At 37.3% G+C, this 144,179-nt stretch overlaps 2 protein-coding genes and 2 long non-coding RNA genes across 9 annotated transcripts; 1 reads left to right on the plus strand and 3 right to left on the minus strand.

Annotated features, from left to right (window-relative positions):
• Positions 1-23,843: 23,843 nt before the first annotated feature.
• Positions 23,844-30,575, minus strand: LOC137236867 (uncharacterized). Its single transcript, XR_010948679.1, has 4 exons — positions 30,390-30,575; positions 29,299-29,503; positions 28,996-29,226; positions 23,844-24,326 (listed from the first exon to the last, which is right to left on the minus strand). It is a non-coding gene; the product is annotated as an uncharacterized lncRNA (long non-coding RNA).
• A 1,303-nt stretch (positions 30,576-31,878) lies between these two features.
• Positions 31,879-40,064, minus strand: LOC137236865 (protein transport protein Sec24C-like). Of its 6 annotated transcripts, none has more exons than XM_067759912.1 (9): positions 39,114-40,064; positions 38,575-39,052; positions 38,284-38,510; positions 38,003-38,223; positions 37,606-37,945; positions 37,056-37,552; positions 36,848-36,998; positions 33,110-33,434; positions 31,879-33,050 (listed from the first exon to the last, which is right to left on the minus strand). In XM_067759912.1, exons 3-5 carry the CDS (start codon positions 38,427-38,429, stop codon positions 37,860-37,862), a joined length of 453 nt encoding a protein of 150 aa, XP_067616013.1. In that variant the 5' UTR covers positions 38,430-38,510; positions 38,575-39,052; positions 39,114-40,064; the 3' UTR covers positions 31,879-33,050; positions 33,110-33,434; positions 36,848-36,998; positions 37,056-37,552; positions 37,606-37,859. The 6 variants fall into 6 exon arrangements, with proteins under 6 accessions (XP_067616013.1, XP_067616016.1, XP_067616014.1 ...); XM_067759915.1 differs by lacking the exon at positions 39,114-40,064 and having other exon boundaries at positions 37,056-37,198; positions 37,264-37,552; positions 38,575-39,055; XM_067759913.1 differs by lacking the exon at positions 39,114-40,064 and having other exon boundaries at positions 37,056-37,208; positions 37,264-37,552; positions 38,575-39,055.
• A 275-nt stretch (positions 40,065-40,339) lies between these two features.
• LOC137236866 (transcription factor Adf-1-like) lies at positions 40,340-85,803 on the plus strand. Its single transcript, XM_067759918.1, has 6 exons — positions 40,340-40,354; positions 43,640-43,767; positions 84,625-84,763; positions 84,824-84,977; positions 85,037-85,149; positions 85,212-85,803. The coding sequence occupies exons 3-6, from the start codon at positions 84,631-84,633 to the stop codon at positions 85,307-85,309; spliced, it is 498 nt and encodes a 165-aa protein (XP_067616019.1). The 5' UTR covers positions 40,340-40,354; positions 43,640-43,767; positions 84,625-84,630; the 3' UTR covers positions 85,310-85,803.
• Positions 85,804-87,610: 1,807 nt separating this feature from the next.
• On the minus strand, positions 87,611-90,754 carry LOC137238654 (uncharacterized). The gene is made up of 4 exons (XR_010949217.1): positions 90,593-90,754; positions 89,815-90,533; positions 88,816-89,758; positions 87,611-88,751 (listed from the first exon to the last, which is right to left on the minus strand). It is a non-coding gene; the product is annotated as an uncharacterized lncRNA (long non-coding RNA).
• Between the last annotated feature and the right edge of the window lie 53,425 nt (positions 90,755-144,179).

The following is a 144,179-nucleotide window of genomic DNA, read 5'->3' on the forward strand; positions in this document are numbered from 1 at the left end:
GCAATGTCGTCGTTTGGCATTTGACAATTATGCATTTCCTGAATGAAAATTCTTTTATTCATTTCAAGCACATGGCGTACGACGTATTTTCTCGAATCGTGTGCCACTCGCTTATTATTATTCGGGAAAAACGGAGAATTTCCAATATTTATTTGGGATCAACACTAGACGAGAATAAATGCCCTCTAGAACGGCACGCTGCAAGTGCTGCGATGTTAACAATGCGCAAACATTCGAAAAATTATTTCACAACCTAACAAAACAAATAGTTGATTTAAGGCGTGGGGTTTCCCATGGTTTTGCAAAAAAAAAAACAAAAAAATTAAAGTAGCGCTAGTCCAAGCAGGTTACCGCCGCCGCCAACAAAGCTCAACAATTACAATAGTAGCGAAAGTGAAATTGAAAGCGGATAAGAAGTCGACGGTTAAAGAATCTGCTTCGACAAAATAGAAATCCATTAGTCCTGTTGAGGTGAAAGGTGTGCCGAAGCTAGTCGACCAGTTTTAGACTTCTTTAGCATACATTCACGTGTAATCCCAACGCAACCATTCCAGACCGCGGAGCAATTTGAGGATTGGAATGATATTTTTAATGTGACGAAGATCAGAGTGAGCAATTGCGGGTGGAGCTACTGGAAGGCCACTTCGAAGAGCCCGATAAATATCTAAAACATAAATGAAGCAGCTCAATGTTATTCATATATAGGTAATGGTCGCTGTAAAAGGCAAAAAAAAAAGGAACGCAAGATGCGCCTTTTTTTCAATTATGCTCACGATCACAAGAGGAAAACAATTCGCCATGAGAAAAACGTCAGGGAAATACTGATGGTACACAAAGAACTATGACATGTAAACATAAAATAAAGCCTGGGAATGTGAGTGGCGTACCAGTCTCGTAACCTCATTTTCCGTGGCTTTGTTGTCTTGACATTAATGGCTGAAAATTGTAAATTTACTTAATTATTTCCTTTGTAATGGCAGGATTTCATCGGTATTATGCTCTCGAAGACTCAGCTGAAAGACGCCAATGGTTGTACACAAAAGTTACAAGATTACGCGGATTCGTGCTTTCTACACCTGGAAACTCAAATTCACACAACAGAATTATCGTGAGTTATTGTAAATATAGTGTTGGCACGGATTATGTGCGTTAAATATATGGGGATCCCTTATATCATTTTTGTTGTGGTGACTGTTATTATAGTACGCTGTAGTTGCGTTAGTTACTGCTTCTATTTATTATGAGTACTTTTTATTACCGTTTATGGATAAATTGTAAATATTTCTTCTTTTGCACTTCAGCGCTTGAGTTCAGTGTCTTCTTATAGTATTGTATATCTAAGTTTGATCAATTTGTTCAACGATCGTTTTTTAATTTTGAGATGCACAAAAAAAATGCGAGTATAACCGCATCGGGAGCGGGAGGGGGTTTTGATTTGTCAGTTGGCAAATTAGATAAGCTTTCTTTTTGAATTTCATTTCAAGCGAAAGAAGTCAAAGTCAAAAATATCTGCCTAGTGATGGCACAGGAATGAATCATGGTACAATTACAAGGTAAAGGCATCAGAGTTACATTTTACATGTTTTTTCATTCGAAGCTGATCATAAAATGTCATTTTACATTTTTTGTTTATTTACATTTGTTTACTACGTAATGTTTGTTTAAACGTTTTGCAAATTCGTGTAAAATAAAAGGAATTTAACTATTTAGATTTCTTTAAAATGGAAAAGTGATTTCTGTGCAGGATAATAAGGGAGAAAGCGCAAGATCCTACGAAGAAGCAAAATGGAGACAACGCTTATGGCGTGCAGATTCCTCAAAATGGTTTGATTTGCATGCTTCTTTTTCAGGCGTTAGACCTTTTTGAGTAACGCAAATAGTATATTTAATGCCAAACTCCATGTTTGACTACCCAAAGCCTTCGGCAAGCGTCTTTATTATTAAAACAACAACAACAGCTTGATTAATCGTTGTGTAAACGATTGTGAAGTACATCACAATTGGTGAAGATAAATTGAAAGTTATGATCTGAGGAGCAGTGGGGTAACTTCCTTATGATGCCCATACAACTTTGTTTGAATTGAAAGACCGTTTTATGTAATTTGGGTTAGAGAATAGCATCTCTAATATACAAAGACTCGATTTATGATAGACAAAACGTTTTGATCAAAACGGGTCTAACTCAATCTATGAGTGTTTTGACACTGAATGGGTCTTTAGCTTTTAGAGTATCTTCATTAGTTGACTTTTCACAACATGGCTTTTGCAAGAGTAAAGCCGGAGTCATTGGTGCCGTATGTCGTATCGCTGTATCCGTATCCCTAACGTAATCAGCTGTTTATCATTACGACGGTAAACCAAAACCCAATTGGTTGGCTACGATACGGTTACGACCTTAGCGGCACCAATAATCGATTGCATTGATTCTCATAAGGTTGGTCGAATCAGCTGTTAAAAGGTTACCGATACGGTTACCGATAAAGCACCAATGTCTCCAGCTTAAGTCTACCGTGTCCAACTTGCTTGAGCTTACAACCTTTGTATCCAACAGTTTTAAGACTAATTGTGAAGTTGATGTTATTTTTACTGATTTTAGTAAAGAATTTGATAAAGTTTCCCTTTGCATACTGTTATTCAAATTTAATCGGTTAGGATTTCCTCCATTGTTCCTCTCTTGGGTTTCTTCTTATTTGAAGGAAAGAAAACAAACAGTTATATTTATTATATTGCTGGTATCGGTTCATAAACGTAACTTCAGGTGTTCCACAAGGCAGCCACCTTGGTCCAGTTTTGTTCCTGTTGTTGATTAATGACCTTCCAAGTGGTTTGAAGCGCTGCAAGCCGTTGATGTACGCTGATGATGTCAACCTTGTAATGCCTATCAAGCGGATCTAAGTAGTCTAGTTGATTGGTATAATGTAAACGCCATGTCACTAAACCTCCCTAAGTGTAAGTTCATGTGTTTTACAAGGAAGTCCTTCCAATCCGATGATTATGCTATTGGCGATTATTTAATTAAGCAAGTCACTAACTTCATTGATTTAGGCGTTACAATGGACCCTTCACAGAATTTTAAATTTCATATTGAAGCTTGCGTGAATAGGGCTAAAGGTCTTTTGGCTTTCGATAAACGTTGGTCTAAGAAATTCAATCAATACGTTACAAAAACTGTTTTTATGTCATTGGTCAGGCATATTCTCAGTTTTAAAAAATTTTATTTAACTACATTAAATTTGTAATTTGAAATGAAGCAAAAAACACTAAACCGTGATAATACTGTTCAACTCTCCATTTTAAATATGAAAGTACTAGTTATGGGAAACTTGTTTGCAAAATTGTGATTTGATCATTGTCTTTATATATACATATGTACTCAAATTTATTCTGTATAAATTTTATTAGGTACTAGCAGGGTACCCGACGTTGTTCGGAATGCGTATTTATATTAAAGTGGCCCTTATTTTTTATTTTTATTTTATTTAGTGTATGTGTACGACCACCAATCGCACACCTACCCAAGCATCGCAGTACACACGAAAACTTTGCGCCACCTATCAGCGAATAAATAAATCGAATTGCACCAAAAGGTTTGAGTCCCTGATTAACGCGTATAAAAGGTTTAAAATCTTAGTTAAAAGTATTTCATATTGTAGTTAAATTTATAGATTTTGGAGCAAATACATTTTGACAGATAACTCAGTTATCGATTAATTTATCGAAATGTCACAAAATTCAAATGAAACCTGTGACCGTCCTCTATTGTTTGATGCCCATATTGTACGCATATTTAGAGGTTTAGGTAACCTCATTTTAACCGATTATCGTAATATGGCAGCGTGAAATAATTTTTTTTGGTACGCCACTGTATCTATTCATGAATTTGATTTTTAATTTATATGAAATTGAATAAAAACTTTGCAAAGGCATTCTTTGATATTTGTTTGGCAACTAAATGCATTTTCCTTCGTTTTTCAAAAAAAAATCTTTAAACGTAGCTTAATGATAGCTTAAACAACTATATCTTTTTTGTTTCTCTCGCGATTTTAATGAAATAAGTTCTAGATTCCCTTCTGGATTACAGGCTATCCATCTGTGAAAGTCTCATAAAATCCATTTGCTAGTTTCCGAGATTATCGATATCATACAGACAAACAGAAAAAAGTGGTGCCGATGGATTCTACGACATTCCAAACGTCAAGTACACTCATTTTTTTTTAGAAATCTTGGATGTACATACACGATTTTCTCATCGCGCCGAATCATCAAACGATACGCATAAAAATTCATTGAGCTGACCTTCTTATTCGTTTCTTCTCCTGAAATATGAATTCGAACTCGGTTGCGAAATAGAAGTGCTGATATAGAAGATTAGAAGTGATGACTTATAAACAAACCTGTCGTTCGATTAACCATCTTTATATTGAAGTGATATCCACCCTCTCCACGACAGAACATCAACGGGTATTGAAGTGCATCATATGACCGATGCGTCTCGTAAACGCGCTTCAATTGTCCACCATCCCGACGGTAAAGAACAATATCGCGTGATTCCTTATTCTCGCCAACAATCACCACTGCGACTGGGAGCATTGAATTGTCTTGCATGGCCTCCAGCGGGTCTTTTGTCTGCTCTAATAATGATTTTGTGGTCGTCTGAAGGCATCATATCCAATGCTGTTTTGAACAATCTGACCAATTCATTATGCTCATGCAGAAGATTTTGTAATTGTTCGATCATTTCACGTTTAGTCGTAGTCAAAATTGCACAACGCTGATCTAGTTCAATTGCTGAATCACCAACGAAATAGATCTGAAGGAACTTATGATCTTCGTTCAGTAGTGGTAACAAAGCGCCCGCTCGATGGTGAATTTGCCCTTGAATCTGAATGTTTGGAAGCAATTTCAAAAAAATATAACAATAATTGTTCATTTTGATAATAATGGGACATCATTACTTTAAAAGTGGGATTGTAGCCGGGTACATCAACAACTTGGGCTCCAAATGATGTCATTTGAAAGCATCCGCTATATTTTTGTGTATTCTCTAGAAAATGTTTTGATTGGATTGTATTTCCATAGAGTAACGAATACAATAGCTCTGGCGGGTGGGTTAAAACGGGTAATTTCACTTTGCCACCAGCGCAGCATAAGCCGGGGGTTTCTGATTGAAACTTCAAAGCGTTGCAATGCTGGCATACGACAGACAATGAGCCGACATCAACGCAGCGAAGATCTTTATAGGCTATTGCGGAATCGTATTCGAAAGCAGCGCGATTCAAGCCTGCATTTATGGCTGGTGTTCTAACAACATTTTGTTGAATTTGTGGTGATGATTGTGCAGCGCGAACTTGTGCAATATGGGAACGTCTCCATTCATTTTCTTCTGCACGTTCCCCTTGCGTTTGATTATCACGGACATTCTGACTAATTATTGCACGGCGTGTACGTCGTCCAAGGTTTGATTGTCTAATAGGAGGCATTAGTCAAGCAAATAACTCTAGCTAAAATGCAATAAAGTAATTTTTGACTAATCCTAATAAAAAGAAAATTCTTTAAAAAAAATACTTACGGAATGAATGTATCGCAATATATGCCCGCAGTTCAAGAATATAACCTCACTTTTTACACGCAAACTTATTTTCTTAAAAAATTATCGAATTGATAAATATCGCGAAAGAATTTCAATTGCTCGTAATGCTTGTACCGTTTGTGGATGTGATACGCGATATATGACTATCCGAAATCAGAAAAATTAATCGATGAACACGAAAATCAGAAAAACTGTAATCAATTGCAGCAAGAAAAATAGCACATTTGTTTAATAAAAAATGACAATGAGAAAAGTGCACCTGTCAAATTACGCTCAACCTAAGCACAGCGCCATCTGTTATTTATCCCGTTAATTTCTCTACTCAAAATGCAATTTTATCACAATGAATTTCACAATTATCCGAAACTTACAGAAACACAGCACCATCTGTTATTTATCTCGTTATATTAATAATCAATTTTCGATTTCTCCAATTTTCCGACTTTTTCGCAGGGTTTTCCCAAAATTTTCTTTCGTAAAAACCTTCTAGCAATTACGAAGAACTGAAAAAAAAATTTTAGCCAAATCGGTCCTGCCGTTCTCAATTTTCGATTTCTCCAATTTTCGGACTTTTCCGCAGGGTTTTCCCAAAATTTTCTTTCGTAAAAACCTTCCCCTAGCAACTAAGAAGAACTGAAAAAAAATGTGAGCCAAGTCGGTCCTGCCGTTCTCAATTTTCGATTTCTCCAATTTTCCGACTTTTCCGCAGGGTTTTCCCAAAATTTTCTTTCGTAAAAACCTTCTCCTAGCAATTGCGAAGAACTGAAAACAAATTTGAGCCAAATCGGTCCTGCCGTTCTCAATTTTTGATTTCTCCAATTTTCCGACCTTTCAGCAGGGTTTTCCCAAAATTTTCTTTCGTAAAAACCTCTTAGCAATTACGAAAAACTGAAAAAATTGGAGCGAAATCGGTCCTGCCGTTCACAATTTTCGATTTCTCCAATTTTCCGACTTTTCCGCAGGGTTTTCCCAAAATTTTCTTTCGTAAAAACCTTCCCCTAGCAATTACGAAGAACTGAAAAAAAATTTGAACCAAATCGGTCGTGCCGTTCTCAATTGATGAATTACTATATATTTTTCACACCACTTTTATATATATAGATTAATTTGTGACGTGTAGAATATGTTTTTGTTTGTAACTTGGTAAATACAATTTGTTCGATAATAGGCTAAGCTTTTGTTAAACGTTTTTTTTTTTTTTTTGCTTGTACTATAATTTTGAGAGGTTACATTTTTCATTTGAATGTACAGAATTTTTGCGCTATTTTTTTTTTTTTGTTTTAACAATTTTTTGAGCCTTCGTGGCTGCTTAAATGCTAGTACATACTAAAAAATTTTGGATTTATTTTTCAATCAAATTTAAAGTTTAATCAAAGTCTTAAAGTAATGTTAATTTACTTTACTTAGGCGATTTTTATGTACTACTTTTTCTTTGTTTTTAACTTCATCGAAAATAGTTACGTTAGGTTCGTTAATTTTTGTTATAATAAACCGACCTTGATAAATACTTTCGTGTTTATGATGTGGTTCTTTCTGTAAACGTACTTTATCTCCGATTTTTACAATTAAAGGTCGTGCCGTTTTATCGTACAGATTTTTACTTTGTAATTTATTTTTATTAATTAGATTTTGTGCCATTTTGTGCGTTTTCTGCATCCTAAACTTGACTTATTTGGCATAGTTTTCGACGCTATAAATTGGGTCAATTGTTTCTTTTGTCAATTCTTTAGGCAAAATTGCCTTTTTCCAAAAAACTAACTCGAAAGGAGAAAATTGATTGTCGAAAACTGTGCTACTCGTAGTGTTGTGTAGGAAAGTAAAATATTTTAAATAAACATCCCAATCAGAAAAAGTATCTTTTAAATATGCACGTAAGTATTCATTAAAAACTCTATGATTACGTTCAATCGTACCAACAGTTTCGTGATGGTATGCAGTCGAAAAATTATGTTTAATATTTAGAAGTTTAGTTAATTCTTCAAACAATTAATTTTTAAATTCAGTACCTAAATCTGATTTTATGGCATTCATTGTGCCGTATGTTAAAATGAAGCCTTCAAAGATTGCTGAAGCGATTGTTTTTGCCGATTTGTCTGGCACAGCGACTGTTACCAGGTATTTAGTCATGTCGCAAATCATGGTAAGTGCGAACTTGTTACCATATTTGGTCTCAGGTAGGGGTCCTATTGTGTCAATTACTAGTATATCGAATGGTTTACAAGGAGTTGGTGTTAAAACAAGTTTTTCTTTTGTTTTAGGTTTAACCTTGTTTAAAAGACAATCTTTACAATTTTTGATATATTTCGATATATCACGAGTCATGTTCTTCCAATAAAATTTTGTTCGTAGTTTTGCGTAAAGTCTTTTCATTCCGCAATGTCGACCAGAAATTCTGTTAACATAATTTCTAATGATTTTAAAATTTTACTTCCAATATTTTTGAAACTTGTAATAGTATAATGTTCGTACATAATATCATTTTTAGGCCATTCAATCTGCTTAATTTGGGTTTGCCGGCTTCTGATTCAAGCCTCGAAAGTAATTTCTCTAAAGTCATTATTTCGTTAACAAGCTCAAAACTAAGTAACTCGAGTTTCTTATGTTTAATATGCGCAAAAATTCTTAAATTTGTTGTTTTATTATTTTTATCGTACGTAATTTCAGATCTTATTCGCGGAATCTTTTTTGAAAAATTAAATGAAAATTTGTCGTAGACATGTATAGTAATTTGTCTTTCGTCGTTTTTGTCTGTTTTAATATGAAGAGGTATTAGTCAAGCAAATAACTCTAGCTAAAATGCAATAAAGTAATTTTTGACTAATCCTAATAAAAAGAAAATTCTTTAAAAAAAATACTTACGGAATGAATGTATCGCAATATATGCCCGCAGTTCAAGAATATAACCTCACTTTTTACACGCAAACTTATTTTCTTAAAAAATTATCGAATTGATAAATATCGCGAAAGAATTTCAATTGCTCGTAATGCTTGTACCGTTTGTGGATGTGATACGCGATATATGACTATCCGAAATCAGAAAAATTAATCGATGAACACGAAAATCAGAAAAACTGTAATCAATTGCAGCAAGAAAAATAGCACATTTGTTTAATAAAAAATGACAATGAGAAAAGTGCACCTGTCAAATTACGCTCAACCTAAGCACAGCGCCATCTGTTATTTATCCCGTTAATTTCTCTACTCAAAATGCAATTTTATCACAATGAATTTCACAATTATCCGAAACTTACAGAAACACAGCACCATCTGTTATTTATCTCGTTATATTAATAATCAATTTTCGATTTCTCCAATTTTCCGACTTTTTCGCAGGGTTTTCCCAAAATTTTCTTTCGTAAAAACCTTCTAGCAATTACGAAGAACTGAAAAAAAAATTTTAGCCAAATCGGTCCTGCCGTTCTCAATTTTCGATTTCTCCAATTTTCGGACTTTTCCGCAGGGTTTTCCCAAAATTTTCTTTCGTAAAAACCTTCCCCTAGCAACTAAGAAGAACTGAAAAAAAATGTGAGCCAAGTCGGTCCTGCCGTTCTCAATTTTCGATTTCTCCAATTTTCCGACTTTTCCGCAGGATTTTCCCAAAATTTTCTTTCGTAAAAACCTTCTCCTAGCAATTGCGAAGAACTGAAAACAAATTTGAGCCAAATCGGTCCTGCCGTTCTCAATTTTTGATTTCTCCAATTTTCCGACCTTTCAGCAGGGTTTTCCCAAAATTTTCTTTCGTAAAAACCTCTTAGCAATTACGAAAAACTGAAAAAATTGGAGCGAAATCGGTCCTGCCGTTCACAATTTTCGATTTCTCCAATTTTCCGACTTTTCCGCAGGGTTTTCCCAAAATTTTCTTTCGTAAAAACCTTCCCCTAGCAATTACGAAGAACTGAAAAAAAATTTGAACCAAATTGGTCGTGCCGTTCTCAATTGATGAATTACTATATATTTTTCACACCACTTTTATATATATAGATTAATTTGTGACGTGTAGAATATGTTTTTGTTTGTAACTTGGTAAATACAATTTGTTCGATAATAGGCTAAGCTTTTGTTAAACGTTTTTTTTTTTTTGCTTGTACTATAATTTTGAGAGGTTACATTTTTCATTTGAATGTACAGAATTTTTGCGCTATTTTTTTTTTTTTTTTTTTTTTGTTTTAACAATTTTTTGAGCCTTCGTGGCTGCTTAAATGCTAGTACATACTAAAAAATTTTGGATTTATTTTTCAATCAAATTTAAAGTTTAATCAAAGTCTTAAAGTAATGTTAATTTACTTTACTTAGGCGATTTTTATGTACTACTTTTTCTTTGTTTTTAACTTCATCGAAAATAGTTACGTTAGGTTCGTTAATTTTTGTTATAATAAACCGACCTTGATAAATACTTTCGTGTTTATGATGTGGTTCTTTCTGTAAAAGTACTTTATCTCCGATTTTTACAATTAAAGGTCGTGCCGTTTTATCGTACAGATTTTTACTTTGTAATTTATTTTTATTAATTAGATTTTGTGCCATTTTGTGCGTTTTCTGCATCCTAAACTTGACTTATTTGGCATAGTTTTCGACGCTATAAATTGGGTCAATTGTTTCTTTTGTCAATTCTTTAGGCAAAATTGCCTTTTTCCAAAAAACTAACTCGAAAGGAGAAAATTGATTGTCGAAAACTGTGCTACTCGTAGTGTTGTGTAGGAAAGTAAAATATTTTAAATAAACATCCCAATCAGAAAAAGTATCTTTTAAATATGCACGTAAGTATTCATTAAAAACTCTATGATTACGTTCAATCGTACCAACAGTTTCGTGATGGTATGCAGTCGAAAAATTATGTTTAATATTTAGAAGTTTAGTTAATTCTTCAAACAATTAATTTTTAAATTCAGTACCTAAATCTGATTTTATGGCATTCATTGTGCCGTATGTTAAAATGAAGCCTTCAAAGATTGCTGAAGCGATTGTTTTTGCCGATTTGTCTGGCACAGCGACTGTTACCAGGTATTTAGTCATGTCGCAAATCATGGTAAGTGCGAACTTGTTACCATATTTGGTCTCAGGTAGGGGTCCTATTGTGTCAATTACTAGTATATCGAATGGTTTACAAGGAGTTGGTGTTAAAACAAGTTTTTCTTTTGTTTTAGGTTTAACCTTGTTTAAAAGACAATCTTTACAATTTTTGATATATTTCGATATATCACGAGTCATGTTCTTCCAATAAAATTTTGTTCGTAGTTTTGCGTAAAGTCTTTTCATTCCGCAATGTCGACCAGAAATTCTGTTAACATAATTTCTAATGATTTTAAAATTTTACTTCCAATATTTTTGAAACTTGTAATAGTATAATGTTCGTACATAATATCATTTTTAGGCCATTCAATCTGCTTAATTTGGGTTTGCCGGCTTCTGATTCAAGCCTCGAAAGTAATTTCTCTAAAGTCATTATTTCGTTAACAAGCTCAAAACTAAGTAACTCGAGTTTCTTATGTTTAATATGCGCAAAAATTCTTAAATTTGTTGTTTTATTATTTTTATCGTACGTAATTTCAGATCTTATTCGCGGAATCTTTTTTGAAAAATTAAATGAAAATTTGTCGTAGACATGTATAGTAATTTGTCTTTCGTCGTTTTTGTCTGTTTTAATATGAAGATTATTGTCGTTTTGCCGTTTTGTCATGGATCTTGTCTGAACTGCTAAATTTTGTTTGTTCGATTCCTTGATCTCATCGATTGTAATACGCGATAGTGCATCAGCACCGACGTTTGATTTTCCCTTAATATATACAATAGTGAAATTATATTCAGCTAGTTCTAGTCTTATTCTTGAAAGTTTTTGAAGATGGGTCTTTCATATTGAATAAGTATACTAGAAGTCTATGATCTGACTTTACAATAAAATGGGTGCCATAAACGTATGGTCGAAATTGTTTGATTGCAAAGTAAATAGCTAAAAGCTCTAATTCTATAATGGGTTATTTCTGTTCGGCTTTATTAAATGCTTTAGAAGCGAAACAAATTGGTAAATCACTACCTTGTTGTTCTTGACTCAAAATAGCGCCACATCCAGTTGTGGAAGCATCAACTGTAATAATGAATTGTTTAGTAAAATCTGGATATTGAAGTAATTTTGGTGAAAGTAACGCTGCTTTCAAAGATAAAAATGCTCTTTCGCACTCTACATCCCATACAAATTCAACTCTTTTTCTGCTTAATCGATTCAGAGGCGCTGCCAGAGACGCAAAACTAGGTATAAACCGTCTGTAATAGTTTGCAAACGCGACGAATCGTCGTACCGCGTCTTTATCAGTCGGTTTTGTATACTTTTTAATTGCGTTTATTTTAGAGTCGTCTGGCAACAAACCTTTGGCTGAACATTTGTGACCTAAAAATGTAACTTCTGGTCGTAGAAAGTTGCATTTATTTGGGTTAAGTTTGAGATTGAAAGACCTACAAGTATCGAAAACTTTTGAAAGATTTTTAATGTGGTGTGCTTCACTACAACCTATGACGATAATATCGTCGACGTACAAAAATGCGACATTGGGTGGTATACCCGAAAAAGCTATTGTCATCATTCGTGAGAATGAATTTGATGCTATGTTTAAACCGAATGGAAGCACTTTCCATCTAAATGCGCCGACCGAGGTGCTGAAAGAAGTAATGTCACGTGAGTCAGGATGCAAGGCGATTTGATGAAATCCAGAAAAAAGATCTAATGTGGAAAAATATTTTGCTCTACCGAGATTGTCTAAAATATCGTCAACTCTAGCTAGTGGAAATTTATCAGCAATGAGTTTTTTGTTTACCGCGCGAAAATCTACGCACATACGATAAGCTTTTTGACCATTAGTATCTTTCTTTGGGACTACAATCAAAGGACTATTGTAATTCGAATAACTGGATTCAATCAAATCGTTGTCTAACAATTTATTTACTTGGCGATTTATTTCTTCGCGTTGAGAGTATGGCAATGTATAGTTTTTAACATATACCGGTTCGTTTTCTGTCAATCTTAAGTTTTGCTCGTAGAAGTTGTTTAAAGTCATTTTGTCCGTCTGTGTAGAGCGAAAATGTCGGCATAATCAATGCAAAGGTCAATTAATTTACTATGAGCATGTTGAGGTATTTGATTTTTTAAAATTGAAGTCAGTTTTTTCGTACGTTTGTCTTCTGTTTCTGTCTTGCTAATTGTATAAACATTATAGTTTGAAAGTTTTTCTGTCCGAATACTATTCCTTTTGACATACTTTATATCATCCGTGGTATTTATTGTAGGGTTATATTTATATTCAACTTTAAATGTACCTACTTTAAATAAATTGAATTTTTTTTGTTCTTGTTAATTTTTATTTTTCAATTGTAAAGTATTGTCTTTCAAAAATTTTCATTCGGTTGAAATATTTAAAAACGTTTTGTAACATACTTTTAGGAGCGGTTAAATAAAAATATTTTATAAAAATAAATAGTCATTATTAAATAGTGATTTATATATTAAATACCACATTGGCGATCTAGCCAGCCAAACATTAAACCCGTCCTTCAAAGGCAACGAATCAAATTTTAATTCTTGTATGCTGTATGAAATAATAACGCCACCAGTTGATGTTCAGCAAAAATCGATTTATTCTCTTCCTAGTTATATATTATGCGAGTGGAAACCATATTGACTTCCGAAAACGATACCATAGTTCTGTTTACTATATCCAACTTATTACGTTTTTATCAGCAAATTCTTAAACAAATTATTAAAGGTGGTGCACTTGAACAAACTTTAATTGATTTACAAAAGACCAGCGAAGAGATTTATTTAAATTCACTTTCAAATAAAGTGCGTAACATCTTGCAACGTCCAGCTCTAACTCGTTAAAAGTTTTGTAATTCGTACCTTTAAACTAGTGTGAAGTGTCCTCACTACTCGATAAATTATCTGAAAAACAAGTTGAAAATATATACCAAATATATCGTGAACATCACAAGAGCCCTCTCTAACGCGTATTTGACGTAGACGTGGTGGTCCAAAAACTAGATTCACTTCTATAAAATTAGTTTATTTTCAACTGCACGACGTCGTCTTCGTCGTATTTTTGGATTGTCATTATTTCAGGCGTTACCGCTGCATCATTAACATCAGCCTTTCAATCAAACATTGCAAGAGCAACAACAACAAAAGCTACAAATACAAAACAATTAAAGCCATTGCACAATACATTGTCTAATTTCATCAATCAATTTTAAAGCCATTGCACAATACATTGTCCAATTTCATCAATCAATTTTAAAGCCATTGCACAATACATTGTCTAAATTCATCAATCAATTTTAAAACCATTGCGACAAATATTTGGTGAGCTGTATCTAGTATTAATATTATTTATATGTATCTGTATATGTATCAAAATAGATTAATAATTTGGGTTTTGTAAACGCTCCTTTCCGGACATTTTTTATTTCTTCCTATAATATAATTTTTGTAGTTATTTCTATTAACAATGTTTCATTCACCATCAAATAATATACGTACATCTACACCACGAAATCAAGTAAACGATTCACTTATTGATTTGGATAATGAAAATTATCAAAATGATTTACCAAATCCATATGTGAATCAAAATAATGAAATTTTTGCTACATCGGTAAAACTTCCCCAATTTTGGACTAATTGCCCTGAAGCATGGTTCATCCATGCTGAAATGCAATTTAGTCGAAAGAACATTACTCAGGAGGGGACAAAATATGAATATGTCGTAACTGCACTTCCACAGGATGTAATTATGACAATTCTTGATTTTATTCAAAATCCTCCTGAAAATGACAAATTTTCTGCATTAAAGAAAATTTTAATTGAACGGCACTCATTAAGTGAGAATGCCAAATTAGATCGAGTGTTATCCGATTCAGAAATGGGAGATCGTAAACCTTCTGAGTTTTATCGGTCTCTAGTGCTACTCTCTGGAAACAATTTTAGCAAAGAAATTCTTAAAAAACTTTGGATAAGGAAGTTGCCCAAAAATTTAAGTATTATTCTTACTAGTTCGAATTTGAGTGAAATAAGTGAATTAGTTAAATTAGCCGATAATATTTGGGAAGTTTATAATAAAAATGAAATAGCCTCAGTTAGTAATTTTCCAAATTCTAAAAGCGAAAATGCAATTATTTCAAATTTGGTTCAAACAACTAACATGATGTGCAAAAATTTTGAAAAATTGTCATTAGAGATCAGTGAAATTAAAAATCAGATGAGTCAAAATTATTCAAGGTCCCGATATTTTAGTAGGAATCGTTTTAGAAGTCCTTATAGATATCGATCAAAGTCTCGTGACAACCCAAATTGGCTCTGTAGGTATCATTATAAGTTTGGTAATCAGGCTTTGAAGTGCGAACAACCATGCGCTTTTAAAAATAATAGTTCGTCAAACTAAAGTTATCCGTTGTTACGGCGACAAACAACGGACATTTAGACACCTTTCACGTCGCTTATTTATTTTTGATAAAACAAACAAACTTAATTTTTTAATAGATAGTGGAGCAGAAATTTCAGTGCTTCCGGTTTCAAAATCTTCAAGTTCGAAAAAGTCATCAGATATTATTTTAACTGCAGCTAACGGTTCAACGATTTCGACATACGGTAAAAAACTTTTAATTATTAATTTAGGACTGCGTCGCGAATTTCCGTTCACGTTTTTAATAGCGGATATAGCTAAACCAATTATCGGTGCTGATTTTTTGTGTAAATATGGTCTCTTAGTTGATGTTAAACGCAAATGCTTAGTAGATCCGATAACAAGTCTTTCAGTTAACACAATTTCATGTGTTTGTAATGTTTCGCTACCAAAAGTTTTCGCTGTTGATAACAAATTTACAAAGTTACTAAAAGAATTTCCTTCTTTATTTTCTGAACCAGATTATTCACAACCAGTTAGACATACAACAGTTCACAGATTAGTCACTGAAGGAAATTTGCCATTTTCTAAACCAAGACGTTTAGACCCCATTAAATTCAAAGTAGCTAAAACTGAATTCGATTTTTTAGTAAAGACAGGGATATGTAGACCTTCTAATTCAGCAGTAGCATCTCCTTTACATCTTGTACCCAAGAAGGAGTTAAATGACTGGCGTCCTTGTGGAGATTTTAGAAGATTAAATGTCGTAACAGTTCCTGATCGTTATCCTTTGCCCCATGTTCATGACTTCAACATGAATCTAAGAAATAAGAAAATATTTTCAAAATTAGATTTGGTAAGAACTTATCACCAAATTCCAATGGCAGAAGAGGATATCTATAAAACTGCAATCACTACGCCTTTTGGCATGTTTGAATTTGTACGAATGCCTTTCGGGCTTAGGAACTCCGCGCAAACTTTTCAACGATTTATTAATGAAGTAGTTAATGATTTAGACTTTGTTTTTACATATATTGATGATCTCTTAGTGGCAAGCGAAAATGAGGAACAACATTTCAAAGATCTTAGCGTACTATTTCAGCGCCTAACGGAGTACGGTTTAAATATAAAACCAAGTAAATGTACTATTGGCGTAACAAATGTTGACTTTTTAGGACATAATATTTCTGAAACGTGAATTAGACCCTCAGAAGAAAAAGTTTTAGCCATTCGAAATTTTGATCGTCCAAAATCTATTAAGCAGGCACAAAAATTTATTGGTATGGTTAATTATTACCATCGATATATACCAAAATTAGCAGAGTTTACGACAGTTATCTATGATTTAATTAATAGAACAAATAAGAAACGAGACAAGATTTTAATTTGGGACGATACATCTAATAAAGCTTTCGAATGCATTAAAGAAAAGTTTGCATCTGCGATATTGTTAAATCATTTTAACAAAGATGCAAAACTTTCTTTAAATGTAGATGCATCCAATACGGCAATAGGTGGTGTCATACATCAAACGTTTAATAATAAGTCACAACCACTTGCATTCTTTTCAAAGAAATTGTCTCCATCCGAAATTAAATATAGTGCATTTGATAGGGAACTATTAGCTATTTATTTGAATATTAATTACCTTCTAGAAGGACGTGAATTTACAGTTTTCACAGATCACAAGCCTCTTGTATTTGCTTTAAATTCAAAAACAGAACGCAGTCCAAGACAGACTAGACATATGGAATTCATTGCTCAGTTTACGAATGACATTAGGTATATTAAAGGACAAGAAAATGTTGTAGCTGATACATTATCTCGTGCGTTTGAAGTAGAAGCGATTAATAATTCGGACATTAATTTAAAAATTTTACAAAGTGAACAACAACAAGACAGTGAATTAAGCAAACTTACCTCAGAGCAAACATTTTTAAATTTGAAACTAATAAAAATTCCTGTTCTTAACTTTAATATATGGTGCGAAGTGTCAGGAGAAAATCCTAGGCCTTTCATTCCAAACAATTTAAGAAAAATAATATTTGATATGTTACATGGGATTTCACATCCTGGTAGTAGAGCTACACGTCGTTTGATAGTTAAGAAATATTTTTGGCCTAAAATGAATAAAGATATTAATACTTGGTCTAAAGAATGTATAAGTTGTCAAAAATCGAAAGTACATCGTCATACAAAATCTCCAGTTATGAAAATTCCAATTCCAAAATCTAGATTTGAACACATTCACTTAGATATTGTTGGACCCTTACCTGTTTCAAAAGGATATCGTTACATATTAACTATAATTGATAGATTTACACGTTGGCCAGAGGCATTCGCACTAAGAGATATTTCTGCAATTACGGTTGTAAATAAATTTTTTAAAGAATATATTTCACGTTTTGGAGTTCCATTAGAAATAACAACAGATCAGGGATCTCAATTTACTTCAAACTTGTTTTCAGAATTAACGAAACTTCTTGGAAGTCATCAAATAACAACTTCTCCTTATCATCCCCAAGCTAATGGAATGATAGAACGTTTTCATAGACAGCTTAAATCTTCAATAATGGCTAGGAATGGATCCAGAGATTGGTATGAAGAGTTACCAATAGTACTTATGGGTTTGCGATCGATTTTTAAAGAAGATATTTCAGCAACACCGGCTGAAATGGTTTATGGACAAAATTTAAGATTACCTGTTGAATTATTTGTTTCAACTACAGAGAATATAACTTCAACGGATGTTTTAAGTAGTTTGCGTGAACATTTTAAAAATTTTAAATCAAATTTGGAACATCATCAAAATTCTAGTGGTATTTTTGTTCCAAAAGATTTAAAAGATTGTCATTTTGTTTTTGTACATGTAGTAAACAAACATTCCTTGCAACATCCGTATGAAGGTCCTTATAGAGTTATTGAAAAAGATATTAAAAACTTTAAAATTGAAATAAACAATGAAATTAAATCTATTCCTATTGATCGTTTAAAACCAGCAATGATTGATAAAATACAGATACCTAACACAAAAACAAAAAAGAAAGTTACTTTTAATTTATTTAACATTAAATCTCCGGAAGGGGGAGTATTGTAGGGTTATATTTATATTCAACTTTAAATGTACCTACTTTAAATAAATTGAATTTTTTTTGTTCTTGTTAATTTTTATTTTTCAATTGTAAAATATTGTCTTTCAAAAATTTTCATTCGGTTGAAATATTTAAAAAAGTTTTGTAACATACTTTTAGGAGCGGTTAAATAAAAATATTTTATAAAAATAAATAGTGCTTATTACTAAATAGTGATTTATATATTAAATACCACATTTATGACTTTAATTATTGGGTTACTAGAATTAACAATGCACCTCGCTGTAAAAACACCTTTTTCAATTTCCCGCGAGTTCACGAAAAGTGGCTCGGGTAAATCTCCTAAATCAAAAAGTCTGAATATTTCACATCTCGGAGGAATGATACAACTGTCGCTTTCTGTTCCATGTAGGATGGGTATCGCGACTTTTTCATTACCTATCCAAAAGGAAATACTATTTCTTTCATAATTAATAATGCATTTGTTAATTTTCAGAAAATCTTTACCCAATATGCCATCGGATGGAATATTAAAGTATTCATCAACTACATGTAAAGTATGTTTAGTAGAAAAGTTAGAAAAATTAAAATTTGCTGTAATTTTACCTAAAGTGGAAACTGAATTGGAAGTAACACCGGTAATGTTAATATAGTCGGTCGTATTTAAGGAAATATTTCTGTCTAAACATGATATCTTTATTAAAGAAATGTCCGCTTGAGTGTCTACTAGGAAAGAACAAAATTTTTGTGACTCGTTAAGTTGTAATTCTATGAAATCAGAGTAATTTAAATTTAAATATAGATGCCTATTGGTGACGGATGTTCGCTTACAGGCTTAGTTCGTCCTCCCCCAGTGTTCGCTCCTGAGGGGCGCTGGCGTTTAAAGCGCGAACGTTTGCTAAATGGTTAGCGCAGCGTGCCTAAAGCGTACTGATGATGAAGGCTTAGCACCCTTCGAAATGGATCTATCTGCGCAGCTATGGCAGGTTGTCTGAAAAATTTTCTACTTACTATTCCAAAAACAAAATACAATTTTTCAAATTTAGAAAAATTAAAAAATAATAATTATCATTAGAAAAAAATTATTTTTCTGGCCTTGAGCTCGAATCGAACCTTGAATCATAATAAATAACAGTTTGGAAAAAGTGCGCTTTATATCTAACCGTACTAAAAATTAGAAAATAATATTTAGTAAAAAAAAAAGATTTTACGTTACAGGTAAAAGGTGGGTTGAATAATTTAACTAAAATAAAATTACCATAATAAAGTTTAAGTTATTAACACAATAATTAGATTGAGTGTAAAAAGCGGGGGTGCTTCCTTTTTGAAATGGTCGTAAGTTTATATCCGTTGATATCGGTCCAAAGTTTCAATTAAAATTATGGCCCTTTGAAGTGGCCATAAGGTCGATTGGCTTTATGTCCTTTGAGCTATGTCACCCTACCATCAAATTATTGCTTTGTCATCGGTCCTTGATATGAGCACAAAGTTTCAATTAGCTTATGGCCATTCTAAATAAGGTTAATTGACCTTATGTCCGTTGACCTTATGTCACCTTAGCATCAACCGCTACCGGCCACTCACTCACCAAACTTTGACGACGCTAGAATTCTTATACAAGAACGAAAGTATACGAAACGATTCACACTAGAGACACTGCATATAATAAACACGCCGACGGACATAAGACTTAACTTTAAGAGTGATACAGATGATTGCGCACATATTTACAAACACCTGTTAACCAATAATCAGTATCAAACTCCACGTCACACAGGGAGGACGTGATATAAAATGTATGTACTTTGTAGGATCAGTTTTTTATAACGTTGTTTTGTTAATTGGTTTTTATGAGCAACCGAAATATATTGGTATCCAAAAAAAAAACTATTTAGTTTTATTGTAAAAACCTGACCTCGACCCAGCATAACAACATAAAGTTAGAAATTTAAAGGTCGCCAAAAATCTCAAATAAGATCAATTTAGTCAATGTCCCTTGACCTTATGTCACCCCTTCATCAAATTATTGCATTGTTAACGGTCCTTGATACGTGTGCAAAGTTTTAAATTAATCAAACTTCTGGAAGTTGGTGAAAACTATGCCCAAAGATTCCGTTACATACTTACATACAACCCTAGCTAATAAAAGCAAGGTAAAAACCACAAACGTTCTACCACAGATCGTGTTAAACTTATACATTTGTTTGTATAACAAATTGCCACAGATTTACTTATTTATATTAACTGCGATCATTTTTTTTAATTACTAGGTTCTTCTTCAAAACACATTGCGAGGATCCAGAAAGCCCAGTGATACAGGAAGAGATTGTAAATGACAGTGATATTCTGCCGCTTTTTGAAGGCAAAGTGATGGGCCTTGTGAAGCCATTCGAATAGGGTTAGATCATGGGATTGCATACGCAATGAGAGCATAATTGTGCTGTAAAGTGCAGACCCCTGGTTTGGATAAACTTCTTAACAAATTACTAGGACAAATTATGCAGCGATATTAAATAACAACTTTAAAGAAAGCAAAAAGCGGTTACAAGTGCATCCCATTACTTTTCGTAGTGGGAGTTAAGCCTAAACTAACGTGAGGTTGGCACTCAAAACAAGTTTTCTAATATGTATTGATATTTTAATAAATAATTAATTATAAGAGTGTATATACAAGTCGAGTACTATGTATACATATAAGGGTGACAATGATGATAATTTTTTTTTCGCTCCCGAAAAATCAGAGAAATGTCAAAACAAAAATTGTGTCAGAAATAGAACCCCCGCGGAACTTAAAGTTTTGACATTTAAATAAGACGGAGTTTTTAACATTAGTATGTCCTGCAAAATATAAAGCTTTTTTTTTATAAAATGAATACTGGGATTGTATTTAGCCTAAATTCAGAACAAAAAAATGTATCGAGCCAAATTTTCATCGCGGAAGTTTCTATAGACCTATAGATAAGAGCCAAAATTCATCAAAATTGTAATTTGTGAGCCTGTAACAAAGTTGTTTGCGACGATACGAAAAATTTGTATGTGTTTTTTGTGTCAATCTTCAAGCGAACTAATAAAAATATACGTGAAACTAGATCGACCACGTGGTGACTGACGGATGATATGCTTTCTGTTGGTGGAAGTGGATACGGTGGATGCCGGCCATCGCTTAGGGTCAGGTTCCCCGGTGCTATCCATTATTAAGTTGTGGAGAACGAATTATTGTTATTTTTTCTAAATTTGAAAAATTGTATTTTGTTTGTGGAATAGTAAGTAGAAAATTTTTCAGACAACCTGCCATAGCTGCGCAGATAGATCCATTTCGAAGGGTGCTAAGCCTTCATCACCAGTACGCTTTAGGCACGCTGCGCTAACCATTTAGCTATCCAGCGGTGGTTTGTTTGACTGACAAATTGCTACTTATATTCCTTCTTACCAACTATATTGACTAGGCCATATTATGCAAATGAAAGATGAAGGCCAAGAAGGTTTGCTTATCGGAACCCGCTTACGAAAGCAGAAGAAAAGGGGTCGCTACTTCGGTGGAAGGATAAGGTGGAAAACGATTTTAATTACATTGGTGTTACCAAGAATAAATTCAATGCCGACGATGAAAGTTTGGCTGGATAAAATTATTTGCTCAGAATTTAGTGCGGAATGCGATCCATGCATTCATTTTATCACAAAAAAAAAAAAAATGCTTCATAGTTTGCAGGGCAAAATAATGTTAAAAGATTTAGTTCCCGTTTATTTAAATAGCAAAACTTCAAGTTTTGTGCTCCGCCCTTGACACAATTTTTGTTTGGACATATTCTCTAAAATTGTCGGGTGAGAGCCAAAAAAAATATCGTCTTTTTTGGCACACTCTCATACATATATATGTCGATTAACATATTTTTTATAATAAGACATTTTCTATTATTTAAATAATCCTGCGAATTTTTTAAATTAATTTAAATCTGTTTTAAGTGTATGTATGTATAATGCACTGTTAATCAAACATCACAAACAAATCAAACACAATTGTTGGACATGCGCTTCTATGGACTGCCTGCAATATATTTTATTTTAACATGAGGCGCTGTGTTTATTGTAGTATGCAAGTGTCGTTCTCGATTACGAAAATCAAAAATATATGTATAAGAGTTAATTTATAGAAGATTTTGTTATTTTATATAAAATAAAACTATTTTGTATGGTATTATTTAATAAATTGTCCAATAGGTTTTTAATATTAAATTAATAATAACAATAACTAACAAAGGTATATATATAAGTGCATTTACATGTGTAGTTTTCTGAATAGAAAATTCCCGCTAACCAATCACTTCCACATACTTACAAAATAAAAAAAAAAGAATGGGACGGCCTCTCATGATTGGAGTTGAACAATATTTTGATGAAATTCCATAAGTTCGGGAATGCTTCAAATCTCAAATATAAAAGTCAAATATACACAAATATCATTCCGTTATACATTTTTAAGACTGGGTGCGACTGCCTAAATTGCTACCTAAATTGAGAAAAAACCTAAATCGCTGGAAAGTGTCGGTGAAGCAATTTAAACAAAAAAATTTAGATTTTTTTCAACATACTTTTAGATCTAAATTTAGATGTAAAATTTTGAAAACAAAAAAATTATTAATATTTTATTTTGTTTTTACTTGTATTATAAATGGATATATGGGTACAAAATATGCTTCGCAAGACGCAGGTGCTTGGTTTGTATAGCGATTATTTTTAAAATACGGTGGTTATAAATCCAAATGGCTCCGCTGATGATAGCAGTACAATTCGCGGTTTCTTGTGGAACAAATTTGAAATACAGTAAATATACATTGGTGAGCTGGGTGGACATGGTGAAAAAATGTGTTATTGAGGATATGCCTAATCTTGGCACGGTATAGCATGGACAACATGAGGTGATGACAAACGTCCTTCTTCATAATTGTCCAAGCGTGCGTGACCACTCACCACAACACCGGCACATTGGCAGGTGCAACCCTGCCACCCACTTAACACACCACACACTAACACATTCACACACATAAATTGTCAAACCACACATATATATGCATACAGTGGCGGATTTGGATATTCGCCGCCCCTAGACAATACATAAGTTGCCACCCTTATTTTCACAATAACAATATTTAACACAATGATTGCGATTTTCATTGCTTTATTACATTGTAGTTTGTTATTAATTTAACCTTAACTTTTTTCCAAATATTCCTGCGAATTCGCAAATACTGATTTGCCGAGTCAAGCTGACTCTAGTACTCAGAACTACTCAGGTACTCGAATATGGAAAATTTAGTATTCGGATACACGGACTCGAGTCCAGTACTCGAGTAATCATAGAAGCCAAAAGGGGATAGCGATTTAAATAATGCAATATATATTGGCCGTGTGACAGAAAAATCAACTTACTTCCCTACAAGACAGGTACCCGTTACCAAATCGATTACTTGATCGTCACCAATAACTTGTTCACCAATTATCATCTTAATGACTTTTGCATTGCTGTCGTGAAAAAGGTAATACATGCGCTCTCAAAATTGTGTACGTGTGACTCGCTTTCTCGCTCTTACCTATTGTGTTTTCGACATTCCTTCTCGCTCGATGTTATTTACATTTTTAAGTTACTTGATCAGTTATGTTTTCATTATCGCTAACCAAAACATATGCAACAACAACAACACGGGTAACTGTTCTATCGGTTACCAGTATCGGTTACCTTCTGTCAAATCGCTTTTTCCACGAATGAAACGCGTCCTTTATGTTCAGATAATATTTAATTATAAATAATTCATATATACAATGTTTTTTTACAATTTAAATTATTCCCTTATTACTCTAGTGAACTTTACATATGTGTATATTGATATGTACAAGCTAATTAAGTACAATAACGTCTATTAATAGCTGTGCCCTTTCTGAAACTTTCGAAGCTCAGTGATGATGCCCAATTTTTCCTGCGCTGGTGGTGTTGTTCAACATCAGTTTGCAGAGCCATATGAGTTTTGTAGGGATAATACCGGAAGCCCCAATTCGTGCTATCAAAGTCGATTTACAGGTGATATTGATCCTTTGGTCTTGACCCTTTCCCATAGTATGCTTGTTAGCGCCTTATCTGTGGTACTAAAAGGGCGGGGGGATAGTTTTTGCAGTTTTCTTATAATTTGAGCAAATTTATGTTCTTCCTTCAGCTACAGCTGGAATATTTGGAATATTGCTATGCGCACATCGTCAAAATCAAATTACCTAGAATGAGAAAGAAACTAATATCAGTAAGGATAGATTAAAGCTTTTAATATATTTAACCCGAAAAGTGTTCTATAAATAGGGCTCCACAATTAGCTCTTTTCTGGGAGGCCAAAGGCGATTTCAGATAACTAGAATCAGGGGTACCCGAAGATACTTCGCTGTTGCATTCATAGAGAACACAACATTATAACAAGGGATAATTGATTGATGTTACGAAGGAAATTAGACGTGCTACAAAAACAAACAAATGCAGATGACTGTTTAATTCAACAACAACAACTGTTTAATTCATTATCCGAAGTTCTTGTATGGACGTGCAGTATGAAAAGTGCCAAGTACTGCTAAAACTGATTTCCCCGAGTAACCCGGGAACGAATTGATGTGAATACGCCTATACTTCTTTAGCGGCAGGGTCTAGAACCAGTTCCCTGTTGGACAGGAAAATAAACGTTTGGTTATCTCCAAGTTGATCATATGCTATTACAGAATATACTCGTTTGTTGCATCCGACCAGTACATCCAACTTTCCCAGATTTTCTGGGCTCAGCAAGGGTATCCTCCTGAATTGTGCATTTGTTGCACGCTGCTGCCTGGCCGCTCACGCAACAACACAAGACACGACGGAACTTTTCTTGGGACACCCAAGGTCACTAACGCTTCTCATGGCTCCAGCGGGTTAGGGGGCTTAGAGTATACCCGCGGTAGGCATGCCTGCGTAAGAGTCGCCTCTGTAAGATACCAAATTGGTTCAGGAGGTTGTGTAGCGCAACCCGTTCAATGGGTTGCCAGCGCAATATATAGCTTCTCCCACCCAATTGTGAACCTCACCTACCCGTGGCGAATCCTGTTTCTTTAACAGCCGAGGCTGTGGCGACCCCATGTTCCTTATGGATCTACATTTAAAGGCGCTTAGTTAGCTGACCTCGCTTACTTAAACGGTTGATTCTAAAGTAAAAACCGAAACAAAATATAGGTTAGGTTAAACTGGCGGGTTCATGACGACCTCACATAGGCTGAATGAGTCCGTAGTGTTACCAGAAGTTTGTTTTAACGACCAAGCTAAAAACCCTATCAACAACAGGACATGTTATAAAATAACTCCGTCCTCTTGCCAAATACCAGAAGCTTCCTAGAACTTAAGCCACTTGCTGCTTCTAGATCTGACAGCTGTCAGCTGGAGTCAGCCTGGCAAGCGCCGGGCACGAGTACAGAACGTAATCGATCGTTTCCTCCTCCAAAACCCGCACTTCCTACATCTGCTATCACTGACCAAGCCTAATTTAAAGGCATGTGACGCCAGAAGGCAGTGTCCAGTAAGAATACCAGTCATGAGTCTACATTCTACAGTTTAATGATAATGAAAATATAAGAATCAGTGTTTATGAATAACATATTTTAATTAATCTCTTACAACAACGTGATCGGTGGCTACATCGCCATGTAGATAGTGTGGTGTTCCACCTTGTATAAATGTAGGTACTGTATGTGCTCAACCGTGCCAATAAGCATAGTTTGGTATTTGTGCAGGCATCAATATAGCATACATTGGTCCAGTTCGGTGTGCACCAGCCACTGGTACAAACACTTTTGAATGCATAGCTTTCATATAGATTCGATGTCCAGCAGTGCTCCGGTTGTGCCAAAATGTAATGGGCTGCTCAGTCTCTTGGTACAGCTTTATAGGTATGGGCGGGTGCAATGTATTACTAGTCTGCTCAAGATCGTATGGTACATAGATGGCTCGAAGACGCCAGAGGGGATTGGAGCCAGAGTTTTCGGACCCAGAACCAAAATATCAGTAACTCTAAATGCACATCCGAGCATTTTCAAGCGGAAGTATTCGCCATAAGTTAGTGCGCTAAGCTGAACCTTCAGCGCTGATACCCCAATGAAACAATTGCCATACTCAGTCAGGCAGTCAGGCCCCACTAAAGGCATTTGCGGCGTTCGAAATAAAGTAAGCGCTGGTCCTTCAGTGCGTAGAAAAGCTAAATCAATTAGGATTACACAAGGTAGTACTGTTGCCCTGGGTCCTAGGCCACAGGGGAGTAGAGGGTAATGAGCAGGCGGACTCAGTGTTTAATTTATTGCGTCCCTCCCACAAATTGTCATCCTCACAGCAGATCCTTGCAGCGGGTCTGCGCCATACTCTCCTCTTCCGGGAAGGTATCGACCCCAATCCGGGTCCTTCTCCTGACCCCGGTCCTGAGAAATGAGTTTGCTGCGTTTGGCGGAAAAGAATCTTTTTAGGACGGTCATATATATAAGGGCCTGAAATATTTCAAAGAAACTTCCTAATCACATAAAAAGTAGTAATAACTTCAATACTTTTAAAAAAAGTTTATTGGAGCAGAGTAAAACCCTTCCAATAAGATAAAGTTTTTCTCCTCTTATTTTTTACATGATATATCCGATACTGGAGCGCGAAAAGGGAATGGTAATATTGGAAGCAGCAAAATACAATGCATCCGGCCCTAAGGAAAAGAAAATCGGTCGCCACCTGTAACTCCAGACAGTTCCAAAAACTAATTTCGCTGGAATTCGGTATTTCCAGCTGATATTTACTATTGCTGATCGGAATCACTCGCATTCCGACAGCATTAATATAACAATAAAATTATATAATGTGTAACAAAAATATCGAAAATAAGGCCAAACAAAAGTTGGAGCAGGGGGGATTGGAAAAACGTCCTTTTCAACCTCCCATTATATGTTGAGCTGTGCTAATCGAAATCTTCATGCATTCCGACAGCGTCTTTACTAAACAAAGTTGAGGGGTGATTGGATACACGTTATTTTCAATTTCCAACATCCAAAGACATGTTTAGCTGTGCTGATAGGAGACTAATACATTCCGACAGCTTAAAATACACATATAATTGAAAAATATAAGTTCCAAATTTTGTTGCCTTAAGCTGGGAGCACTGGAGGACTGTAAACGCGTCCTTTCCAACCTTCCTTAAATGAGTGGCTCCCATACTCGTCCCTTTGTCACGCTAGTAAATATGCTGATCGGAATCGCATGGCATTCCAACAGCATATTCAATAGAAATAAGTGATTATAACAATGAATTGTACTTAGTTTTAGGCCTAAACAGCCGTAATAATAAATAAATTAAATTAAAAAAATAAGTACTCTTGTCAGTGTTTCACGTGCAAGGGATGGTTGCATCGGATAGGTTGCTCTGGGCTAGATTCCAAAATCCAGCGTCCTCGTAACTTTTATAAATCGTTTGTGGCTCTTGTTGTTCACGGCCTCATTACATTATGAGGAAATACGGCACCTGAGAACACAGCCGTGTGAAGCTAAAAAAACACAAGCATGTCTTCAGTGAACTCCACAAGCAGGCGTCGGATCTCTATGCCGGTGATTCCTGTACTCAAGGAACAAAACTAGCAGAGGATGAGCACACTCTCCCTAGGGAAACGAGAATAGTCACTCTAGCTTAACTTCGAGCTGGATAACGTAACAGGTTAAACTCTTACCTATCCAGAATCAACCCCGACATACAAAACATTGTCCTGCTTGTAATGTGTCCCCACATGACACCAACCATCTCTTTAACTGTATTGTGGAACCAACGCCTCTAACACTCCTCTCATTATGGTCCACCCCTGTTGAAACAGAAAGTTTCCTTGGACTCCCGTTAGAAGCCATTGATGAGAATTTGTGATCGGTCGCACCTATTGGATGAGACGAAGCACTGCTATAACAACAACAGCAGGCGAACAACCCGGAAAGAGAGGCAGCAACTGCATTACCCATCGATCCCGAGCCGTTCCTGGCAGTTGGCTCACTCAATAAATGCCCCTAATAGTAGAAGGGAGGGAAAAGAGAGAACACTGGCGCAATATGCCAGGCCTGTGTCAATCTAAGTTAGTGTTAGGGGGTTACAGCACAACTCGATATAGGGCATTAATAGGCTTCTCAAAAAGATAACCTAAGAATCCTAACGGCTAATCTTACAAGACACTGTAGACTGAACAGTCACATGCAAAAGCTGGGTATAATATCGAACAACACATACCGATTTTGTGATGGATCAGCAGAGGCGGACCATATCCTTCTATTGTGCAATTTCAAGATGTAGGGCTAAGTTTATGGGCTCACCATGGCCAGAGCATTCCCACATTTAATCCCGCAAGCCAAGAACACTGCTGGGGTTCATCAAGGAAGTCGGCTAGGATGAGGTGCTGTGAAGGAGATGTGCAAGTCACTGTGCAAGCCTCAATAAATTATCTATCTATCCACGTTCCGGTAACAAGCACCATTGTGGTACTAGCCCCACCATCTCGGGAACTATTGACATGACTACATTAAACCTTCTAGGGATTGAATATTAATAATGACCGCAATGCAAAAGTCTACTAAAATTTTAACTGGCTGTGGGTAGTAAGGTGTTGATGTCCTCTGTTAACGCAATATAATGACAACTGCGACGCAGGGAGAATGACAAAAATCTTGTAAATCTACTGATAATAATTAATTAATTCCTCCTTCTATGCAGTTCTATGCATACATACATATGTATTTTTCTCTCCAAACGCTAATTAAAAAAATTAATTGGTTTTCACATGAACTTCGAACTCTGTCGTATTTGCATTCTTCAGTTGATTATCAACAAAAGCATGACAAATTATTTAATATGGTAGCCAATTTACTTACCCTTTCTGGTGCGATGATTCCTGGACAATCGGGCCTGACTAGACGCGATATTTTTTTTTTTTTGCCTTAAGAGAGCGTGCTTAACGCGAACCATGTTATGGCACACCTTTGGTGATGCAAACAATCAGACATTTCTGCTTCTAATGCTTCTAGGATAGCAGCAGCAGCTCCTGATGGCGCCACATACATAACAGTTGCATGCCGATCAGTTGCCTTTTTTGCTCTGACTACCTATTCAATTTTAATTCACATTACATTATCTACTATTGCAATTTTTAATCAATACAAATCAATATAAATTACCGAAGCAAATACTGGCAAACCAAGATGCGTGTTCCCCCCTTTTTTAGGGAAATACATCCAACCAGTTTGGTACCGTATTCCAAAGCATGTTGGTTGTAAAGTACCTTGTATCCTTGGCAAATGACACGTGAATATGCATTTAATTGTAGATTTCCTCTGATTTTGGTCTATTCTGAGCTGCATCGCAACCCGGCGGAGATGCTATCTATTAGAGTAATATGAAATTTTTTTTATTATTTAAAAATGCACATACGTATGAATGAAAATCAGAAAGTAAAAGTAGTAGTGCAGTTTACGGTACCCACCCTAAAGTTGGGCCAAGATTTTCGAGTGAGGTATCAAAGGACGCGTATTAATATCGAGAACAATAATCCGAAGGCGGAAAATAAAAATGTTATCTCTGTCCGGAGATATTTGCAGTTGAATTTGGCGATTTAATGTGGTTGTTGTTGTGTTTGTACCCACAAAAAAAATTGTGCATCACCGTGGCGGTAGCCACGGTTATACCACACACCAGGACTTGGCATGGCGTAGCCCAGGGTTATTTTTTATAAGCGCGGCCGAAGGCCGCCAACGCAGAAAGGTGTTCTGAGCAAAAATACTATGGATCCCACCCCCGGTTTCGGAGGGACCCGCGGGTCTTTTTTCGGTTTTTCGTTAATATCTTCGGATTCTTGATCTAGACGTGAATACGCGCCTTTTGATACCTCACTCGAAAATTTTGGCCCAAATTTCGATGGGTACCGTAAACTGCACTTTTACCAAAGTAATTAATGTTGTTGTTGTAGAGATAAGGACACTCCCCGTTATCGATTTTGTTGGTCCTTTGCCGGATGCAGATCGGGTACGTTCTGGGAACAAATAAGGTACTAGCCCGGCCATATCAGGAGCGATTTAGTATGACATGAAACCTTGTAGGCCATCCCGTCGATTCTATACAACTTAATATGGTAACGATTTAAAAGACGGTGCATCATCTAATTTTTATCAAAAATTATCAAACGAGGAATCAAAAGACGCGCCTCGATCTCCGTTTTTATTATTATTTGATATTTTTAAATTAGGTGGTGCACCGTCTTGTAAAACGTTACCCTTAATATTATTTTGTGCGAAGGCCGCCAACGCAAAAAGATGGTCTCTGCAACAACATTTTTAATTTCCGTCACACGTCACAACTAAAATTAACTTAATATTATTTTGGGCGAAAAACTTTAATTTCCGTCACATGTCACAACTAAAAGCACAAGATATTTTTCGTTGTAAACAATGCTATTTTTTCTCCGTTTCAAAGTTTCCCGGAATAATTAATGAAATGTCATTTCGATGACAGCATGAAACGTCGATGTGTTAGTGGATAGCGAAAAAAGTTTTGAAAATGTGGGTGAACTACCCTACAAGAATACTGACTATCATATGACTATCATCTGATTGTCAGCAATGTCAACCTAACGATCAGCGCCTCATACAAACTTTCTATCACAAACTTAAGGGACTTGCGCAAATGTGATGTAAACAACTGTGTACGTGTGAGTTTTTGTCTTCTTCTTATACACCAACATGGCCTACTGATTAAGTATATAGCCGTACTGCTCACTCTCATTCATTTTCCTGGATCAGTGCTGACACTCTAACTATCAAAAAGTGTCATAAATGATAGTTTACTGTAGATATCAGCTTTGCCTGTTATACTATCACAAATGACCATTATTATATTCCGCCAAAAATGAAACAATGCTTTTTGCTTTTTATTTACTTTATTTCATTACGTTTTTAATTTTGTACGTGATAAAAGCATACGTGTTTCTTGTTTGTTTAGTTTTATAAGAATTCGAGTTCAGAATGTTCAATTTAAATTCAGAAAATAACAAAACAACAGAAGAGCGCTTTCCTCATGCGGAAACACATTTAAAAATGAATCACCACTAACCATTATTATTTTTCGCATATCAATTTTTTGAGTGCGCCCCACACATTCCGACAGCTTTTGGTATTTTTTAGTGAAATCCTCTCTTTTTCATTTTTTAAATTTATTTTTTATATGGATTTCGTCGGTGGAAAATGGCGGAATTTAAAAAATAACAAAACAACCGTGATAATCATTTGATTGACATATGACAGCCAGTAGTGACAACATGATTAAATCGGATAAACTGTTCTCGCATACATAAAATTCCGTTGAGAATTATGTATCTGTCTCACATGCATAATGGTGTCTGCTGTATGTTCTTTTACTAGTCATTTTACGGTCATTGTGACTTTCTGCAGCGGTTATATTCATAGTCACGTTTGCATGGGCGTGATGAACTTTTGTGACCAAATTTTCCGTTTCGTTCCTATTAATGTGATCGTGCATTCCGCTCCCACTTATAGGATGTGAGCATAGCACTGTGCTGCTCACACACGTCACTATGCTCGTCAAATGGCGGTCTTTTTCCGTCATTTCACTCTACATTTTCGAGTCATTTGACAATCAATTTTACTGCGGTTTTACCATTTATATAACCGCCATATAACGTGAATTTTACCTGCAGATTTACTTTACCTGGAGCAGCCATATGAATAAAATATGAACCAAAAAAATTGAATTTTCAATATTTATTATTTTCAATATTATTATATATGTACATGAACTTGGAACTTATATTAATCCAGTTCATATAAAACAGAAGAACTTTAATAATAAATAAACTCGCTTAATTAGTTTTTGTTTTCCAATTAAAATATCTTCTAAGCGAGCAAAAAATAATTTTAAGCTTCAGAAAAAACTCCAATTATTTGAATAATCTACAACTTAAAGCTTAGTAGAAATTCAGATCAAGAATATTCAAAGGTGTCGTGGATCCGATTGCTGTCGTAATTGAAGAACTTAAAAATGTACGACTATTAATTGAGTCAGACTTATTATTGTTCTAAATCTAATCATTCAAGCAATAATTCTGCAACCCAAAGCAGGAGTATTGATTGGTTTCAAATCTAATTCCGACAGCAATCGTATCACATCCCTTGTTATATATGTACGTGATATTGCAACTTAAATTAATACAATTGATATAAAGAAAAGTAAGTGCTTTAATAATAACATAAACTCTCTTAATTGGTTTTTGTTTTCCAATTGAAATCTTTTCTAAGCGAGCATAAAATAATTTTAAGCTTCAGAAAAAACTTCAACTTAAAGCTTAGTAGAAATTCAGATTACGTTTACTCTTTTTTCAAATCAAGAATATTCAAAGGTGTCGTGGAATCCGATTGCTGTCGTAATTGATGAACTTAAAAATGTACGACTTGTAATAAAGTCAGACTTATTATTGTTCTAAATCTAATTATTCAAGCAATAATTCTACAACCCTTAGCAGGAGTATTGATTGGTTTCAAATCTAATTCCGACAGCAATCGTATCACATCCCTTATTATAAATGTACGTGATATTGCAACTTAAATTAATACTGTTGATATAAAGAAAAGAAAATACTTCAACAATAAATAAACTCTCTTAATTGGTTTTTGTTTTCCAATTGAAATCTTTTCCTGTGCAAGCACATCGCTAACCTGTGTTGGCAAAAGATATGATTATACTGTCTTCGATAGATAGTCGGACGAGCCGCTACTCGGCGAAGTAGAGATGACCGTTGTGTCGGTGGCAGCTGTTACAACAGCAGTTTCTAACTTTACACCATCCGTACAGTGTTATGAATGCTTCACTGCCTTTTCCAATTGCTTGGCGCCAGCAATTTTTGCTGTTTGTAAAGCTTTAGCTGTAATGCAAATATATAGATGGGTTAAAGTGGTTTTCGTATGTTATTCAACAACTCACCCTATACCATCATCACAGCCTCCTCATCGATTTTGAATATGTGTACTTTTTCAGTATTCAGACCCAGTTCGTGCAACCGATTCATTCATATACTGTGGGTATTTGAGCCGTAGACGCAATGGAAGATATTTTGATTCTTTTTGAAGTGTAACATTTGTAAACAGTTGGGTTTCTCTGCTGTCACCATCACCACTAGAGAGCTATTGAAGAAACGCTCGACCAAGATAATATGTGAGATTTACACGGATAGATTTCTTCCACCTTTTCACAGTTATTGATGGAGAAAATGCGAAAGCCATATTTACCATCCAATACCGAAATAGAACTGTAGAGGAAGAAATATTTTATAAAATTTAATAAAATCAAAAAATGATAGTTGTGCTAAAATGGGGTAACGTATTGTATGTTAAAGTATAGCGAGGTATCAGCGGCTTTGTCCTGGTGAAAATTGAGTTTGAATAGGTTTTATTCTTCATTCTTAGAAACATGTACGAAGGTACCTGGTAAGATATTAAAAATCCTCAACGCTTTTTTTGCTATAACTTAAAAAAACTCATATTCAAACTTCTGCTTAACTTCTACATATCAATAGCTACCTTTACCACCAGGAGTCCCTATTGCTCCTACGCCTATGCTATTGTTTCCTACATCGATGAACTTTGTAATAAAATAAACAGCTATCTCCCCAATCTCTCCAGTTTTGTCGCCTCGCGAAACCTGATATTTTCATCAACCAAATCATCGGTGACCTTATTTAAAACATGCCAAATGTCGACCGTGCTTGGGAGCAGTGGTGGACCCAACAGAAGAGGAGATCGAGCGCTTGGCATGGGCTCATGAGGCGGTAGAAGTAGGTCGAAGGCAGTTCAAAAGGTTTGCTGCGAGAAACCCTCGGTTTTGCAACCGGTATGAGGAAGAAGCGTCGAATGGCAGAAAGGGCCCAGTCCCAGAGCCGCGACGCAGGGCAGTCCCATAGACAAGACAAGTAGGCCCAAAGCTGTAAGACAGATGGGCCCCAATAGCGAGGTAGCAACTACCTCGAAGGCTGCGAGTCAGAGGGAAGTTCCAACTATGGAAGTAGGAGATAAGCCAAAGGGAGATAACGCTAAGACTCCGACTTTCTCGGAGGTGCCAAAGGGAAATAACACTAAGACGCCGGCTTTTCCCGAGAAAATGAGTGATGTGGCAAAGCAGTCACTGACTGTGGCGCTGGTTGATCGTAGCAGTCCTTTCGAACAGATGACTAGTGAAAGGTGGAGATCTGTAGAAAAGGAGCTTAAGATGATGCGGGAATAACCAAGTAAGCTCCTTCCAACCTTTGATTCGGGGGATGGTATAATGGTATGAAGATGATAGCGTGCGACAACATCGCGAGCTTGCGGTGGCTGGAGGAAGTGGTTCCAAACCCCCAAAGGCAGGGCACGAACGCGCGTTTTGAGATGGTGGATAAAGCGCAAATCCCCAAGGTACCAAAAGTTAAGGTATGGATACCATGCGTGATGAAGTCGGAGGATACAATGCGACTTTTTCAGAATCAGAATCCGAACATACCGACACAGGATTGGAAGGTACTTACTGTATCTTGGCCTACGGAGGAAGGTCAGTTATACATCCTCCAAATAAATAAGCAGGCGGAGGATATATTGTACGCGCAGCTTGGAAAAATGTCCTTAGGTACAGGCAAAATTTATATGCGACTCAGGAAAAGAAGTCGCGGGTATTAAAGTCCTAACACGCTGGACGTGGGCGAAGTCGAAAAGGACCTCAAAAGCCTAAGGGAAAAAAGACAGGTGGAGGTAGCCCACGTCACTCCGAATGTGTTAGAAGGGGACCAACAGCCAGATGGTGCTGTGAGTCGCACAGAGGAACACCCGGCACAACAGGTACAAGAGTCTGAAGGGGGCTTCGAACACTCTAAACCAAAAGGGCTAGGGGAGGACGACGACGTCCCGATGAAGGTGCTGGAGGGGGAAAAGCAGCCCATTGGTGTTGCGAGTCCTGCAGATAAACCTCCAACACAGTAAAGTGGCGTGGAGCGAACTCCTCCTCCTAACGCGCTGATCCAGGAGCCGTGGCTTCCATCGGGAGGAAAGGTTTCTGGAATTAGCGCGCGCGGATTTGGCGTTTACTATGCGCAAAGGGAAGGACGTGTGCGAGCTGTAGTAATGGTAAGGAAACAGCTGCATTCATATATGCTGCCTAATTACACTACTGAGGACCTCGTAGTGGTGGTGAAATCGCCGGGCTCAGATGGTACATGTCCGGCCATGCTACAAGTTTCAAGTAGGGCGGTCGTGGGATGGCTTAAAATAATATTCGATGGGTGCATAAACTGAATCATGTACCGCACTCTTGGAGAACTGCTCGTGTAGCTTTCCTACCAAAGGCGGGGAAGATCGGTCACGTGTATCCCAAAGATTATAGACCCAATAGCTTACCATCATTTCTGCTCAAAACCTTTGAGAGGCTGCTAGATGTGTACATAAAGTCCAACGTGGATAAAAAGCTGCTCTCCACAACACAACAGGCGTACACCAAAGGCAAGTCAGTAGACACCGCATTGCATAGGGTGGTAATAGGCATAGAAAAAGCCCTGGAATATAAGGAATATGCTCTAGAAGTCTTCTTAAGCATTGCCGGGGCTTTCTAAATGAGCGATTATTGATGGTCTTCATTACGTTAAAGTACATCCAGCCTTACCCAGATGGATCGACTGCATGTTAAACTGCAGTAAGATTACATCGCAATGGGGATTGTACGCGGCCACGAAATTAGTGGACAGGGGCACTCCGCAGGGAGGGGTGCTATCAGCTCTGCTGTGGACGCTGGTCATTAACCAGCTGCTTAGGGGATTCTACGAGGGACCAGAAAAACTTACGGTTTACGCAGATGACGTTGCATATGGTCTTGTTTACAAAGAGGTACAAGGTCCCTAATTGGACCAGGCCTAAGTTAGGAGGGGCGACCCTACGGGAGAAACCTTGCACAAATTATCTAGGAATGATCCTAGACAGTAAGCTGTCATGGAAGCTTAACGTGGAGGAGAGGGTGAGGAAGGCTTCAAAAGAACCGGCATATACGATCAGAAGGAACTCGATGACGATGCCTCAAAACTAACAACCAAAAGCAATAATTATCATTTCACTGACACAAATTTTATAGTTTTTTTTCGGGATTTGGACACAATGTTGTTGTTGTTTTTGTAGCGATAAGGTTGCTCCCCGAAGGCTTTGGGGAGTGTTATCGATGTGATGGTCCTTTAGCCGGATACAGATCCGGTACGCTCCAGTAACACAGCACCATTAAAGTGCTAGCCCGACTATCTCGGGAACGATTTATGTGGCCACATTAAACCTTCAAACCTTCGCCTCTTACGACAGGCATACCTACCGCAGATAAATTCTGACCCCTAACCCGCTGGGGGTATTTGGACACAATCTTTTCATTATATTACTTAACAATTTAAAGGCTTCATTCTGTATTGCGAACGATAGCTCAGACGAACGATTCGCCTCCAAACGATATCGTCTAGCAATGGTATTCTCTATCATTTTCGTTCGGTCTTTACTTTTCTAACTAACAGGAAGGCAAAAGTAATTGTCAAGTGATAAGTTGCCATTGTTTAACATAGTGCAAATACACTAGCGATTCGTCTCTGATCCGCATCGAAAGTTCGTTTCGTAATAGAGAATGAGGCCCTAAGATTAGACATTTTTTTCAATTTGTATTTTGACTTACCAGCAACAACAGAATCATGTTTAATTGTACGCCGCACAAGCAATTTAGCATCATGTAACGACGCTCAGTTTCTTCCAAAAATTGTTCAACACTGCCACGTAAAATCAATGTACTTGTTCTAGCATTAACGCAACCTTTAAATAATTATAAACTATAAAAATGAAATTAATGTCAAACCTTGGAAAATGTTGAAACGTTCACCACCAACCTGACGTTCTTCAAAGTAATCACATTGACCCAAAACACTTGAATTAATATCATTAGCTGTAGTCATAACAGCACCACCACAAGCTTTCATTCTACGTTTCCAATCTTCTTCTGGTACATGAACAGCACAGAACATATCACGATCTGCAAAATACTGTGTATCAACATCACCAATTGGCAATTTAGAAAACACAACATTGGCGCCTTACTTAGCTAGTTTATTCTACAGAATACGCCATTCAGCATCAACAATTTTCTGATACTCTTGGACATTAGAGGACATTGCTGTGGCAGATCATTTTTCCAATAACACTTTGTTGCTCCTTTGATTGGCGCTTCGACATGTACAGCCATGTCATATTTTAGCATGCATAATTGTAATGCCTTACGTATAGCTTTAATGATGATACGTGCATGCACGCCTTCCTCAACATCTGGCTTAACTTGTTTTAAGATTTCACATGCTTAAAATACTACTGAAGTGGTGCCATCGCCGACCTGATAAGAGAAACATTTTTATTCTACACATTCTAATATAACAAAAAACTTACCTCAGCATTTTGAGATTTGGCGATGTCTACTAGAGTTTTACGGCTGGATTCACAATATCCAATGGTTTCATAATGGTTTCCCCATCATTTGAAATTGTGGCCTTACCACTGGAATCAACAATATGCTTGTCAATACTACGTGAACCCAATGTAGTGCGTACAGTGCCACAATTGAATGGGAGGCATTGATGTTGGATATGAGTTGAGGTTTACCATGGGAGCTATCGGTACCCAAGCATTTTTTACACAAATACTCATGTAACCAATACAAGTTCAAGATATTCATATTTATTGACACGCTGTCCGGTATGGCCCAAATGTTGGAAATATGCAGTTGGCACTGTTGAGAAAAAATATGGATCAATGAACACAAGTAAAAGTGAAAGATTTTTTTTACCATCTCTTGTTACTTTACACATTAGACATTGGAAACGACGACCAGCATCTACAAGAGCCTTGCAACGATTGCATCTAATTGCACCCAATTCACCAAAATTTACAATGGGTGGCTCATATTCACCCTCAACCGTGCGTGCCATTGGTGAGACGGTAAGTGTAATGGACAAAGCTGTTGTATTTAATAAATCAGCTGTTGCAGGTATGCAATACAAAGACGACCTGCAAAGAAGAAAGATCAAGGTAATTGCCAAGCAAAACATTAATTTCGATTATCGATACCTAACGTAACGTGGCGAGGAGTTACCCTGATCTTCTACCACATATTTTGTGGTCACAAATGGTGGTAATAAACCCTGTTCATTAGTAATAAAAGCACCACCAGCGCTATTTTGATTTTCAATGATAACGCTTATCGGATTTGGCATCTGATCGGGATCTAAACGGCGTTGGGCTTGATCATACTATTGCGGCTGTTGATATTTACCAGTAACAGGTGCAAGTGGTTGCTAAAGAAAATAACACAAAAATAATCATCAGCAAATTTGTAAATTATTAGTTGTATTAACATACATTATAACCAGGACGTCCGGACGTGTCCGGGTATTGGAGGTTGACCGGGCTTGGGTGGTTGACTGAGCATTGGCGTCTGTCCAGGTTGTGTTGGTGGCATCATAAAAGCCATCAATAACAAGTGCCAAGAATATATCCGCGGCATACCTGCCGACCAAAATGATTCAGGGGGTTGTGATTGCCAACCTCACCTACCCGTGGCGAATCCTGTACCTAACAATTTGGTGTGAACAATTGGTGCCAGTTAACCCTCTGAAATAATAGGCGCAATTGTACGCCATTGTGTTGGCATTAATTTGGCAAAATGCAAAAGCTTTTCATCCTTCTCCCATGACCATTCTGTCTTCTTTATGCTAGGATGAAGCCATTCGTACCAGCGTGCCTTACATTGCTTGGCAGATTTGCGGTGCAGCAGTTATGCAATACGTGACCACTGGTTTTTACCATATTTCATTACAGCTGCTTTGAGGATTTCATCCTGAAAGTTATCAATTTAGTTAATAAACGGCCAAGAGTAACCAGTCGCGTTAAATGCTTACCTCAGTGTTTCTCCACACACCATATTTTATCATAATTCGCGGCATGGTGCTACATAATTGTGATGTCTTTCGATGAGCACAAAAATCAAATAAAAAATTGTTGTCGAAATAAACAGCAAAAATCATTGTATATTAAAGACTTTGGGAAAATTTTAGAATAGCACCCCCCGAGTTAGGGGTAAAACTTGGTATCAAATGAAATAGGGAGTTCTCCCGATCACAAATATATATATTTTAAAGTGTGCAAACTTATAATTTAAAAGTTATTTGTTGTTAAAGTTTGCAAATTTAGCAAATTTCTATAGCACTTTAAATTACAATTTACACATCTTTCAAAACCTTAATCCACATACATATCTATATAAATTGGCAACGATAAACTTAAATTGCATTTTTGTATATTTCACATTTCATTTTTGCATTGTTTTCACTTATTATAAATGTTTTTATTAAATCAATCGCGCTTTTGCAGCAACATGCACATATATATATACATATATTTTATTGATGACATTACAAAGCTGTGCTGCCACATATATATACGTATACACATATAAAATTTGTATAGAAATTTGCAAACTTTAACACCAAATAACTTTTAAATTATAAGTTTGCGCACTTTAAAATATATATATATGTGATCTGGAGAACTCCCTCTTAATTTTAAATCTTTCCGGAGATATTCCATTTAAAACTCTCTAAATTGAAAAAATTTTCGACCACCAAATGTTTTGCTGTCTCTGCTGAATTAGAAATGGCGGATTTTTTTGCACGCAAAAATGACGTATTTTGCTATCCCTATAAAAATAATAGGTGCGAGAGAGCACGATACATTGTGGGAAAGCTAAATTTGTCAACATGCTATTTCATTTGGAGAATTTTTCATTCCAAATCGTCACCCCTGTCAAAATTTCGTGTGTCTGTGTGCGTTTTTGGTCACACGATTTTTGCAGCGTAGTTACCACCGTCTTGTAGGGTTTTTATCATATCGATATTTATGTATCATCAGCATTGGAGGTCAATCGTTTACATTATTGACTGCAATTGTATTTTTCTAAATAGTATTCTTCGACTATGTGTGTTATTACTTGGTGATTTCTAACACGCTTCACATGCGATTGAATGCAAGGCATGTAAAAAACTTTACATATATATAAAGAAACGATACACAAAATCAAAGCCCACACAGTAGTTCGGATTCAAATTCTGTCGCCTCTAGCAGTCAATCAAAAGAAGCAAGAGTAAGTCATGAAATTGGAAACCAAGGTCACAGTGATTGATTACGAGAAAGACTCGAATCTCCCACGTAATCTCCAATGGAAGGTTTAACGCAGTGAAAAGAAAAAAATGAGAAATACGGAATATCGATTTTAATAAATATATATTCAAATAATGATTTAAAGAATGAGGATTTAACAATTGAATTGTGTTTCGTATAAATGTATACTCAAAAGGTAATCTTAGTGATTTTAAAAATAAGGTGATAACAATTAAAATTGTGGTTAGTATTGATGTACTCTTACCTTGACGCTGGATGGATAGAACTGCTCCCGTTGGTGGTCGTGATCCAAAAAAAAGTCAACCAATTGGAAAAAGGCGCTGAACCCTCAGTACAAGAGCCTTCGTTAAGTTTCCCCTTAACAAGGCTCCGGTGCTAAAAGCTCATAGCGGCAAACACAAGGCCGTGTTTGTATTAGTGCATATATATGAGCTAAACTATTTGTCTAAAGACAGAAACAGGTATGCGGATTGATTTACGAGGGTGGGCCGATATATTTAGGTCGCGGACCTAAACATGCCGGCCCCTTGCCGCGAGCAATGTTAAGAAAATAGGTCATAGATTAAAGTATTAAAAAATAGAGATCAATGAACCCAAGGGATCAACCTAGCCCTCCTTCGCCCGGGTAAGGCTGCGAGCGGATGAGCAGTTGCGGACTGCGGACACTGCACCTCGCTGTACTATGCGTGTTGTGGATGTTTTCTATGGAGAAAAGAGAAGAAAAAGGTTAGAAGAAATATACGTGGTTTAAAGTCGATGGCACTTAGTTACTTTTAGATATGTGTGGATGTATGTGCATGTGGACCTATTGTTGGCAGACTCCGGATACGACCAAGCCGAAGACCGTCGGTTGGGCTAAAATTCCGCCTATGGTGGTAGTCGCCGTATTACTCACCACCAGTTCGGCATATATGTCAGCGCCGAGTGTAAGCCGAATAGGTGATGGGTGATACAATCGGGGGTCTGCCAGATGCATAAACTGGAAGGGCACCGCAATTTGGGGATCTATGCTGTATAGCAGGCTCACTCTATGATGCCGTGCAATGACGACGGCCTGTGTATGAATGCGCTTTGCTGAGCCGTACTTCCCTCGCAGTATTATAGTGCACCGTTTGGGTCCCTGCTGCTCGAGACATAGATCTCGGACCAGCTCACTGTCGGCGATGGTGGTGGGCGCGCATGGGTCGATAATTGCTCTTACTAAGTAGATCTGCCCGTGCGATTCTATACGCACAATGGCTGTGGGGGATACTGGCACGAACGGCCGCATGGTTGGCAGTGGATCCGCATTTGGTTGTAGTCGGCCCGTTCGGAAACCGGCGGTTGTGGCCCTCTATAGTTGGTTACCGATGTGCTGGCGCACGTCCTTCACGTATGGCGCTGCCCTTTTTTGTTATCGGGTCTTCGCGCGTCTCCTGTTAAGGCCATTTCTTTGGCTAGCCATTCTACCTCGATTAGGGACGCTGAGGTTTTGCTTGTCCTGACGCCAGTCGGTTACCTGTGGGCTTCCAATCTTCCTCTCTATTTGTTTCTCAAGGCGCAATAACGGCCGAAACATGCTATGCGCTGGGCTGCGATTAATCGAAGCTGATGCTGCTTTTGTAATTCTTCCTCTTCCTCACCTGCTGCGCCCATGATTTTGTTTGTTCTGTTACATGAATCGACAGCATGTCGTCCAAATTATCTTCCTCACCCTGGTGGTCTACCTCCCTTAACTCATCTAAGTGGAGCGTCGTGTGGTGTTTTTATTGGCACCTTTTGCACCTGTACTTGCTGGTGCAATTTCCTACGCGATGGAAGGGTGACAGACAATTCGGACAGTATTTATGAAGCACGAACGCTCGTAACTTCTCCTCGGGAGTCATAGCGCGGAACTTCGAACAAACCCTAATGGAGTGCTGCTTCTTACACAATGGACAGTCAACGTGGTACGTAGGTTTATGGTATTTCGAAACGTGGCTCATGATCTGTAAAGAGGGTGAACCTGGGATCATGACCGTTACTTTATCATACACTATTTATTGTTGTTTTGCATGGGATGCGGAAACCCCAAGAAAAAAGGAAATAATGACTCATGTGCATAGTAGGAATAAATAGCTCCCGAAATTTGAGCGGGTCATGGCTTGCTGGAAAAGGTATTGTAAATCAAATTAGACAGCGTTAAACGCATTGATTTCCCTTTTTTAATTTCTAGGCTTTGAGACGCGTGAGCTAGCCGTTAGGGCTCAGTGAACACACCCATTGAGGTGATTATTATTCTAAGTGCTGGCAATGTCGTCGTTTGGCATTTGACAATTATGCATTTCCTGAATGAAAATTCTTTTATTCATTTCAAGCACATGGCGTACGACGTATTTTCTCGAATCGTGTGCCACTCGCTTATTATTATTCGGGAAAAACGGAGAATTTCCAATATTTATTTGGGATCAACACTAGACGAGAATAAATGCCCTCTAGAACGGCACGCTGCAAGTGCTGCGATGTTAACAATGCGCAAACATTCGAAAAATTATTTCACAACCTAACAAAACAAATAGTTGATTTAAGGCGTGGGGTTTCCCATGGTTTTGCAAAAAAAAAACAAAAAAATTAAAGTAGCGCTAGTCCAAGCAGGTTATCGCCGCCGCCAACAAAGCTCAACAATTACAATAGTAGCGAAAGTGAAATTGAAAGCGGATAAGAAGTCGACGGTTAAAGAATCTGCTTCGACAAAATAGAAATCCATTAGTCCTGTTGAGGTGAAAGGTGTGCCGAAGCTAGTCGACCAGTTTTAGACTTCTTTAGCATACATTCACGTGTAATCCCAACGCAACCATTCCAGACCGCGGAGCAATTTGAGGATTGGAATGATATTTTTAATGTGACGAAGATCAGAGTGAGCAATTGCGGGTGGAGCTACTGGAAGGCCACTTCGAAGAGCCCGATAAATATCTAAAACATAAATGAAGCAGCTCAATGTTATTCATATATAGGTAATGGTCGCTGTAAAAGGCAAAAAAAAAAGGAACGCAAGATGCGCCTTTTTTTCAATTATGCTCACGATCACAAGAGGAAAACAATTCGCCATGAGAAAAACGTCAGGGAAATACTGATGGTACACAAAGAACTATGACATGTAAACATAAAATAAAGCCTGGGAATGTGAGTGGCGTACCAGTCTCGTAACCTCATTTTCCGTGGCTTTGTTGTCTTGACATTAATGGCTGAAAATTGTAAATTTACTTAATTATTTCCTTTGTAATGGCAGGATTTCATCGGTATTATGCTCTCGAAGACTCAGCTGAAAGACGCCAATGGTTGTACACAAAAGTTACAAGATTACGCGGATTCGTGCTTTCTACACCTGGAAACTCAAATTCACACAACAGAATTATCGTGAGTTATTGTAAATATAGTGTTGGCACGGATTATGTGCGTTAAATATATGGGGATCCCTTATATCATTTTTGTTGTGGTGACTGTTATTATAGTACGCTGTAGTTGCGTTAGTTACTGCTTCTATTTATTATGAGTACTTTTTATTACCGTTTATGGATAAATTGTAAATATTTCTTCTTTTGCACTTCAGCGCTTGAGTTCAGTGTCTTCTTATAGTATTGTATATCTAAGTTTGATCAATTTGTTCAACGATCGTTTTTTAATTTTGAGATGCACAAAAAAAATGCGAGTATAACCGCATCGGGAGCGGGAGGGGGTTTTGATTTGTCAGTTGGCAAATTAGATAAGCTTTCTTTTTGAATTTCATTTCAAGCGAAAGAAGTCAAAGTCAAAGATATCTGCCTAGTGATGGCACAGGAATGAATCATGGTACAATTACAAGGTAAAGGCATCAGAGTTGCATTTTACATGTTTTTTCATTCGAAGCTGATCATAAAATGTCATTTTACATTTTTTGTTTATTTACATTTGTTTACTACGCAATGTTTGTTTAAACGTTTTGCAAATTCGTGTAAAATAAAATTAATTTAACTATTTAGATTTCTTTAAAATGGAAAAGTGATTTCTGTGCAGGATAATAAGGGAGAAAGCGCAAGATCCTACGAAGAAGCAAAATGGAGACAACGCTTATGGCGTGCAGATTCCTCAAAATGGTTTGATTTGCATGCTTCTTTTTCAGGCGTTAGACCTTTTTGAGTAACGCAAATAGTATATTTAATGCCAAACTCCATGTTTGACTACCCAAAGCCTTCGGCAAGCGTCTTTATTATTAAAACAACAACAACAGCTTGATTAATCGTTGTGTAAACGATTGTGAAGTACATCACAATTGGTGAAGATAAATTGAAAGTTATGATCTGAGGAGCAGTGGGGTAACTTCCTTATGATGCCCATACAACTTTGTTTGAATTGAAAGACCGTTTTATGTAATTTGGGTTAGAGAATAGCATCTCTAATATACAAAGACTCGATTTATGATAGAGAAAACGTTTTGATCAAAACGGGTCTAACTCAATCTATGAGTGTTTTGACACTGAATGGGTCTTTAGCTTTTAGAGTATCTTCATTAGTTGACTTTTCACAACATGGCTTTTGCAAGAGTAAAGCCGGAGTCATTGGTGCCGTATGTCGTATCGCTGTATCCGTATCCCTAACGTAATCAGCTGTTTATCATTACGACGGTAAACCAAAACCCAATTGGTTGGCTACGATACGGTTACGACCTTAGCGGCACCAATAATCGATTGCATTGATTCTCATAAGGTTGGTCGAATCAGCTGTTAAAAGGTTACCGATACGGTTACCGATAAAGCACCAATGTCTCCAGCTTAAGTCTACCGTGTCCAACTTGCTTGAGCTTACAACCTTTGTATCCAACAGTTTTAAGACTAATTGTGAAGTTGATGTTATTTTTACTGATTTTAGTAAAGAATTTGATAAAGTTTCCCTTTGCATACTGTTATTCAAATTTAATCGGTTAGGATTTCCTCCATTGTTCCTCTCTTGGGTTTCTTCTTATTTGAAGGAAAGAAAACAAACAGTTATATTTATTATATTGCTGGTATCGGTTCATAAACCTAACTTCAGGTGTTCCACAAAGCAGCCACCTTGGTCCAGTTTTGTTCCTGTTGTTGATTAATGACCTTCCAAGTGGTTTGAAGCGCTGCAAGCCGTTGATGTACGCTGATGATGTCAACCTTGTAATGCCTATCAAGCGGATCTAAGTAGTCTAGTTGATTGGTATAATGTAAACGCCATGTCACTAAACCTCCCTAAGTGTAAGTTCATGTGTTTTACAAGGAAGTCCTTCCAATCCGATGATTATGCTATTGGCGATTATTTAATTAAGCAAGTCACTAACTTCATTGATTTAGGCGTTACAATGGACCCTTCACAGAATTTTAAATTTCATATTGAAGCTTGCGTGAATAGGGCTAAAGGTCTTTTGGCTTTCGATAAACGTTGGTCTAAGAAATTCAATCAATACGTTACAAAAACTGTTTTTATGTCATTGGTCAGGCATATTCTCAGTTTTAAAAAATTTTATTTAACTACATTAAATTTGTAATTTGAAATGAAGCAAAAAACACTAAACCGTGATAATACTGTTCAACTCTCTATTTTAAATATGAAAGTACTAGTTATGGGAAACTTGTTTGCAAAATTGTGATTTGATCATTGTCTTTATATATACATATGTACTCAAATTTATTCTGTATAAATTTTATTAGGTACTAGCAGGGTACCCGACGTTGTTCGGAATGCGTATTTATATTAAAGTGGCCCTTATTTTTTATTTTTATTTTATTTAGTGTATGTGTACGACCACCAATCGCACACCTACCCAAGCATCGCAGTACACACGAAAACTTTGCGCCACCTGTCAGCGAATAAATAAATCGAATTGCACCAAAAGGTTTGAGTCCCTGATTAACGCGTATAAAAGGTTTAAAATCTTAGTTAAAAGTATTTCATATTGTAGTTAAATTTATAGATTTTGGAGCAAATACATTTTGACAGATAACTCAGTTATCGATTAATTTATCGAAATGTCACAAAATTCAAATGAAACCTGTGACCGTCCTCTATTGTTTGATGCCCATATTGTACGCATATTTAGAGGTTTTAGGTAACCTCATTTTAACCGATTATCGTAATATGGCAGCGTGAAATAATTTTTTTTGGTACGCCACTGTATCTATTCATGAATTTGATTTTTAATTTATATGATATTGAATAAAAACTTTGCAAAGGCATTCTTTGATATTTGTTTGGCAACTAAATGCATTTTCCTTCGTTTTTCAAAAAAAAATCTTTAAACGTAGCTTAATGATAGCTTAAACAACTATATCTTTTTTGTTTCTCTCGCGATTTTAATGAAATAAGTTCTAGATTCCCTTCTGGATTACAGGCTATCCATCTGTGAAAGTCTCATAAAATCCATTTGCTAGTTTCCGAGATTATCGATATCATACAGACAAACAGAAAAAAGTGGTGCCGATGGATTCTACGACATTCCAAACGTCAAGTACACTCATTTTTTTTTAGAAATCTTGGATGTACATACACGATTTTCTCATCGCGCCGAATCATCAAACGATACGCATAAAAATTCATTGAGCTGACCTTCTTATTCGTTTCTTCTCCTGAAATATGAATTCGAACTCGGTTGCGAAATAGAAGTGATGATATAGAAGATTAGAAGTGATGACTTATAAACAAACCTGTCGTTCGATTAACCATCTTTATATTGAAGTGATATCCACCCTCTCCACGACAGAACATCAACGGGTATTGAAGTGCATCATATGACCGATGCGTCTCGTAAACGCGCTTCAATTGTCCACCATCCCGACGGTAAAGAACAATATCGCGTGATTCCTTATTCTCGCCAACAATCACCACTGCGACTGGGAGCATTGAATTGTCTTGCATGGCCTCCAGCGGGTCTTTTGTCTGCTCTAATAATGATTTTGTGGTCGTCTGAAGGCATCATATCCAATGCTGTTTTGAACAATCTGACCAATTCATTATGCTCATGCAGAAGATTTTGTAATTGTTCGATCATTTCACGTTTAGTCGTAGTCAAAATTGCACAACGCTGATCTAGTTCAATTGCTGAATCACCAACGAAATAGATCTGAAGGAACTTATGATCTTCGTTCAGTAGTGGTAACAAAGCGCCCGCTCGATGGTGAATTTGCCCTTGAATCTGAATGTTTGGAAGCAATTTCAAAAAAATATAACAATAATTGTTCATTTTGATAATAATGGGACATCATTACTTTAAAAGTGGGATTGTAGCCGGGTACATCAACAACTTGGGCTCCAAATGATGTCATTTGAAAGCATCCGCTATATTTTTGTGTATTCTCTAGAAAATGTTTTGATTGGATTGTATTTCCATAGAGTAACGAATACAATAGCTCTGGCGGGTGGGTTAAAACGGGTAATTTCACTTTGCCACCAGCGCAGCATAAGCCGGGGGTTTCTGATTGAAACTTCAAAGCGTTGCAATGCTGGCATACGACAGACAATGAGCCGACATCAACGCAGCGAAGATCTTTATAGGCTATTGCGGAATCGTATTCGAAAGCAGCGCGATTCAAGCCTGCATTTATGGCTGGTGTTCTAACAACATTTTGTTGAATTTGTGGTGATGATTGTGCAGCGCGAACTTGTGCAATATGGGAACGTCTCCATTCATTTTCTTCTGCACGTTCCCCTTGCGTTTGATTATCACGGACATTCTGACTAATTATTGCACGGCGTGTACGTCGTCCAAGGTTTGATTGTCTAATAGGAGGCATTAGTCAAGCAAATAACTCTAGCTAAAATGCAATAAAGTAATTTTTGACTAATCCTAATAAAAAGAAAATTCTTTAAAAAAAATACTTACGGAATGAATGTATCGCAATATATGCCCGCAGTTCAAGAATATAACCTCACTTTTTACACGCAAACTTATTTTCTTAAAAAATTATCGAATTGATAAATATCGCGAAAGAATTTCAATTGCTCGTAATGCTTGTACCGTTTGTGGATGTGATACGCGATATATGACTATCCGAAATCAGAAAAATTAATCGATGAACACGAAAATCAGAAAAACTGTAATCAATTGCAGCAAGAAAAATAGCACATTTGTTTAATAAAAAATGACAATGAGAAAAGTGCACCTGTCAAATTACGCTCAACCTAAGCACAGCGCCATCTGTTATTTATCCCGTTAATTTCTCTACTCAAAATGCAATTTTATCACAATGAATTTCACAATTATCCGAAACTTACAGAAACACAGCACCATCTGTTATTTATCTCGTTATATTAATAATCAATTTTCGATTTCTCCAATTTTCCGACTTTTTCGCAGGGTTTTCCCAAAATTTTCTTTCGTAAAAACCTTCTAGCAATTACGAAGAACTGAAAAAAAAATTTTAGCCAAATCGGTCCTGCCGTTCTCAATTTTCGATTTCTCCAATTTTCGGACTTTTCCGCAGGGTTTTTCCAAAATTTTCTTTCGTAAAAACCTTCCCCTAGCAACTAAGAAGAACTGAAAAAAAATGTGAGCCAAGTCGGTCCTGCCGTTCTCAATTTTCGATTTCTCCAATTTTCCGACTTTTCCGTAGGGTTTTCCCAAAATTTTCTTTCGTAAAAACCTTCTCCTAGCAATTGCGAAGAACTGAAAACAAATTTGAGCCAAATCGGTCCTGCCGTTCTCAATTTTTGATTTCTCCAATTTTCCGACCTTTCAGCAGGGTTTTCCCAAAATTTTCTTTCGTAAAAACCTCTTAGCAATTACGAAAAACTGAAAAAATTGGAGCGAAATCGGTCCTGCCGTTCACAATTTTCGATTTCTCCAATTTTCCGACTTTTCCGCAGGGTTTTCCCAAAATTTTCTTTCGTAAAAACCTTCCCCTAGCAATTACGAAGAACTGAAAAAAAATTTGAACCAAATCGGTCGTGCCGTTCTCAATTGATGAATTACTATATATTTTTCACACCACTTTTATATATATAGATTAATTTGTGACGTGTAGAATATGTTTTTGTTTGTAACTTGGTAAATACAATTTGTTCGATAATAGGCTAAGCTTTTGTTAAACGTTTTTTTTTTTTTTTGCTTGTACTATAATTTTGAGAGGTTACATTTTTCATTTGAATGTACAGAATTTTTGCGCTATTTTTTTTTTTTTGTTTTAACAATTTTTTGAGCCTTCGTGGCTGCTTAAATGCTAGTACATACTAAAAAATTTTGGATTTATTTTTCAATCAAATTTAAAGTTTAATCAAAGTCTTAAAGTAATGTTAATTTACTTTACTTAGGCGATTTTTATGTACTACTTTTTCTTTGTTTTTAACTTCATCGAAAATAGTTACGTTAGGTTCGTTAATTTTTGTTATAATAAACCGACCTTGATAAATACTTTCGTGTTTATGATGTGGTTCTTTCTGTAAACGTACTTTATCTCCGATTTTTACAATTAAAGGTCGTGCCGTTTTATCGTACAGATTTTTACTTTGTAATTTATTTTTATTAATTAGATTTTGTGCCATTTTGTGCGTTTTCTGCATCCTAAACTTGACTTATTTGGCATAGTTTTCGACGCTATAAATTGGGTCAATTGTTTCTTTTGTCAATTCTTTAGGCAAAATTGCCTTTTTCCAAAAAACTAACTCGAAAGGAGAAAATTGATTGTCGAAAACTGTGCTACTCGTAGTGTTGTGTAGGAAAGTAAAATATTTTAAATAAACATCCCAATCAGAAAAAGTATCTTTTAAATATGCACGTAAGTATTCATTAAAAACTCTATGATTACGTTCAATCGTACCAACAGTTTCGTGATGGTATGCAGTCGAAAAATTATGTTTAATATTTAGAAGTTTAGTTAATTCTTCAAACAATTAATTTTTAAATTCAGTACCTAAATCTGATTTTATGGCATTCATTGTGCCGTATGTTAAAATGAAGCCTTCAAAGATTGCTGAAGCGATTGTTTTTGCCGATTTGTCTGGCACAGCGACTGTTACCAGGTATTTAGTCATGTCGCAAATCATGGTAAGTGCGAACTTGTTACCATATTTGGTCTCAGGTAGGGGTCCTATTGTGTCAATTACTAGTATATCGAATGGTTTACAAGGAGTTGGTGTTAAAACAAGTTTTTCTTTTGTTTTAGGTTTAACCTTGTTTAAAAGACAATCTTTACAATTTTTGATATATTTCGATATATCACGAGTCATGTTCTTCCAATAAAATTTTGTTCGTAGTTTTGCGTAAAGTCTTTTCATTCCGCAATGTCGACCAGAAATTCTGTTAACATAATTTCTAATGATTTTAAAATTTTACTTCCAATATTTTTGAAACTTGTAATAGTATAATGTTCGTACATAATATCATTTTTAGGCCATTCAATCTGCTTAATTTGGGTTTGCCGGCTTCTGATTCAAGCCTCGAAAGTAATTTCTCTAAAGTCATTATTTCGTTAACAAGCTCAAAACTAAGTAACTCGAGTTTCTTATGTTTAATATGCGCAAAAATTCTTAAATTTGTTGTTTTATTATTTTTATCGTACGTAATTTCAGATCTTATTCGCGGAATCTTTTTTGAAAAATTAAATGAAAATTTGTCGTAGACATGTATAGTAATTTGTCTTTCGTCGTTTTTGTCTGTTTTAATATGAAGAGGTATTAGTCAAGCAAATAACTCTAGCTAAAATGCAATAAAGTAATTTTTGACTAATCCTAATAAAAAGAAAATTCTTTAAAAAAAATACTTACGGAATGAATGTATCGCAATATATGCCCGCAGTTCAAGAATATAACCTCACTTTTTACACGCAAACTTATTTTCTTAAAAAATGATCGAATTGATAAATATCGCGAAAGAATTTCAATTGCTCGTAATGCTTGTACCGTTTGTGGATGTGATACGCGATATATGACTATCCGAAATCAGAAAAATTAATCGATGAACACGAAAATCAGAAAAACTGTAATCAATTGCAGCAAGAAAAATAGCACATTTGTTTAATAAAAAATGACAATGAGAAAAGTGCACCTGTCAAATTACGCTCAACCTAAGCACAGCGCCATCTGTTATTTATCCCGTTAATTTCTCTACTCAAAATGCAATTTTATCACAATGAATTTCACAATTATCCGAAACTTACAGAAACACAGCACCATCTGTTATTTATCTCGTTATATTAATAATCAATTTTCGATTTCTCCAATTTTCCGACTTTTTCGCAGGGTTTTCCCAAAATTTTCTTTCGTAAAAACCTTCTAGCAATTACGAAGAACTGAAAAAAAAATTTTAGCCAAATCGGTCCTGCCGTTCTCAATTTTCGATTTCTCCAATTTTCGGACTTTTCCGCAGGGTTTTCCCAAAATTTTCTTTCGTAAAAACCTTCCCCTAGCAACTAAGAAGAACTGAAAAAAAATGTGAGCCAAGTCGGTCCTGCCGTTCTCAATTTTCGATTTCTCCAATTTTCCGACTTTTCCGCAGGATTTTCCCAAAATTTTCTTTCGTAAAAACCTTCTCCTAGCAATTGCGAAGAACTGAAAACAAATTTGAGCCAAATCGGTCCTGCCGTTCTCAATTTTTGATTTCTCCAATTTTCCGACCTTTCAGCAGGGTTTTCCCAAAATTTTCTTTCGTAAAAACCTCTTAGCAATTACGAAAAACTGAAAAAATTGGAGCGAAATCGGTCCTGCCGTTCACAATTTTCGATTTCTCCAATTTTCCGACTTTTCCGCAGGGTTTTCCCAAAATTTTCTTTCGTAAAAACCTTCCCCTAGCAATTACGAAGAACTGAAAAAAAATTTGAACCAAATCGGTCGTGCCGTTCTCAATTGATGAATTACTATATATTTTTCACACCACTTTTATATATATAGATTAATTTGTGACGTGTAGAATATGTTTTTGTTTGTAACTTGGTAAATACAATTTGTTCGATAATAGGCTAAGCTTTTGTTAAACGTTTTTTTTGTTTTTTGCTTGTACTATAATTTTGAGAGGTTACATTTTTCATTTGAATGTACAGAATTTTTGCGCTATTTTTTTTTTTTTTTCTTTTGTTTTAACAATTTTTTGAGCCTTCGTGGCTGCTTAAATGCTAGTACATACTAAAAAATTTTGGATTTATTTTTCAATCAAATTTAAAGTTTAATCAAAGTCTTAAAGTAATGTTAATTTACTTTACTTAGGCGATTTTTATGTACTACTTTTTCTTTGTTTTTAACTTCATCGAAAATAGTTACGTTAGGTTCGTTAATTTTTGTTATAATAAACCGACCTTGATAAATACTTTCGTGTTTATGATGTGGTTCTTTCTGTAAAAGTACTTTATCTCCGATTTTTACAATTAAAGGTCGTGCCGTTTTATCGTACAGATTTTTACTTTGTAATTTATTTTTATTAATTAGATTTTGTGCCATTTTGTGCGTTTTCTGCATCCTAAACTTGACTTATTTGGCATAGTTTTCGACGCTATAAATTGGGTCAATTGTTTCTTTTGTCAATTCTTTAGGCAAAATTGCCTTTTTCCAAAAAACTAACTCGAAAGGAGAAAATTGATTGTCGAAAACTGTGCTACTCGTAGTGTTGTGTAGGAAAGTAAAATATTTTAAATAAACATCCCAATCAGAAAAAGTATCTTTTAAATATGCACGTAAGTATTCATTAAAAACTCTATGATTACGTTCAATCGTACCAACAGTTTCGTGATGGTATGCAGTCGAAAAATTATGTTTAATATTTAGAAGTTTAGTTAATTCTTCAAACAATTAATTTTTAAATTCAGTACCTAAATCTGATTTTATGGCATTCATTGTGCCGTATGTTAAAATGAAGCCTTCAAAGATTGCTGAAGCGATTGTTTTTGCCGATTTGTCTGGCACAGCGACTGTTACCAGGTATTTAGTCATGTCGCAAATCATGGTAAGTGCGAACTTGTTACCATATTTGGTCTCAGGTAGGGGTCCTATTGTGTCAATTACTAGTATATCGAATGGTTTACAAGGAGTTGGTGTTAAAACAAGTTTTTCTTTTGTTTTAGGTTTAACCTTGTTTAAAAGACAATCTTTACAATTTTTGATATATTTCGATATATCACGAGTCATGTTCTTCCAATAAAATTTTGTTCGTAGTTTTGCGTAAAGTCTTTTCATTCCGCAATGTCGACCAGAAATTCTGTTAACATAATTTCTAATGATTTTAAAATTTTACTTCCAATATTTTTGAAACTTGTAATAGTATAATGTTCGTACATAATATCATTTTTAGGCCATTCAATCTGCTTAATTTGGGTTTGCCGGCTTCTGATTCAAGCCTCGAAAGTAATTTCTCTAAAGTCATTATTTCGTTAACAAGCTCAAAACTAAGTAACTCGAGTTTCTTATGTTTAATATGCGCAAAAATTCTTAAATTTGTTGTTTTATTATTTTTATCGTACGTAATTTCAGATCTTATTCGCGGAATCTTTTTTGAAAAATTAAATGAAAATTTGTCGTAGACATGTATAGTAATTTGTCTTTCGTCGTTTTTGTCTGTTTTAATATGAAGATTATTGTCGTTTTGCCGTTTTGTCATGGATCTTGTCTGAACTGCTAAATTTTGTTTGTTCGATTCCTTGATCTCATCGATTGTAATACGCGATAGTGCATCAGCACCGACGTTTGATTTTCCCTTAATATATACAATAGTGAAATTATATTCAGCTAGTTCTAGTCTTATTCTTGAAAGTTTTTGAAGATGAGTCTTTCATATTGAATAAGTATACTAGAAGTCTATGATCTGACTTTACAATAAAATGGGTGCCATAAACGTATGGTCGAAATTGTTTGATTGCAAAGTAAATAGCTAAAAGCTCTAATTCTATAATGGGTTTTTTCTGTTCGGCTTTATTAAATGCTTTAGAAGCGAAACAAATTGGTAAATCACTACCTTGTTGTTCTTGACTCAAAATAGCGCCACATCCAGTTGTGGAAGCATCAACTGTAATAATGAATTGTTTAGTAAAATCTGGATATTGAAGTAATTTTGGTGAAAGTAACGCTGCTTTCAAAGATAAAAATGCTCTTTCGCACTCTACATCCCATACAAATTCAACTCTTTTTCTGCTTAATCGATTCAGAGGCGCTGCCAGAGACGCAAAACTAGGTATAAACCGTCTGTAATAGTTTGCAAACGCGACGAATCGTCGTACCGCGTCTTTATCAGTCGGTTTTGTATACTTTTTAATTGCGTTTATTTTAGAGTCGTCTGGCAACAAACCTTTGGCTGAACATTTGTGACCTAAAAATGTAACTTCTGGTCGTAGAAAGTTGCATTTATTTGGGTTAAGTTTGAGATTGAAAGACCTACAAGTATCGAAAACTTTTGAAAGATTTTTAATGTGGTGTGCTTCACTACAACCTATGACGATAATATCGTCGACGTACAAAAATGCGACATTGGGTGGTATACCCGAAAAAGCTATTGTCATCATTCGTGAGAATGAATTTGGTGCTATGTTTAAACCGAATGGAAGCACTTTCCATCTAAATGCGCCGACCGAGGTGCTGAAAGAAGTAATGTCACGTGAGTCAGGATGCAAGGCGATTTGATGAAATCCAGAAAAAAGATCTAATGTGGAAAAATATTTTGCTCTACCGAGATTGTCTAAAATATCGTCAACTCTAGCTAGTGGAAATTTATCAGCAATGAGTTTTTTGTTTACCGCGCGAAAATCTACGCACATACGATAAGCTTTTTGACCATTAGTATCTTTCTTTGGGACTACAATCAAAGGACTATTGTAATTCGAATAACTGGATTCAATCAAATCGTTGTCTAACAATTTATTTACTTGGCGATTTATTTCTTCGCGTTGAGAGTATGGCAATGTATAGTTTTTAACATATACCGGTTCGTTTTCTGTCAATCTTAAGTTTTGCTCGTAGAAGTTGTTTAAAGTCATTTTGTCCGTCTGTGTAGAGCGAAAATGTCGGCATAATCAATGCAAAGGTCAATTAATTTACTATGAGCATGTTGAGGTATTTGATTTTTTAAAATTGAAGTCAGTTTTTTCGTACGTTTGTCTTCTGTTTCTGTCTTGCTAATTGTATAAACATTATAGTTTGAAAGTTTTTCTGTCCGAATACTATTCCTTTTGACATACTTTATATCATCCGTGGTATTTATTGTAGGGTTATATTTATATTCAACTTTAAATGTACCTACTTTAAATAAATTGAATTTTTTTTGTTCTTGTTAATTTTTATTTTTCAATTGTAAAGTATTGTCTTTCAAAAATTTTCATTCGGTTGAAATATTTAAAAACGTTTTGTAACATACTTTTAGGAGCGGTTAAATAAAAATATTTTATAAAAATAAATAGTCATTATTAAATAGTGATTTATATATTAAATACCACATTGGCGATCTAGCCAGCCAAACATTAAACCCGTCCTTCAAAGGCAACGAATCAAATTTTAATTCTTGTATGCTGTATGAAATAATAACGCCACCAGTTGATGTTCAGCAAAAATCGATTTATTCTCTTCCTAGTTATATATTATGCGAGTGGAAACCATATTGACTTCCGAAAACGATACCATAGTTCTGTTTACTATATCCAACTTATTACGTTTTTATCAGCAAATTCTTAAACAAATTATTAAAGGTGGTGCACTTGAACAAACTTTAATTGATTTACAAAAGACCAGCGAAGAGATTTATTTAAATTCACTTTCAAATAAAGTGCGCAACATCTTGCAACGTCCAGCTCTAACTCGTTAAAAGTTTTGTAATTCGTACCTTTAAACTAGTGTGAAGTGTCCTCACTACTCGAAAAATTATCTGAAAAACAAGTTGAAAATATATACCAAATATATCGTGAACATCACAAGAGCCCTCTCTAACGCGTATTTGACGTAGACGTGGTGGTCCAAAAACTAGATTCACTTCTATAAAATTAGTTTATTTTCAACTGCACGACGTCGTCTTCGTCGTATTTTTGGATTGTCATTATTTCAGGCGTTACCGCTGCATCATTAACATCAGCCTTTCAATCAAACATTGCAAGAGCAACAACAACAAAAGCTACAAATACAAAACAATTAAAGCCATTGCACAATACATTGTCTAATTTCATCAATCAATTTTAAAGCCATTGCACAATACATTGTCCAATTTCATCAATCAATTTTAAAGCCATTGCACAATACATTGTCTAAATTCATCAATCAATTTTAAAACCATTGCGACAAATATTTGGTGAGCTGTATCTAGTATTAATATTATTTATATGTATCTGTATATGTATCAAAATAGATTAATAATTTGGGTTTTGTAAACGCTCCTTTCCGGACATTTTTTATTTCTTCCTATAATATAATTTTTGTAGTTATTTCTATTAACAATGTTTCATTCACCATCAAATAATATACGTACATCTACACCACGAAATCAAGTAAACGATTCACTTATTGATTTGGATAATGAAAATTATCAAAATGATTTACCAAATCCATATGTGAATCAAAATAATGAAATTTTTGCTACATCGGTAAAACTTCCCCAATTTTGGACTAATTGCCCTGAAGCATGGTTCATCCATGCTGAAATGCAATTTAGTCGAAAGAACATTACTCAGGAGGGGATAAAATATGAATATGTCGTAACTGCACTTCCACAGGATGTAATTATGACAATTCTTGATTTTATTCAAAATCCTCCTGAAAATGACAAATTTTCTGCATTAAAGAAAATTTTAATTGAACGGCACTCATTAAGTGAGAATGCCAAATTAGATCGAGTGTTATCCGATTCAGAAATGGGAGATCGTAAACCTTCTGAGTTTTATCGGTCTCTAGTGCTACTCTCTGGAAACAATTTTAGCAAAGAAATTCTTAAAAAACTTTGGATAAGGAAGTTGCCCAAAAATTTAAGTATTATTCTTACTAGTTCGAATTTGAGTGAAATAAGTGAATTAGTTAAATTAGCCGATAATATTTGGGAAGTTTATAATAAAAATGAAATAGCCTCAGTTAGTAATTTTCCAAATTCTAAAAGCGAAAATGCAATTATTTCAAATTTGGTTCAAACAACTAACATGATGTGCAAAAATTTTGAAAAATTGTCATTAGAGATCAGTGAAATTAAAAATCAGATGAGTCAAAATTATTCAAGGTCCCGATATTTTAGTAGGAATCGTTTTAGAAGTCCTTATAGATATCGATCAAAGTCTCGTGACAACCCAAATTGGCTCTGTAGGTATCATTATAAGTTTGGTAATCAGGCTTTGAAGTGCGAACAACCATGCGCTTTTAAAAATAATAGTTCGTCAAACTAAAGTTATCCGTTGTTACGGCGACAAACAACGGACATTTAGACACCTTTACACGTCGCTTATTTATTTTTGATAAAACAAACAAACTTAATTTTTTAATAGATAGTGGAGCAGAAATTTCAGTGCTTCCGGTTTCAAAATCTTCAAGTTCGAAAAAGTCATCAGATATTATTTTAACTGCAGCTAACGGTTCAACGATTTCGACATACGGTAAAAAACTTTTAATTATTAATTTAGGACTGCGTCGCGAATTTCCGTTCACGTTTTTAATAGCGGATATAGCTAAACCAATTATCGGTGCTGATTTTTTGTGTAAATATGGTCTCTTAGTTGATGTTAAACGCAAATGCTTAGTAGATCCGATAACAAGTCTTTCAGTTAACACAATTTCATGTGTTTGTAATGTTTCGCTACCAAAAGTTTTCGCTGTTGATAACAAATTTACAAAGTTACTAAAAGAATTTCCTTCTTTATTTTCTGAACCAGATTATTCACAACCAGTTAGACATACAACAGTTCACAGATTAGTCACTGAAGGAAATTTGCCATTTTCTAAACCAAGACGTTTAGACCCCATTAAATTCAAAGTAGCTAAAACTGAATTCGATTTTTTAGTAAAGACAGGGATATGTAGACCTTCTAATTCAGCAGTAGCATCTCCTTTACATCTTGTACCCAAGAAGGAGTTAAATGACTGGCGTCCTTGTGGAGATTTTAGAAGATTAAATGTCGTAACAGTTCCTGATCGTTATCCTTTGCCCCATGTTCATGACTTCAACATGAATCTAAGAAATAAGAAAATATTTTCAAAATTAGATTTGGTAAGAACTTATCACCAAATTCCAATGGCAGAAGAGGATATCTATAAAACTGCAATCACTACGCCTTTTGGCATGTTTGAATTTGTACGAATGCCTTTCGGGCTTAGGAACTCCGCGCAAACTTTTCAACGATTTATTAATGAAGTAGTTAATGATTTAGACTTTGTTTTTACATATATTGATGATCTCTTAGTGGCAAGCGAAAATGAGGAACAACATTTCAAAGATCTTAGCGTACTATTTCAGCGCCTAACGGAGTACGGTTTAAATATAAAACCAAGTAAATGTACTATTGGCGTAACAAATGTTGACTTTTTAGGACATAATATTTCTGAAACGTGAATTAGACCCTCAGAAGAAAAAGTTTTAGCCATTCGAAATTTTGATCGTCCAAAATCTATTAAGCAGGCACAAAAATTTATTGGTATGGTTAATTATTACCATCGATATATACCAAAATTAGCAGAGTTTACGACAGTTATCTATGATTTAATTAATAGAACAAATAAGAAACGAGACAAGATTTTAATTTGGGACGATACATCTAATAAAGCTTTCGAATGCATTAAAGAAAAGTTTGCATCTGCGATATTGTTAAATCATTTTAACAAAGATGCAAAACTTTCTTTAAATGTAGATGCATCCAATACGGCAATAGGTGGTGTCATACATCAAACGTTTAATAATAAGTCACAACCACTTGCATTCTTTTCAAAGAAATTGTCTCCATCCGAAATTAAATATAGTGCATTTGATAGGGAACTATTAGCTATTTATTTGAATATTAATTACCTTCTAGAAGGACGTGAATTTACAGTTTTCACAGATCACAAGCCTCTTGTATTTGCTTTAAATTCAAAAACAGAACGCAGTCCAAGACAGACTAGACATATGGAATTCATTGCTCAGTTTACGAATGACATTAGGTATATTAAAGGACAAGAAAATGTTGTAGCTGATACATTATCTCGTGCGTTTGAAGTAGAAGCGATTAATAATTCGGACATTAATTTAAAAATTTTACAAAGTGAACAACAACAAGACAGTGAATTAAGCAAACTTACCTCAGAGCAAACATTTTTAAATTTGAAACTAATAAAAATTCCTGTTCTTAACTTTAATATATGGTGCGAAGTGTCAGGAGAAAATCCTAGGCCTTTCATTCCAAACAATTTAAGAAAAATAATATTTGATATGTTACATGGGATTTCACATCCTGGTAGTAGAGCTACACGTCGTTTGATAGTTAAGAAATATTTTTGGCCTAAAATGAATAAAGATATTAATACTTGGTCTAAAGAATGTATAAGTTGTCAAAAATCGAAAGTACATCGTCATACAAAATCTCCAGTTATGAAAATTCCAATTCCAAAATCTAGATTTGAACACATTCACTTAGATATTGTTGGACCCTTACCTGTTTCAAAAGGATATCGTTACATATTAACTATAATTGATAGATTTACACGTTGGCCAGAGGCATTCGCACTAAGAGATATTTCTGCAATTACGGTTGTAAATAAATTTTTTAAAGAATATATTTCACGTTTTGGAGTTCCATTAGAAATAACAACAGATCAGGGATCTCAATTTACTTCAAACTTGTTTTCAGAATTAACGAAACTTCTTGGAAGTCATCAAATAACAACTTCTCCTTATCATCCCCAAGCTAATGGAATGATAGAACGTTTTCATAGACAGCTTAAATCTTCAATAATGGCTAGGAATGGATCCAGAGATTGGTATGAAGAGTTACCAATAGTACTTATGGGTTTGCGATCGATTTTTAAAGAAGATATTTCAGCAACACCGGCTGAAATGGTTTATGGACAAAATTTAAGATTACCTGTTGAATTATTTGTTTCAACTACAGAGAATATAACTTCAACGGATGTTTTAAGTAGTTTGCGTGAACATTTTAAAAATTTTAAATCAAATTTGGAACATCATCAAAATTCTAGTGGTATTTTTGTTCCAAAAGATTTAAAAGATTGTCATTTTGTTTTTGTACATGTAGTAAACAAACATTCCTTGCAACATCCGTATGAAGGTCCTTATAGAGTTATTGAAAAAGATATTAAAAACTTTAAAATTGAAATAAACAATGAAATTAAATCTATTCCTATTGATCGTTTAAAACCAGCAATGATTGATAAAATACAGATACCTAACACAAAAACAAAAAAGAAAGTTACTTTTAATTTATTTAACATTAAATCTCCGGAAGGGGGAGTATTGTAGGGTTATATTTATATTCAACTTTAAATGTACCTACTTTAAATAAATTGAATTTTTTTTGTTCTTGTTAATTTTTATTTTTCAATTGTAAAATATTGTCTTTCAAAAATTTTCATTCGGTTGAAATATTTAAAAAAGTTTTGTAACATACTTTTAGGATAACCGCTCCTAAAAAATATTTTATAAAAATAAATAGTGCTTATTATTAAATAGTGATTTATATATTAAATACCACATTTATGACTTTAATTATTGGGTTACTAGAATTAACAATGCACCTCGCTGTAAAAACACCTTTTTCAATTTCCCGCGAGTTCACGAAAAGTGGCTCGGGTAAATCTCCTAAATCAAAAAGTCTGAATATTTCACATCTCGGAGGAATGATACAACTGTCGCTTTCTGTTCCATGTAGGATGGGTATCGCGACTTTTTCATTACCTATCCAAAAGGAAATACTATTTCTTTCATAATTAATAATGCATTTGTTAATTTTCAGAAAATCTTTACCCAATATGCCATCGGATGGAATATTAAAGTATTCATCAACTACATGTAAAGTATGTTTAGTAGAAAAGTTAGAAAAATTAAAATTTGCTGTAATTTTACCTAAAGTGGAAACTGAATTGGAAGTAACACCGGTAATGTTAATATTGTCGGTCGTATTTAAGGAAATATTTCTGTCTAAACATGATATCTTTATTAAAGAAATGTCCGCTTGAGTGTCTACTAGGAAGGAACAAAATTTTTGTGACTCGTTAAGTTGTAATTCTATGAAATCAGAGTAATTTAAATTTAAATATAGATGCCTATTGGTGACGGATGTTCGCTTACAGGCTTAGTTCGTCCTCCCCCAGTGTTCGCTCCTGAGGGGCGCTGGCGTTTAAAGCGCGAACGTTTGCGTTTCGACCTCTACCGTTTGAAGATCTTGAATTGTTGCTTCTATTGTTACTATTATTTGTATTTGAATTGGAATTTGTATTTGGACGCGTATTATTACTGTTGTTATTCTTCCGTTATAATTCCTATATCTTTGATTATTATTGTTGGTATAGTTGCTGTTGTATGCAAATGAATTATTGTTTCTATAACCAGTATAGCCGCGTTTTGGGTAAAAACCTAGATAACTACCACGTGAAGTTCTGAATGTACTGTTACCACGTGATCGAAAAGCTATAACCTGACGTTCAGTTACTTCGTTGTTTTGTTCTAAAATTAATTTTGCTACTACGTCTTTCGGATCAGTAAATGCCGTTGAGGCTAAAATGGTTTTTACTAAATTGGATTTTGCATTTAATCGACACACGTTAACAGTTTGTTCGACTGCCATTTCATGAGCTTTCGCTTGAGTGATCCCTTCAATAATAAGAGACCGCTCAAGTGAGTCAGCTAAATCTTCAGCTTTTTTGACAAAATCTGTATAATTGTTACCGTTAACGTGCAACACTCCAATTCTCCTTGCTACAACTTTCGAGTTGTCCGGTTTGATCCTATTACGTAGAGCTGTTTTAATTTCATTGACTGAAGTTACTTGTGTTGGTATTGCTTCACGGGCTTTACCCTCTAATTTTGATTTTAAAAACGCTATAAAAGTATCATTTAAATCTGCAGTAGCGAATTGTTCAAGTAATACGATTTTGTCTATAAAAGAATCAAGTGCTAGAGGAGCACCACTGTAGTTTTCTGTAATAGAATTAGCACATGTGTTAATGAAAATTCTCTTTTCCTCAGGTGTTGCATGATTTGATCGTTAAGATCTGGAGCTGAATTAGCAGAAGGTGAGGCCACGTTTGTACTATTTGGATCGTTAAGATCTGATTTTAAAGTAGAAGAAATTGAAGTAAATATTTCTCTATTTGAATCTTTAAGATTTGAAACTAAATTAGAAGTTAAATTTTTACTGGAAAAATCTTCGAAGCCTGGGAAATCTGCTGACAAAGATAATTTATTTTCCTGTTTGGTAAGGTTGTACATATGAAATTATCAGAATAGCACAGATAATTCAGTTCAAACTATGAAATTAATGAAGTACTTATTTGAATGTCTGAATTTATGTTTAAGCTGAAATATTGAGGAAAAAAAAATTTGTAAAATTGAACTGATTTACAGGTGAATAGTCGCTAAAGAAATATTTAACAATTATTTGAAGGATTAATGAAAACTGCATTATACTTGTATAGAGAAATCTTTAAGAAGTAATTGAATTTAAACTTTGCACAAAAGTATATTGGTATTAATTGGTAAAAATTTCAAAATTGTTGTAGCTTGTTCAAAAAAATCCATTTATATTCACAGACGCACCGCTTTGTAAAAAAAAATTCGTATATTTTCACGGACGCACCGTTTTATATAAAAAATCTGACTTGGTTTTTAACGGAACCACCGCATATTTCAAAAAAATTTTAATTGGTTTTTAACGGAACCACCGCATATTTCGAAAGAATTTACTTGGTTTTTTGTTTCAAACACCATTTATGTCAAAATTCCAAAATTTACATGTTACAAACTGCTTATCAATTTCAACAGTCTTCGAAAATTTAAAATTGTTGAAAACCGAAGTAGTTAAATGTAGAACGCACCACTTTTAAAAAAATCCAAAATGTATATATATTATAACGCACCGCATAAAAGAAATTTTCTGTTTTCTATACATATATATATGTGTTATAAAAAACGTAGGCAAAAATTTGTTTACATATATATATTATACTTATGACTGCTGCTGCTCCAACCGTAAATGCTGCCGCTGCCGTAAACGCTGCCGCTGTCGTCGTCAATGCTGCTGATGCCGGAGTTGTTGCTGGCGGTCTTCGCCGGCGCTGCCGCTGCTGGTGTCGATGTTAAGGCTGGTGGTGGTTAAAAAAAAAATGGCGATGATATGCCGTTGGCTAGTGGCGTGGGTTTATATCCCGTTATTTAATGGCGTTATATTGTATGAAAATTTTTCTATTTTTAATTTATATTATCTCCGTTATGTTTATTGTAGTTTTTAGTTAGTTTTATTAAATTAAAGATTTTGTATTATTTCTGTTGGATTTATTCGTAGTATTAGTTTCGTTGTTAAAAATTTTCCCATACTTCAATTATACATCTTCACCGCCACTGCCACTTCATACCACCATTCTCGCCCAAAATGTAAAAGAAATGACCGGGCTCCAGCCGTCACGGTCGCCATATAAGGTTCATTTTATGAACCTCCGAAAAATGGACGTGAGCTTTGCACGCGCAACGCACTCCATATAAAACACCAAATTGCCACACACAGTAATTTTAGTTTAGTTCTTTATTTATTAGGTTTTATTAAATAAAAGAAATGTTTTGTAATTTGCCTACACTTAGTTTAGCTTTCCCAGCCCAATTATTTTAGTTTTCAATAACCTCACGACGCACACACTAAGTCCAAATTTTTTAATTGAATTCTTCAGAGCCGAATTGCTCTGTGTTCAAGTTGTTCCACACCCGTGGGTAGACAAAGGGTGTTGCAGCAACTTCAACACAGGGTGAATTTTATTATTTATTAGGGCTCTGTTGCAGTGTGTACAGTGAAGCATTAGTGGGACGGCAGAATCAAAGCAGGCGACGGCTTATGCATTTATGTATAGCAATATGCAAAAGGCAAATGGTAAAATAGCAGTGATAAATAAATATTATTGCCAGTGATTGAACTTAGAAAAAGGTAGAAATAAGGAATTAGTAACTTATACTACTAAATATGTATAATGCGCTTATGACTAAACAAAACACAAAGTATTTACTGAAATTTAACTTTGCAGAGAGTCGTGTATGAGGTGACTGATCAAGATCCTAGGGACTGAGTTGCTACACTCGCTGTGTCGCGGAAGTGTTATTAATATCGTGCTTCTATACGTAACTAGTATAGGTAAATGGGTGTGTGCACCAACCCAAGTGATATTTGTGTAATGTGTTAAAAGTGATTAAAATGCAACACCATCATCCTATGGACTGTGGCACAACTGCTACGTAGTTAAAAATGCCGGAAAATTTAACTAGTATTTTTTTTTTTCTTTTTCTCACTAGTGCGCAAAGTTTAGAGAAAAAAAACTGTGAAAGTAAAACGGGTAGAACTGGCCAACCACTGAACAATGTTAAACTCTTTGAAACAAAGGCTTACTACCAATTTTTAAAACAAACTTAAAAAGTGTGCCGAATTGGCAGCCAACGTGAGCCCTGTAAAAGTTATATTAAAGTACAAGTACAACTTAAAGGAAAGTGGCAGTGTTGGCACCTGGAGTGTCGTTTCACGCTACGTTTCGTGTATCTGTTGTTGTTGTACGTCAGCGCAAGTTATATTTAAGGTGTTCCTTGGGTAGCAAGTACAATCGCCACTACGTACGAATTTGTGGACTGTGCCGGAATTACGACGTATATTCCCGCAATATGAATAGCGAGTTTGTATTAAAAATATTATTCCGAACTTTCCCGCCCAAAACAACAATAAGTGTAGAGTGTATATATGTGTATATATGTGGATATCTAGAAGAACTTTCAACTATTACGCTGTTAAGTGACTTTTGTTTGCTTCGCTGTGTGACCGTGTAATGTCAAATAAAGATTTAGTGTGAATTAATGCCAATAAGATGGCTTTCCGCTAATTAAAAATTATTTCTGCAAATGTGGTGCAGCAGCGGTGATGTGATCTTTGATTTTTTGGGGGTACGTTAACCCGTACTACCTGTGACCGGAGGATTGTATCACTTGTGGGTATATTTCCTGTTTAGTTTTTTGAATATTGTTTGAGTATGTGTGTGTGTGCATGTAATGCACAATATGTGATCACCGCTGTTATCGAGCGTCAAGGGAAGTGTACAAAAGTCACGGTACGCGTTAAATAATAACTTGCCACTTTATTATTTCTAATATTTAATTTAATTTTTGAATCAATAAGAGAATCACACACGTGCCCGAATTTAATAAACCACGTACCTTACAAGTTCGTTGAAAAATTTTTTTTGTGGAAAAAAACGTCCGCTTTGCTTTTGTTGTGATTTCTCGCAATTGCCGTGTGGTTGTTTTCTGCGGTGCCAATTGCCTTGGGGTTACTTTTTCACTTTCTCCTCACCAAGATGACTGCAGATGCTTTTGCCAATGTGATTTGCCTTCGATCGCTCTGTGTGCTTTCCAAATTGTTTTTTGTTGAATCGCTGTTGTTTGTTGTGGACTGTTATTCGATTGGTTGTTAAATTCTCGGCTTCGGAAGGACCAAATGGTTACGTGAAAGACTCAAATCTCCCACGTAATCTACAATGGAAGGTTTAACGCAGTGAAAAGAAAAAATAATGAGAAACACGGAATATCGATTTTATTAAATATATATTCAAATAATGATATTAATGATTTAAAGAATGAGGATGTGACAATTGAATTGTGTTTCGTATTAATGTATACTCAGAAAGTAATCTTAGGGATTTTAAGAATAAGAAGATAAAGATTAAAATTGTGTTTAGTATTGATGTACTCTTACCTTGACGCTGGATGGCTAGAACTGCTCCCGTTGACGGTCGTGATCCAACAAAAAGTCAAACAATTGGAAAAAGGCGCTGAACCCTCAGTACAAGAGCCTTGGTCAAGTTTCCCCTTAACAAGGCTCCGGAGCTAAAAGCTCATAGCGGCAAACACAAGGCCGTGTTTGTATTAGTGCATATATATGTAGGATGGCTTGATGCAAACATAGCCTACATATAATTAATAAATCGAACTTTGTGCAAATAATAAAAAGATGCGTACACTCATTGGTGTGTGATCGGCAATCCTACAAGTGGTGCCAGAAAAGGGATGCAAAAATCCGAAACGCCCGCAATCAAGCAAAGTGCGATCTTTTAAATAAAACTTTTTTCAATTTTCTAAAACATATAAACGTGTGCATATATTCGCAAAAACAATTCAGTCGCTAAACTGTGCAACTTTGCGAAAGTATTAAAATACATATTGCCGTATTAATGTATACTCAGAAAGTAATCTTAGGGATTTTAAGAATAAGAAGATAAAGATTAAAATTGTGTTTAGTATTGATGTACTCTTACCTTGACGCTGGATGGCTAGAACTGCTCCCGTTGACGGTCGTGATCCAACAAAAAGTCAAACAATTGGAAAAAGGCGCTGAACCCTCAGTACAAGAGCCTTGGTCAAGTTTCCCCTTAACAAGGCTCCGGAGCTAAAAGCTCATAGCGGCAAACACAAGGCCGTGTTTGTATTAGTGCATATATATGTAGGATGGCTTGATGCAAACATAGCCTACATATAATTAATAAATCGAACTTTGTGCAAATAATAAAAAGATGCGTACACTCATTGGTGTGTGATCGGCAATCCTACAAGTGGTGCCAGAAAAGGGATGCAAAAATCCGAAACGCCCGCAATCAAGCAAAGTGCGATCTTTTAAATAAAACTTTTTTCAATTTTCTAAAACATATAAACGTGTGCATATATTCGCAAAAACAATTCAGTCGCTAAACTGTGCAACTTTGCGAAAGTATTAAAATACATATTGCCGTTCATTAAAACCGTTCAGTTCAAAGCACAGCCAGCAAGCTGTACCACGCCATTCTAAGTCCCGTTGCCCGTTACTTGGATATCAGCCCAAAACGCAGTTTGCGTTCGCAGCCAAATGCAATCGTCGCACAGAGAATCGCGACAAACAATCACCCGCAAAATCAATCCGACTGCATAATTCAGTTGACAAAACTGCAGTACGAGCGAAACTTTGTAGCAACCAGCAACGAAGAGCAGAAGACGAAAGTAAGACGCAGGAAGAGGCAGCAAGGTAATCGCACTGTAGGGTATTTTGCAGAATAGTACCACAATACTCGAAAATGCACCCTCACTTGAAAATAAGCGATTTCATTTCGATCGGCGCACAAATGCGCAGTGGGGACGAAGCGAAGGGAAAAATAAATTTTGGTTGGCGCTACGAGTGCGCAACAACGACGAAGGTGAGCATTTTTTGAGTGGAATAGAGTATAAGCAGACTTAAAGTAGGCGCAGAGAGCGCGCATCGACAACGGACGAAAGCATAAAACAAAAATACATTTTGAGTTGGCGCTACGAGTGCGCAGCAGCGACGAATGTGAGCATAATTTAAGTGGAATGGAAACAGCGTTAAATCAGCAGTTAAGGCCGAGACTGGCGAAGTTCCACGAAAGCATCAGCAGATACGAAGAGGAAAAGCAGCGCAGACATTCAAGCAGAGCGAGCAAGAAGAGTATGGTAAATGTTTGTTTGTTACCAAGGTATGAGTTTAAAATATGTATGTTTGCAAAATAATATGACCGTTTAGTTTATGTCTATGTATGTACATTTCTAAGCCTTCAAACTTAAACCTATGTATGAAAATTGGCCACAGAGAGTACAAAGAAAATCAGTGTGAACAACACAAAAGTGTAATTGAGTGTAAGAAAGAGAATACCTAGAGTGTAGAGAAAATCTTATTAGAACGAAGTAAGCCCAATGTAAGGTGAAATAAGAAACCAAAGCAATTGTATAAGAATATTAAAGCAAGTCCAATAAGAAATTTAAGATCAAAACAAACTTGAAAATTGCAAAGACAAAATATTATTTAGCTTAGTACATATTTTGGTTTAGCAATTTTAGAAATTTGACCACCAATATCAAAGCGTAGAATATTATTTTGATATTTAAGTTGATTATTTTTAAACATACTGAGCGACATGGACCGCGAACAGATTTTCAGTTTGACCGTAAATGAACTAAAAGAAAAGATAGTGTGTTTAAAGTTGTCAACAACTGGACAGAAGGCGACACTGCAGGATAGGTTATGTGAATATTATGGCCTAACTGTTGGCGAAGAAGATGGTTCCTCCGATGAAAGCGATGTAAGTCAAAATTATGCATCACATCCCCCGGGTGCTTCGCGCCCGTCATTTACACTTCGTGACATTGAGAGGTCGTTGAAAACTTTTAGCGGTTCAAGTCTCCCATCTATTGAGGACTGGCTTGATGACTTTGAAGATAATGGTACTGCCGTGCAATGGGACGATTTGCAAAGATATATCTACGGCAAACAATTAATGAAAGGGGCAGCGAAGATTTTTGTTCGTAGTCAGCGGGGTATAGTGAATTGGGACTCTCTTAAGCAGTCACTTAAGAAAGAATTTGGCATTTTCACTGCGGCTACTGACGTTCATAAATTACTTCGAAATCGGTACAAGCGCGCTAACGAAGGGTATCGTGAATATTTATACTATTTAATGGAAATAGGCAAGCCAGTGGATCTTGATGACAAAAGCCTGAGCGAGTATTCCTCGAAGGTATTCCAGATTCTAGATCAAATAAAACCTGCTTGTATCAGGCCAAAAATATAGATGAGGTAAAGCAACAAATTACCATTTACGAGAAAATTCGTTCCGGTCGTCAAACCAGTTCGAATTCGGCTCAAAATTATCGTGGTACAAATGATAAATCCCCGGCTGTGAAGCAAAGTGAATCGCGTCGATGTTTTCAGTGTGGAGCTAGCGGCCACTTAGCTCGCAGTGGCCAGCAAAAGTTAAAATGCTTCGAATGCGGTCAATCAGGACACCGAGCCACTGATTGCCCAAAAAAAGATACTAAATTGAAACAGGAAAAGGGGCGGGTGAATACTTTGGAGGCAAGCAAATGTGTAAAAATCACTGCATGTGCTATTTTTAAAGACTTGACTTGCAATAACTATTCGTTTTCGGCATTGCTAGATACAGGCTGCGATTTATGCCTGATTCGCTATGATGCCCTTATGATGTTAGGAGAAATCGAATTGTCGGCCGAAAAATGTGAGCTCAAAGGTATCGGTGATAGTACACTACGCACGTTAGGAAGCTTTGAAATAAAGTTAGAAGTTGACGAAGTTCAGTTAGATGTCGTTTTTCATGTCGTTAGGGAGCGTGATATTCTGTATGAAGCCATCATTGGTAACAGTGTTCTAAAACAAGTCAATTTAATTGTAACGGAGGACAATGTCGTTTTTAGGAAAAAAAGAGACGTCAAAAGTGACCGAGGCCGTTATGCTTCCCAAAAACAATGAGGAAACTGAGTTTCTAAAAGAGTTTAGGAATCTGTGTCTGGCTTTTTAGCCAACAGCTGAGAATAGTGTCGACGTCGAGTTATCCCATCTTGACAAGGTGCAGACTTCAGAAGTTCGGAATTTAATTCAGAACTATATACTCCGATATATCAAGCGCCAGGGCGCATGTCGTGTGCTGCAGGTGCGTATTAGACAAACAGGTAGCCGAATAGTTAAGGGACGGAATTATTCAGCCTAGCTCGTCAGAATACGCTTCCCCAATAGTACTCGCAGGAAAGAAAGATGGAAGCAAGCGACTGTGCTGCGATTATAGGCGCATAAATGAAAAAAATATGAAAGACCACTTCCCCATGCCTCTAATAGATGACGTGCTAGAGAAGCTACAGAGTGCACGTGCGTTTACTACTCTAGACCTAATGAACGGATTTTTCCATGTGCCTCTCGAGGTGGCGTCAAGGAAATTTACTTCGTTCGTTACCCACCAAGGACAGCACGAGTTCCTTTATGTCCCTTTCGGCATATGTAATTCTCCTGCGGTATTCTCAAGATACATATTCTCAGTGTTTAGAGATTTAATACAAGATGGCACAGTAGTAACGTATATGGATGGCCTTATCTAAGGATAAAGATGAAGTCATCCGTAAGTTGAAAAACGTTTTAGAGCGAGCAATGGACTACAACATGCGTATCAAGTGGAGTAAATGCCAGTTTCTCATGAAGAAGGTTGACTTTCTAGGCTATATCGCTGAGGGTGGAACAATTAGACCATCAAAAACGAAAACAATCGCGGTCGAGTGTTTCCCAACGCCTGCTGATCGGAAGAGCTTGCAAAGGTTTTTGGGGCTGACTTCCTATTTCCGTCGTTTCATTGAGGGTTATGCTGTGGTCGCTTAACCACTGTCCGATTTGTTGCGACAGGGGGAAAAGTTTGTTTTTGGTGAGGCTCAGGAAGCAGCGTTTAGGCAGTTAAAAGCTGCATTAGTAAGCGCGCCCGTGTTGCGTTTGTACAACCCAAAAGCGTTGACAGAGGTGTATACAGATGCGTCCATGTATGGATACGGTGGAGTGCTCCTGTAAAGAGATAGCGAGGGCAGGCAACTCCACCCAATACAATACATGGGTAGGAATACCACTCCAGTGGAAGAGCGTTACCACTCATACGAATTTTAAGTTCTCGCAATCGTCTCAGCGTTGAAGAAGTGGCGCGTGTATTTACTGGGCATCCCGTTTAAGATAATAACGGATTGCAACACATTCACTATGACTATGCGGAAGAAGGTGTGAGGGCGAATTAACATGCCATAAATGCAAATAACATAGATGCAGGCTAACAGCGAAACTAGTGCCGATAACATACGCTGCCCCAACAGCCAGCAGTATTGCATATGTTGCTAAAAATATTGTCACCAGCTGCAAATAACATAATGAGTCAAAAAAATAAGATTATTGAAATTGTATACGTTTGGTTATGTGTATATTCAAACTATTAGACTGTAATCGCATGATTTTCTGTACCGCAAGAAGCAATGACCAGTCCGGTTCGACTCAAAAACAAGTATAGAGGAAATTGGATAGTTCGAAAATAATAACTGATCACCTGATGTTACAAAAATAGTTCGAAAACAAGGTAAAGACCGCTCACTGGAATTTTGCTGGAAAAATGTTAGCTTCAACTGAAGAAGGAAAAAATCTGTAGAGGTAGTTAAGTGGAAATCCGTGACCGACACGGTCGATAATTATTGCCCGCCGCGACATTGTGCACACCTTGTTAAAAATAAAAGTATAAAGGACTGAATTTTAAATCCTCGACCAACACAATCGATGAGTTTTGTCCGTCGGGATAATGTCGCCTAAAGTACGCCAACACAACCTTTAAAACATAAAAAAAGTGTTAAGTGATTTTGGTACAAGAAAAGGAGTAAAGTTTAAAGCCGCGATTTTGCCCGTTGAGACAATATCCTTAAAAGATAAAATGTGAATTATTTAGAGAAACTGGAGTTAAGTTGATAACCTGATAATCGCGACTTGGTGTCCACAGTGAATTTTAAATATTATCCTGGCAAAAGGATATCAGAGAACAAAAAAATAAAAAAAAATTTACAAATAAAAAAAAAAGTTAATAATTAAATAAAGATTAAAGATGTGTAAATGAAAAGATAGTCCCAACTCTGTGGCTCAATACGATTTGAGGCAGAAGCTTTGTATATGAAAAATAACTTACGGAATTGGTAACTCCTTGTTCAAACGAAAAATTGCAAAAGACCAAAAACGCTCGAAATTATCATTTGACATCAATTTATAATCGAGAAATCAATAGATTTGAAAAATAAAAGAAAAATTAATAATGCAAAAATTCTATGCAACCACAAACACGAAAATATATTATCTAATAACCAATACCAAAAACCAACGGATATGATGATGATCGGGAAGACGAATCAGGAGCAGAGGAACAAGGTGACATCAATCTGGAAGCAGTTTTAAAATTAGGTTACAATAGCATAAAACAAAAATACATTTTGAGTTGGCGCTACGAGTGCGCAGCAGCGACGAATGTGAGCATAATTTAAGTGGAATAGAAACAGCGTTAAACCAGCAGTTGAGGGCGAGACTGGCGAAGTTCCACGAAAGCATCAGCAGATACGTAGGGGAAAAGCAGCGCAGACATTCAAGCAGAGCTAAAAATAGGCAGAGCGAGCAAGAAGAGTATGGCAAATGTTTGTTTGTTACCAAGGTATGAGTTTAAAATATGTTTGCAAAATAATATGACCGTTTAGCTTATGTGTATATATGTACATTTGTAAGCCTTCAAACTTAAACCTATGTATGAAAATTAGCCACAGAGAGTACAAAGAAAATCAATGTGAACAACACAAAAGTGTAATTCAGTGTAAGAAAAGAGAATACCTAGAGTATAGAGAAAATCTTATTAGAACGAAGTAAGCCCAATGTAAGGTGAAATAAGAAACCAGAGCAATTGTATAAGTATATTAAAGCAAGTCCAATAAGAAATTTAAGATCAAAACAAACTTAAAAATTGCAAAGACAAAATATTATTTAGCTTAGTACATATTTTGGTTTAGCTAGTTTAGAAATTTGACCACCAATATTAAAGCGTAGAATATTATTTTGATATTTAAGTTGATTATTTTTAAACATACTGAGCGACATGGACCGCGAACAGATTTTCAGTTTGACCGTAAATGAACTAAAAGAAAAGATATTGTGTTTAAAGTTGTCAACAACTGGACGGAAGGCGACACTGCAGGATAAGTTATGTGAATATTATGGCCTAACTGTTGGCGAAGAAGATGGTTCCTCCGATGAAAGCGATGCAAGTCAAAATTATGCATCACATCCCCCGGGTGAAAACTTTTAGCGGTTCAAGTCTCCCATCTATTGAGGAGTGGCTTGATGACTTTGAAGATAATGCTACTGCCGTGCAATGAGACGATTTGTAAAGATATATCTACGGCAAACAATTAATGAAAGGGGCAGCGAAGATTTTTGTTCGCAGTCAGCGGGGTATAGTGAATTGGGACTCTCTTAAGCAGTCACTTAAGAAAGAATTTGGTATTTTCACTGCGGCTATGGACGTTCATAAATTACTTCGAAATCGGTACAAAAGCGCTAACGAAGGGTATCGTGAATATTTATACTGTTTAATGGAAATAGGCAAGCCAGTGGATCTTGATGACAAAAGCCTGAGCGAGTACTTCGTCGAAGGTATTCCAGATTCTAGATCAAATAAAACCTGCTTGTATCAGGCCAAAAATATAGATGAGTTAAAGCACCAAATTACCATTTACGAGAAAATTCGTTCCGGTCGTCAAACCAGTTCGAATTCGGCTCAAAATTATCGTGGTACAAATGATAAATCCCCGGCTGTGAAGCAAAGTGAATCGCGTCGATGTTTTCAGTGTGGAGCTAGCGGCCACTTAGCTCGCAGTGGCCAGCAAAAGTTAAAATGCTTCGAATGCGGTCAATCAGGACACCGAGCCGCTGATTGCCCAAAAAAAGATACTAAATTGAAACAGGAAAAGGGGCGCGTGAATACTTTGGAGGCAAGCAAATGTGTAAAAACCACTGCATGTGCTATTTTTAAAGACTTGACTTGCAATAACTATTCGTTTTCGGCATTGCTAGATACAGGCTGCGATTTGTGCCTAATTCGCTATGATGTCCTTATAATGTTAGGAGAAATCGAATTGTCGGCCGAAAAATGTGAGTTCAAAGGTATCGGTGATAGTACACTACGCACGTTAGGAAGCTTTGAAATAAAGTTAGAATTTGACGAAGTTCAGTTAGATGTCGTTTTTCATGTCGTTAGGGAGCGTGATATTCTGTATGAAGCCATCATTGGTAACAGTGTTCTGAAACAAGTCAATTTAATTGTAACGGAGGACAATGTCGTTGTTAGGAAAAAAAGAGACGTCAAAAGTGACCGAGGCCGTTATGCTTCCCAAAAACAATGAGGAAACTGAGTTTCTAAAAGAGTTTAGGAATCTGTGTCTGGCTTTTGAGCCAACAGCTGAGAATAGTGTCGAGAATAGCTGCGACCGATCACAAATTGTCATCAATATCCTCTAACGGGAGTCCAAGGAAACTTGCTGTTTCGACAGGGGTGGACCATAATGAAAGGGTTGTTAGAGGCGTTGGTTCCACATTACAATTAAAGAGATGCTTGGGGTCATGTGGGAACACATTGCAAGCGGGGCATACATTTTGTATGTCGGGGTTGATTCTGGATATCTAAGAGTTTAACCTGTTACAGTATCCAGAACGAAGTTGAGCCAGAGTGACTCGCGTTTACGTGGAGAGTATGCGTTCCTCTTCCGCAAGTTTTGGGTACTGTTCCCTGAGTACTGGATTCACCGGGCAATTCCCGGCATAAAGGTCCGACGCCTGTCGGCAGGCCTGTATCTTCTTCCAGTGGGTGCTTTTTAGGCTTGGCGACCATATAGGGGACGCGTAGCACGCAAACGGTTGGCCAATTGCTTTGTATGTGGTAATGAGCGTTTCTTTGTCTTTTCCCCAAGTACTGTCAGCAAAGGATTTGAGGATTTTATTACGGCTCTGGATTTTCGGAACAATTGCGGCTGCGTTCTCACCAAAATTTAGATCCTGATCAAACGTCACACCCAAGATTTTGGGGTGTAGGACAGTCGGTAACGTAGTGTCATTGACGTGGATGTTCAAAATGGTCGACATTTGGGACGTCCAAGCTGTAAATAAGGTCGCGGATGATTTAGTCGGTGATAATGCCAGGTTTCGCGAGGCGAAAAAACTGGAGAGATCAGGGAGGTAGCCGTTTATTCTGTTGCAAAGCTCATCGATCTGTGGGCCCGGGCCTGTGGCCATTATTCTGCAGTCATCGGCGTAAGAAACGATAGTAACTCTTTCCGGTGGCGAAGGTAGTTTTGATATGTAAAAATTAAACAAAAGTGGGGATAGGACACCACCCTGTGACACCCCTTGTTTAATTCTTCTTGGCTTTGATGTTTCGTTTCTGATTTGCACCGATGCCTGCCGACCACCCAGATAATTTGCGGTACACCTTTTAAGACATGGGGGAAGGGTGGACCCTTCCAAGTCTTGCAGTAACGTGCCATGGTTGACTGTATCAAAAGCTTTAGATAGGTCTAGCGCTGCGAGTACTGTTCTATGGTAAACCACAATTTATCTGGGTACTAATGGCATTTAGCATGGTGGTGGTGCTATGGAGTTTTCTGAAGCCATGCTGATGACAGGCTAGCTGCAAATTTGCTTTGTAGGGGAGCAAAATGGCTTCAAGCGTCTTGGCTAAGGGCGATAGGAGAGATATCGCGCGATATGACTCTCCTGTGTTAGCTGGTTTCCCAGGCTTTAGTAGCGGGACCAGCTTGTACATTTTCCATTTTTCGGGTATGACAAAGGTGGAAAGAGATAGGTTGAAGACATGTCTGGTCAGTCGTAAATTTTTGTGTCACCTCTATAAAACAATCAAATAAGTTAGATTTGTTTATCTTTAAACTGCTCTCTACTGAAAAGAAATTAATTTTTTTGCAAAGTTGTCAAATTATTGGGCAAGTGCTGTCTCAACTGATATACGAGATTAGTAATAAAATTTCTACACGTAAGCCTGATCGTTCGTTCGGCACTCGCATTTATTACATTTTTCTTGGTTTTTTAAATTCCTCGAAACTGTAATTAAAATACGGAGTGGGTGCAAAAAATCTTCTAAACGCGAAGTTAATGGGTCGAACTTATTAGAACTTAAAACTATTTGTTTAGAAAGACAACTTCACAATAAGTGTAGCTCAGCAAAAAGTCTGGTCATTGCTCTCAAAAATTTTATTAACCTTTTGAACCTCGGCTAATACTGGTTTTAAAAACTTTAAATATGCTAAATTATTGTCATTATATAAACTTGACAAAATACGTGCCTGGTGGCAAGATTCTGTGGCTGAAGCAACTCCAAAATGTGTTTTAAGTTTTAGCTACTGGTTTTCTATTCGTTTTACAGCGGTTTCTATCAACTTTGCTATCATTGAAAATATTTTTCTGCAAATGCACTAAATGGTCAATCGATCTAAACGAAGTATGCACTGCTATATATATGGATTCAGATAGGCATAAATGGAATAATTTGTTGGTTATTTGCGAGAAATGGGGATGCTGCTGTTACATGTTTCGATGTTTTTCCATGCGCTAAAAGTGTACTTAGCTTCGGTTTTATATTACACTGACAGTATTTGCATTTTATATGTTGCTTATCCAACGCTATAATCCATTTTGATATTAGTGGATCATTTAATCATTCCTTACGTACTTTCTGAGAATAGTTCCTACATAAATATAAGCATAAATACGTTGAATAAAATCCAAACCCTGACGTAATAGAAATTTTAACCTTTTGCTTCCACTTGGTAAACTGCTTTCAGTATCGTCGCTGTCCGCACCTTCTACGACATGCGTTTTTCTTTTCAGAAACTTTTAAAATTTAAATTCCACACCTGACAAACATTATTTATGTTTTGTTAACTATACAAACCTGTCCACTTTACATATGGTTTTTTTTCTTTGTATAATTCTATGTTCGCGTGAGCTGCTTTCTACAAAAGTAAAACAAAGAAAGAAAAAGCAATCAGCTGATTTGAGCTTTATGCATATTCATGAATTATTGCTGCCAGATCATATAAATTTGTACCTCGAATATAAGTCTTTACATGAAGATTCCATATTTGTGTAATTTCTTATGATTGATATGGTTTTAAAAAAATTCATAAAATGCCAACAAACACTTTCAAAAATGCTAGAAAAAAATATGCCAAATTCCAAACACGGAATTTGCAGCGAAATCAATAATTAAATGCTAGATCTAGCTGCAAAAAGGCCAACTCGGTCACACTGCTTCTTATACTTCTGCTGTTATTTGCCGATTTATCGCGATGCTGAGCTTCCGCTTATGCTGTTGCCAAACGGAATTGGATGTGCTTTACTGATTCACTGCTTGCTCGAACTCCAAACTACACACATACGTATGTATGAATGAGTATTATTGAAGAGTTTTTGTGAATAGCAAAATTCTACTTCATTCTCTTTGAAAGTAATTGATGTTCTGTATTGTTATTGTCTTATGCACTGCTATTTGACTGTCTCTTAAAGTTCCGATGTAATAAATATTGTGATTCAATTTTTGTTTTTGTATACAAATTGTCTCCACGGGAGTATTTTTATAACGTTAAATTCATTTACTCTCTTCGAAAATAACTGATGATTTGATTAATTTTCTCAAAGTTCCAATAACGAGAAGAGAAATGTACATACTTTGCAATTTCGAAAGAAATGCTGCTTGATGAGAAAAAATGTGTTGTCTTTTTTTGTTGCTCTGACGAGTAGAGTCTTCAAATAGGTTTTGTTGTAACTTGCACCCATCAACTAACGGTGTTGGGAATTCAATGCAAGTATAACAGAACTCCGTTTTATGTCCAAATATTGAAAATAAAAGACCCAGTAAAGTACGTATAATATGTGGAGTGGAGTTTATTATCTGTATTAAATAATGCAAATTAACAAAAGACAGTTTCCAAGTAATTTAACTTACTTATTTGCTATTATTTTTCCACCAACATTTCTTTGAAAATCAAATAAAGAGTCGGTTACAGGTTCGTTTACTCAACATACCGCCTCCCGTGAATCTGATCGGGATTCAGAACTAGATCCGCATTCACCAATCATCACGTCTAGTACCGCAAGTTTGGAAGCAGGTCTGCGAAGAAAACCCATCGGGGTCTTTACTATTGTGGACCTTACTTGCCCATCGGCTGCCGGAAATACTTCGGTAATGATCCCTCGCTTCCAGTCGCCTCGGGGTTCGTTGTCATCACAGACTATAACTACATCATTAACTTGAATAGGCTTTACATTCTGATGCCATTTAGTTCGGCGCGTAAGTTCAGGAAGGTATTCCAAAACCCACCTTTTCCAAAAGCTTTGCTTAAGCTGTTGAAGGATATGCCATTGCTTACGCAAGCATACTTTTTCGTTTATTGTTGGCGTTTGCACGAAGTTTGGGCCACCGAGTAAAAAATGATTCGGCGTCAATGGCTCGGCGCTTTCACTTTCCAACGGAAGATGTGTTAAAGGTCGCGAGTTTATCAGATTTTCAGCCTCGATAAGTAATGACGTAAGCGTCTCCACCTGTGGTGCCCTTTCCTTAAGTACGAAAGACAAACTCCGCCAGCTGATGGGTTTGCAGGGGTGTTAAATACCCATTCCACGCCGCGCCTTGCACACTCGCCCGACACTAATTTATCAATGAGTGCCAACTCCTTGCTAGCACCCACAAAATTCGTACCCCTATCACTCCTGATCTGGACGGGAACTCCTCTTCGGTTCATGAAATTTCGTAAGCATATTATTGCAGAGTCCGCAGATAAATCTTTAGCGAGTTCTATATGTATTGCTCTAACAGACAAGCACGTGAATAGAGCTGTCCACCTCTTTTCATGACGACACCCAATCGTCACCAAATACGGGCCGAAATAATCTAGGCCCGTGTATGAGAAGGCTCTGACAAACGGAATAAGACGATCTGCCGGCAATTTTCCCATGAGAGGCGGCTTTGCCTTAGCAGACCTATTTTTACAAAGTTGGCAGTTCACCCTGGCCGATCGAACAACTTGCCTTATGCATGGAATCCAGAACTTTCGACGAATAGCTGAACAAATAGTCTCTTGATTTTGATGCTGATACAGCTCATGAAAATAGCGTACAATCAATGTAGTTATAACGTGAGCCTTCGGTAAAATTATAGGTCGTTTTGTGCTTTCGGCGACGCATGTTGCTCGTTCAATACGGCTTGCCAGACGAATGATACAATATTGGTGTTAAACTATAAATTGCGCTACCCTTTGGTAAATGTTTTCCATCGGTCAGCATTTGTATCTCCTCTGCAAAGACTTCCCGTTGGACTAAATGGCAAACTTTGATTTCAGCGTCTTTCAATTCTGTTGCCGTTAAATAAATGCAGCTTTATGCATGCTTTTTACCTTTGCCTTTAAATTTGGCTATCGCACGACGAACCCAGCACATCACTCTTAAAAGTTTATAATAGTTGGAGTATCTTCCAAATTCAATACATCGTTCCTTTTCCGAAATCGTTAGCAAACTTTTAGAACGCCTTTCATTTTGCCCTGAATGCTGGCTTATGTCAGGTGGGAGAGACGGCAACTCATCTTTCGGACGCTTTAAAAATTCTGGGCCCGATATCCAACGCGAGCTGATCGTCTGTTTCTTTGTATTTGCTCGGGTCGCATCGTCAGAGGGATTCAGTGACCCGGGTACCCACTTCTATTGCTCAACGTTTGTTGAATCTAAAATTTCTGCGATGCGGTGTGCCACAAATTGCTTGTAGCATCGACTGTCAGACCTTATCCAATTTATGACCGTTTTTGAATCAGACCAAAAAACTATCTTCCTTGGCTTCACATCGTGGCTTTCAACAATTGCATTCGACAATTTAACACCCAGTACTGCTGCTTGCAGCTCTAATCTGGGAATCGACAGGGGTTTAATCGGACTACACCTCGACTTCCCAGCTACGAATACTACATCGACTACCTTTTGACTAGAAATCCGCCAATAAACCACGGCGGAAAAAGCCACTTCACTCGCATCAACGAAAACGTGCAAGTCGATATGAGAGCTAATATCAATAAAATTGCTATGGTAACACCTTGGTACGCCTATTTTTTCGACATTTGATAACTCCAAGTACCAGTCATACCACCTTTGGTAAATATCATCTGGGATTGCTGTATCCCAACCCACATTTACTCTCCACACTCTTGCAGGAGTATCTTTGATTTTATAACTACGTTAGCCAAAAACCCGCATGGATCGAATATGGACATTGTAAGGCCCAGTACCTCACTTTTAGTGGGACGGCGCTTGCCACTTAGGACTGCTGGTGATATCTTCGCAAACTTCAATACAAAACAAAACTCATCGTTTTCCGGGCGCCAAAACATGCCCAATACCTTTTCAGTCACTGTTTCGCTATTAAACATGCTCGTTAAAACATCGCCTGATCCTGTTGGTGTTTTATTCAAAGAATCGCGAACTTTTATCTAGTTAGACAAAAATCCTCGTAGTTCAAAACCTGCTTTATCGTGAATGTCCAAAACATCGCTTGCCACATCTATCGCCTCGTCAACACTGTCAAAACTGTCGACATAATCGTCTACATAATGACGTTTTATTATTGCTTCTTTCGCCCTTTTACGCATGCCCGCCCAATTCTCAGCATTTATATTTTTAACGTATTGTGCTGAGCCTGGGGACCTGACTGATCCAAAGATCATTGCGCTCATTACATAAACATCTGGTTCTACTGATTGATTGCCGCTTCTCCATAAGAATCTTTGAGCGGTCTGATCGTCTTCTCTTATTTACACGCAGTGAAACATTTCGCATATATCCGCACAAAACCCTATTTTACCCTGACGGAATTTAAATATAATTGCTGTAAGGCTGTGGCTGGTAGGTATTCGGACCTTTAATTAATCGCGAGTTGAATGATACACCACTAATTCATGCGGAAGCATCAAACACTAAACGTCTCTTGTTCTCTTTATTTACGTTACATACAGAGAAGTGCGGCAGATACAATGTATGTGGTTTCACTAATTTCACTTCATTAACTGACAACTTTCTTGCATACGATTTGGCAATGTAACTATCGATTGTACCCTTATACCATTCGGCGAGGTCATTATCATTTCTTATCTTTCTCTCAATTATTTGCAAGCGACTCAAAGCCAGAGAGTAGCTCTCTTGAAATTCAACATGGTCTTTTCTCCATAGTAAACCGGTTTCATATTGGTTTCCAGACCGCTGTGCCGTCTCTAAAAGTATTCGTTCGGTTCGCTTGTCAGCTTCCGAAATAATTGGCTTCAACGGCTTTACACCGAAATCTTCAATAGTAAAGTATTCGGCCACTTGTTGCTGAATTTTATTACAACTGTCTTGCTCACAATCGATACGACAAACAAATTCTTCGGAACTATCTTCATTAGAACCAAAAAGTATGTAACCTAATTTTGCTTTGTGTACTGCAAAATGTTCATCTAAATTAATAACTTATATTGGCCGTACAAGCTGTATATGTGGAATATCTATTAACATTTGCGGCAAAACGTCAACATAGTCTTCGGCGGGCAAATTTTTTAAACAATCAAATTTATTTCTAAAATTTTCCAAATCTAATGTTTGCGAAGGTAATTCTAATTTTTGTGGTTCTAACATTTTTTTATTTTTTTTTTAACATTTCTCATTTCAAAGGTATTAGTAGAAATATTTGCACTTGAAATCTCAATATTCAAGCGTTGAGATACTTCGCTTGTTGTCTTACCACCAATCCATCGCAGTGACAGTAAGTCAGCTGGCCCTTTTAACCCAACTGATTTGGCAATTTGTTCTTCGATAAGAGAAATTTTTGAGCCGTCGTCTATGAATGCTATAACTTTACGGCACCCCTTTGGGCCTTTTATTATCACTGGAAAAAATTTAAATAGCGTTTTCTTATTAAATTAATTTTCAAATATAGTGCCAACGTTCGTAGTTTCATTTGGATTCACTTCTTCTCTCACTGCATTTGACATTTTCTCTGTGTTGCTGTTTTTGTCAATAGCAGCTGTTTGTTTACATTCTTCGTGCAACAGTGGATGGTGATATTTCTTACAATAATTAATACCACATTCACGGCGTTTTGTACAATTTGTTAAATTTTGACCACCACGAAGGCAACAAAAACAAAGACGATTTGTTTTGGCTATTTTCCATCTTTCACCAACAAGACTGCGGCAAAACTTTGTGCATTGGTAAATATCGTGCTGTTCGTGGCAAAGAAAGCACACCTGTTCCTTTTCTTCGGTAGTGATTGCGTATGTAGGCTTGGAGATTCTATCTCTTCGTGTATTGAGCACTGCATCAGTCTTAGTTGGCTCAGTATCTGCGGCGATTGATATGAACATGGCGACATTTTGTAACCACTGGCTAAAATCCATTATACTCGGATAATCCGTTCTATTTGTATATATGTAACGTACCCACTCTTCTCTTTTTAATAAAGGCAACTTACCTACAAGCTCATCTAAAAGTGTTGGATTATGCAGATGTGGTATTGCACATGCATTCTGCAAAAATACTGTCAGATTCGACACCATTGTACTATAATCAACCATATCGGAAATTCTCGAATTTGAAATCTGTGGGAAGGCTCTCGTTTTCGCTAATTGACTCTTAATCAGTATTTGTGGCCTTCTATAGTGCATCTCCAATGTGTTCATGACCATGTTAATGCTATCTGGGTGTATTAAAAAGGCTTCAACTTTCGATTTTGCTGCGCCCTTAAGCGCCTTCTGCAGCCGTGTCAAATTCTCTAGATTCGTGTAGCGATAGGCATCTGTTGTTTCTTTGTATGCGATGGCAAACATAGGCCATTGCTCTGGCAAACCTGAAAATTCTGGGAGATCTTGTAACTTACGTATGACGTGGCTGTATTGTTGAGGTGGATTGCTCATCTGGAGCGGCGTTGTTGAGCTTATAGGCATTGTGGCAGGATTCGTCCAGGCGGTTGACGGTGGTCCTATCGGCATAAAGTATGTAGACGTATACGGTAAACATGAATGCTCGAACACTGCTGGTCGATTAGTCGCAATTGGAAACGTATATTGGTACGTCGGCAGAGTTGACGTGGTGTTGGCAGTTGGTACACTTACGTGTCCCCATTTAGAGTACGTCGGCGGAATTGACGTGGCGTTAGAGGATAGGATAGCTCCATATCCTGCAGTAGTGTATATAGGCACAGTTGACATGGCGTGGGGAGTTGTAGTCGCTGCATATCCTATAGTGGAGTATGTCGGCACAGTTGACATGGCGGGTGCAGGCATATGCGGCAAGAACGTTGACACAGGCATGCTCGTGGTGAATGAATTCGGCAAAGTTAAAATATGTGCTGGAAAACTTGAAGGGGCTGTTGTTGGCGTAAACAGCTGTTCGAGTTTAGCATTCTTTATATTGGATTCTTGCAACAAATGCTGCAATTCTGCAATTTTCTGGTGAAGTTCAGTAGCTTCGTTTTGTTCTACTATTGTTTTTTCTTGTTCCTCATCGCTAAGAGTGGCATTAAGTTTTTCTGAGGACATTTCCTTGTTACGATTTTTTAATCTCTCGCTGCGACGAGGCATAAACGATTTATTTGGCAAATCAAATAAATAATAAAGATGTTGGGAATTCAATGCAAGTATAACAGAACTCCGTTTTATGTCCAAATATTGAAAATAAAAGACCCAGTAAAGTACGTATAATATGTGGAGTGGAGTTTTTATCTGTATTAACAGATACAATAAAATCAAATAAACAGTCGGTTACAGGTTCGTTTACTCAACAAACGGGATAGTGAAAAAAATTTGTATTCTTTTTTCTTTTAGGTAAAGTTTTAATTTGACTTATTTTTATGATTTATTTGTATTCTTTTTACTTAAATAGTCAATAATCTTTTAACGTTTTTATTTCACTTTTTCTTGATATAGAGTAGTTTTAATTTTTTGCCACTTATTTATTATGTTTTAATAGTTTCAATACTTACACTCAGTTCATAGTTAAAACTGAAGTTTTAAAATTTTCTTTTTTTTTTGTCAATGTCTTTTATTAAATTTGTTTTTCTTTAAACAATAAACACGTACCACGATAAAAAATTTAACTTTATTTGCACTTTAGCTTTAACATGAATGACTCTTGCCAAATTATGTCTTTGTTTTCCTCGTCGCCAGTCAAGTATCATAAGTAAAACATGCCTCTTCGATGTTAAGTCAAGAACTGAAACTTTATTTTTCAACCGTTACATTCAAACTTAACGCTAATCGTCTTGTCTTTTTATTCCTTATTTAATTTGATCTCTTACTTTATGACAATGTATGTAACTTAACATATGTATGTAACATAACTCCAATTTTCTGTTAGTAACATTTTAGTAACATTGCTTACGCCTAACATAGCTTAAGGCCCGATTAATGGTGACTTATAACCATAAAGCCATAACCAGATAAAACAGCTGATCGAACCTACCTTATGGAAATGTAATCGATTAATGGTGCCATACCATAACGATAACGCCATAACCATACCATAGCCAACCAATTGAATTTTGGTTTTCTGCCATACCCACAAACAGCTGATTGTTCATTCGCCTATTTTTTTTGCCATTTTGTGTATGTCTATATAATTTTTTTGTGTTTTCCGCTTTTTTGTTTTGGTAATAAAAAATTCTATTGTTTTGTTTATTTTAAAGGCAAATTAATTTCGTTTATTGTTTATGCAGATCATAATGGATGACTTCAAATTAATTGAATTTGTACGCGATTTCCCATGCCTTTATGACAAGGCAAGCCGGGATTTTAAGGACGCAAATAAAAAAAGTGCCGCTTGGAAGGACATAGCAGAGAATTTAGGTGTGGATGGTAAGTAATAATGAATGATATTATAATATATGCGTACTTAGGTATGATTATTCCCAATAGTGGCAGTAGCAGTAAGATGGGGGTATTTACGAGAGCGTTTTAAAAAGGAGATAAGAAGCAGTAAAAATACTTCAGGAAGTGGCGCGTCTGATGGAAGGCAGTGGGTTTTCTTAGAGAATCTTCAGTTCTTAAGAGCCCACATTATACCCCGACCGTAAGTATAATGGAATTACTTAACATGTTTGATTATGAACAAATTTTCTATTACAACAGAATGCGACAGAGCTCTCAAAATATAAACAGAAGTGTTGAAGGTGGCAAAAGTACACCCACCGTTTGCGAGTCACGCCCTGCAACTCCCACTTTACCTGAGCTGCTATCTACAAGTAAGCAAAACTATACCAAAACAAGAGGAGTTTATTCTAACTTCATATGATACTCATATTAGTTAATTACCCTCAAGGGAAGTCGGTAACTAGTGATACAAAATTCTGGTTCAGAACTCGACATAGAGTGCCAAATAAATATAAGTTCGTTAATAGCTAGATTTTCAGTTATAAAATCGACAAAAAAACTGCTACCAGCTTTAACAAGCTGCGGCTACATATGAGTATGTCTCTTTCTATCGAAAAAGTACTAAAATGGGATTTGTATATAGTTAGGAACTATGGGGTAGTTTCTGTGACTTTTTATTTGAATTCGGTATATTATTTTTCTTGTTTATGAGACATTTTTTGAAAATGCCTATCATTTACTTGTTAAACATTTTATTAAATTCAAATGGTATTTCAGGACCTCAGTAATATCTGTTGCTAATATATGTATGTAAATTTTAACACAAATTTAAAACAAACCACTAGGAGCCCTCTAATTAAGCATTTTATAAGTTTTCAAACTCAATTCCAATTTCCAACATTCGCGGAAATCTCCACATTCACTTTTAGGATGATTATTGGAAACCAAATTCCGACTATATATGTATGTATGTAGAATATGTTCCCTCAAAACTTGAGCTAGAGGTCAATGTAATTTTTCGTTACTTTCAGAATTAATTGGCTCTTGTATATTGGTGATATAACTATTGACGTAATATTTTAAGCAAATATTTTGTAACATGAAACCATATATTCAACTTTTTCCGACCTCAAACAATTAAAATTTTTTAAATACAAAAAGTTTCAGTACACATACAATTTTGTACATGTATTGTGATTCGCACTTCCATATAAAAAATTTTGAGCAGCACTGCTTATAATAAATAATAAAATAAGTCGAACTAACCTAGGTAAAATTTAATAAAAAACTCAAATATATATTTAAAAATAAATATAGTTAATATATAAATAAATAAGTAAATTATTACACTTTGAGAATAACACAGTGAGAAGGTTCGCTTACTTTGACTAGTAATTGCAGACAGCGAAAACGCAAAAACCTACGTTAACTGAAATAAGTATAAATTATATTTTTAAAGTTGCTGTGAAAATGCTTTATATGGTACTACCGGCGCTACAACTAATTGGGATATTAATTGATTTCTCTTGGGAAATCGTCTAAAGTATGCACTCACTGACTGAATAGAACCCAGCGGGTTTTTTTTTTTTTGCTATTGTTCGAGATTATTAATAAAATTAAATAAAAGAAACAAATAATCGATAAAATGTTGCAATAATTTTTGCTACTATTTTTGTATGTAGATATATGTGAGATTCCTAAGAAAGTACAAAATGTAGACTGAAAATCGAATTGTGATACATTAATTTCTTTATTTATTAATATATTATATGTTGTATTGCATGTAACATGAAAGTTGACCTATCCTAATATAATAATACGTTAATTCGAGTATAAAAAATATGGTGAATATTGAATTGTGATAATGTAACAAAGAAACACACATAAGAACTTAAATTTTTATAATAGTAGATATGTACACACCTGCACATATTAATAGTGAAAATAGTTCTATTCGTTAAATATATTGATGTACAGCGAGCACTAAAATAGCAGTGAAAATTATTGATGTATTTTATCAGTTATTTTCTCCTTTTATTTATTTTTGTTAATGGTAGAAATAACTTCATCAAATTTTTTAAATACATATTTTTTGCACTTTCATAAATACGCAAATTTAGTTCATATAAATAAATATATGTAGCTTTAAAAATCCGTCACGAACTTTCAAACTTTTTGAGCAGAATTTTTAGAAAATCTCTTGTATGCAACTTTGTTACTTATTCAATTTTGTTATAATAATGTGCAAGTTAGAAAGTGTTAAATTTTCATCCACTAATGCATCAAAAAAAATTTATGTTTAAGCTATTACTAACCAATGGGCAACAAAGCTGCATACTCAAACATTACCTAAAAATCTATTCTGGCATTTGTGTAAACTTTGAAACTTTTATATACATATACGATTTTTATTATAGATTATGCTATATTTTAAATGAATATCAATAATAACACATACAGCTGTGAACAGGACAATAGCAGTGTGAATTATAAACGCTATTTTTTTCTTTTATTTATTTTCGCTAATTTTAGAAATAACTTCAATGAATTGTATAACCAAACACATGTAAATTTATTTCCAAAACATTTTCGGGAAAATGCAAAAATTCGAAAGGTGTTAAAAAATCTTCATGCAAATTTCAAACTTTTATTTAGAGTTTTCAGAATTTTTTTTAGTATGAAATTTTGTAGTCCAATCAATTTAGTATAACAAATTGCATGTTTCAAGTCTCTCAAAAATTGTATTGATTTTTGCCAATTTTTTTTCAAAGGGTTTTTAAGATTTTCTTCCATATAAATATTTACTCTTTGTATGGAACCAAATCTAAAACACTCTTTGAAAAAAAATTGGCAAAAAATCAATGCGATTTTTGAGGGACTTGAAACATGCAATTTGTTATACTAAAATTGATTGGACTACAAAACTTCATACTAAAAAAAATTCTGAAAACTCTAAATAAAAGTTTGAAATCTGCATGAAGATTTTTTAACACCGTTCGAATTTTCGCATTTTCCCGCAAATGTTTTCGAAATTAGTTTACGTGTGTTTGGTTATAGAATTCATTGAAGTTGTTTCTAAAATTAGCGAAAATAAATAAAAGAAAAAAATAGCGTTTATAATTCACACTGCTATTGTCGTGTTCACAGCTGTATGTGTTATTATTGATATTCATTTAAAATATAGCATAATCTATAACAAAAATCGTATATGTATATAAAAGTTTCAAAGTTTACACAAATGCCAGAATAGATTTTTAGGTAATCTTTGAGTATGCAGCTTTGTTGCCCATTGGTTAGTAATAGCTTAAACATAGATTTTTTTTGACGCATTAGTGGATGAAAATTTAACACTTTCTAACTTGCACATTATTATAACAAAATTGAATAAGAAAAAAAATTTGCTTACAAGAGATTTTCTAAAAATTCTGCTCCAAAAGTTTGAAAGTTCGTGACGGATTTTTAAAGCTACATATATTTATTTATATGAACTAAATTTGCGTATTTATGAAAGTGCAAAAAATATGTATTTAAAAATTTTTTTTGTTTTCCTTCAAAATGTTGAATTACATTTTTCATTTTCCGGCAAAATATTTAATCTGAATTTTGCATTTTCCATTTCATACTAAATATTAGTATGTGTAAACACTAAAGTGCAAAACTAGAATAAGAATGCACAATACAAACTTTGTGGTATTATATTATGCTCTATTTAATATACAAGAGGCAGAATTGCAATTTTTGATTTAGTGAAATTATTTGAGCTAACTTTCTATATAAAAAACCATAATATATGTTTTAAAAATATAGGAAGTATTGTTCTTTACTGTATGTATACAGAAAAAAAAGAAATAAATTATATTATTATATGTTAAAATAATTTGGAAAGCTTATGATTTTGTAGCAGCATTGTGTTTGTGCAGCACCAATAGTTGTTGCTTTGTTTTGTTGTGTATCCGCCTTCCGGCGAAATGATCTATAAGGACGTAGTCAAAATGTAAAATAACTTCTAGATAATTGTATATAAGTTCGGTTCTTACCTCCTGAAATATATTACTCGATGTGATTTTGAAATGCTTCTGTACCATCGGTCATAAAGTAGTTGGTAAGGTATTCTCGATACTCGTATGCACTATTTCGACCCCTTCTTCGACATGAGTGTACTGTCCGCAGCGGACCTCCACAAGTTCTTAGTTCGTTCCTGCATTCTGCACTCGCCCCTTCTCTGTCAGTGTAATTTTCTGGGCAATACCACCGACTAGTATCGTGGAACATAATGAAATTATGCAGCACTAAACATGCGAGTACGATTTTTTCTGCATTTTCAGGATAAAACTCCATTGTAGTTTTCAATACTCTCCATCGCGCAGTCAAAATCCCAAAAGCGTTTTCTATAACGCGGCGGGCCCGCGACAGTCTGTAATTAAAAACTCGCTGTTCCCTTGTCGTATTCATTCCCGGATATGGTTTCATTAGATTGTTTTTTAAGGGAAATTCACAATCTCCAACGAAGAAATGCGGAAAGGGTTGTGACGATAATGGAAGAGGAGTATCTGGTGGAAGTGGTAATCGATTTTCCAACAGATCTTCCCCAAACCTTGTTGCATGAAAAATGCCTCCATCGCTTTGACTTCCATAAGCTCCTACGCTTACAGCGGTAAATTTGTATTTATCATCGCATGCTGCCAACAAGACTATGCTGAAAAACTTTTTATAATTAAAAAACAGTGATCCTGACTTCGGAGGGCATTTTATAGCAACGTGATTTCCATCAATAGCACCTACACAATTTGACATATTCCACATTTGGGAAAAGTCAGTGGTTATATCTTTGTATTGCTGCTCTGTGGGTTCACCTAAATATATTGGGAAAGCGTTTGCCAGATAGCCTCGCAAGTCTCCAACACAATCATCCTCACAGTGCTCTTTCCAATTTTGTGGCTCCAAGCTATTTTTTTGAAAGGAATACCATGTGCCAAGTACCTAAAAATCATACTAATTAATACAATATACGATGTTAATATCTGGGAATTTTTTACTGAAGTGTAATGGATAAACGTTCTTCCACACCAATTTGTTGTTTGAATTTGGTTAGTGATGGAGCCATTAGTTTTAAAAAAGTGTCATAAACCGGCAGGGACTTTCTTGTATGCGCAAAAACTCGCTTTCGTCCATATCCCTAATTCTTAAGAAAGTTTTTTGGTGATATCCGGCATGAGTCCTATTAGCATTAATGGGGCGAGCATGCCATTGTCTTTTTTGTCTTAATTTCTTTCTTTTAGCATATAACGCCATTATGCTGAGGAACAAGATGTCAATTTCTTCGTCACTGCTCATGTTAGCTTAAACAGGAATAAATATATATGTTTTATTTACTTCTTTCTTAATTATCCATTATATATATTGCGGTTCATAGATGCGATAGCAAGGAATTGCCGGCAGACGAAACCCCAACCCAGGAGATAAGAAAATTGTTGCTCTCAATGAGGAGATGAAGCAATTGGTCGACCAACACAAACAGGATATGCAACCTCTTTGCTGGTGTTGGTAATATGTGGTCAACCGTCAATCCCTAACAGACCCTACCAAATATAACGGCAGAGTATTAATGCACTTCCCACGGCAGCCGGTTCTATGCGCCAAAAGGTTTTGTGTGACAGTTTCCGTCTTTTATTTGAAGATATTACTGTCAAATTCACGTCCTTGCACTCAAAGTATATAAATCTTCGCCTATATGTAGTGCTATATTTAATTAAATCTGTAAGAATACAGAACTCCTTATTAATTTGTTAAACTTGTAATATGTGAACAACTTACATTGTGGTACATGTAGATATGGGGCTTTATTCACCACCTAATTTTTTCACTATGTACATATGCACCCAATTTGTTGCAGTATTAATAAAAATACTATTAAAAATGTTTTCTTTTACTTTATTTTGATTAAGAATTACAAAATTTTGCAATCACTTTGCACAATCACTTTTCATAAACAAAACATTCCCAGCTCATGACAGCAATGGTCAGCTGTTTACGGTTATGGCACCATTAATCGATCACAATAGAGATGGCTATGGATATGGGTATGGTTACGACTATGGCGTTAGGGTTAAGGAAGTTTAATTTGGCTTTTAAGGCTAACTTCAAGTATAACCTATAACTAAATATATCACTATATGACCGAAGAATGTAAGCAAAACTATACCAAAACAAGAGGAGTTTATTCTAACTTCATATGATACTCATATTAGTTAATTACCCTCAAGGGAAGTCGGTAACTAGTGATACAAAATTCTGGTTCAGAACTCGACATAGAGTGCCAAATAAATATAAGTTCGTTAATAGCTAGATTTTCAGTTATAAAATCGACAAAAAAACTGCTACCAGCTTTAACAAGCTGCGGCTACATATGAGTATGTCTCTTTCTATCGAAAAAGTACTAAAATGGGATTTGTATATAGTTAGGAACTATGGGGTAGTTTCTGTGACTTTTTATTTGAATTCAGTATATTACTTTTCTTGTTTATGAGACATTTTTTGAAATGGGGCGAACCGTAAAGTAACCATGCCTATCATTTACTTGTTAAACATTTTATTAAATTCAAATGGTATTTCAGGACCTCAGTAATCTCTGTTGCTAATATATGTATGTAAATTTTAACACAAATTTAAAACAAACCACGCGGAGCCCTCTAATTAAGCATTTTATAAGTTTTTAAACTCAATTCCAATTTCCAACATTCGCGGAAATCTCCACATTCACTTTTAGGGTGATTATTGGAAACCAAATTCCGACTATATATGTATGTATGTAGAATATGTTCCCTCAAAACTTGAGCTAGAGGTCAATGTAATTTTTCGTTACTTTCAGAATTAATTGGCTCTTGTATATTGGTGATATAACTATTGTCGTAATATTTTAAGCAAATATTTTGTAACATGAAACCATATATTCAACTTTTGCCGACCTCAAACAATTAAAATTTTTTTAATTAGAATTTTTTAAATACAAAAAAGTTTCAGTACACATACAATTTTGTACATGTATTGTGATTCGTACTTCCATATAAAAAATTTTGAGCAGCACTGCTTATAATAAATAATAAAATAATTCGAACTAACCTAGGTAAAATTTAATAAAAAACTCAAATATATATTTAAAAATAAATATAGTTAATATATAAATAAATAAGTAAATTATTACACTTTGAAAATAACACAGTGAGAAGGCTCGCTTACTTTGACTAGTAATTGCAGACAGCGAAAACGCAAAAACCTACGTTAACTCAAATAAGTATAAATAATATTTTTAAAGTTGCTGTGAAAATGCTTTATATGGTACTACCGGCGCTACAACTAATTGGGATATTTATTGATTTCTCTTGGGAAATCGTCTAAAGTATGCACTCACTGACTGAATAGAATCCAGCGGTTTTTTTTTTGCTATTGTTCGAGATTTTCCAATTGTTTTGTGAAAATTTTATTAAGAAAAATTGCATATCAAGAGCATTTTGCAGTTATGTATTATTGGAGTTTTATCAGAACGTGTGGCAATTTAAATGTGTTACAAACTTTAAAAAAATTCCACAAAACAAAAATTTGGGAAGTACATGGATGGGCCTCTTAATGGTGAAATTGACAAAACCATGTCTGAAGAGAAGCAAATAAATCAGGGCGGCGCTTTGGACAACGTCGCAAGTGGCATTCGGTGTGACAAGGAGAAATGAGGTTTTATATGCGGTGTAATTGTAGGTTTCTATGGTAGGCCTTTGACCACGGAACAACGTATGTGTATGCACCAAAATGTGATTACAAACATCGCGCATACGGTCTTTCAAGTGTCATTCTCGCATTTCCTCTATTCTCGATGTCTAATATTGTGGTGTTTGAAAAATCTGCTTCGTGTTTTTTGTTGGTTAGATGGTGTGCTAGCGCTGTTGTTGTCTTATTATTTTTCGCGTCTGCCATATGTTCGCTAAGTCGTATCCCCAATGCGCGCTTTGTTGTTCGTATATAGCGTTGGTTGCAATTTTCGTTTTTATTTCCATTGCACTTTATTTCGTACACCACGTTACTTTGTTGTTCTTTGGCTATTGTGTCCTTTGTTTTTGTAAACACTTTATTAAAAGTGTAGTGTGGTTTGTGCGCGTATTTTATTTTTTCATCTTTTATCACTCTGCTGAGCGCCTGGTTGTTGGTTAGGCCTGGAATATATCTTATGCCGATGTATCTTTTCTCCGTGCTGTCTCGACGTTGTGTAGGTCCAGTAGACTGCAATTTAAGTATCGTTGTATTAATTAATCTATTGATTACTGGGACTGGATAGCTGTTTTTCATAAGTATGGTTTTTATTTTCTGAATTAAAAACAAATGGCATATGCGAAATATGTAGACGATATATTTGCTATAGTGAAAACAAAGGACGTGGAAAACATACTTAAAGTACAAAATGCGCAACATACAAAAATTCAATTTACGGTGGAAAAGAAAACAAAAACAAAATAGCCTTCCTAGAATTGGAAATACATAAAGGCCGCTACCTGTCATTTAATTGATATGCCAAAGAAGTGGCACCTGGCAGAATAATAAATTACCATTCGAACCACCCTTGGTATCAAAACAATAACACAGCGACTAGTCTAATCAAGAAGATATTTTTGTTAAGTGACGAAATTTTTGAAGAAAGTAATAAAACGAAAATAAAAACCATACTTATGAAAAACAGCTATCCAGTCCTAGTGATACATAGATTAATTAATACAACGATACTTAAATTGCAGTCTACTGGACCTACTTAACGTCGAGACAGAACGAAGAAAAGATACATCGGTATAAGATATATTCCAGGCCTAACCAACAACCAGGCGCTCAGCAAAGTGATAAAAAATGAAAAAATAAAATACGCGCACAAACCGCACTACACTTTAAATAAAGTTTTTACAAAAACAAAGAACACAATAGCCAAAGAACAACGTGGTGTACGAAATAAAGTGCAATGGAAATAAAAATGAAAATTGTAACCAACGCTATATAGGAACAACAAAGCGCGCATTGGCGATACGACTTAGCGAACATATGGCAGACGCGAAAAATAATAAGACAACAACAGCGCTAGCACACCAGCTAACCAACAAAAAACACGAAGCCGATTTTTCAAACACCACAATATTAGACATGGAAAATAGAGGAAATGCGAGAATGACACTTGAAAGCCTACGAATTCTACAACAATTACACAACTTATGAACTTCAAGGAAGACTTGAACAAAATAAGCTGCGCTTATACAGCAGTATTACTTACTTACTTACTTAATTGGCGCTTAACCGTCTAAACGGTTATGGCCGTCCAACAAGGCGCGCCAGTCGCTCCTTCGCTCCGCCAACCGGCGGCAATTGGTCACACCAAGGGGGTTTAAATCGTCCTTCCAACGGAGTGGGAGCCGCCCTCTACCTCTGCTTCCATTGGCGGGTTCCGATAGAAACACTTTCTTGGCCGGAGCATCATCTTTCATTCGCATAACATGGCCTAGCCAGCGCAGCCGCTGCGTTTTAATTCGCTGGACTATGTTGATGTCTGCGTATAGCTCGTACAGCTCATCATTAAATCTTCTTCGGTACTCGCCATCGCCAACGCGTAGAGGTCCATAAATCTTTCGAAGAACTTTTCTCTCGAACACTCCCAAAGCCGCTTCATCTGCTGTTGTCATGGTCCATGCTTCTGCCCCATATAGCAGGACGGGTACGATAAGTGACTTGTAGAGTATGATTTTCGTTCGCCGAGAGAGGACTTTACTTTTCAATTGCCTACCTAGTCCAAAGTAGCATTTATTGGCAAGATTGATTCTTCGCTGGATTTCAATGCTGATGTTGTTGCTAGTGTTGATGCTGGTTCCCAAATAAACGAAGTCTTTTACTATTTCGAAATTATGGCTGCCAACAGTAGCGTGGTTGTAAAGACGCGGATGCGCTCACTCTTTGCTGTATGACAGCAGGTACTTCGTTTTGTCCTCATTCACTACCAAACCCGTCCTTACCGCTTCTTTTTCCAGTTTGGAGTAAGCAGAACTAACAGCGCGGGTGTTTAGGCCGATGATATCAATGTCATCAGCATATGCCAGTAATTGCACGCTTTTATAGTATATTGTTCCAGTGCGGTTAAGTTCTGCAGCTAGTATAATTTTCTCCAGCATCAAATTAAAGAAATCGCACGATAGGGGGTCACCCTGTCTGAAACCTCGTTTAGTTTCGAACGGCTCGGAGAGGTCCTTCCCAATTTTGACTGAGCTGATGGTGTTGCTCAACGTCATTTTGCACAGCCGTATAAGTTTTGCGGGGAAACCAAATTCAGACATAGCGGCATATAGGCAGCTCCTTTTCGTGCTGTCGAAGGCGGCTTTAAAGTCGACGAAGAGGTGATGTGTGTCGATTCTCTTTCCACGGTTTTTTTCCAAGATTTGGCGCATTGTGAAAATCTAGTCGATGGTAGATTTACCAGAAGCCGCGCTGATAAGGTCCAATCAGCCGGTTCACGGTGGGCTTCAATCTTTCGCACAATACACTTGAAAGGACCTTATATGCGATATTAAGAAGGCTGATTCCACGATAGTTGGTGCATTTTGCAGTAGCCCCCTTCTTGTGGACTGGGCAAAGAACACTTAGATTCCAACCGTCGGGCATGTACTCGTCCGCCCATATTTTGCTAAGAAGCTGCTGCATGCGCCTTACCAACTCCTCGCCGCCGTATTTGAATAGCTCCGCAGGCAATCCATCAGCGCCCACGGCCTTGTTGTTTTTCAATCTGGTTATTGCTATTCTAACTTCGTCATAATCGGGCGGGGGGACATATATTCCATCATCATCGATTGCGGGATCGGGTTCTTCATCTCTGCGCGGTGAATTGCTGCCTCCATTTACGAGAGCAGAGAAGTATTCCCTCCATAATCTAAGCACTCTCTGGACATCAGTTACAAGGTCGCCGTTTTCATTCCTACAGGAGTTTGCCCCGGTCTTAAAATCTTCCGTCTGTCGCCGTATTTTTTGGTAGAATTTTCGGGCGTTATTCCTGGTGGCTAGCAGCTCAAGCTCCTTGCACTCACGCCTTTCTGCTTCTGCGTGTTTCTTCCTGAAAAGGCGTCTCGCTTCCCTTTTAAACTCACGATAGCGTTCACAGACTCCTCTTGTCGCGCTCGCTTTTAACGTAGCCCTGTAGGCAGCGTCTTTTCTTTCGGTTGCAACGCGGCATTCTTCATCGTACCAGTTGTTTTTTCGTGGCCGGCGGTAACCAATTTTTTCCTCGGCGGCACTACGAAGTGCTTTGGAGATATGCTCCCACTGCTCCTGTATTCCTTCAGGATGAGTTGTGCTCTCAGAGAGCAGGTGTGAGAGTCGAGTTGCGAAATCATTGGCAGTCTGTTGTGATTGAAGCTTTCCTTGTGTTTTTTGTTCCTTGGTTTTAGCCGCGTTGAGGCGGGTGCGTATTTTGGCTGCAACGAATAATGGTCCGAGTCGATGTTAGGTCCTCGGATCGTGCCCACATCTAAAACACTGGAGGCATCCGTCCGTCTATCACAACGTTATCGATCTGATTGCGAGTATTTCGATCAGGAGACAGCCATGTAGCTTGATGTATCTTTTTATGCATGAACCTCGTGCTGGATATGATCATGTTTCGAGCACCGGCAAAGTCAATCAGCCTCAGTCCGTTAGGAGAAGTTTCATTGTGTAGGCTGAATTTTCCGACTGTAGGGCCAAAAACACCTTCTTTGCCCACCCTGGCGTTAAAGTCGCCAAGCGCTCGTATGTGCGTTCTAATTGTTCATAAAAAGTGCCTTTAACCTCATCGTCTTTCTCCTCTGTCGGCGCATGGGCGCAGATGAATGATATATTAAAAAATTTTGCTTTTATTCGGATAGCGGCGAGACGTTCGTCCACAGGTGTGAACGCCAGAACTTGGCCACAAAGTCTCTCTCCCACCACGAATCCGACGCCGAAGCTGCGCTTATTCGTACGACCACTCCAATAGATGTCACAATTTTTGATCTTCTTTCTTCCTTGCTTCGTCCAACGCATTTCTTGGATGGCGGTGATGTCAGATTTTGCTTTGACGAGGACATCAACCAGCCGGGCATCTGCACCAATCCCATTCAGGGAGCGGAGGTTCCAGGTGCATGCCCTCAATTCATTGTCCTTCAAACGTTTGCCATGGTCGTCATCAATAGAGAGTGTATTTATCCGAGGCTTGTTGTTATATTTCATTGGAGTATGGTTTTACGTGGCGGGTCCCAAGCCCAGCGGGGGTGTAAATATTACTTGCACGTTTATATAGCGAGCCGCTTGCTCCAAGACGGACGCCCGCTTGCAGCCGCACCTAGAGGTGTACAGACGCTGCCGATGAGATCTCCCACGGCTAGCCCTTAAACCGATTATGTCAGAGTGGCCTAGCCAGGTTGTCGCCTTCTCACATTAGCTCACGGAGGATACTTGGCCGCAAGCGACCGGCAGTAGTGAGCTGCTTGAACCGCATGCAAAAGAACCGCTCTGGCCATACCCAGGTGAACGGCGGTCAGAAGCTTTCCCCACTTTCGTGGACTTCTACACACGGCTCCACCCTCCTAGCAGCAGTATTACAGTATGGCGAAACAAGGAAGATGTAGATTAGGTATCTAATAATGCCTGTGATTTTTCCCACCAAAAAATTGTGAACCATTTTGATTGAGATAAATTATTTATAAAAATTTTTTTATCTAAATTTGCAATTGTTTATTGTTATTTATTTATTATAATCTTAAAAATAATAAAACATATCTCCCTGAGGAAGGCGCGGTAGTGTCGAAACGCGTAGGAGGATAAAGGAAAATGTAAAAAATTTTGCCATACATATTATGTTATTTATCGGCCAAAAAGCTCCAAAACCCAACAAAATTACAAATTCAAAAATTGGCCCAAATGAAAAACAAAAACTTACAAATCGGTGAGCGAAAAAACCAGACCCTTTTCTGAAGTTATAACACATACATCTACATAACAATAAACATGAAGCACTTTTATCGACATATAAAACTAAAAGATGATGAGCGTACGCACTACATGACAAAGCAGGTCAATTAATCGTCTAAAAAATTAGTCAAACAACAACAACGGCTGAAGTTTCTACTACAGTGCAAAGACTATGGCGTTGTACCACCACACTTAAAAGGGAAGGTAAATAACTTGTCATACGGTTTTCAATTAGATAATACCCTGACAGCTGCAAAAAATAGTTAAAAATTTATATGAAAAGTACAAAATATTGAAATAAAAGCGACCAACATAAACATTAATATATTGAAAAATAATCTAAAACATAATAAAGAAGCGTTAAGAAGAAGGTTACAAGAAGAAGACTACGAAAATATTATTAAATACCAGTTATGTATCGTAACTACCACAACAGAAGAAAAACATCAAAGAAAACGTAAGAACCTTATAAAAGAGCAATGAATTATATTTGGACTTACGTTTAAGGAAGAGTGGTTCGTTAATGAAACGGACATCACAGTGCCAGAAGAGTGTTGCTGGTTACTGTCGCTGGGTAGACAATTTTTCTTGCACGTATCTAGGAAAACACTCTCTCCTATTCATATAATTGCCGACCTAGAACAAGGTATACAAGAAATCGAGGATGAGAGAGAGAAGAACATCACACGCAGCCAGGTCGCGATAAAAATAAATAACTACCATAACAAACTTAAAAACAACGAAAAAGAAAAGTTCATTATGAGAGCTTATGAAAATACCAAGACCTTTCTTAATCGGCATAAAGACCGAGTGATAATTACATATGCCGACAAAGGAAATAAGAGTGACTATGAGACCAAAATGAGGGGGTTTGCTTAGCGACAAGACTGTCTATAAAGAAATGAGGAACGATTCGACACAACAGCTTATTCGGAAGAATAATAGTGTTGTAAACGATCTGTTAAAGCAAGGAAAAATTTAAAACAGACAAAAATACCAATTATTTGTTCAGCAGCTAACACACCCAGACTTTACGGCTTACCAAAGATCCACGACCGAAATACTCCTCTGAGGCCTATTTCATCTTCAACTAATGTACCTTGCTATAAGTTATCCAAATTTATTGGAAACATATTAAAGCATATAATATCGGAAGACTATAATATAAAAAATTAATTTAAATTAAAAGAAACGCTTAAAACCTATACTTTGGAAGAAGACGAAATGTTGGTACCTTTTGATGTTATCTCGCTATTTACTAATATTCCAATTCACTTAGCGATACAAACCATAATGCACAAATGGAAAGAACTGGAACCGCATACCAAGATCGGTGAAAAACAATTCCAATTAATTCTTGAATTCTGTTTACGACTAAAATAATTCCCTAAAATACGATGATAAAATTTACCAACAGGTTTACGGCATGCCAATGGGCAGCCCGTTGTCGCTCACAATAGCGGACATTGTATTGGATAAAATTATTGACGACAGCATAGCTGAATTAAAAGAAAATGGCATATTTATAAAATACATAGCGAAATATGTAAACGATATATTTGCTATAGTGAAAACAAAAGTACTAAATGCGCAACATACAAAAATTCAATTTACGGTGGAAAAAGAAAACAAAAACAAAATAGCCTTCCTAGATTTGGAAATACATAAAGGCCGCTACCTGTCATTTAATTGATATGCCAAAGAAGTGGCACCTGGCAGAATAATAAATTACCATTCGAACCACCCTTGGTATCAAAAAAATAACACAGCGACTAGTCTCATCAAGAAGATATTTTTGTTAAGTGACGAAATTTTTGAAGAAAGTAATAAAACGAAAATAAAAACCATACTTATGAAAAACAGCTATCCAGTCCCAGTAATCAATAGATTAATTAATACAACGATACTTAAATTGCAGTCTACTGGACCTACACAACGTCGAGACAGCACGGAGAAAAGATACATCGGTATAAGATATATTCCAGGCCTAACCAACAACCAGACGCTCAGCAAAGTGATAAAAAATGAAAAAATAAAATACGCGCACAAACCACACTACACTTTAAATAAAGTGTTTACAAAAACAAAGGACACAATAGCCAAAGAACAACAAAGTAACGTGGTGTACGAAATAAAGTGCAATGGAAATAAAAACGAAAATTGCAACCAACGCTATATAGGAACAACAAAGCGCGCATTGGGGATACGACTTAGATAGCATATAGCAGACGCGAAAAATAATAAGACAACAACAGCGCTAGCGCACCAACTAACCAACAAACAACAGGAAGCAGATTTTTCAAATACCACAATATTAGACATCGAGAATAGAGGAAATGCGAGAATAATACTTGAAAGCCTACGAATACAACAACAACTGCACAAGGTTATGAACTTCAAGGAAGACTTGGACAAAATAAGCTGCGCTTATACAGCAGTATTACAGTATGGTTTAAAAAGCGAAACAAGGAAGACGTAGATTAGGTATCTAATAATGCCTGTGATTGTTCCCACCAAAAAAATTGTGAACCATTTTGATTGAGATAAATTATTTATAAAAACAAAAATTTTTTATATAAATGTGAGTTGATGTTTAATTGTGCAATTTTTTATTGTTATTTATTTATTATAATCTTGAAAATAATAAAACAGATCTCCCTGAGGAAGGCGCGGTAGCGTCGAAACGCGTAGGAGAATAAATGAAAATGTAAAAAATTTTGCCTTACATATTATTTTATTTATCGGCCAAAAAGCTTCAAAACCCAACAACAGAGGAAAAACGGCCTATATCAATAAGTTTTTGAAGCCTCGTTTATCGCAAATTTCGGTTGACGAGTGCTCCATATCAAAGTGTGTTAAAAAAATATTGATTTATGTGTTATTCGTGAGGATTCTGTGGTTTATTTGCGTAATTATGAATTGGCTACCCAGAAGATTATTTTGGAAGTTTTCATTGTTGATCGTCAAAAGAGCTTATTAGGTATAAAGGCTGTCAAAACTTGAAATTCCACCATTCCTAAGTTTTGAATGCTTACAACTAGATGATTTGGACTGTGACTAATTAAGCAGCAGTCATATCCATATGCCGCATTCACCAATGCCAGTTCGTCTGGGCTATCAGCTTCATACAAGGGCATGCCCTTAGTACTTTTGAGGTGACTCCCTTTCTAAAAACATCACCCCCACCCACAGGAGGCTTATAGTTTGGTCAGAATTTAATATTAAAGTTACCAAAAATAGATATTGTTTTTGTTGCTTTCTCGTCCTTTGAATTGAAATAATTTTAATAATCTTTAACGAGCTCTAGGCCACACATTAAATAAAATACACACACTTGTTGTATATATTTAGGTCGATATTTCGATTTCAATTTGAAATCATCTTCAGGAATTCTTGACTTCACCTAGTCGACTAGTCAAGAATTTCTGAAGATGATTTCAAATTGAAATCGAAATATCGACCTAAATATATCGCTAAATATACACAACAAGTGTGTATTTTATTTAATGTGTGGCCTAGAGCTCGTTTAAGATTATTAAAATTGTTACCAAAAATATGCAAGAAAACGCAGTGAATTGAGCAATTATGGCGCTACCAGACTTCAAAATTTGTATAAATAAAAAACGACTCAATTACTTCAATCGCGCCATTTTGATTCCAGATTTTCTATTTTTTTTTTTATGAAGTAAAGGTAATTTATTTAAAAAAATCGCGATTTTTAATTACAAATTTTCTATTTTTTTATGAAATAAATATACGGAGTTGAATGAAAAAGGTCCGTTTTCCTCGTTGGTACTATTTAAAGCATTTTTCACTCGTTGGTACAATTTAAAGCATCTGAGTAATATGTTTATGTATGTTCTGGACCACATTTTTTATGGAAAACTGGGAGCATGTTACATCCTAAAAACTCCTTACTTTTCAAACAGGCTGTCACAGTCTGGCCCTAGGAATGAGAACAGTTCCATATTTTCGGAACAGTCTGGGCAGAGTCTGATGGTATTAATGAGACCAGTTCTATATTTATCTTGACCTGAAATTTTATCACCTCTCAAGATCATTCAACAATTTCGTTGCCTACATTTAGGCGCAAACGTTCTTCCGGTTTGTGTTCTGACTGCAAGAAAAAGCAAAGCTTAGACGTTCATCAATGCAGGAGAGTATCGAGCTCAGATTTTAAATGGGGGGCCCTAAATTTTTTAAAGGGCCCAAATTTTTAAATGACCCTTCACATTTCTAATGCGCTCGTGCGTTTTTAAAGAGTTCCTTAGATTTCTAAAGAGCCCCTTGACATTTTCTTGTATATGTAGCGACTTTCGCTCTACAATTGCGCATGTGATGTCAGCCTAATGGTCTAATTCGATGTAATACCTATACAGCTGATTTAATTCGCCGTGCCCTTGACACTAAAAATTAAAATCAGTGTTCGGTAGCTTAACTACGTTCTCTCGCTCTCTTATTGCTGAACATTCATCAGAGACGGTCACAATTTAAGAAGCTACTCATTCCCCAGCTAAATGCAAATAAGTATTTGCATAATATAACTTAGCTGTGATCTTTTTTATAACTAAATAAATATAATCAAATGCATTATTAATTAACAATTGATTTGGCATCCGAACATTTGGTAAGTTGCAGAAACCCTTCCGCTACATCGGTGACCCCGACGAAGAATTGTTTCGCAAACAATAATTTTGCGACTTACTATCATCATTGTTTGTGAAATTATCACATTGCCACCCGGTAAAGAGCACGTTCCTACGTATTTATGCATAACCACAAACTTGCACAATAATCGTAGGAAAAGCAACGCATATTTCATTTTGCTAATCTTTTCATCTCGATTTGCTATTTTCCTTCTACCCGAAGTACGTACAAAACCAACATGACTAATCCGGAAAACACTGCGCCTGAACTCAAGCCTATATTTGCTCAATTTGTAGTGAGGCAAATTCAATTTAATCCTGAGAAGCCATCTCTTTGGTTTGCCCAAATCGAGCTCAATTTATTATTTTAAATGTTTCGAAAGAAGTAGACAAATTTTACCATGCAATTTCGGTAATTGATGGCGCTACGCCACAGAAGTGGAGGACATAATTGCCGTATCACCGTCGACGGCCACCGTGGTGTGATGGTAGCGTGATCCGCCTACTACGGTGTTTTACCGTATGCCCTGGGTTCACACCCCGGGCAAAGCAACATTAAAATTTTTTTAAGTGGGGTCGCCCCTCGGCAGTGTTTGGCAAGCGCTCCGGGTGTATTTCTGCCATGAAAAGCTCTCAGTGAAAACTCATCTGCCTTGCAGATGCCGTTCGGAGTCGGCATAAAACATGTAGGTCTCGTCCGGCCAATTTGTAGGGAAAATCAAGAGGAGCACGACGCAAATTGGAAGAGAAGCTTGGCTTTAGATCTCTTCGGAGGCTATCTCGCCTTACATTTATTTTTTATTTCACCGTCGGGAAATCCATACTCCACCCTTAAAATGGCGCTAATAACGTGTTTTTCAAAATCCAAGGAGGCAAAGCTGCTGCAATTACTAGATGGCGAAGCCATCGGCGACAGAACGCCTTCTCAATTTTTGCGCCACCTCAAATCTTTATTAACCGGAGTTGGTGAAGACGTTATTAAAGCAAAGTGATTGTCAGCGCTCCCTAAAGACACGCGCACCATGCTTGCACTACAAACCACCGCTTTGTTGGACGAGCTAGGTGCCAGCGCTGACAAATTGCACGCAATTGTTCAGAATAGGCAGACAGCTGCGATTTCCTCAAGTACTACGGACGTGACTAGGCAAATATCAGATTTAACTAAACAAGTGTCCGCTTTGACTACTACTATTAACAATCCACGGTCTAGGCGAAGCAGCTGAAAACAATACCAACCACGACATAGGTCACGTAGTTTTTCAAAAGTTCGCAAACTAAATTCGAAATTAATACCATGAAAAGTTTGGTAAAGATGCTAAACGCTGTACTGAGGGCTGTAAGTTTTCGGGAAACGCGAAAGAGAATCACTAATGGCGTATAGTGATTCACTACCCGACTCTCGCCGCCTTTTTATTAAAGATCGCAACTTTGGTACGTCATATTTGGTGGACACAGGTTCCGATCTGTTCGTATTTCCTAGATCGCGGTTGAGAACCCAATTACATTCAGTCAACTACCAGCTTCATGCAGCAAATGGTACGGTGATTCAAACTTACGGCACCAAAACAATTTCATTAAATCTTGGCCTTAGCCGCGAATTGACATGGAACTTCATAGTTGCGGATGTAACGAAACCCATTTTTGGGGCAGATTTGTTGAGTCACTTTGACTTACTTGTCGACCTTAAGCGAACATTTTTGCGTGATGGAGTTACATGGTTTACATCGCCTGCGTTATTTGCCAGCGCAACCGGCGCTTCATCGATTAAAGCAATCGACGGCGACACAATTTTTCACAGATTGCTCAGTAGGTACCCTGAAATCACCAAACCTAATGGTGTCAATAAACCTAAGAAGCACGCTACACAGCACCATATTCAAACTACAGAAGGACCTCCAGTAACAAGTAAGGCCCGCCGACTTTCCCCAGATAGGCTTAACATCGCTCGCGAAGAGTTCAACAAAATGATAAAACTAGGTATTGCATGACCTTCAAATAGCCCCTGGTCATCATCACTACATCTAAAACCTAAACGTTCTGGCGAAGGGCACCTTGTGGATACTACCGTGGTCTCAATGCTTGCAATGTTCCTAATAAGTGTCCAGTACGCTACTTGGAAGATTTTACGGCAACCCTCAGCGGTAAAGAAATATTTTCGACTATCAATCTAGTACGTGCATTCAACCAGATCCTAGTGGCGCCGCAAGACATTTGCAAAACCGCCATTATTACACCTTTCCGGCTTTTCGAATTCCCTTACATGACGTTTGGACTTCGGAACGCCGCGCAAACCCTTCAAAGGTTCATCGACGAGGTGACACGCGATCTACCATTCCCAAGGCAGTCGGTTCTATGTACCGGAGCGACTCGGGATTTTTCCCGACCAAGGACTGTCATTTCAGTGTGACCCCATTTAATTTGTTTCGTCCCTCCCACAAATTGTCATCCTCCCAGCAGCTCCTTGCAGCAGGACTGCTACATATTCTCTTACTCCGGGAAGGTATCGAACCCAATCCGGGTCCGTCTCCTGACCCCGGTCCTGAGAAATGGTTTTGCTGCATTTGCCAGAAAAGAATCTTTTTAGGACGGTCATACTCTGTTCAGTGTGTCTCGTGCAAGGGATGGTTGCATCGGACAGGTTGTTCTGGGCTTGATCCCAAAACCCGACGTCCACGTAACTTTTATAAATCTTTTGTGGCTCCTTGCTGCTCACGCCCAAGGCCGTCCCGTAGTCTACGCCTAAGCGTATCCCCACTACCTTCCAGCAGCTTCGCTGCACAGCAAGCCACAACAAGTACCCGCTGCTGCTCGCGCCCCACGGCGCCAACAACTCAAACCGCTGATACCACTCATAACTACTACGTTCGTAGTAGAGCTGGTAGCTATGCTGAGCATCAGCCCCTGCCCCCGTCTTCTTCTCCCCCCCCCCCCCCCCTCTTTTCTGGCAGCAATCGTGCAGGTCAGGGAAACAGACTCTTAGTCCCTGCCTCCGTTTGCACCGTCTGCCAGCACAGAATATATAGGTTTGCGACATCCGCTCAATGCAGCTCCTGGCTTGGGTGGTGCCACTTTCCTAGATGTTCTGGTCTCCACGACGGCAACCCCTCGACGGTTTCATCGCGCCATGTTGCCAGGTCGCAAACCCAAATCATCCGGGTACCCCAATGCTTGCCCAAGGGCGCCCAGTCACAAGGCCACAACAGCAATTGCGTCCTGGCCTTCCACAACCTAGGCGTAGTCACCCCTCACTTACCCCTAGAGTGGCGGCGTCACCCCTCATGCACTTCAGAATTCTGCAGTTCAACTGTAATGGACTAACTGGGAAGATTACGGAGATAGTCGATTTCATGAAGCGGCACAACATCCGCATTGCTGCGATTCAAGAGACTAAACTCACAGCAAGATCTGCATTGCAGACCTGCTCTGGTTATAATGTCCACAGGAAAGACCGCGAGAGCGGAAATGGAGGCGGCCTCGCGTTTATTATACACCACTCTGTGCAATATCATATATTTGATCCTGGCATCGACCGCAGTGACAATGTCTTAGAACGTCAAGACCTATCTGTCCGGTCAGGCGATGCAAATCTAGAAATCATCAACATCTACATCCCTCCTGTCACCTGTTGCCCCAGTGGATACCGCCCTAATATCGAGGCCTTACTCACTGGCAACAATCGCATTATCTTAGGCAATTTCAATGCCCATCACGACCTATGGCATTCAAACTTGCGGGCGGACAGTAGGGGTGAGATGTTGGCGGATCAAATAGACGAAACGACGTTCTGCACAATAAACGGAGACGCCCCCACACGTATGGTAGGAAGCTGTCATAGCTCGCCAGATATCTCAATCGTGAGCGCAGAACTCGTAAAATGCGTCAACTGGCAGCCGATGGTAACATTGGCATCCGACCACCTGCCCATACTTATTTCGTTCGAGCGTACCGCCGACTTCATCGTCACCGAAAAACGCACTTTCATAAACTTCAAAAAAGGAAAGTGGGAAGAATATAAATCTGCAACAGACAGTAGCTTTGCTGCCCTCCCTACCCCGACTGATGCCCGCCAAGGGGAGCGTGCCTTCCGTAAGGTCATTGAATCCGTCTCGGCACATTTCATTCCCGCCGGGAGAATTCCCGAAATCCGGCCCACTTCCCGGCGGAGGCCGCGAGCTTAGCGAGGGAACGCGACCTTATAAGACAGCTTGATCCAGGCGACCCCCAAATAAGGGATATAAACCAACGCATCAGATTGCTTGTGGACGAACACAAGCGGGCGAAATGGGAAGAGCACCTAAGAGGTTGTAACCTCTCTACCGGTGTAGGTAAACTTTGGTCCACCGTAAAGTCCCTATCGAATCCGACTAAGCACAAAGACAAAGTTTCCATCGCCTTTGGCGATAAGGTGCCGTCGGATGCGAAAAAATGCGCGAGCGCTTTCTGCCGACAATATACAATGCATCCTACGGTCGACAAAGATAGACGGAGAGCCAATAGACGCGCACATAAACACAAACTCAGCGCGTCACCAATTACCATCACCGCTAGAGAGGTTGAGGACGCCATTGGTCGCGCTAAACCATCCAAAGCAGTGGGCCCAGACGGCATAGCCATGCCGATGCTTAAAAACCTAGGGAAAGAGGGTTTCAAATATTTGGCGCATGTCTTCAACCTGTCTCTTTCCACCTTTGTCATACCCGAGAAATGGAAAATGGCCAAGGTGGTCCCGCTACTAAAGCCTGGGAAACCAGTTAACGTAGGTGAGTCATATCGTCCCATATCTCTCCTATCGCCAGTGGCAAAGACGCTTGAAGCCATTTTGCTCCCTTATTTCCAAGCACATTTGCAGCTAGCCCCTCATCAGCATGGCTTCAGAAAACTCCATAGCACTACCTCCGCGCTAAATGTCATTAGCACCCAGATAAATTGCGGTTTGAATCAATATCCCCACCATAGAACAGTACTCGTAGCGTTAGACCTATCAAAAGCTTTTGATACGGTCAACCATGGCTCGTTACTGCAAGACCTGGAAGGGTCTACCCTTCCCCCATGTCTTAAAAGGTGGACCGCAAATTATCTGGGTGGTCGGCAGGCATCGGTGCAATTCAGAAACGAAACATCAAAACAAAGGAGAATTAAACAAGGGGTGCCACAGGGTGGTGTCCTATCCCCGCTCTTGTTTAATTTCTACATATCTAAGCTACCTTCACCACCGGAAGGAGTCACAATCGTTTCCTACGCCGATGACTGCACAATAATGGCCACAGGCCCAGGCCCAAAGATCGATGAGCTATGCAATAAAATAAACGGCTATCTCCCTGATCTCTCCAGTTTTTTTCGCCTCGCGAAACCTGTCATTGTCACCGACTAAATCTTCCGCGACCTTATTTACAACATGGACGCCCCAAATGTCGACCATATTGAACATCCACGTCGATGGCACTACGCTACCGACTGTACTACACCCCAAAATCTTGGGTGTGACGTTTGATCAGGATCTACATTTTTGTGCGCACGCAACCGCAATTGTTCCAAGAATTCAGAGCCGTAATAAAATCCTCAAATCCCTTGCTGGCAGTACCTGGGGAAAAGATAAAGAAACGCTCTTGACCACATACAAAGCAATTAGCCAGCCGATTACGTGCTACGCGTCACACATATGGTCGCCAAGCCTAAAAACCACCCACTGGAAGAAACTACAGGCCTGCCAAAATACTGCTCTCAGAATCGCCACGGGCTGTCTTCTTATGTCCCCAGAACACCATCTGCATAATGAGGTGAGAATACTCCCCATCAGGGAGAGAACTGAGATGCTGACCAAACAGTTTCTGTTGAATACCCAGAAACCTGGGCATCCCAACAGACATCTGATTGACGAACCAGCACTGCCTAGGGGCCTAAGGAGTCATCTCCGTAAGCATTTTGAGGAAATACGGCACCTGAGAACCCAGCCGTATGAAGCGGAAAAACACAAGCAGGTCCTTGGTGAACTCCATAGACAGGCGTCGGACCTTTATGTCGGGAATTGCCCGGTGAAGCCAGTACTTGAAGAAAAATATCCAGAACTCGCAGAAGAGGAACGCATACTCCCCAGGGAAACGCGTGTCACTCTTGCTCAACTTCTTTCTGGATACTGTAACAGGTTAAACTCTTACCTATCCAGAATCAACCCCGACATACAAAATGTATGCCCTGCTTGCAATGTGTCCCCACATGACACCAACCATCTCTTTAATTGTAATGTGGAACCAACGCCTCTAACACCCCTTTCCTTATGGTCCACCCCTGTTGAAACGGCAAGTTTCCTTGGACTCCCGTTAGAGGATATTGATGACAATTTGTGATCGGTCGCGGCTATTAGGTGGGGCGAGCATTGCTACAACAACAACAACACCATATATTTTTCTTATATCGACGACATACTTGTTTCGTCAAACAACGAGGCGGATCATTTGAAACACCTAGAGATTTTATTTTAACGACTTCAAGATTACGGCCTTGTTATCAACCCTTCGAAATCTGTTTTTGGCAAGAGTGAGGTTCATTTTTTGGGTCATACGGTAAATAGGCATGACATTATTGTTTATTTTTCAAAATCTTTGCTTTGTCATTACATGATTAATTTATATTACTAAATATCACAAGAAATTTTTTTTAAACAAGGGGAGTGTGTAGCGACCTTCGCTCTACAATTGCGCATGTGATGTCAGCCTAATGGTCTAATGACACTGAAAATTAAAATCAGTGTTCGGTTCCTTAACTACGTTCTCTCGCTCTCTTATTGGCGAACATTCATCAGAGTCATTCCCCAGCTAAATGCAAATAAGTATTTGCATAAGATAACTTAGCTGTGATCTTTTTTATAACTAAATAAATATAATCAAACGCATTAATAATTAACAATTGATTTGGCAACCGAACATTTGGTAAGTTGCTGAAACCCTTCCGCTACATATACATACTGACACGTATGTATGTACGTGGGAATTTCATAATTAACTAAAGTGGCTCTTTGTCATGAAATTGAGGTTTCTTTATCACACAGTTCTGCAGTTTTTTGCATTTTGTATGAAAAACTCGGAGCATGTCTCACCCTAACAACTCCTTACTTTCGGTGCAGTCTGGGGGAGTATGGTCCTAGGAATAGGCCAGTTCTATATTTATCTCAACCTGAAATTTATGTCACCTCTCAAGATCATTCAACAATTTCGTTGCCTAAATTTAGGCGCATACGTTCATCAATGCAGGAGAGTATCGAGCTCAGATTTTTAAAGAGGCTCAGATTTTTAAAGAGCCCCTCGACTTTGTCTTGGCGCTCCGATATACCGTGCACCCCCATTACCCACCCCCTTTTTTTCTCGTCTACAAAAAGGAATAGTCGGGCACCCGTAGGGGCGAAAAAGCGACTCCTCCCGGACTCATCCTAGAGTAATCGATTTTTTATGAATACCTTTCGTCTGCAAAAAGAACCAGTCGGGCACCCGTAGGGGTAGATTGAACATTTTATTTATCTTTTTATTAGGTTGTCAGTTTGTATATACATACTTACACATATCTATGTACGTGAGAATTTCATGATAAAGATGCACTTAAGTTAAAAATATAAAAAACTAATTATGCGGTTTCATGAAATTGAGGTTTCTTTATCACACAGTTATGCGTGTTTTTTGATTTGTATTTTAATAAAACGTGTTCTCACACTGATTACAACCATTTGGGCTCCTTAAACATGACAACATATAAATTATAAATTTTTTTAAATGTGAAGACTGAACATTTTGTTTATCATCTTATTAGGTTGTAAGTTTGTATGGACATACTGACACATATGTATGTACATGAGAATATCGGCAAACCGCAAAATACATACCGATGGACACATCCATCCATGGGAAACTTGTTCCAATGTAAATACTTACTTTTTTCAAATAAACCTTTTTAAACAAGTAAAAACAATTTTTATTTTAAATTTTTTATTTATTTTTTCTCCATATTTTGGTGTGGTTAGCAATGTGCAATCTATTTGTAACATGTCATATTATTATAGGCAGCAAGCCGTAATCTAGTTGTGTAGTTTAATAAAATTATCACTCTTTTTTTAAATAATATTTTAATAACATTTGTAAATAGAATATATTCATACATTTTATTACGGATGAGTATACAATAAGCAGCGGTGTTAGCAGGGACGGCCTCGTGAAATTTTAGCTCAATCCGAATATCGATGGGGCCGCTTTTTATAGATTCACTAGCTATACCCGGCATACGTTATAACGCCCGAGTTCGAATGAATGTTGCGTTATTTTTTCTGTTTTGTTTGTTGATAATTTAGTTTATTGTTCTGTAAATTGAAGTGAAGTTTTGTGAAATTTGGGGAAATTTTCGTTTAAAAGATTTTATTATTGTATCTTATTGTAATGCAAGTGGGTACACAATATTTTTGGTTTTTTTGTTCGGTGGGTGGAGCCGTATGTAGAAGTCCACGAAAGTGGGGAAAGCTTCTGACTGCCATTCACCTGGGAATGGCCAGAGCGACTCTTTTGCATGCGGTTCAAGCAGCTCACTACTTCCGGTCGCTTGCGGCCAAGTATCCTCTGGGTAGCCGCTAAATATCCGTTTAGCAGTGAGCTAATGTGAGAAGGCGACAACCTGGCTAGGCTACTCTGACATAATCGGTTTAAGGGCTAGCCGGGGGAGATCTCATCGGCAGCGTCTGTACACCTCTAGGTGCGGCTGCAAGCGGGCGTCCGTCTTGGAGCAAGCGGCTCGCTATATAAACGTGCAAATAATATTTTCACCCCCTGCTGAGCGGGTTGTGCGCTGGGCTTGGGACCCGCCACGCAAAACCATACTCCAATGAAATATAACAACAAGCATCGGATAAATACACTCTCTATTGATGACGACCATGGCAAACGTTTGAAGGACAATGAATTGAGGGCATGCACCTGGAACGCCCGCTCCCTGAATGGGATTGGTGCAGATGCCCGGATGGTTGATGTCCTCGTCAAAGCAAAATCTGACATCACCGCCATCCAAGAAATGCGTTAGACGAAGCAAAGAAGAAAGAAGATCAAAAATTGTGACATCTATTGGAGTGGCCATACGAATAAGCTCAGTTTCGGCGTCGGATTCGTGGTGGGAGAGAGACTTTGTCGCCAAGTGCTGGAGTTCACGCCTGTGGACGAGCGTCTCGCCGCTATCCGAATAAAAGCAAAATTTTTTAATATATCATTCATCTGCGCCCATGCACCGACAGAGAAGAAAGACGATGAGGTGAAAGACACTTTTTATGAACAATTAGAACACATATACGAGCGCTGCCCACGTCATAGTATAAAAGTCGTGCTTGGCGACTTTAACGCCAGGGTGGGCAAAGAAGGTGTTTTTGGCCCTACAGTCGGAAAGTTCAGCCTACGCAATGAAACTTCTCCTAACGAACTGAACAACTGGTACGAAGAAGAATGCCGCGTTGCAACCGAAAGAAAAGACGCTGCCTACAGGGATACATTAAAAGCGAGCGCGACAAGAGGAGTGTGTGAACGCTATCGTGAGTTGAATAGGGAAGCGAGACGCCTTTTCAGGAAGAAAGAAGCAGAAAGGAGTGAGTGTGAGGAGCTTGAGCTGCTAGCCACCAGGAATAACGCCCGAAAATTCTACCAAAAAATACGGCGACAGACGGAAGGTTTTAAGACAAGGGCAAATTCCTGTAGGAATGAAGACGGCGACCTTGTAACTGATGTCCAGGGAGTGCTTAGATTATGGAGGGAATACTTCTCTGCTCTCCTAAATGGAGGCAGCAAACCACTGCGCAGAGATGAAGAACCCGATCCCGCAATCGATGATGATGGAATATATGTCCCCCCGCCCGATTATGACGAAGTTAGAATAGCAATAACAAGATTGAAAAACAACAAGGCCGTGGGCGCTGATGGATTGCCTGCGGAGCTATTCAAGTACGGTGGCGAGGAGTTGGTAAGGCGCATGCAGCAGCTTCTTAGCAAAATATGGGCGGACGAGTACATGCCCGACGGTTGGAATCTAAGTGTTCTTTGCCCAGTCCACAAGAAGGGGATACTGCAAAATGCACCAACTATCGTGGAATCAGCCTTCTTAATATCGCATATAAGGTCCTTTCAAGTGTATTGTGCGAAAGATTGAAGCCCACCGTGAACCGGCTGATTGGACCTTATCAGTGCGGCTTCTGGTAAATCTACCATCGACTAGATTTTCACAATGCGCCAAATCTTGGAAAAAACCCGTGGAAAGAGAATCGACACACATCACCTCTTCGTCGACTTTAAAGCCGCCTTCTACAGCACGAAAAGGAGCTGCCTATATGCCGCTATGTCTGAATTTGGTTTCCCCGCAAAACTTATACGGCTGTGCAAAATGACGTTGAGCAACACCATCAGCTCAGTCAAAATTGGGAAGGACCTCTCCGAGCCGTTCGAAACGAAACGAGGTTTCAGACAGGGTGACCACCTATCGTGCGATTTCTTTAATTTGATGCTGGAGAAAATTATACTAGCTGCAGAACTTAACCGCACTGGAACAATATACTATAAAAGCGTGCAATTACTGGCATATGCTGATGACATTGATATCATCGGCCTAAACACCCGCGCTGTTAGTTCTGCTTACTCCAAACTGGAAAAAGAAGCGGTAAGGACGGGTTTGGTGGTGAATGAGGACAAAACGAAGTACCTGCTGTCATCCAGCAAAGAGTGAGCGCATACGCGCCTTGACAACCACGCTACTGTTGGCAGCCATGATTTCGAAATAGTAAAAGACTTCGTTTATTTGGGAACCAGCATCAACACTAGCAACAACATCAGCATTGAAATCCAGCGAAGAATCAATCTTGCCAATAAACGCTACTTTGGACTAGGTAGGCAATTGAAAAGTAAAGTCCTCTCTCGGCGAACGAAAATCATACTCTACAAGTCACTTATCGTACCCGTCCTGCTATATGGGGCAGAAGCATGGACCATGACAACAGCAGATGAAGCGGCTTTGGGAGTGTTCGAGAGAAAAGTTCTTCGAAAGATTTATGGACCTCTACGCGTTGGCGATGGCGAGTACCGAAGAAGATTTAATGATGAGCTGTACGAGCTATACGCAGACATCAACATAGTCCCGCGAATTAAAACGCAGCGGCTGCACTGGCTAGGCCATGTTATGCGAATGAAAAATGATGCTCCGGCCAAGAAAGTGTTTCTATCGGAACCCGCCTATGGAAGCAGTGGTAGAGGGCGGCCCCCATTCCGTTGGAAGGACCAGGTGGAAAACGATTTAAACTCCCTTGGTGTGACCAATTGGCGCCGGTTGGCGGAGCGAAGGAGCCTTGTTGAACGACCATAACCGTTTAGACGGTTAAGCGCCAATTAAGTAAGTAAGTAAAGATAAAAAAAAATTTTGGTGTTCCAAATCTAGAGCAAGCAACATATAGCTGGCCATGAGAAAAGCACGGACTTTCTAAATTTAATCCTGCAACAGTAAGCAATTGCCTTGTGCTTTGTTGATTGTAATTGCAAAAGCAAAGCGTACAGGGAACTGTGAGCCTTCAAATTGAATGGCAAATCTCCAGGAATCATTGAGATCCGTGGTATGAGCACATCTTCACCTTTGCTTTTACCTTTGATGATTGTTGCTTCGATTACATTCGGCATTAATTTCTTAACGCAAAGTCTGGTTCCATTGCACAATTTTGGTGGGTTCTAAATTTCGAAGAAGCATGATTGATGAGCCAATATTCAAAGTTAATATATGCGCAGGCATTCCAGGTGGTTCTAATGAGTTTAGAAAAAATGCAATTGGATAATTCACAATTTGATCTTCATCTGTAACTGTGTCGATCGATTTATATTTCGTCACTTCACCAGGAATTTGGATTTTAATGCGATAATTGATTTTGTTAACATCATCATTTTTGGGAGCTAAGATTGCTCGTTCGCATAGCCAGTTGTGATTCTTGAAATTGACAGAAATTTTTGGAAACACTGTTTTTTCCATGTCTTGAATGCACTATTGCATTTCGCAAAAATTTGGTGGGAATGATATCTCATTTGTTGTACGATCGATTTGAATTTTTCCATCACCTATATCCAAAAGTTGCTTAGCAAATGTTTGAGCAGATGCATCTTGAAGTAAATGAACACGCATATTTGTTGACAAACTAATTTTCTTCAGTTTCTCCAAAGTGGTGACGCTTTCAAGCAAGCATTCAGTTCATCAGCAGGAGTTGGTCTTTTAATGACTGGCAGAGTTTGTCGTAAATCACCTGCTAATAAAATTAGAGCCTTTCCCATTGGTTCATTTATTCCTCTTAAATCTCGCAAAGTACGATCAAGAGCTTCGAGAGACTTTTTATGTGCCATGATGCATTCATCCAAAATTATGAGTTTGCATGTTTTTAATACTGTAGCCATACCTGATATCTTTCCAATATTGCATGTTGGTTCGTCGATATGATTGATGTTCAAAGGAAGTTTCAAAGCTGAGTGTGCTGTTCTTCCACCATCGAGTAATGTCGCTGCAATTCCTGATGATGCAACTGCAAGTGGAATTTAATTTTGTTTCCGAATTGTGGCAAGTATAAGAGTGATAATAAACGTTTTCCCAGTTCCTCCTGGTGCGTCAAGAAAAATAATGCCATCCTCTTCATTTTGAACATACTGCATCACTGTATTGTATGCGATTCTTTGGTCATCTGTCAATACTGCTGTTTGAGCTTCGACATAAGCTCGTAAGCAATCAAAATCGTATTGTCTTTCACGTAGTACGTCTCTATCTTGCACATACATTCTATCACGTATTGGTGAAGGTAACCCAAACTGACAAAGTATCTTGTTGTTGATAGATATGCACTTATCCTCAATCAAAATGAGTACTTGATTGAAAATGTTTTCTGAAAATTGTACATCCATGTCAGGATTGGTTACACGCGCTTGTCGGAGTATGTCTTCGCTGAGACTTTCTTTGATGCATTCCCATAGATTTTTTGGGTCGGACGGTGCGCATTTTGTGAGAATATTTGCCAACAAATTTGGTAATTTCGGTGGAAAACATGTGAGAGCTGCTTCTATTGGGGTTGCGTCCCAGTGTTGGTCATTTTCAAGTAGCCCAAGTTTGGAACATGCTTCTCTATATGTCTCTCAAAATACACCATTAACGGTTCTGATTGAAAGAAACGACATTGCTTCTCTGACTGCATGAAGCAACTTCATAAGTAATAGCGTTCTGCGTTGTTGGGGTGAATTGTATACACTCGTCCCAATGCACCAGAAGTGCGAATACCAGTATGCCCAGGTTCGATCGGACCTTGTTTCCTTTGCTGAAACTCATGTTTCGATGCATTCCACACATAATATTTGGGTACTCATTGTAAAGCAATGTTATGGCGAATTGATCAGTTTGACATAAGTGGAAAAATGCCGTCAGTGTTGTTTTTGGTGGATTTGCACCCCTTTGCGCTGCATTTTCTTCTGTCAAGTATACTCGTTGACCATTCTCTAAATGAACGCTTAGATGTACAACGGTTGGATGACGATCGTGTATATGAAAACTTAGAATCCGCCAGACTGTTTCATTACTGCTAATGTATAGACCCATTTGAAACTGTGTGATTTCATCGACGGGTGTGTTTCGATTTGAAACTCCAAATTATTTGCCCTTATTCACATATTTGCATATGTACTTGATCGATTTCACAGAATTGCATGACTCAAGATTGATATGAGCTTTGTACATCTTTGATAATAATGGTGTGTATGGAATTACCCATCGATTGTCTACCTCAACATCAGCATTATTAATTTTGACAATTGCTATATGCCCACCATCTTCTGGCTTTCGTCGTCTGTATAGTGGATAGCCATCACCACCAGTTTGCGTTTCTTGAATCATTTCACGTGGATATTTTTTTGTACATTTGCCATCCTGCATGCAAGGTGAATTTCGATTTAATGAGCCGCATGGTCCATGGATTATATTTTTGCTGACAACTTCGAACAGAATTGGATCTTGTGTTCGATCTGGTATTTGGGCAGATATAATTGCGTCGATTTGGTCTGGATTAGTTCTTTCTTTCAACCAAATCAATATGTGCGCATGTGAAAGACCTCTTTTTTGCCATTCGATGGAATACATCCAGCAGCGCTTTTCACCATAAATGTGATTTTTGGCGATGAGATCCATCAAAGTAATCAATTTTTGTTTAAATATTCTTGCTGTGAGATCATGACGGTTGAGTGATGTTTGACCAGTGAGGAATAAGTCACTTATTTCACTCCATGTTGGATTGCAGGTAAATGTTATAAACAAATAAGGACGCCCATATTTGCGAACATATGCTATTGCATCTTGGCAATATTCGTGCATATGTCTTGGGCTTCCAGTAAATTTGGCTGGAATTATAACCATTTGTCCAACATTTGCTGCATTTCCATCATTCGCAATTGCATCACGTACATGAATATATTCTTCTGCTCGAAGTTTCTTTTGATGTAGACGGATGAAAAGTAGTCTTTCACTTTCGATTTTTGCATACATGTCAACGATGAATTGATGGAAGAGATCACGACATTGGAGAATGTGATTTGCTTGCTCCACTCTGATCATGATATGGTGAGCATAAAAATCCATGCAAGATACCCGAAAAATGATTTTATGCATTATTGTTGTATTTTCATCATCAGAAGTATTTCACAGAAAATTATTCCATATTTAGTTGCTTACTTTTTTGTTATCGCCTGTGACAGGTTTAGTTTGCATTATGTTAAAATGGTAGCCGTCCTGTCCTTGCCACGCGTTAAACGTCTTTCATGTTCATCCGTTGGTGTTTTATCTGATCTGATGATGACTTGATAATCATCACCTGGGATTCTTTCTAATGCTGTCTGAAATAATCGAACCAATTGGTTGCGTTCATGAAATAGTGTTTGTAGTTCTGCAATAATTTCTCGTTGCGAAGCTTCATAAATTCCACATCGTTGATCTGGTTTTTCTTTTTATGAAAACATTGCTCATTAATAATATTAATAGGCTTTCGCTTCTTTTATTAGGTTTCTCCATCGCTTGCCCCTCAATATTTTCTTTCCGATAACTATCTGTAGAATATTCTAAATCTGCGTCATTCGAATAAATGTTTGTTTTACTATCAAGATCATTAGCATTCACATAATTTTCAACGGTTGGCAATGTATCAACTTCCACATCTGTACTTTCTTTTACCCAATTTCATTATTTTAAGTTTTTCTTTTAATACTTTCCTGGTCTTAGCAAGATTTGCTAATACAGTCATATCATTATTTGACATAATTTTTTACTTTTTTTAATGAGTGTGGCAGTGCGGCCGCACGCAACCCTGTCTATCATTTGTTACTTTGTATTTACTGTGAACCATCTGTTTGTATATATGCATTGGAATGTAAACCGCGGTTGTTTCTTGTCAATATCATTCGCTGAAAGTAAGCCGGACGAGACGCAACCGCGGTAAGTTTAATTTGTACAATTCCATTATTTGTTCGATTTTCATCACATTTGTATTCTAATCCCTGTTCTAGAAATAAACTCTCAAACACTTAAACGTTAAAATTAATTTGATGTTAAATTTCGAGTCATCGTCCGAGCTGCAGCGATCACATCTTTATTTCGCGATGCAATTTTTATAAAGTTTGCATTGGCAAATAAATTCATCACTGGAAGGGAGCACCGTTACCGGCGTTTGTATGCTGTCTAAACAATAAGTACAGTTTTTCTTTCGTCATACTAAATGTATATGTATGTTGCTGCAAAGCCACTTGGTGAATTTTATTATATATATTGTTCCTTTTAATTAACATGCCATTGGGGACTTTGCCGCGAACACCGCTACGGAGGAAAAGTCCACGTTTCCAAGAGGATCAGCCAACAGAAAGTGGAGCAAATACACCAGAAAATCCAATAAATGTAGCAATGAGTAGCGACGAAAGTCACAACATCGCTCAACAAATACAGCAAAGTAATTTACAAGCAGAAGTGGTAAGCGGTGAAGGAAACAGCCAGCGGCTGCAAGAAGAAGGTGGCGCTACAACAACGTAGAGGCACACAATAACGTCATATCTGTGCTTCAGAAACAAATCGCAGCGTTGGAGAGTGAGCTGAAAAGGGTGTGTAACAAGGTTAGGGAGAATGAGGCGCAGAATTAGCGGTCCAACATCATACGATGTCAACTCCCGTTACAAATGGAAATATCCACGAATCTTCCAACCAAGTAATGTATTCCGCAAGGCACCCCGTTAAATTCCCATTTCCTACGCCACCGTACAAAGCTCCGTTGCGCCCTCAGCCAACGCTGCTGCACCAAGCGCTGCGTCCTTCCTCCGCGCTACCCACAACGCAATGCAATCGGGCCATTCTGCCGCACCTAATCCCACTGCTTCATCTAATGCCTTTTGTATCGCAATGCCAACTTCCTACGTGCTGGGTGCTATTCTGCCAGCGTCAACGTCGTCGCAGCTACCTTTGCCAACCGCGCCGTATCATCGTTTTCCACCGCGCCATTCGCTGCCGCCGCAAAAATATTGCAACGCCGTATCATAACGCAGCTCCAACTACAACCACCGGAGTCTTTAGCGCTAATTCCATTGAAGCAATTTACGGGACAATGCCTCAAGTCGCACGTTCGTTCGTCGCTACAAATATTGGTAGCTCAATGTGGTCGCCGCCTATCAGTCATCATCAGGATATAGCGCGTCCCTAGATTCAAATCCTACTATATCGTCTTCATACGGCAACGTAAACAACACATTGCCACCCGTCAGCTGTCCCATCAGCATGCCGTCTACCTTAACGTTTCCCAGGAAACTCCAAGATCTCCCAGGGTTCAGTGGACTAGCTGAGGATTGGCCACTCTTCATCAATGCGTTCATAGAATCTACGTCTGCATACGGATAGTCGAAGTTGGAAAATAACCAACGCCTTCAAAAAAGTTTAAAAGGTGATGCTAGAGAGACTGTGAAATCGCTGCTTATTCACCCCGACAACGTCGATGACGTTATCGAGCAACTACGTTTTAGGTTCGGTCGACCAGAGCAGCTCATTCAAGGCCAGCTAGCTGTGGTGAAGGAAATTAGCCCTATATCGGAAAGCGGAGTTGTCAAGATAATATCACTTGCTACTAAAGTAAAAAATTTATCTGCCATTTTACAGTTCGCCCACGGCAATCAACATTTAGCAAATCCAACCTTGATTTCCGAGCTAATCAACAAGTTACCAATGTCAAAGCGCCTTGAATGGGCGCGCTACTCATCCGAAATACAGCCGCATTCTACTGTCGTTAACTTTAGCGAGTGGCTTAGTGAAATAGCGAGTTTAATTTGCAAAGTCCAAGAGCACGAGCCACGTGAGCCACGCTAATTTACACCAAAACTACTCATAGGTTTGGATCACTGCCACTTAGGACTTCCGAGTGAGACCATAAGAATCAATGCCAATGGACCGTATGCCGCCCACACTGAGCTGGGGTGGACAGTATTTGGACCCTCAACAGCCCCTTCACTAGGATCGAATACAAGTCTCTTCGTACGGCATACGTCTGAGCAAAGGCTTGACGTCATGATTGCTAACTATTTCAGCACTGAAAAGTTTGGAGTAAAGTCATCACCGCCCATTGAGGGCAAGGCAAGCGTGCGAGCACGTTCATTGCTTGCCTCAACGACGCGCCATGTAGACGGGCACTACGAAACCGGCCTGCTTTGGAAAACAGACGACGTCCATCTCCCTGAAAGCTACACAGCTGCGTACAAACGTTTGGTCGGTATTGAAAGGCGCATGCAAAAAGATCCAGTATTCGCCAATGCGTACAAGGAAATCATGGACTCTTGCATCACCAAGAGCTACGCGCGTAGACTCACGCCAGATGAAGCAGCACAAAGCTCCTAAAAAACTTGGTACTCGCCACACTGTGGGGTGACCAATCCTAACAAGCCTGGAAAACTTCGCCTTGTGTTTGATGGTGCAGCTGAGTCCCATGGTGTTTCTCTCAACTCCCAGCTGCTTAAGGGTCCACAAGTATACCAGCCTCTGCCGTCCGTGCTATTCCACTTTCGGGAGTCTACAGAGGTAGCAATGATGAAGAACCTCCAGCCCCAGTTCGCCCAATGCGCAGAAGAGGAAGACCACGAAAATCCAAACAAAAGTGTGACGGATGATCGTTCAAACACTCATCATCCGTCAAAGGGGGAGACTATAGCATGTGTATATGATATAATTTGTGAGTAAGATATTTTCATAGTTTTAGTTAGGCTTAAGTCTAAGATGATTCCAGTGTGACAACATTGTTATACATAATAGCCAAAGCTTGCTGTTAACTGAGTATACTGTCCACAGCTTTCTGTTAGATTAACATAAATATATCCATAAGTTCTATTTTAACATTTTCTACATTTTTAAAAAGCTTTTTCAAATTTTCAATAAATAGCGTGTTCCTCCGAGTGTTCGTTCTTTTGGATTGCAAGCGTTCACTCAAGAGGTAAGAAATAATTAATAGCGCAACCTGGTAACATGTGGAAGATGGACAATGCAAAGTTGGCCTCTTACATATACACCAGCGTATACATTTATATGTGTGTAAAGTATTTACTTAGACGAACAGCAAAAAGCTGGTCTCTAGTATTTGTTGTTGGATAGGAATGTAATAACATGTGAGGCGAACAGCGAAAACTGGTCACAAATATTTTTGATTATATTACATGACACGAACAGCATAAACCTGGTCTGTCAATACTATAAAAAAAAAAAAAAAAAAAACGACGTTACTACGTATATTATTAATGAAATTCTGTAATTTTGTTTATTTTTAAGGTTACTAATTTCTAATTTCAACTTTCACCTTTCTACTTTATAATTTTCGTGCTTCGCGTTGCCAATAAATAAATTAAAAACCCAAACCCTTACCCTTGCTCATTTATTATTTTACAGCTTTGAATTATTCGTACATAATATTCAAACTGATGACTTTGATATTCGTGATAATAATTCAAAATTTTTCGATACATCCTCATATCCAAAGGAAAATATTTTTAAATTTATTAATAATTTGCTGACCAGTTTGGTATTTATTTGAATTTTATTAGGCTTTGCTGGTCTAGTGTAGTTAGTCCAAGTAAAAACTCGTACTTTTTCTCCAATATCACGTTACGTTTCGCCAAGCTCCTTGGCACCCTCAGGGGTATAATCTTTATTTTAAACAAAAAGTAACAAAAAACCAAACAAAAACAAACAGAAAATCAATTTTTGAAAACACATAAATCACTATAAAAACATTGGTGACAAACTTACATAAAAAGTATTAAATTAACGTGTAAACATCACACAACATAAAACAACAAACACTTAAAACTAAAAACATCCATCAGTACCATGGTCATTGGGTACTTTTGTCATACTAAAATGTCATAAACAAGCCAAATAGCTAGCAGCAATAAACTTGGTGTCTTCTTTTCTGTTCATCGTTCTCTCCCTTCTTTGTAATATGTGTAAGCTTTCCGACGTGTATCTCGTCTTTTTTCTCTTCTGCACGTCTATTATTGTTGCATTTTTTAGATCAAGTGTTTGTCCGTGTGTTAGTGCGTGTTGAGCAAGTGCAGTGCTGGTCTCCTTCTTTCTTATATCGGCGTCGTGCTCTGCCAGTCGGGTTCCTAGTGCCCGTTTCGTTGTTCCAAAGTAGATTTTGTTGCAGTTCTCGTTTTCTCCACCTTTGCATGGAATTTCGTAAACCACGTTGTTTGTTGGTGTGGTTCTATACGGCTTTTTGTACGTGTAAAAATGGTAAAGAAAATTCTCTTCTTTCTGCATCGTAAACTTCAGTTTGTTGTGGTATCTGTTCAATGTGTTTAGAATTATGTTTAAGTCGTTTCGTTTGACGATCGCAAAAGGTGGAACTGGCCGGTCCATGAGGACCTCACATAGACTGATTGAGTCCGTAGTGTTACCAGAAGTTTGTTTTAACGACCAAACTGAAAAACCCTATCAAAAACCAGGACCTATGTTATAAAATAACTCCGTCCTCTTGGCAAATACTAGAAGCTTCCTAGGACTTAAGCCACTTGCTGCTTCTAGATCTGACAGCTGTATCACTCCTAATAGCTGGAGTCTTAGCCTGGCAAGTGCAGGGCACGAGCACAGAACGTGCTCGATCGTTTCCTCCTCCAACCCGCACTTCCTACATCTGCTATCACTGACCAAGCCTAGTTTAAAGGCATGTGACGCCAGAAGGCAGTGTCCAGTCAGAATACCCGTCATGAGTCTACAGTCCTCTCTTTTTAATGATAGGAGCAACTGTGTTAGTCTAAGGTTGTAAGACCTACACATAATCTTCGACACTTTACAGCCCCGCGCTTGAACCCACGCCTTTCCCGCTTGGTCGATCATGTGCACCTCTCGCGTTCGCTTAATCTCGCCCAATCTAATTGGGACATCTACGGAGCAAGCTTCAAGGGATGCGCCCTTTTTAGATAGTTCATCCGCTTTTTCATTCCCATCTATTCCCATATGCCCTGGGACCAAATATAGATGTATGCTTCTCCCTGTCCCGATTCTCTCCAGAGACTGCTTACACTTTAACACGCATTTAGATGCTGTGCTATGCGAGATTATTGCCTTAATTGCTGCTTGACTGTCAATATAAAAGTTAACACGGTTGCAGCTTAAGCTATTCTCTTCCAGGGTTTCTACTGCTTTGGTTACGGCTAATATTTCCGCTTGGAAAACGCTACAGTAATATGGCAGCCTGTAGGATCTGCTTATTTGCGGACCGCAGACCCTACTCCTTCCACTACTTTGGAACCATCGGTGTACACATGTATCGCCTCGTCCGCCATTTGCGCACCCTTGCGCCAACCGTCCACCTCTATTGTGGCCTTAAGATCTCCCTAGAAGCGCAGATAGGGAATCATGTAGTCTGTTCGTCTTGTGATTGATGACGCTATACTACTATGGCCATATGGTCGGCGCTCAAGCTGCCCCGAAGCACCGAGCCTGGTTGCGGTCGTTAACGCTTTGTTCTTTGCTACCAGGTCTACAGGTGGGATGTGCAAAATGGCATACAGTGCAGCCGTCGGGGTTGTTTTCAGGGCTCCCGTAATGCTAAGCATCGATAGTCTGCATACCCTCTCTAATTTTTTGAGGTATGTTGTTTTTTGTATGGCTTTCCACCAAAAAAGAACTCCATAGTATAGAATAGGGGTTACAATCAATGTAGAAACCCAATGAGAAAGAGAGGGCGATAGGCCCCACGTACACCCCAGCATTCTTTTAAATGCGTACAGTGCCGTTGAGGCCTTCTTGACCCTCTCCTCCACGTTGAGCTTCCATGACAGCTTACTGTCTAGGATGATTCCTAAATATTTTGTGCAAGGTTTCTCCTGTAAGGTCACCCCTCCTAACTTAGGCCTGGTCCAATTTGGGACTTTGTACCTCTTTGTAAACAAGACCATATCCGTCTTCTCCACATTGACTTTCAACCCGACATTAGATGCCCAGGTATGAATATCGCGAAGCGCCCGATCCATCAAAGAACTAATCGTTGGAAGGCACTTTCCACTTATGACAATTGCAACGTCATCTCCGTAAGCCGTAAGTTTTACGGGTCCCTCATCGAATTGCCTGAGCAGTTGGTTGATGACCAGCGTCCACAGCAGAGGTGATAGCACCCCTCCCTGCGGCGTGCCCCTGTCCACTGATTTCGTGGCCTCGTACAATCCCCATTGTGATGTAATCTTTCTGCAATTTAACATGCAGCCGATCCATCTGATTAAGGCAGGATGTACTTTAATGTAATTAAGACCATCCATAATCGCCCATTTTGCAACATTATTGAAAGCCCCGGCAATGGCCAAGAAGACTCCTAGAGCATACTCCTTATATTCCAGGGATTTCTCTATGCTTATTACCACCCTATACAATGCGGTGTCTACCGACTTGCCTTTGGTGTACGCATGCTGTGTTTTGGAGAGCAGCTTTTCATCCACGTTGGACTTTATGTACACATCTATCAGCCTCTCAAAGGTTTTGAGCAGAAATGATGTTAAGCTAATGGGTCTATAGTCTTTGGGATACACGTGACCGATCTTCCCCGCCTTTGGTAGAAAAGCTACACGAGCAGTTCTCCAAGAGTGCGGTACATGATTCAGTCTTATGCACCCATCGAATATTATTTTAAGCCATTCCACGACCGCCCTACTTGAGACTTGTAGCATGGCCGGGAATATACCATCTGGGCCCGGCGATTTAAACTTAGAAAACGTCTTCACTGCCCACTCGATCTTGGTATCGGTCACCAAGCCCGGCACCACTAGCTCCGTGATCGAAGTGTGAGTGATGTCTGCTGGTTCTTCTAAACCGTCTCCCGATGGGAAATGTGTATCGAGAAGCACCTCAAGGGATTCCTCACTATTACGTGGCCATTCCCCGTTCTCTTTCTTTATTAGTCCCTGGACTATATTTCCCTTTGCTAGGACTTTTCTCAACTGTGCTGTGTCGCTGGAGCACTCTATGTCCGTACAGAAACTTTTTCATGAGATTCTCTTCACCCTGGAAATTTCACGCTTGTAGATCCTCAGTAGATCCCTGTACTCATCCCGACACGCATCGCTTTCCGCTGTCTTTGCTAGCTTAAACATTTCTTTTACCTGTCTTCTTAGAAGACTCAGCTCATTGCTCCACCATGGCGGCTTTGCTTTTCCTCTGAATCTTCTTAGAGGGCAAGCTTTGTTATACGCAGTCATAAGCGTCCTAGTTAGGAATTCATTAGACTCCTCCAGTTCTTCCACATTGTCAACCTCTTTGGGTTGTCCCAGTTTCGTTTCTACGTGTTTCTGGAATTTAGTCCAGTTCGTTGGCCAGGGTTTCTAAAGGTTCCTCCCTTCTCTACCCTCTTTAGGGGGTGCTGAAGCTGATATACGCATGGTCGGAGAAGGATGGTCTATCAAGAACCATCCAATCATACCTTGATATATCACGCTCGGAGCTCAATGTAATATCCAGAACATTGCTGGATGTTGGACCAATGTATGTAGGGACATTTCCCCTGTTGGCTATTTGCAAATTGGTTTGCAGGATGTAACAAAACAGAGATTCGCCTCTCTCGTTCGTATCTGCTCTTCCCCACGCATTGTGGTGCGCATTTGCATCTGCGCCTATGACCAACCGCCCTTTGCGCACTTCCTCCTGTACTAGCCTTTTGCACTCCATCGGTGGGACCTCCGCAGCATGGGCCATGTAGCAGGACGCCAGGATAAATGCCTGCTTATTCTTTTGCTCAACGGCCACCGCTACGAGATCCTCAGTGGTGTAATTAGGCAGCATATATGAATGCAGCTGTTTCCTTACCATTACTAAAGCTCGCACCCGTCCTTCCGTTTGCGCGTAGTAAACGCCAAACCCGCGCGCGCTAAGTCCAGAAACCTTTCCTCCCAATAAGAGCCACGGCTCCTGGATCAGCGCCACGTCAAACGAACCCTCCTCAAGGGTTAGGAGGAGTTCGCTCGACGCCACTTTACTGTGTTGGAGGTTTATCTGTAGGACTCGCAGCACCATTGGGCTGTTTGTCCCCCTCCAGCACCTTCATCTTGACGTCGTCGTCCTCCACATGCCCTTTTGGTTTAGAGTATTCGAGGCCCCCTTCAGCCTCTCGTGACTGTTGTGCAGGGTGTTCCTCTGTGCGAGTCACAGCACCATTTACCGGTTGGTCCTCTTCTAGCACGTTCGTGGTGACGTCGGGGACATCCACCTGTCTTTTTCCCTTAGGCTTTTGAGGTCCTTTTCAACTTCGCCCACCTCTAGCGTGTTAGGGTTTTTATCCTCGGGACTTCTTTTCCTGAGTCGCATGTAAATTTTGCCAGTGCCAAAGGACATTTTACCAAGCTGCGTGTACAAAATATCCTCCGCCTGCTTGTTTATTTGGAAGATGTAGAACTGACCATCCTCGGTAGGCCGAGATACAGTAAGTACCTTCCAATCCTGTGTCGGTATGTTCGGATTCTGATTCTGCAGAAGTCGCAGTGTATCCTCCGACTTCACCACGCATGGTATCCATACCTTAACTTTTGGTACCGTGGGGATTTGCGCTTTATCCACCACCTCAAACCGCGCGTTCGTGCCTTGCCTTTGGAGGTTTGGAACCACTTCCTCCAGCCACTGCAAGCTCGCGATGTTGTCGCACGCTATCATCTTCACACCGTTATACCATCCCCCCGAATCAAAGGTTGGAAGGGGCTTACTTGGTTGTTCCCGCATCATCTTAAGCATTAAGCTAATAAGCTCCCTTTCCACAGATCTCCACCTTTCAGTAGTCATTTGTCCGAAAGGACTGCTACGATCAACCAGCGCCACAGTCAGTGACTGCTTTGCCACATCACTCATCTTCTCGGGAAAAGCAGGAGTCTTAGTGTTATCTCCCTTAGGCACCTCCGAGAAAGCCGGAGTCTTAGCGTTAACTCCCTTTAGCGCCTCCGAGAAAGCCGGAGTCTTAGCGTTATCTCCCTTTGGCTTATCTCCTACTTCCTTAATTGTAAATTCCCTCTGACTCGCAGCTTTCGAGGTAGTTGCTACCTCGCTATTGGAGCCCATCTGTCTTACAGCTTTGGGCCTACTTGTCTTATCTATGCGACTGCCCTGCCTCGCGGCTCTAGGACTGGGTCCTTTCTGCCTCTTGAAAGCAGGCTTGTCGCCTTCCGCCGAACGTTGCCTCTTCATTCTGCCATTCGACGCTTCTTCCTCCTCGTACCGGTTGCAGAACCGAGGGTTTCTCGCAGCAAACCTTTTGAACTGCCTTCGACCTACTTCTACCGCTTCAAGGGCCCATTCCAAGCGCTCGATCTCCACTTCTGTTGGGTCGACCACTGCTCCCAAGCGTTGAACAATTCTTAGTGCTGCACGGTACTGCGAGAGAGCTCTTTTACTTCCTCTGCTCCGTACCCTTCTCCACTCTTCTACTCCGTTTTCATTTGTGTGCTTCTCCAACACGGAGTTCATTGAATCAGCACTACTCTCGCTCCCCGAGTCCGACGCATCGCTTAATTCGTATTTGTCGTCCTTGGATTGCGACTCAGTCCTCCTCTTTACATCGTCCTTATTACAGTCAGTTAATGAGTCGTTCATCTTGGTCGTACGACCACCTGCCCGACAAGGCGGGCTCAGCGGTCCAGTATTATATACGGGGAAAGAACAGTCCGCCACAGCAGCGCCCCTTGCTGTGGTAAGGCCATGAATACTTCCCGAGGTGGCCCGGTATCGGGAAGGCTCCGTTCGAATACAGCCGAATTTATCCCCTGGCTGCAAATCGTCCAATAGGCACGGTCCGCATAACACCCTGGATTACGTACTTTACTATACATTTCAGTTGTATGTTGTGGGTTTGCTTCAGTTCGGAGATGGTGCTGTGCAGCAAATCGTCCATTATAATGTCTGCTATGGTCGGGGAGAGTGGGTATCCCATTGGCCTTCCGAAACTTTGTGTGAAAATTTGGTCATCATACATGAAGTAGTTGTTGTCGTTCAGGCAGAAGTTTAAAATTTTAAGGAACTTGTTTTTTGGTATCATTGAGTGTATTTTGCTGAATTTGGTCATTATTATTTTGATGTTGGTGAACAACGATACCCCATCGAATGAGACCAGTATATCTTCTTCTGATAGTTTCATGTTATCCAGTATTTCTTTGAGTCTGTAGAAGTTCTTTATGTTGTATTCGTCTGACGTTAAGTTAGTTAGTATCTTCCCATTGTATTTTGATAGACCATAACATGGAACGCCGACAGATGACGCAATGGGATGTAAGGGAATATCCGTTTTGTGGATCTTAGGCAGACCGTAGAGTCTAGGTGCTGTGCCCGCGGTGCAAGGTAGTTGCCTTTTTTCTTTGAAATCTATTATTTTGTTTTTGTAAAGTTCGTCGACTAGGTTGTTGTTTTGTTTTTGTAGTGCGTTTGTGGGGTCAGTCCTCGCTTTTTTATACGTATTTTTGTCTTCAAGTAGCCTGTTCATTTTTTCGTTGTAGTCAGTTCTATACATTGTCACTGTCTTGTTCCCTTTGTCTGAGTCCGTCACAATTATGTCTTTGTGCTTCTTTAAAAATTCTGTAGTTTTTCTGTATGCTTCTAAGATGAATTTGTCCGTTGGGTTATGTTTCGTATGTCGTTTGAATTGCATTATTCTGCTGCTTAGTTTGGTTCTCTCAATTTCTCTTTCTCTCTCATCTTCTATTTGTTGTATAACCTGTTCCATCTCAGCTATTGTCTTAAGAGGTTTGAAGCTGGTATTTGTTGTGGGTAAGGTAAATTTTTTACCAAGAGAAAGTAGCCATTTTACTTCCTCGGGAAAATGAATTTCCGTTTTGTTTACAAACCAGTCATTGTTCACTCTTATGCCCAGTTTTTTTAGATGTGTTTGTTTTAGTCTTTCCAGCTTTATTGATTGTGTTGTTTGTCTCTCGATAGCAACCCGTTGGTTCAGTAGTGTTTGATTTTGTATGACGGAGTTGTAATCACTCAGGTTGCGTTTCAGTCATTGCTCTGCATGCAAAACTTGGTCCTTTGTCGTTTTTATGTCGATGTTTGTTTGTGTAATCTTTATGTTCATTACTTTCTTAAGGAATAGCCGCTTTTCTTTTTCTAGGCGCCCGTTTATATTGTTTGACTTTGTGTTTATGGTTATTTTCTTTGTAGAGTTTGTCAAGTGGTCTGGTACTATGTCATACTTCCTACGTTCTAATAGGAAATTAAGTTGCGATGTTTGTTGGGTTAGTTTTTGTTTTTGTTTGCTGTGATGTTTTAGCGTTGTACAAATCTCTTCTCCATATTTGTACTTCGTGTGTTTGTAGAAGTTCTTCATGGTTTTGTTTTTCCTTTTGTTGTTGTAATAGAATAATGGATATAAGCTTTTTATCGGCAGGCCTTCCGAAATAGGTTAAATTTATTAATGATAACAGCACTAACAGCAGTAACAGTATGTGGCGATATAAAGGAAATGTTCCATCAGGTACGCATACGTGAGGAGGACCGATGTTCACAACGTTTCCTATGGCGTGACGGCAACACATCAAAACAACCAGAGGTCTTGAAGATGGTAGTAATGACGTTCTGATCGGCTTACTCGCCGCGTGCCGCCCAGTATGTGAAATCCTTGAACGCACTAGAACACCAAGAGAAGTCTCCTCGGGCCGTGAAGTCGATTCTCGAGCGACATTATGTGGATGATTTCATTGATAGTTTTAACGATGCTAAGGAGGCAATCGACGTAGCGAAGAAAATGCGTCACATCCATAAGATTGCAGGGTTCGGGTTACGCCGCTTTACATCGAATTCGCAAGAAGTTTTGGAGGCACTCAACGGGACGGAATTTGCCACACCGATTCTCAGCAAGGAGGGGATAGCCGTTGAGAAAATTCTTGGTATGGTCTGGCAGCCGTCTACCGACTGTTTCACCTTTAGACTTCGATTCCACAAAATAGACGACGCCATCAACACTGTGGGATGAACAATTAGCCGACGATCTGAATAATGCTTGGCGTTCACGGCAACAACGACTTCCATCAACCACATGTTTGCAAATTCCAAGATACTACTTTCGGTGCGAAAAGCCAAACAATATTCAGCTGCACATTTTTGTTGATGCTAGCGAACAGGCGTTCGCAGCAGTGGCATACTGGAGGATCGAAAACTCGGCTGGTGAAATAAGCGTATCCTTCGTCTGTTCAAAATCACGCTGCGCTCCACTGAAGCCACTCACGGTGCCGCGCCTCGAGCTGCAACCCGCAGTTCTTGGCACAAGATTGGTGCAAACGATTCGCGAGGAGCATGAGGTTGTCATATCCCGATTTTGTACTATGGTGCGATTCAACAACCGTACTCAAGTGGATACGCAGCGAACATAGTCGATATAAACCATTTGTCGCCCACAGAGTGGCGGAAATTATAGCCGCTACAACATTATGCAATTGGAGATGGATACCAAGAGGTCATAACGTTGCTGACGAAGCCACTCGAGCTGGACGCATTTGCACTGAGCCCGAATCGTGTTGGTTAAGTGGCCCACAGTTTTTGCGAATATTTGTTGATTACAACCGTTTTACATCTTTTTAAAGACTGATCCGAACAATTGGGTGGGTGACTCGTTTCGTGCGGCGATGCCGCAACGGTAAGCAACCTGATGAGGTCTATGGGTTAACGTCATGGGAATTGGAAGCGGCAAAGACAGTTCTTTATCGCCAGGTTCAAGCTGAAGCGTTCGCCGTAGAACTACGTTTGCTCGGAAAAGGTACTCCCATATCTCGGTCAAGTGTGATTTACAAACTCTCGCCTTACATAGATGAGCACCGTATCCTTCGCCTGAAAGGTCGCATCGACGCCGCGGAATGGCTACTAGTTCCCACTCGACGGCCTATTATATTGCCCTCAAATAATCCGTTCACAAAGCTTCTAGTGAACCACCATCACGTCGCCATGAAACATCAAAACGCAGAAGCAACAATCTGCGAAATCCGTCAAAAATATTGGATACCCCGATTGCGTAAGTTACTTCGAACCGTCGCCAGTTGTACCCACTATGGGCCCATTGATCGTTTAACGCCGTACGTAAGACCGCTCTCCTACACCGGCCTCGATTATTTTGGCCTATCAACGTCACGATCGGCCGGCGTCAAGAGAAGCGCTGGGTGGCGCTGTTCACCTGCCTCACCATTAGGGCGATACACTTGGAACTTTCTCATGACTTAAGTACGGATGCGTGTATCATAAAAACCCGCAACTTCATCAATCGTCGCGGAGTTCCCGCCAGAATAAGGTCAGACAATGGGAAAAATTTTGTGGGCGCCAATCAAGAAGCTAAACCGTTTAGTGAAGTATTCGAATGCGAGCGGTTGCAGGCAGAGATGTCAAGTAAAGGCGTGGAGTGGTGGTTCAACTGTCCGATCAATCCATCCGAGGGTGGTGCCTGGGAACGGATGGTGCAGTGCGTAAAACGAGTGGTGCGTCAAACTCTGAAAGAGAGATGTCCGACGGAACACACACTGCTTTGCTTCTTGATCGAAGCGGAAAACGTCGTCAACTTTTGTCCTCTCACTCATCTGCCAATATCACCTGACCAGGAGGAACCACTTACGCCAAACCATTTCTTGCTCGACACGGCCAACACTGCGCACACACCAGCGACTCATGTACAGCCCGAAAGGCTATGTGCTCTGCAGAGTATTTGCCAACATTAACCCGTCGTGCAAAATGGTGTGAGGATAAAAGATCCTTGAAGATTGGCGATGTTGCGTTTATTTGCGACAGTTCCATACCACGCAATCAGTGGTGTCGAGGCATTATAGAACAAGTCTACCCAGGAGTGGATGGAGTCGTCAGGCAAGCGGACGTGCGTACTTCAAAGGGAACGTGGCGGCGAGCTGCATCCAAATTGGCCTTGTTGAACGTGGAAGCTGGTGAATCTTGTTGTTTCACGGGGGCGGGGGTGTGGCAGCACGGCCGCACGCAACCCTGTCGATCATTTGTTACTTTGTATTTACTGTGAACCATCTGTTTTTATGTATGCATTGGAATGTAAACCGCGATTGTCTCTTGTCAATATCATTCGCTGAAAGTAAGCCGGACGAGACGCAACCGCGGTAAGTTTAATTTGCACAATTCCATTATTTGTTCGATTGTTATCACATTTGTATTCTAATCCCTGTTCTAGAAATAAACTCTCAAACACTTAAACGTTAAAATTAACTCGATGTTAAATTTCGAGTCATCGTCCGAGATGCAGCCAGCTGTGTATCTGATAAGAATCTGGTAAATCTGATACCTATCAACTGTGTATCTGATAAGAATCTGGTAAATCTGTTACCTATCAGTTGTGTATCTGATAAGAATCTGGTGTGGTATATGTCTTTTATAGATGTTTTATAATTGTATAAAATTATCGAAATCCTTTCGATATCGACCTTTATTTATAGAATCATCTTTACTTATAACAACAAAATCGTATTTATTTCTCCAAAACTTTACACAAATTTTTAAAAATGTTTTGTATGACATATCTCCAATAACATGATCATTATATATATGCTTAAGATTTATTTTATCTTGCTTGAACACAATAACCATGTTTGCATTATCACGAATTAAGTGTTTATTTTGTATGAGTTTGACATAAATAGAAAAACCAATGTTCTTATGACTACCCATACAAAAATAATATCGTATTGTACTTTGTTTTCCACATATTACATCATCGAATATAAAAATTGAGTCCGGTTTAGCTTCATCGGGTTAGATGACATCAACTTTTTCAGTAAATGTATAAAGATTTATTCCTTTTATCGGATCAATAAGCCCTTTTAGATAAATATATTTTGGTTGATATAATGATTTTGAATAAATGTAAATATTTCGGAAATTAAGCCCGTTTGGGGTTTCAATTAAACTGAGCATAACTTTAATTTTTCCACAATTTGGCGGTCCCAAAATCAGCGCTCGTATGGAATTTGGTAAAAGGGGACTATGCCTAGTAACATTTTTAACATTTATACAATTTTCAGCATTATTAACCTTAAGTAAGACGTTGTTTAACAACTTTCATTTTGTTTACTACATTTATAGCAATATAAATCATCGCTTTTATAATAAAATCATCATTTAATTATAACTCACCCACACTCACTCTCATTACTAAGAAAGAAAAAAACATCTAATGAGACGAATACGTAGAAAGATTGGACAGGGTTTTGTAAATAGTTTGATTAATTATTTACCTATTGAACTTCATTTACCTGGATATCAATTTTGTGGTCCTAGAACGAAACTCCGACAATGGTTAGAAAGAGGAGATAAGGGTATAAATCCTTTAGATACAGCCTGTAGAGAACATGATATTACATATTCCCAATCGAAAGATATAAATAACAGACACCAAGCTGATAAAGTTTTATCTGAGAAAGCCTGGCAACGTGTAATATCTAAGGACAGTGATTTCAAAGAACGAGCAAACGATTGGTTCGTTACAAATGCAATGAAAGCAAAACTCAAATTGGGAATGGGTTTAAAAAATAAGAAAAGAAATACATCTAAATGTAAGAAACGGAAAAAATGAAAACCCGTAAAGTGTCATCTAATACAAATTTTTTGATGGCAGTTAAAAATGGTATCAACATACTTAACAAAAAGAAGTGTCAGTCATTTAATGAGGCCTATAACATTTCTAAGAATACTATAGAGTTTAGCTTTAAAAATGAAGAAATTAATATACCGAGAATAATTCCAGTCCCAAAAAATTGGCGGAATTTTACCACTACTTCCAATTTTAACAGCGTTAGGTGTACTTGGTGTTATAGCATCTGGTGGATCAGCTATTATAGCAAAAGTTTTTAATGATATCAGGAATGGAAAGGAGCAATTGGCTGAGGCTAGACGTCATAATAGATATATGGAATCAGTCGCTATGGGGAAGGGTTTATTCCTCAAGCCGTATAGAAGGGGATATGGTTTATTTTTACGACCCTATCCAAAAAACTAATAAAAAACCTACCCAAAAGACCGTTAACAGACGTAGATTTGATGAAATATTACAAACATCTTAAACGTTTCAGAGGAATTTTTATGCGAAATTCCCTACCGAATAAACCGAAATCTCAAGAATGTGGAATTCTTAACTTAGACGATGCTGATGGTCCTGGCACTCATTGGGTAGCATACTATAAAAACAAAAATTATAGAGAATATTTTGATAGTTATTTACAGCCACCGATTGAACTAATTAATTATCTGAAGCCACCAATACATTACAATTATGAGCAAAAACAAAAAAACAACAGAGTAATATGTGGGCAATTATGTTTGAAATTCTTATTTAAAATATATAACATAACATCTTTTAAAATCATTTGCAGAAATTTTGAGAGTAACACATTGTTTCACAGCCTTAATTTTTTTAATCCCTCTTTCTTCTTGATCGATACGAATAGAATACATTTTTGCTTTCAAACCAATAAATTCCTTCATTCATTTACCATTACATTCATCTTTCATTATACCCAAAACCTTCTTGTTTAACAAGGAAAAATCAAAAACATTTGCATTTGGGTATGCAGATGTATCAAATTGCATGCTTATATCCCTACGAATATCATCATAAAAGTCATTTGTCTTAATAACGTAAATAAAGGAGTCAGTATTCATATAGTTAAGATTAATATTTTCACAATATTTGGTTTAATATAATCATAATTAAATTCATACATTTTCAATTTAGAAAGTTCTAAAACGGTAAAACCTATATAAATAGGTTTATTGTAAATTGTGAAACCTTTATTCAATTGTATTGCAATCATATTATCAGTAAATTGTTATGAACTATGCAAATTAAACTTTGCTATTAGAGCTCTAGCTCCTAATCTCCTACATCTACTCCCCTATTCGGTTATTATATTTATATCTTTTCGTTTCTCAACATTTTTCATAGTCTTTCCGTAGACTGAATTGTTTAATAGCTTGAAAAAATTTTGTTCAAATGAATTTTTAGCTAATGTTCGATGGTGGTTATTCAAATCAATATATTTTTTCAACCAATCTCATTGAAAAAATTTTAGAATTTTATGTATTTTAATTAAAACTAATCCATGTCGTATACATTGTTTAAGAGTTCTATAGTGTATTATAAATCTTTTCTTTTTTGGATAAGTCTGTTATCAGCTTAGTATATTTCATATTTTTATTTTATTTTTTTTTTTCTGAACAGAATGGAAAATCATTATGATAATCATGTAAACTAGATGGATATTCTAAATCCACTTCTAATATATAACCAATTTCCGAATCATCTGTAATATTCTTTACATTAAAGTCTTCAATATTTTGAACCCATTCAAAATTTCGAAATGGAAGATATTGTGACAGAGCAAAACCTTACAAATTGTTTACATCTAAATAAATGAGATAATATGATTCTTTATTACAGTCATAATCACTCATATATTTTTTATTTGCTATTGAATATCGCTTACTGCACTGAGCAATTCCTCCTCTAATACCCCGCTTTATAAAATTATACATATTATTATCGGTTATTAGTTCTAAATTTATTTTTGTTGTCTTCAACATAGCATCCCAAGATAAATATGGTATAATATTAAAATGGATCTAAGTTATAGATATCTTAGCATGCTTTTCTAAAATTTTCGAAAATGTCACATAATCAGGGCTGTCATGGAATCCAAGTCGGTTTTGCGTTTTGTCGGAATTACAAACCAATATTGATTTAAATTGGTGTCATAAAACCGTGTTGGTTTTGCTCTTTTCGAATGTTCGAATCGGCGGTTTTGGGGTACACCGGCAATTTTGATGTTAATTTTTTTGGAAAAATTTTATAAAATAGTTGTTTTGTGCATTTAAACAGAAATAAACAAATTTATTGACATCAAAATAGCATCAGCAGTTGTAGAATTTATATTACTGGAAGAAAGTTGCGAGAAGGTCAAAAGGAACATTTTGAGAGATCGCAGCAATGCATTTGAGTTTCCAGATACAGCGTAATTAAAAATATTTCTTAAGGTGGGTTTCTAAATATTTATAGTAAATTTGCAGTTACATTGTATACTATCGCATAAACAAAGAGGCTTTCCGAATGGTATTGGACACCATTGAAAGACACTTAACTCGCTCGGAGGTTCTGCCAGTGCTGCAACTAGCTTACTACGTTACGATTTTTAGCTGAAGGACCCTATCAAAGATCAGTTAGCAAGGATTCTAGCATAAGTGTAGGTAGAAGCCCGGTGTCCACGATTTTAGATGATGTGCTTCGTGAAGCCCTTCACAATATATGGATGTTTCTCCATAAATTCAGTCAAAATAATGTTTTGCATTGAATTTTTATAATAGTACTTTTTTGGAGCTTTCTGGCCGGCTTTCCTTTAAAATAAAACAAATGTTTACTTCTTCATCCTACGCGTTTCGACGCTGTATTGCGTCTTCCTCAGGGATTTCTATTTATTACACAAAAACGAAAAACATATAAATTGTTGGATATTAGCTTAATCATAAGACGATACACAGTTTTGAACATATTGGACTTACATCTTTTTGCTACTTAATGTACAAATTTTGTATAAAATTTAAATATAATATCAATACATCAGTAGATAATAACCGCACAATATAAAAACACTGTGACATCATTCCCTCTCAAAAGCTAAACATTTAATGTGATGGCGCTTGCATACGCGCAATTTATGCTGTCTACATCTTCTCGATAATTTACAACTTTCGATATATTTTGTTGTATGCGCATCCCTTCTAACGTCAACCTTCTTCTTATTCTGTTCTCCACGTCCAAAATCTTTACATTATCGAAATCAGCTGTGTGCTTGCAATCCGTCAGGTGCTGCGCTAAAGCTGTGGTGTTTTTGTTGTTTTTTGCGTCTAACCTGTGTTCATTTATTCTCGTGTTGACCGATCTTTTTGTTTGTCCTATGTATACCTTCCCGCAAAATTCCCCCTATTTTCCTCCCCCACATGGTATTTCGTAGATTACGTTGTGTAGTTGCTCCTTTTTGATTTTGTCTTTGGTTTTCGTGTATATGTTTTGGATTGTGTGATTTGGTTTGTGTGCATAGCTTATGTTGTTGGCTTTAATCATTTTATGTTATGTATTGTTGTCAGTTAGTTTTGGTATGTATGTGACGCCTGTGTATATTTTTCTATTATTTTCTTCATTTGGTGTTGTCGTATTGTTGCTCGTTTTTTGTTTAGTTTTGTTTCTCGCCGTGCGTATTAGACCGTGTATTATTTTATTTGGATATCCATTTTTTTCAAGTATGATCTGAATCGTTTTCTTGTTCTCCTCCATGAAATCCTGGTCACTCAAGGAGTAAACTTTGTTAATAAAGTTGATTACTGTATTTCTTTTTTGATTCCATGGGTGGTTTGATTGGTAATTGATCATTCTAGATGATGCCACGGCTTTTTTGTACCAATCCGTTTTTACTTTGTTCCCGATGTTGTGGATTTCCAAGTCCAGAAAAGCTAATTTGTGATGTTTTTCTTTTCCTAGTGTAAATTTTATTTTTTTGTGTTGCACGTTGAAAGTTTTTAGAATTTCGTCTACGTCTTTTGCCCTAACAATAGCGAAAATATCATCTACATATTTCGTTATGTATTTTATATTTATGTCTTTAGATTTTAGCTCAATGATGCTGTCGTCAATAATTTTGTCGAGGACTATATCTGCTATTGTTGGTGATAGAGGATTTCCCATCGGCATCCCATAAACTTGCTGGTAATATTTATTGTCGTATACAAAGTAGTTGTTTTCTCTCAGGAAGAACTCTAGTATATTGAGGAATTGGGTTTTAGTAATTTTAGTATGACTTTTTAGATTCGACCATTGTTTCATAATTGTGCTGATCCCTAGATGGATGGGGATATTCGTAAATAATGATACGACGTCTAGGGATATAAGTATTTCCTCCTCGTCAATGGTTACAGCTTTTATTTTTTCTTTTAATTGAACTGAATTTTTAATATTGAATTTTTCGGAAATAATGTTTTTTAAAATTTTTCCCACGAATTTGAATAGTTTCGAGCAGGGAACATTAATCGAGGATGAAATTGGGCGAAGTGGTGTGTTCTCCTTTTGCACTTTCGGTAAGCCATAAAGTCGTGGGGCTGTGGCAGCCGAGCACGTTAAATACTGCTTCAGTTTTGCACCAATATTGTGGGTCTTGTACATGTCATTGACAATTCTATTGTTTTTTCTCAACAAATATTGGGTGGGATCATTTCTTATGGTTTTGTATGTGCCTTTGTCGTTCAAGAGGTCTTCCATTTTCTTCTTATACTCTGCTTTATACATCATTACGGTTCTGTTCCCTTTGTCTGCATTCGTAATCACAATATCATCTTTGTGTTGGTATATGACCCGTTTTGTTTCTTCGTACACTTGCAAAATAAATTTATCTTTTTGGCTATTTCTTAGCTTATTTTTAAACGCGTTTACCCTTGTTGAGAATTTACATCTCACCATATCTTTTTCTCTCTCATCGGTTATGGTTTGTATACTTTGTTCGACGTCCGCTATAATGTGCAGGGGTGAGAACGTTTCTCTAGATATGGGAAGGGCGAATTTATTACCCATGGATAGTAATCATTGACATTCAGGAGGGATGCCTATTCTGGTGTTATTCGGAAACCAGTCGGTGTTGTGCTTTAGGTCGAATTTCTCAAAGTTTTCCTTGATCGAATTTTGCAGTTTTTATCATGGTTCTTTTCTATAACGCTTTTTGTGCGTAGCATGAATTGTTTTTGCGTTTCTACTACAGAATTGTATTCCTTTATCTCTAAAGTGTCGTGCAACTGTTGTTGACGCTTCCTAATGGCTCGATTTTCTATATTAATTTTCATGTTTGTCTCTTTGATTTCCAGACAGAGAATTTTGTTCAAAAAGTGGTTTTCAATTTTTCGCATTTAATTTTTTGTTTTTTCCAGTGTAAACCCGTGCATTATTTTTGTGGTCTTGCCCTTTAAATGTGGTGGTACAATTCCAAAGTCCTTACATTTCAGAAGATATTTTAGCCTTTGTTGTTGCTTAGCAAGATTTTTGTGGTATTTTCCGTATTGTTTGATATTAATACAGGTGTTGACATCGTATTTGTATCTAATGTGTTGGTAAAAGTGTTTCATCTTGATTTCTTTGTATTTTTTAATTTGTGTAATGTTTTTCGAGTTTGCTGTTTCGGTTTAAGCTCTCCGATCAGTTTAATAGTTATGTATATTGGGCCTGTAACCATTGACGAGGAGGAAATACTTATATCCCTAGACGTCGTATCATTATTTACGAATATCCCCATCCATCTAGGGATCAGCACAATTATGAAACAATGGTCGAATCTAAAAAGTCATACTAAAATTACTAAAACCCAATTCCTCAATATACTAGAGTTCTGCCTGAGAGAAAACAACTACTTTGTATACGACAATAAATATTACCAGCAAGTTTATGGGATGCCGATGGAAAATCCTCTATCACCAACAATAGCAGATATAGTCCTCGACAAAATTATTGACGACAGCATCATTGAGCTAAAATCTAAAGACATAAATATAAAATACGTAACGAAATATGTAGATGATATTTTCGCTATTGTTAGGGCAAAAGACGTAGACGAAATTCTAAAAACTTACAACGAGCAACACAAAAAAATAAAATTTACACTAGAAAAAGAAAAACATCACAAATTAGCTTTTCTGGACTTGGAAATCCACAACATCGGGAACAAAGTAAAAACGGATTGGTACAAAAAAGCCGTGGCATCATCTAGAATGATCAATTACCAATCAAACCACCCATGGAATCAAAAAAGAAATACAGTAATCAACTTTATTAACAAAGTTTACTCCTTGAGTGACCAGGAGTTCATGGAGGAGAACAAGAAAACGATTCAGATCATACTTGAAAAAAATGGATATCCAAATAAAATAATACACGGTCTAATACGCACGGCGAGAAACAAAACTAAACAAAAAACGAGCAACAATACGACAACGCCAAATGAAGAAAATAATAGAAAAATATACACAGGCGTCACATACATACCAAAACTAACTGACAACAATACATTACATAAAATGATTAAAGTCAACAACATAAGCTATGCACACAAACCAAATCACACAATCCAAAACATATACACGAAAACCAAAGACAAAATCAAGAAGGACCAACTACACAACGTAATCTACGAAATACCATGTGGGGGAGGGGCAATTTTGCGGGAAGGTATACATAGGACAAACAAAAAGATCGGTCAACACGAGAATAAATGAACACAGGTTAGACGCAAAAAACAACAAAAACACCACAGCTTTAGCGCAGCACCTGACGGATTGCAAGCACACAGCTGATTTCGATAATGTAAAGATTTTGGACGTGGAGAACAGAATAAGAAGAAGGTTGACGTTAGAAGGGCTGCGCATACAACAAAATATATCGAAAGTTGTAAATTATCGAGAAGATGTAGACAGCATAAATTGCGCGTATGCAAGCGCCATCACATTAAATGTTTAGCTTTTGAGAGGGAATGATGTCACAGTGTTTTTATATTGTGTGGTTATTATCTACTGATGTAATGATATTATATTTAAATTGCATACAAAATTTGTACATTAAGTAGCAAAAAGATGTAAGTCCAATATGACTAAGCTAATTTCCAACAATTTATATGTTTTTCGTTTTTGTGTAATAAATAGAAATCCCTGAGGAAGACGCAATACAGCGTCGAAACGCGTAGGATGAAGAAGTAAACATTTGATTTATTTTAAAGGAAAGCCGGCCAGAAAGCTCCAAAAAAGTACTATTATAAAATTATAAAATTTGGCCTAATATACATAACTATTGAGTTTTTATGTTTTCCCCTACTAAGAATGAAAATATATGTAAATTTGCATTTATTTTTATAAAATAAACCTTTATTTACTTACATTTTCAGAAAATACTCAATGCAAGAGAAATACCACTAGGAAAAAAATGAAATCCAACAGCATTTAACTGATTGGATTGTTTCCGATAGCAAAATCGATATTAGGATTCTTTGACACCTAAAACAGACACTAATTCCAATTCGAACATTCAACCGATAACATTGGATTTCGTGACACCAAGGTAATAATTTTGTCGTTTTTAAATCCGATTCCGACAACAATTGAATTCCATGATAGCCCTGAATAATAAGACTTCTACTTTCAAATATAACAATAATCAATTCATCAAGTTTTTACATTTGAATATATTCCACACTTTTTGAGCACGTTCGTAATCAGCTGCACTACACGATTCATTATTTAATTTGTTAAAGAATAATGAACGAGCAAGTAATTATGTTTCTTTTAAACGGTCTATCGAGTTTAGGTAATCATAAAGAAATACACCTTTACGCTTCATTAATATAAATTCATCATTATGTTTATAAACTGGTTTTGCAATATGTAAATCTTCATCGGTTAGGTAATTTGCTAAATTTTGTAAGCTAGATGGCATAAATCTGTATGAATCCAAAAAACGAAGTTCGATAGAATCTTTTTCAGTTATACATATCCTCTTAGATATGGATATATATAATTCTTTATTTAAGGGAATAACTTTAATGTCGCCTTGTGTTGTCGAAAGTTCTCTAACAAACAAATGATAGTCGTAGGACGAAAGATTATGAAATAATATTGGCACGAAGCGTGAAAATTGATATTCTAAATTGCATTTGTTTTGAGCAGCACCTCTATATTCACCAGTTAAATGGCAATGATCTGCAACTCTGTCATCTTCATTTAAATTTTCATTACAAATATGACATTTTGAATATTCTTTATGAAATTGTTTTTAAGAAGGAGTTAAAGGGATCATCGTTTTTTTACTTATAATACCATAGATTTTCAAAACATCTTCAATTAAATTTTTGAAAAAATGGTTTGTACAATCCTCACCACAATATATTCTAAAACTGTTGTCATAAGAACATTTGATGTAGTAACTATAAGCGTAAGGAATATGTTTTTGAACTGTTTTAACTTTGATAGAATTTTGAATATCTATTGGTTCTAGAATACACTCAAAGTCTGCATAAATAACAAAGAGCACATGCAATTGTTTTTTAAAATTACTAATGTTTAATACTTTATCATTTTCCGAAGGCATCTCTGTTACTATTTTATTGCAATGATCCTTGTGGTATGCTAAAGATTCATTTGTATGGACGGGGATTAAACATGTGTTGCATGCGAAAACTTTCCGTGTACATTTTGTTAATGGACTACGTAATAATCTGAAATTATATAAAAATAAAAATTGTTTTAACGAATTTTGTATGATTTAAGAGTTTTTCTTAGTGTCTTACCTCGAAATGTTCTTTATCCAAACGTATTGTTAATGTCCTCTAACAACAATAAATTTACATGATGTTCTCGTTCCTCTTTTGTAAAATAATATGGGCCCACTATAGTGGTATTATCCAGACCGAAAACACTTACACTAATGGCAGGATTGTTCTCTTCAAATATTTTGATTTGTTTAACCACAAGTGGAAAATTTAGAATTTGAAAGTTGATTGTAATATTGTTGGCAGTTCTATCACATCTGCTTTTATATCAACTTCATATGATGAACATCTATTTGTGTGACAACTTCTAGGATATAGAGCTGATATAATTGCCCACTTGAAACAGTATTCATCTGTGTTTTGAATATTTACACACGAATGTTTGTTCTGAATTGTTGGTGGCAAAGGTATATATTTTGAGCCTTTAATAGGCTCATATTTATTTATATTCGCTTCTAGATGTGATATCTCAATTAGCGACCAACTACTATCTCTTCTTTGAAATTCACTCGTTTTTGAAGATAAACTGGCACACTGGTCCTCTTAAAACAGATCAATATCATATTCCGTAGAAGTTGAGTTAAGTAAAACCATTTTGGTTTGATGTGATTTCAATTCCATCAAACACTCTACTTCTTCTTTAATCGCAATTAAACTTAGTGTTTTGATAATGAGTTAGTTTTCTCTTAAAATTTTACAAAGTTCCTTTTTTATTGTTGCAAAAAAGTGTTGAACAATCAAATCCCCTTTAGCACTATTTTCAAATACAAATGTTTCGATTCGCTTACTGAACACTGATTTAATGCTTTTAACATTACAAGTGAAGTCCTGTCTAGCATTTTGTTTGTTTGTATTAGTTCGTATGTGATATAAACACAGTTTTTTTGCGATATAAATTGCACAAACATAACAATATATAGTTTCATCCGCGTTAGTTATATGTTGCAAATGTTTATGTCTTAACAACATTTGAATGTCATTAAACATTTGTTTGCATACATTGCAACTCACTTCTTTCACATGATAGTTTCTTATATGTCGTCTTAAATTGCGATCATATTTAAATTCTTTGTTACAATACTCGCACACAAATGAAGGCATACTATTTTTTATTTTTTTTTTTTCTACAGTTTTTATTATGTTTGGTTCCTTTTTTATGGTTTTGTCGGCTCGAGACCTAAATCTTAATAGAAAATTCTGTTTTTTGTTTTTTTTTCTTCTCCGATTTTTGAAACGAAGGCTAAAGTTCAACTGAACGGGTAGCTAGTTTTAGAATAGTGTAAGGCTCAACTAAATGGGAAGTGATCTGTTTTCTATGTTTTATACTTACGGAAAACCTGATAACGAATTTAATTAAATGAAATACAGCATTTGGTTTTATTTACTTATATACATGTAACTATGTTTATTTGAGAGGCTCTTTAAAAATCTGAGCCCTTTTAAAAATCCGAGCCCCTTTAAAAATCTGAGCCCCTTTATATATATATATATATATATTAATATAGAACTGGTCTCATTTCTACGACCATACTCATTCCAGACTGCACCGAAAGTAGTGAGTTGTTAGGGTGAGACATGCTCCGAGTTTTCCATACAAAATGCGAAAAACTCTAAGCTTTTTCTTATAGATCAGCCAGAACACAAACCGGAAGAATGTAGAATGAGTTGTTAGGGTGAGTTATGCTCCGATTTTTTCAGACAAAATGCAAAAAACTGCAGAACTGTATGATAACGAAACCTCAATTTCATGATAAAGAGGCACTTTAGTCAATTATGAAATTCTCACGTACATACATATGTGTCAGTATGTATACAAGACAAAGTCAAGGGGCTCTTTAAAAATCTAAGGGACTCTTTAAAATCGCTCGGGCGAAATCTAGA

Source organism: Eurosta solidaginis, chromosome 1 (assembly GCF_040869045.1).
Source record: "Eurosta solidaginis isolate ZX-2024a chromosome 1, ASM4086904v1, whole genome shotgun sequence".
Lineage (NCBI taxonomy): Eukaryota > Metazoa > Arthropoda > Insecta > Diptera > Tephritidae > Eurosta > Eurosta solidaginis.

Bases quoted from the DNA above. Each gene is read 5' to 3' on its own strand.
- LOC137236865 (XM_067759912.1), bottom strand. From the start codon at position 38,429: ATGCCAAATCCGATAAGCGTTATCATTGAAAATCAAAATAGCGCTGGT. The intron at 38,224-38,283 runs GTATCGATAATC...TCTTCTTTGCAG, and splicing joins TCCTCGCCACGTTACGTTAG to GTCGTCTTTGTATTGCATAC. The intron at 37,946-38,002 runs GTAAAAAAAATC...TTTTCTCAACAG, and splicing joins GTGTAAAGTAACAAGAGATG to TGCCAACTGCATATTTCCAA.
- LOC137236866 (XM_067759918.1), top strand. From the start codon at position 84,631: ATGGATGACTTCAAATTAATTGAATTTGTACGCGATTTCCCATGCCTT. The intron at 84,764-84,823 runs GTAAGTAATAAT...TATTCCCAATAG, and splicing joins AGAGAATTTAGGTGTGGATG to TGGCAGTAGCAGTAAGATGG. The intron at 85,150-85,211 runs GTAAGCAAAACT...TACTCATATTAG, and splicing joins ACCTGAGCTGCTATCTACAA to TTAATTACCCTCAAGGGAAG.